The 144,179-nt window shown below is 34.1% G+C and overlaps 3 protein-coding genes across 4 annotated transcripts; 2 read left to right on the forward strand and 1 right to left on the reverse strand.

The window, feature by feature from the left end:
- Positions 1–34,908: 34,908 nt before the first annotated feature.
- On the forward strand, positions 34,909–42,946 carry LOC133181634 (NFX1-type zinc finger-containing protein 1-like). Its single transcript, XM_061316178.1, has 2 exons — positions 34,909–41,269; positions 41,969–42,946. Exons 1-2 carry the CDS (start codon positions 34,909–34,911, stop codon positions 42,808–42,810), a joined length of 7,203 nt encoding a protein of 2,400 aa, XP_061172162.1. The 3' UTR covers positions 42,811–42,946.
- Positions 42,947–48,855: 5,909 nt separating this feature from the next.
- On the reverse strand, positions 48,856–84,006 carry LOC133181640 (deleted in malignant brain tumors 1 protein-like). Its single transcript, XM_061316186.1, has 34 exons — positions 83,851–84,006; positions 82,666–82,823; positions 77,288–77,462; positions 76,283–76,621; positions 73,390–73,701; positions 72,245–72,547; positions 70,892–71,215; positions 70,390–70,698; positions 69,897–70,053; positions 68,585–68,742; positions 67,955–68,308; positions 67,069–67,380; positions 65,986–66,306; positions 65,519–65,703; positions 64,720–64,852; positions 64,454–64,591; positions 64,051–64,242; positions 62,646–62,972; positions 61,827–62,150; positions 60,973–61,284; positions 60,213–60,536; positions 59,877–59,981; positions 57,751–57,969; positions 57,201–57,521; positions 56,546–56,869; positions 55,640–55,966; positions 55,027–55,368; positions 54,582–54,761; positions 54,182–54,343; positions 52,480–52,809; positions 51,876–52,199; positions 51,225–51,560; positions 50,702–51,019; positions 48,856–50,564 (listed from the first exon to the last, which is right to left on the reverse strand). The coding sequence occupies exons 1-34, from the start codon at positions 83,978–83,980 to the stop codon at positions 49,759–49,761; spliced, it is 9,381 nt and encodes a 3,126-aa protein (XP_061172170.1). The 5' UTR covers positions 83,981–84,006; the 3' UTR covers positions 48,856–49,758.
- A 24,534-nt stretch (positions 84,007–108,540) lies between these two features.
- Positions 108,541–135,970, forward strand: LOC133181635 (titin-like). Of its 2 annotated transcripts, none has more exons than XM_061316179.1 (12): positions 108,541–109,058; positions 116,214–116,305; positions 117,857–118,058; positions 119,625–119,771; positions 120,311–120,436; positions 122,065–122,361; positions 128,796–129,173; positions 131,147–131,305; positions 132,081–132,203; positions 132,559–132,825; positions 134,897–135,025; positions 135,135–135,970. In XM_061316179.1, the coding sequence occupies exons 1-12, from the start codon at positions 109,007–109,009 to the stop codon at positions 135,236–135,238; spliced, it is 2,076 nt and encodes a 691-aa protein (XP_061172163.1). In that variant the 5' UTR covers positions 108,541–109,006; the 3' UTR covers positions 135,239–135,970. The 2 variants fall into 2 exon arrangements, with proteins under 2 accessions (XP_061172163.1, XP_061172165.1); XM_061316181.1 differs by having other exon boundaries at positions 116,217–116,305.
- Positions 135,971–144,179: the final 8,209 nt, after the last annotated feature.

The following is a 144,179-nucleotide window of genomic DNA, read 5'->3' on the forward strand; positions in this document are numbered from 1 at the left end:
TTGTGCATGATATTAGACGAATAATTTTTTTTAATGATGTCACATATCAGAAATATTCTCCTCTTTAGAAATAATTATCTTGCATAACTTAAATTAAACATAAATTTTGAGAGACTATCCCTCGAATAATTGTCGATATGAAATGAAAAAGATGAAGATAACTTCAAAGTACATTTGTCTAGGATCAGAGTGATTTTTAAGAAAGTAATTTTGTTGATGACCAATCTAATTTGAAGACATGATTGTGATATAAACTTTTGTATGTCTTAAATGTTAACTAGGATATTGATATGCTAAGTAAAACTAATTGTGTCTCATTTTGATGCGAGTCTCACTTGAAGCACATCTGGTTGTTTTACTTTTTCAATCTTAAGTTTCTTCTACACTCATTTCATTTCTTGAATCGAAAAAAAAATCTGAGGAAGCGAAAAAACTAGAGGGGCAAAATTAGCACTTGATATATTCAACAATCATCACTAAGAGTTATAAAAACATAAGTGTAGCTTTTTTTAAAATTAAGTAAAATCCCTCTCATGTACTGTGACAAAAATTCAATCATATTTAGAATTACATCGATTATAACCATGTGTTCACCATCTCGTTAGGTCGTTAAATATTTTTTTCTTCCATCCAAAGACACTTCTTGCGATAGTATACATGTAAAACTGATTTCCAGATAAATAATTAGCAGTTAATGTACATGTATACATAACCTCTATGTACTCAACTGAAACTGTCCATTACGTTTAAGAAATGAAATGAATTACTTTGGATGAGTCTTATTACGGTTTTCACTTTCATGTCACTCCTCAAACTTTTTCCCTTAAATTTCATCAGATGCTCCATCGAAAATGACTTGCATGTTTTGCCAACTTTTGTGCATAGTAAAATCATATTATCGTGCGTATTTAATATGTTTTGAATATCCTTCCGTTACTGACGTCAAGTTACATAAGCTAACCATTATTTCATATAGTCTAATCCGTCCTAACATGTATTACAAAATGATCCTCCGTGATCACGCAAGAAAATCATAATTTTTATCCGCAATTGTTACCTTGTACACATGATATAATGAAACTGGCATTTTGCAGCTTGTTCTTTGCATGTTTATATGTGAGATAAAAACAGAAAAGCAGGTTTAGTTTTGGCACCTGATCCCACCTCTGATGTTTTGGAGGTTCGTGTTTGCTCTGCTCCTATTTTGTATTGTTTAATGGACATTTGAGCTTGAATACTGTTCGTCATCTCCATATATTTCATTTAAGAAATATGAAACGACGAAATGAAATTGCTACACTGAATGAATTAAAGTAGAATACGTTGAAATTAGATATTACATTCAAAAAACCTTGTAATGATCCAAGCAAAATATTTGTAACCGTATAAGGATTTCAAGTAATGCAGAAAAGTAGTGCACAAAAAGGGATCGAAATATGATGGGATGAATGCCGAAAATAGGAGTGATTATACTCTTGCGTAAAAATTGATACAAAAACGATGATGCACGAAAAAGACAACTACACTATAATATCTAAATAGAATAAGATAAAGTAAGAATAATAATATAAAAAATAATTAAAAAGCACAAAAATAAAATTCAAAAGAAATCTAAGGTACCTGCCAGATTCACAAAAATGAGGATAGTTTTACAGCTCATGAACTAGGCTTATTGTAAACTGCAGTTTACAAGTTAATTACGTATTTGCCATCACCAAATAGTTATCACCTCAAAATATGTTTCACAAGTATAAACTGTATTTAACGCGTGAAAACAATTCTTTGCGAGTACAAAACATGGTTTATTTGATAAATAGAGTTTCATAATTGGTAAACTATGGTTTAATACTCAATTCGATAGTTCAACGAATGTTAAATATATTTTAAGACTTTAATCTTAAAAACGCCAAAGAATTTTAAGTAAATTTAAAATCATAAAGGTTTGCAAGGCAGTTACATCAAAACGTACGACGCTACACATCCATTCTTCACTATAGATTAAGAACTAGGCTTTTTGATATCATAGACAACTGCTTCTTCAATAAAAACGGAACTCAGAAAATTTCGTACGTGTGATTAGTCATCAACAAAATTACTTTGTTAAAATTCCTCTTAATTTAGACATAAGTACTCTGAAGTTGATATTAAAAGATGCTGGGGTTCCTCATTGACAACATCTATGTAGTCGTTGGAGACCAGATCTTCCAACAAATAGTTGGAATTCCAATTGAAACTATAAGGTCCTTTATTAGAGCATTATTAATGATTATTAATTGATTTTATATACCTGAAGCAGAATTTATGCATAAACTTCATCATGAGAATAAGAAAACGCATGGTGTGGCCTTTAACTCCACACTCAGATATATATCGACGAGGTTTTATCAATTAACGATACATGTAGTTACTTCCATTCATATGTCGACTCGATTTATCGCAATGAACTCGGAATAAAACACACCAGAGTGTGCCATGTTTGATTTGGATGCTTTATTGACTACAGATGATAAGGGCCAACTAACAACTAAATTGCATGACAAACGAGATGACTTCAGCTGTTCCTCTTTAACTTTCCTTATTTATGTAGTAATATTCCGCTATCACCTGCATATGGTGTTTATGTCTCCCAACTTATTCAGTACTCAAGAGCATGCTCTAAGTATGATCAATTTTAAACCGAGGCAGACTACTCACAGAGAAGTTGATGTTACAGGGATTTCAACATCCTCATTTAAAGTCAGCCTTTCGTAAATTCTATGGTCGTTATAATGACCTTGTTAGCAAATACAACTTATCAGTGTGTCGCATATTGGCTGACGTTTTTCAAACCAATTGTAAGGCCTATGTTTTTATACTAAATTTGTCTACGGAAAATAAAATTCTGTGTACCTGATCATTACAATGGGCTCACGGTGGGTGTGACCAGTCGACAGGGGATGCTCACTCCCCCTAGGCACCTGATCCTACCTCTGAAATTTCTGAGGCTCAAATGAAAGGGGAAACATCTAAAATTAGGCCTAAACAAAAACAAATTGGAACGGACTTGATAGTCAAGATGTTGGGGCAATTGAATTAAGAGAATTAAATATGTTGCATTCCACAATCTTGATCATCTTTCTTGCAGGCCTGGGGGAGGGGAGGGGGGAGGGGTATCCTACTGTTTAAAGAATATTCTTGTTCTGCAGATTCTGTATCATTTAAACGCCGTGCACACCCCCTCACTTTTTTTTATAGTAGGGTGGAAAGTTGGCCAGTGTCATGTTATTGCATTAAAGAATTTCTAAAAATTTAGAGAAAGATCCTACGAATTCCCTAGTTTTAGCAGTTAGTTTTTAGCTCCCCTGAGCTGAACGCTCAAGTGAGCTTTTCTGATCACCCGTTGTCCGGCGTCCGTATGTCTGTCTGTCTGTCTTTAAATTTTCACATTTTCAACTTCTCAAGAACCATTAGGCCAATTTTAACCAAAGTTGTTACAAAGTATTCCTTGGCAAAGAGAATTCTAAATTGTTAAAATGAAGGGCCCAGTCCCCTTCCAAGGGGATATAATCAAGAAAAGGCAAAAATAGGTCGGAGTCGTTAAAATCTTCTCAAGAACTACTGAACCACAAAAGCTGAAACTTATGTGAAAGCTTTTTGAGGCCGTGTACATTCTAAATTGGTCAAATCTTGGTCCCTGGGGTGAGATGGGGCCGCAATAGGGGACCGAAGTTTTACATTGAAATATATCGGAAAAGTCTGTTCAATATTTCTAAAAATTTGAAATTTTGCAAAACTTTAAGAGAGTTTTGATATCTACTTTCAAATCTATTATAATACCCCTGGGATCGAGGGGACATACTTATGCTTCGGTTTGCAAAAGCGGTATTTCTTGTATTGTTAGTTTCAGCTTTTTTTCCCATTTGATTGATTGATTGATTGAATGTTCAAATACTCACAAAATAGTGTGTGGAACCTTTGATAACATAAATTTTAGAATTTTCTCACATACGTTTTGTAAAAAGGATCGAACCATAGATAAAATATTGGGCCTTTTAGATGACAAACAAATTATCAAATCACTAATTTAAAGGTGGCCTGAAATACATTTTAAAATTCGTGAACAAACAGGCGCCGAGAGAGAGTGTGGAGACATCGAGTCTTAAGATTTTTGAGTGACTAATTTTTCAATTTCTTGTGAGTTAAAAATTCTTAAATTCTTGGTTGAGACTCAATGATTTAAGATTTCATACTAAATTTGACAATTCTTGAGTAGAAAACACTCATATTTCCATAAAAAATGATTTTCATATAAACCTTTAGCCAAATGATTTAAGCATTGATAAAAGAGAGGAAATCTTACTCTGAGAAAGAAAGAGGGGAAATTTGGCTCTATTGTGAGATTTCCCCTCGGGGGAAACCCTACTCTAGAGTACATATTCCGGGGGGAAAGCTTGCTATGGTGGAAATCCTAATTTAAGACACCGGAATTTATAGAATTATGTAGCTTAGTGTAGTCTACTTGTGTACCAAGTTATACTGAAATCGGACCAAAACTGTAGGAGGAGTAGCATTTTGAAAAACAAAATTACAGACAGACGGAAGGACGACGGACACTTTACTAGCGCAAAACTCTTCTGGTCTCTCACCAGCAGAGCTAATAAAAAATAAAATAGACATATTCCATACCTCTTCGAAGAAAATATATATCTTAATTTTGCTTAAGTTTATTAATCATTCCATGGTAAGCATTTGGAATTTAATTTAAGAATTTTTGGGAATTTCAAACGCATTTTTTGAAAAAAGAACAAAGTTACTTGGTTAGTATTTATTTTTGTCTCTTTATTTATATTACGTAATATTTTAAATGCTAAACCTTTAAACAGGCTTTTAGGTTAACAACGGTCTTTCAATCTTCAAAGCTTACCGGGTAATCACCATAATCTCCAATAAATCTATTTGATCGAAGTGGAACACTTTAATATACGACAGTAATATATTTGTATTTGACAAATATATGGGACGTAATTAATTACTTTATGTGACAGACCCGATTTGTAGATTTGATAAGAAGCAGAACTAAAGCTGAGTAATCGCTATTGTACTATTGTAACAGTATGATATATATATATATATATATATATATATATATATATATATATATATATATATATATATATATATATATATATATATATATATATATATATATATATATATATATATATATATATATATATATATATATATATATATATATATATATATATATATATATATATATATACATATATATATATATTGGAAAAGAGAAATGCAATAAACGTCGATCAGGAAGAGATCGATGTTAGGTATTAAACATTTGATCTATCTATAGCACATATAAGACATAATTTACTGAAAATCAAAAAAAAAATTGAATTTTGAACTTATAATACCTATATTCAGATATCTGATATCGTCATAGACATTTTGAAGGAGTCTTAGATATTGCTCTCCTATACGGTATATAAAATGTACATTTTAACTTGTGTCATGATGTAAGTTCAAGATTTTTTAGGCTTATATTGAAGAGGGATTGAATGTAAACAAACTGATATGAGTTCTCCATTTGTAGGCCTTTCAACTGCCGCTAGGGTTCGATGTTAAGAACAATAACTCATTACCGGAACTTGTTTAGAGCAGTTTCGGGGATCTAATTGTTTTTAAGCAAGTCAGTTTTTTGCGTTTTCCAAGTCTTTCTTTGCTGTCAGTAGAATCCAGTGGTTTTAAAATTTAGCACAAATGTGAAACTTATTTACCATGAAGTAACGGACACAGTTTAATTACATATAAGTAAAATTTTAAATTAAAATATAAAGTGAAATCTACACCCCTTCCAAATTTTAACCTGATTAAATTTTTATACTTGGTCGTTCTTCTTCGTGCTAAGAAACACAAGAACAATAATTGTTGCATTTCCTTGTAGAAATATATATATATTTATACAGGAAGCACAAAAATGCACACACAAAAAACATGACATAAAATTTTCTTCTATATAACAATCGACAAAGAGAGTTAAAAATCTTAAATATAGTCCGTTCCCCATTCATTTGATCCCGTTATTTCAGGAAGAGTGAGGACATTCTCCTTCTTTTGGTCAACACTTTTGTGTACAAAACAATGGTAAGGAACCCTTTTGTGTACGTAACAATACCAACTGAAGCAGCCTATATGTCATCCCTATAAACGATAACTCATAAATCGGCACTTTGGTGGTCAATTTCTACACTTGAATTACCTGTCCTTAAAACATAACATTGTACAAGTCAATTATTAATAATTAAACTTTTTAATGATTTAATTTAAGGGATGCATAATTAATAATCTTTTTTGATAATTTCTTGTACCTATAAATCTATCTATGAAATGTTTTTTTACCATATACGCAACTTGAAAAATTAGTTGAAAGGCCTACCATTTGTATTCTCTCCTCGCCGTCTACAAAATTGATCAACCCGATCCATCGAGTCGTGTATGAAATTGATCGACCCGATATATTTATAGTATGACGCAGCCGGAGAGCCAAATAAAAAAAAATATTTATTCGTTCGGAAGAATTAGATACTAGTATTTGTTCGGACGAATTAGAAATTCGTTCGGACAAATAAGATATTTGTTCGGACGAATTGAATATTCATTCGGACGAATTAGAAATTCGTTCGGACCAATTAGTTATTTGTTCGGACGAATAGGTGCACGAGTATTTCTTTAGCTACATGTTTAAGTTACATGTAAATAATTAAATTGTATAATAAATTTTGGAGTAACAGACCCTTTGGACTAGTGGGCTTTCAGAATAATCTATTTTCAGAATGGCAGATTTTAGACCTAATATAAGTATTATCAGAATCAACTTATCTGACTCTAACTGTTCATAATCACATGTCTTGTTACAACTTGTGTATGTTATAGGTCCAGACAGCCATGTATGTATTAAATTAAAAAAAAAAAATCAGATTTAACCCTCTCTGTAATACATATTACGGGACGAATCCTGCTAAATCTGCAGGTATAAATCCCATAAGATAAGATAAATTGTGTACATTCACATGAATCAGTTTATTCGTATTCGTATTAATTCTTTGAAAATCTTCTCCTCTGCTCCTAGGTATTAAGTATATGAACTAAGTACATAGTAATGATGAAGAGAAGTGTCTTCCAAATTTATGAATTTCACGGTCCTTGGGTCAGGGGATCTGGTGTTAGGACGGGGCTCTAATGATAATGTAGTAATATACATCAATTCTTTGAAAATCCTCTTCTCTGCTCTTGAGTATTAAGCCGATGAACTAAGTACATAGTTATGACGAGGAAGGGTGCACTTCCAAAATTTTGAAAGATGTGTCCCCTGGGCCAGGGGTTCCGTGGGGGGGGGGGGGTATTTATTATTTACTGAAAATGAATTAATGCTTTGAAAATCTTCTTTTCTGTCGCATTAAGTATTAAGTGGTATTAAGCAGACTAAATGCATAGTTATGATGAGCAAGGGTGTCTCTTCAGTTTTGTGAATTTCATGGTCCCTGGGTCAGAGGTTCTGGTGTTTAGGCGGGTCTCTACTGATTTTTTTTTTATCAAAAATGCATTAATACTTTGAAAATCTTTTCCTCTACTCCTAAGCAAACAGACTAAATACAATAATATCAATGTATAAATATAAGTAAATGTGCCTTTTCTCTGCTTCTGTGTATTTAGGAGGCAAACAGAATACAAATATGTAATAAGTGCAAAATTGTGTCACATCAAGAAATCCTGTTATCTAATTTAATTAACACGTTATCTGATGGAATGAGAATACAAAAAAGAATGTTATATGTATAGAAACAAAATAAAACTGAATGTTTGGTTTAAATAAACAAAGCATGTTCAAAGTCGGATTCTTGCCTGGATGGAAGAATGAAAGATTGACATAAAGATTATTAATGTTACATAGTAGCTAAAGGGCCAATTGTACTTATTTTGTGTATACTATGGTATTTTGTTGTACAATTGACGTTTTATTGTCAAGTAAATTCATGGAGACATGGGAGAGGAGATCAGAGTTCAGTTGGCAAGAGGTTGCAAAAAGTTGTTTTATACTTTGATAAAGTGAACAAGTGAACAGAGAGCCAGGGTGACTAAAGGACATGTTGTAGTTAATGACAAGTGACAAACAGCCATGTTGTATACTAAGCCAAGTGGGGAGTGCTGGTAACAAGAATTACCGAGTTTTTTGTATAGCCAAGAGGCAAGTGTTCTTACCAGGTGTTACCAAGTGGCAAGCAGCTAAGTTGTTTATGTAACCTAGAGGCATCACCTCGAATAGATATATCAGATTTCTCTTTCTGTACTTAATTGTAGCACTAGACAATTGGAAAAACATATCTGTATATATTGAAAACCTTACACACAAGGCAAGTGTTCATTGTGTTTGTATAATTTGCATTCATTATCATCCATGTAAGACTTGGGAAAAATTAGAACACAAATTAGAACAATGAAAACTGTAAATTGAATTCATACATTCAGCGTTCTATACAGTGTTTTTAACAGTGATCACTTACAAAATAGGAATCATTCAATCATATAATAAAAGCGCAGACAAAACGTCCTTGGATGGGAATTTTTTTAAAGGTCAACTATATGTGTTTGGGCTAATTTTTTCAAAAACAAGTAATTAAAACAGTTGCTTTCTACAATTAGTTTGATATTTATTTCCATATATGAAGGGGAGGTTGAAATGTCTGCAATATTCTTCACAAATTTTAATACCCCCGTTAGCCATATCACATTCTAGTACAATCATAAATAATAAAATTGTTAGCCAAGTATGCTTTTACCGATGTTTGTTCATTTCCATTTTCCTTTATCGATTTAGCAACACCCTTTGGGTGCATGCTTGTAAATTCATCAGTTGTCTTGAAAATCGATTCAAACTCAGAGAAACGAGGAAAGACTCTGGACCATGTATGTATTGTTATTTGTTATTCTTAGAGCTATGTATGTGTGTAATTTTTTTTTTGAAGGGGGGGGGGTATTTCAAACAAACATTCTCAATTTGAAAAAAAAAATTCATAAAAAAAAATTTTCATTACCAGGATAAAACCTTATTGGTCTAAATTGACTACTGCTTAATAAATTAGTAACACAATCTTGTGTATCAAATACATATAAAATAACATAACTTTATGGAATTTTACCACCATACACAATGAAATATATGGAGATAACGAACAGTATTCAAGCTTAAAAGTCCATAATCAATACAAAATAGAGCAGAGCAAACACGGACCTCCAAACATCAGAGGTGGGATCAGGTGCCATGGAGGAGTGAGCATCCCCTGCCGACCGGTCACACCCGCCTTGTGCTCCTTGTCATGATTGGGAAATAACGGAAAAATCCGTCGACAATTCAGTGTGTAAATAATGGCCGAACAATTAGTGTGAAAAACGTCAGTCAGCATTTGACTCAATGATAAATTGTATTTGCTGACAAGGTCATTGTATCGACCATAGAACTTACGAAATGATGACTTTAAACGGGACAGCTGATATTCTTGTTTCATCAACTTATTTGTCAATAATTTAACCTCGTTCTAGAAATTGTACATACGTAGAGCATGCTCTTGCGTATCGAATCAACTGAGAGATATATACCCCGTATGCAGGTGATGAAGGTATATTGCTGCATAAGTAAGGGAAGTTGACGATTGAAAAGTTAAAGTCATCACGTTTATCATAAAGCTTGGTTGTTAGATTACCATTAACGTCTATTTCAATTAAAATATCCAAATATGAAACAGATGTGTCAGACTCTGTGGTATTTTTTATCTCAAGTTCACAAGGATATATCGTATCGAAATAAGAATGGAAATAGCCATTGTTAATTGACAATACGTCGTCGATATATCTAAATGTCGAGTTGAAGGCCACAGCAAGTGTTTTCTTCTTTTCACGTACAAGATTTTGGACAAATTCTGCTTCATATGAATACAAAAAAAGGTCTGCTAATAACGGGGCGCAATTGGTACCCATGGGAATTCCAAAACATTGTTGGAAGATCTGGTCTCCAAAAACCACATAGATATTGTCAATCAGAAACTCAGGCATTTTTTTAATGTCAACTTCAGAGTACTTGTGTGAACAATCAGAATGTTTTTTAACAAAATAATGACAAGGTAAGTATATTTACGAGTTCCATTTTTATTGAAAAAGCAGCTGTCAATGATATCAAAAAGCCTGGACTTTAATTTATCGTGGGGAATGGTTGTGTACAAAGTTGAAAAGTCGTAAGTTTTTAAGCTGTTGATTTTGGTAAAATCTTGTGATTTCAAATTTTCCAAAAGTTCCTTGGAATTTTTAAGTATCCACATCTGATTTACACCACTTCTCGAATATATTGTTGCACAGTACTCTTGAAGTTTCTCCTTCACCACTTTTAATATCTTAGTGAGGAGTAAAGATAGAGGCTTGGTAGAACATTTACTGGAACCCGCTATGTATCTTTGTTTGTAAGGATTTTTATGAAGTTTCGGAATCCAATATAAATATGGTAATTCAAATTCATTTTGGTTGTTTGGAATATTAAAAATATTCAAAACTGACATATGATTTTGAAGAATTTCTACCTTAGAAAGGGAACTATGAGTATAAGTTGGATTATCACTATGGAATATAAGAACTTGATTTTGATAACATTTTCTCAAGAAAAAAGACAAACTTTTGGTTTTCATTTCAGTTCTCGGTAAGGAAATTATGAATGAATTATTAGACTTGGCACAAGGCCATTGAATGTAATATAATAGAAAAAAAGTGTAGATTAAATATAACGCGTGAGCCTCTAAGTCAATGATTACGGCCAGGAAGTAAATTTATTACAAACCACTTGACTGTGTCCTTTACATTTCATTGATAACAATTCGATCCAACATTGTGAACAATTAATATTGTTAACAATGTGCATCAATCAGCCGCAAAGAAAACTATCAAACATTGTTTAAGATAATAAAACCTTATATCTTGATTGTACATGTATACTAGTAGTCCATTTCATGCTGACAGTTTCCCTGTTAATCTTCTTGAATTGCAGAATTGATGTTTAATTTTAAGACACTTGAAAAACAATTTAAAAATCACAAGATAATAATTATAAATATATCTGATATTACATATTACAAAGAGATACAAAATCAGATATTCGAGAAAGGTGCCTAGGAGGATTAAGCATTCTTCTGTTGACCGCCCCCCCCCCATCCCCCGCGAACCCTCTGTAATGATCAGGTAAATGGAAGTAATTTGTAGTCAAAACTAGTTTAAAAACAATGGCCTATAATTGTTATGAAACGTGTCAGTCAACATATGACCAAACAATAAATTGTAATTGCAAACAAGGTCATTATTACAACCAAAGAAATTTGGAAATGTTGACTTTAAATAAGGTTGCTGAAAACCTTGTCAGTCTCCTGCCTCTGTTTAAGAATTGATTGTATTCGGAGCATGCTCTTGCGAATACCGAATAAGTTGAGAAACCCAACTTGCAGATGACACTGGCATATTATTACATAAATAAATAAAGTTGACGATTGCAAAGCTGAGTCATACCGTTTTTCATAAAGTTTAGGTGATAGCTGGCCATCAACTGGCAGTCAAATTAACATGCAGACCAGGATACAGAAGGGGAATCAATCATGTTGATAAATAAATACATGACATGCATGTCTTAAAATCATCTAATTTAGCTCTACATATTTCACTCTACTGGCCAGAGAGAAGAAGAAGTGTCTGTCATCCGTCTTTCTGTACGCTTGTTAAGACATTTTAAAAGGCTACTCCTCCTGCAGTTATAGTCAGATTTTGATAAAATTTAGCAAACATCGTCAAGAAGACTACAAAAGATATCAGATTTTGATTTCGACAAATGGTGTTTGAAATCATTTCATTTTTATAAACAGTACTCCTCCTACATTTTGAACGATTTCACTGAGATACATAAATCTATATTCTCTTTTTTTATTACTTCTATAAACAGTGTTACCATGGTCACTGAAAATAGAAATTCCCGTGATTTAAAAAAAAAAACTATTCTATTACATTATTGATCGGATTTCAAATAAAACTTAATACACAAGTAGACTATACTAAGATACATAATTCTATGTCTTGGTTTTTTTTATTTCGACAAATAGTGTTGCAATGATCATGAGTTATTAGAAATAGAATTTTTTGTGAAAACCTTTCAAAAGCTACTCGTTCGGGTTTGTTCAATATTATTTCAATAATATACTTAATACAAAAGTACTCTACATAAAAATGCATAATTATATTGAGAGATTTTCGATTTCGACGGTCGGTGTTGTCATGGTTACTTAAAATAGCTTTTTGTGAAATTCTTTCAAAACGATACTCCTCCCGCATTTCTGGTCTAATTTCAATAAAACTAGGTACACACACTAGTCTAACACAAGGTTTAAAGATCTATTCTCAGTTTTACCATAGCTGTTTTAAAAAGAATTAAAGAAATCTTTGAAAATACTACTCCTCTTACAGTTTTGATTTGATTTCAGTAAAAAATTGTACAAGTTTAGAAAACATCAAGATGAATAAAACGCTATGAAAGTTAAACTAAAAATAAGTTTAAGTGTAGATTTATTTTTTTTTAGTACAATTTAGTACAAACACGGTCTCATCAGTCTCATAAGAAACTACTGGTTTCGATGTAAGCTTATATATACAAAATTATTATCTTAGATCTTTTACAACATGTATCTAAAATCTTTGTCTAAATTGAATGCAATAGTGTCAAAAGTATAGATTATTTTTTCCTTTTTTTCTGTAGATATCTCCACCCGAGGGATAAAGTGAAAAGCTGCAGGGTAAGGAATTGATTTTGGGTTGGTGGGTCACTGTTCGTTATCTTCACCTTTTTCATATTTACATCAAAGTATGAATTCAATTATGCATAAGCAGCAGACAAAAATAAAAGCTTTCTCTGACCGAATGCACTTCTAATTTCCAATATTAATACCATTTGATTATGATCGTGTGTGTGTGTTTAATTTATTATTTTTTTTATTTTTATTATTTTTTTTTGTTTTAAATTTTCTCGATATGTATATGTTACCGAAGTTCACAATTTTTAACCTTTGCTTCCATGTGGATAACATCGGTATATAATTCCTCATAAACAGATTATTATCTAACCAGAAAACAGTTACAGACTTGAATTTACCACAAATATTTACATCAAAATATGAATTCGCACATGCACAAGCAGCAGACACAAACAGAAACTTTCTCTGACCCGAATGCACTTCTAATTTCCAGTATTGATACCATTTGACTATGATCATATGTTGTCTTCTTTTGTTTTTGTTTTTTTTTTCTCGATATGTATATGTTACCGAAGTTCACAATTTTTATCCCATGCTTCCACGTGGATAACATCGGTCTATAATCCCACATAAAACAGATTATTATATAACCAGAAAATAGTTACAGACTTGTATTAACCACAAATATTCAAAAGACTTTCACCATTCAACATACATGAAATTATGTTGTTTCAAAAAGGTTTATTTATAATATTGAGAATAGTCAATATAATAAGGCTATATATGCCAATCTTTGACGTAGATTTTGAAGTTTGCAAGAATAAGAAAGATCAATTACTAGATTAGGCTAGGGTTAGGATTAGTTAAAAGTAAAATATTTCTTTTAAGGACTAGGATGAATTATTAAGTAGTTAAGTAATTTTGCTCCTATGCAATTCATTTTTGATTGTTTTATCACAATTTTATATTGTCAATAATTGTTAGTTTTCTTGTTTAAAACGCAATTAGGCGTAATTAGAAAGATTTGCTTAAAATTTTTTTTTACTGTTGAAGATGTTTTCTGTGTAATATTTTGGATGTTATTTTCTTGTTTTGCAAATCAAAGAGTACGAGAGTTTATCAAGAAGTTCGCGATAGAATTAATACCATGTGTTCAATCTTACATCACTTATAAGGAACAAAAACAACAGAAATTTAATTTTAGCTTGATACATTGATTATTTGCAAATTATCATCAAATAAAAAAACATCATATGGTCACCCGGCGCTGTTGCCGTTGAATTTCATGACGTTCGATAGTCATTATTTCTCGATGTCCACTCCCTCTGCTTTAATGAAATTTTTTTGACGAAATACTCCGGGATCAAATAATGACTGAAATTGAAAGTTTAATTCATTTTCAGTAAATAATAAATAAGCTCCCCCCCACACACGGAACCCCTGGCCTAGAGGACACATCTTTCAAAATTTTGGAAGTGCACCCTTCCTCATCATAACTATGTACTTAGTTTATCGGCTTAATACTCAAGAGCAGAGAAGAAGATTTTCAAAGAATTGGTGTATTTTACTACATTATCATTAGAGCCCCGTCCTAACACCAGATCCCCTGACCTAGGGACCATGAAATTCATAAATTTGGAAGAGACACTCTTCTTCATCATAACTATGTACTTAGTTCATCTGCTTAATACCCAGGAGCAGAGGAGACGATTTTCAAGGATTTAATGCATTTTCACTATATAATCATTAGAGCCCGTCTTAACACCAGAACCATTGACCTTAGAGCCATGAGAAGAGGCACCCTTCTTCATCATAACTATGTACTTAGTTCATAGGCTTAATGCCCAGGAGCAGAGGAGAAGATTTTCAAAGAATTAATACGAATACGAATAAACTAATTCATGTGAATGTACACAATTTATCTCATCTTAAGGGATTTATACCTGCAGATTTAGCAGGATTCGTCCCGTAATATGTATTACAGAGAGGGTTAAATCTGATTTTTTTTAAATTTAATACATACATGGCTGTCTGGACCTATAACAAAGACAAGTTGTAAGAATGTGATTATGAACAGTTAGAGTCAGATAAGTTGATTCTGATAATACTTATATTAGGTCTAAAATCTGCCATTCTGAAAATAGATTATTCTGAAAGCCCACTAGTCCAAAGGGTCTGTTACTCCAAAATTTATTATACAATTTAATTATTTACATGTAACTTAAACATGTAGCTAAAGAAATGCTCGTGCACCTATTCGTCCGAACAAACAACTAATTTGTCCGAACGAATTTCTAATTCGTCCGAACAAATACTAGTATCTAATTCGACCGAACGAATAAATATTTTTTTTAACCCTTAATTTTTTAAGCAATCTCCATAGAATTTACGTAAGATCCCAGAAAACTAAAAAAATGAGGTAAAAATTGGAAAGTACAAGATAGGCTAAGACCCCTTTTTGGCCCCTGGTTTGGGGTGTCTTTTAGAATCATGCAACAGTTTATCAATAAAAACCTTTTGTCATCCCTGCCACAAAATTAGTATTGCTTCTAAGTTATGGGATACACAGAGGTCACAGGAAGGTCAGAAAATATGTCAATTTCCGAATTTTCTCGTTTATATGCAAATTTTCATCGATTTTACAGCACATTTTGGTTCAGAAAACATAGAGCACACGCTTGCCTATCTACCAAATTTATATAATTCATACACTAGATCAGATGCATCTTATTTATAAAAATCTCAGATAGGCAAGCTTGTGCTCTATGTTTCCCGAAGTGAAAAGTATCTCAAATTTGACGAAATTTGACCAGAATTGAGGAAATTCGGGAAAATGTCCTACTTCTGCACCTTCTTCTGACCTCCATGTACGCTTTAAATCAAAATTAATGCTGACTTTAAAACAAGCATTATTTTAAGTACTTAACTACAAACTATCACAATTTTAACCGTGTTCTGATTTTTACATCAAATAAGGGGCCAGATTCGGCCGTTACCATACCTTGTCCTTTTACGGCACAATTGTGTCACATCACATGAGTGAATTAGCGTGATAATTGTAGGAGAAATGCTTTTAGGATTTGTTTCTCTCACCGAAGAAATGCGTTTTATTTTGAGGTTGGGTCGCGTGATCATACCATTGCTCACAAAAACTGATGTTATTAAAAAATGAAATGGTCATATCATTGCTCAAAAAACATTGACAAGTTATTTAAAGATAAAACGTATGTTTTATACTTTATTCTGTAGACAGAAAAGATAAATTAATATACGTATTTCAAAATTCATTGATGTACCTAAGCTGTTTTGACTTTACGGCACCAGTCCACAAACTTTTTTGATAACACAAAATTTAAATTCATATTGATAATTATTAGGTCTAGTTAAAAGAAAATGACTGACCGATCTTAAGAAAGAGATATTTTAGACGAAATTATTTGCAATGGGTTTTGGATTATTTGTTTGTTTTGCTGGTCCAAGTAAGATCTGCACACGATATTACATCAAATTCATGTTTTAATAAACATTTGCTCGCAGCAATTTTGAATGAAAACATTTTCTCTCCTCAGATAATATGCAGGCGTGACTAGCTATAGAAGCAATGGATGGAGAAAACGATTTCACAAATTTTTTTCCGCACAGCATATTTAGAAATTTTACTTTCTTATAAAGTTGAGGATATCTTGGCATCTGGTCTTTGGACGGAAGACAAAATCAGAGCTATTTGTAGAAAAGTTGAACAGTATTTGGAAGAATGTAAACTTTTCTTGCAAATCGTGATAAGTTACTAAAGAGTAAAAGATGTGCTGAAAAACCAAGTTCTTAGTCTTGTACCTGTTCTGGTATCTTCAAACTTTGCACAAAACCTTCAATACAAATTTAGGTATGTGCCAACAGAAAACAGTCTCCATGTGGTGGAGAATATCATATGCATTTTAAGTCATATTTGTGAAAAATCTCCTACCACTGTGCAAAAGTTTCTCGAGTTATTCATAGAAATAGAGGATAGAATCAGTATATGGACTGCTGGAAGAGACGAGGAAGAATATGAACGTTTTTATGACCTGATGGATGATATTGAACATTTAAAGACCATGATCACTGATCATGACGTTAGACCCCATGAACAGCGATTATGTCGCACACAAGAGACCGAAAAACCACCAAATAATTTTCGAGAAATGTCCATTCTTCCAACTCTTGATGATATTCATAAGAAACCTTTCGTCAGGCGTAATCTTCGCAATATACCCTTTGAAAACTTAGATGATTATCTCGATGTACATTTCCGACTGCTCCGGGAAGATTGTATAGCGCAATTACGAAATGGAATAATTGAGTATCTGTGTACCAAGCAGACAAAAAAGAGAGAAGTTAGAAAATTACAAGATGCTAGACTTTATAGAAATGTAACGATTGAAGAAGAAAAAGAAATGACCCTAGATGGTCCAATGTATACAATTAGGTTAGATATGAATCAGGTGACAAGAATAAGATGGGAGAGGAGCAACAGATTAATGTACGGTTCCTTGCTTTGTATTTCACCAAACAACTTTCAAAGCTTATACTTTGGTACAGTTGCTGAAACCGATAATAAGGTCATAAAACGAAAAGGTATAATCAAAGTTTTGATTAAAAGTCAGAAAGGCATATCAGAATTAAGAAAGGGCTTAATTGTAACAGTGGTAGAAAGTGTTGCTTATTTTGAAGCCCATCGGCATGTTTTGCATTGTTTACAAACCATCAAAGCAGGAGAAATGCCTTTCGCGAAATATATAGTTCATTGTCAAACAGAAATAAAGAAACCCAAATATTTAAGTGGTGTAAAGGATGTTAAATACAATTTACAACCACTTGTTTTACAATCTTTAATATTTCAAGCAAAGAAAAGAAGCACACTTAGGAACTTTCAACAAAATCATGCTTTTCGAAATGAAGGAGAACAATTTGATATTTCAATTTTGAACAAAAATAAATGGCCGAGGGCGGAAGATCTACGTCTTGACAAATCCCAGTACGAAGCCTTTCAGTCAGCTCTTACGAAAGAGTTTGTACTTATACAGGGACCTCCTGGAACAGGAAAAACACACCTTGGTCTCAGAATCGCTGAAACATTGCTTCATAACTCAGAATATTGGAAAGGGAGGAAGGATTCCGACATCATTGCAGAGGAAGCTGAAGCCAAGAAACAAAACGAAAAAGTACATCCAATGTTAATTGTATGTTATACAAACCATGCCCTTGATCAATTTTTAGAGGGGATGATTGAGTTCATGGATCCTATGAATCGGCAGGAATGGAGAGAAAATATCGTTCGTGTAGGGGGCAGATGTAATAGTGAAAAACTGGAGGATTTCAAACTCAAAAATAGAAGAAGATTATTTAAATCTAGAAAATCCTTTTTTAATCAAGAAAAAATTAGGAAGCAGCTACAGGAGGTACATTTCCAAACATGCAAGCTTAAAAAGAATATTTTTTGCGCTCAAAAGAATATCTTAGATGAAACAATACTGAGTAGTTATGTTAAAGAAGTTGTTAGAATCGTTGAGCAAGGAAAACAAACAGAAAAGAAATTTGAAATAATGGAATGGTTAAATGTGAATGAGAGATACTTTACTGAGGCTGCATTTGAAAAGTATGAGAACTTATATGAAGAAACTATTAAAGTTGATTTAAAGGAAACAATAGATGCCGAAGAACTTATTGATGTGGAAACAGAGAGGGATTACGTGAAAAACGAAAGAATGATTGAAGAGGATGACTTTGAGATGGAAAACGATTTGGAGGAGATAGGAGTCAGTATTGAGTCAGTTTTAATGCAGTCAAAATCTAAACCTAATCTAACGGAAGATTTTGTGAAACATCTTGAAAATGAAGCGTCACTTGTTAATGACTTTCTCCATAAAAGTAAGACAATGACAGAAAATGAAATGCGGCTCAAAATTAATGACGTGTGGAGTATGCCAATTCAAGACAGATGGAGGATGTATAAATATTTTGCAGAGAAATTTTGTAACATTCAGACAAAAGAATTAACCGAATTGACAGGGAAATATGAAAAAATATACAAAGACTATTTATTTAAAAAAAATTACGTTGACAAGGAAATACTTTGCAATTCGCTAATTATTGCTATGACAACAACTGGTGCTGCCAAGTATCAAACGGTCCTGAATGAAATTGGACCAAAAATTATCATTGTGGAGGAGGCTGCCGAAGTTCTGGAGGCTCATATTATATCAACTCTGAATACGCACTGTGAACACTTAATAATGATTGGAGATCACAAGCAATTAGAACCAAAACCTTCAGTTTACAAACTTGCCGAATATTACAATTTAGCTCTATCCATGTTTGAAAGAATGATTGAAAATAAAATCGAGTTCAACTGTCTAATGCGACAACACAGGATGAGACCGGAAATATCTGAACTTGTGCAGGATATTTATTCTGGATTAGAGGATGATGATACCGTTTTCAATCGTGAGCATGTACTTGGCATCGAGAAGGATGTCTACTTTATTTCACATACCTATAACGAATATCAGAAAGATGAGTCAAAAAGTTACTCGAATGAATTTGAGGCACAGTATATAAAAAGACTTACAAGATATCTACTACAACAGGGACACAAAAGACAAGATATTACTATATTGACTCCATACTCCGGTCAAATGTTTTGCATAAGAAATTTAATGCCAAAATCTGAGTTTGAAGGGATACGAATTTCAATATTGGACAATTACCAAGGCGAGGAAAATGATATTATTTTACTGTCACTGGTACGAAGCAACAAAGAGGGGAGAATTGGTTTCCTTGAGAAAGAAAATAGAATTTGTGTCGCCTTATCCAGAGCTAGGATTGGATTATATGTGATTGGAAATTTCAGAATGGTTGAAAAATTTATTCCCAAAACAAATCTTCTACGGTCTGCTGTCGACAAAATGAAGAAATCGGATGCTCTTGGAGATGGGTTACCTCTTTTCTGCCAAAATCACCCAGATACTCGGAAGGTGTATGCTAAAACCCCAGGCGATTTTGATAAAGCTCCGGAGGGAGGATGTATTTTGCCTTGCAACTTTAAATTGAATTGCGGTCACACTTGTACACATCTTTGTCATCCTTGTGACAAAGAGCATTTAAACATTAAATGTAAAAACCGCTGTGAAAAAATATGTGAAAGAGGTCATATCTGTCAGAAGAGTTGTCATTTTCCAAAACCGTGCAAATGCAGAGTTATAGTAAAAAAAGACTTGCAATGTGGCCATACAACAGATTTACCGTGTCTTCAAGAGCCGGAGACATATAGATGTATTGAAACTGTCAATAAAATATTGAACTGCGGCCACAACGCCGACATGCCTTGTTGGACACCAATAAAAACGTTTGAATGCCAAAAGAAGGTTACAAGGACATTGCCTTGTAAGCATTCAATGGAACTTTCATGCTACATTAATTACGAATTGTATCAGTGCCAGGAAATCGTGCAAAGATTTCTCCAAAAATGCAAGCATGAGGTAGAAATGAAGTGTTATGAAAATGTAAACACATTTAAATGTCCAGCAAAAGTAGTGGAAAAAAGAAATGATTGTGAACATGAATTCACCCGCCCATGTCATTTTTCAAGCCCGCCGTTCCAAGCTCAAAATAAGTGTACAGAAATAGTTTGCAAGACTTTTCCGTCATGTGGGCATTCTGTTGAAGTAAATTGCCATGTTTCTCTACAGGAATTGAATTGCAAAATTATGGTTTTTACCAACTTTAAATGTCATCATAGCAATATACAAGTCCATTGTTATAAAAAAGACAAAACGGGTTGTAGTTCACCTTGTGGTTTACTTTGTCCCATGGGTCATGAGTGTCTGAGGAAATGTCATTTCAATGAAAAATGTCAATGTGAAAAAAATGTTGAAAAAAGGCATCCGTTATGTGGGCATTTGTTGCTACTGAAATGCTTTGAAGATGTTGCAGAAAAGAAGTGTTCGGTCAGTACTGTAAAATTTCTTAATTGTGGTCATACAATAGAGACGACATGTCATATTGAAATGTCTCAAATTAAATGTAAGGAAATGGTAAGAAAAAAACTGGATTGTAGCCATGAAAAGGAATTATTTTGTTATAAAGACATCGATAGCAGTGATGTTCAATGTAGCTTTCACGTTGAGAAGACATTATCTTGTGGTCACGTACAGATTATGCAATGCTGTGATAACCCATTAGAGATCAAATGCACTGAGAGAATAAAAAAAGAGTTACCTTGCACTCATGAACAGGAGACAGAGTGTTGGAGAAATATATCAACAGTTCAATGCAAAAGTATACTTATAAAAACATTACGATGCGGACATACCACGGTGACATTTTGTCACATAAGTCGTGAGAATATTACATGTAAAGTAAATGTTACGAAACCATTGTCAATCTGTAATCATTTGATGTCAATGAAATGTTGGGAGTCTCCACACAAAAAGAAATGCACAGAGTTAGTTGAAATAACACTTAAATGTAATCATATCAATGAAATTCCATGTCACTTACACCAAGCACATCAAACAAATCCAAAATTGGAACTTTCACCATGCACAGCCAATGTTACAAAAACAGAAGTGTGTGGGCATTACGTTACCAATCCCTGCACGCAGCCTGATAAAAATGTATGTAGAGAAAAATGCACGTATGAACTAGCATGTGGACATCTATGCACTGGTGACTGTACAAAATGTTACGGAGGACTTATTCATCAGACCTGTAATAAAAAGTGCAAAAATAGCCTCGTTTGCGGACACGACTGTAAAAGCAGTTGTGGAGATTGTAAACCTTGCAATGAAAAATGCATGGCTAGATGCTCACACAAAACTTGTAAGCATACATGTAATCAACCATGTAATCAATGTACAGAGCCATGTGAATGGATATGTCCTCATTTTGCTTGTAAACTCCTTTGTCATGAACCATGTTATAGACCAAGGTGCAACAAAGAATGTACCAAAATATTGTCATGTGGACATACATGTGCTGCTATTTGTGGAGAACCATGCATTCAAAATTGTTTGGAGTGTGATCCAAAAGCAGGAGCAAAGCAAAATAAAAAAAGGGGACTTGTTCAGCTTCAGTTATGTGGACATATTTTCACGGCAAATGAATTGGATGCTATTTTCGATTCGGAGAAAAAAGATATCTTTTCTGTTCTACGTTGTCCGTTATGTCAAAAAGCAGTTATATACCACCCACGATACAATGAAATACTAAAAAAAAAAGCACAACTTGTGAACATCATGAAGTCTAAATTAAGAATGGTGATGCAACTTGGAGGTACCACTTCTTATCCGTTTCTTTTTGGAGACAGAAAGGAATGTGTGAAATATCTAACAGAGTTTGGAACTTTTATCTCAGCATTTGAAAGAAAACTTGAGAAATCAGAGGCGGATAACCTTAAACGTTCTCAATACTGCATAGAGGTTTTACTTAATATATTAAACTTGGATTCATTGCTGAACTATCAAAATGCCATCGACATATATAGGGGTATGGCTTTCGTAAGTTATATCTGGAAGTTGTTAGCGATTAAACTAGCTAAACATGATATCGTTAAAAGCCAATGTGACAAAGAGATGTCTGATGAAAAGAGAAGCACTGTCAATGAAAACAGTGACAATCACGACCTTGTCACAGCTGAAAAAGTCGAGGAAACTATTACTTCATTAGTTCGACTCGTGAAATGTCCTGGAAAAATTTCGACTTCGCAACAGAAAAAAATTGAAAAATGTATAAACTGTATTAGACCTGTATTAACTCAACAAGTTGCATCAAGAATTGGAAAAGCAGAAGGATTTCCAAAACCAATGGGGATCATAGATTGTCATATAGATAAGTGGACACTGTGCAAAAATGGTAAGCTTAATATAAATATAATATATATAAATAAATATAAATAAAATAAATTCCTCTTCTCACCCATTCTAATTACGAAACGTTATTTTCTCCATTAAATTGTTTTCAAAGGGCAATGGCTGTATGAATTTTTTTTAAAATATATATATATTTCATGCTTAATGTATCTAAAGCAATTGTGTTGTTTCAAAAAACGTGAACTGTTCAGACGTCCATGACAAATTCTGACTTTATAGCAAATGCATTGTTTTTTCTTCTTCTTACAATTTTTGTTCATTTACAGGACAACCCTTTTGTCAATATGATGACTACCAGACATGCTTTACTTGCCAGGATGTTAAAGTTATGTTCAAATATCCATTTTGTTTACCGTCAACCTTCTCTAATAATTATGCAAATCAAGGAGCTCGGCCGAAACAGGATCGTTCGAATGCCAATGTGAACATAACATCATCAAGCTCATCAAATACAAATTTAGGCCATGTTAAACATCAAATGGATAGGAAAGGAAAATCTGAAATTGCAGAAAGATATGGTGCATCTGAATTAAACACACGGTTAGAGGCTAGAAATGGACCAAGAGGGAATCGTGGTAAGAGAAGGAACAGACGTGAAAAGTCTTCGAAACACCGTCATCAATACGAGAAACGAGCAGAACCAAATGTGGACTTTGAGTCCATGATAGAAGACATAGCACAGACTGAAGACAGTATTAGGGAAGTTCCTTACAAACGGAATCCACGACAGGGTAAAAAAAGAGGGAGTCATAATGTGCCTGTTTTCCAGCAGCACTCACATCAAGACAACAGTTATATTGAAGAAAATTCCAATGATTTTGAATTCCCAAATGAAAACTTTTCAAGACGAGGCCGAAATCGCGGAGGCTGGCGATGTGGTAGGGGTAGGGGACAGCGTGGTAGAGGAAGGAAAACACGACCAAACTGACATATGTAATGTCAAACGTATGTTAGAATATGTATACTTTTTTATGATGTAAAAAAAAATCTTCTCGGAACCAGCGAAATGAACAGTACTTAAGACTTGTGTTATTTTTTTTTATCGAAGCAATTTTTTTTGGTCTATGTTTTATATTATATAGGTAAACAAAGAATGTTTGTATATTATATTTAATAATAACAGGGACATAAAAGTAATAATTTTGAATGATTTTTTGTGAAATGATTCAAAATCGAATACGTCAGTATTTGAATTCAAACCATGATTTATGTATAAATGAAGTTTGAAGTATATGTGAATTCTAACCAAGGACACAATTTTCATTGTTATACCTTTTAAAAATTGGTTCTATGCTAAAATAAGTCTAACATTTCCGAAGTTAATATGAGCGGTCATAAAAAAATCGATGTTTGACCGCAGTGAGGTATTGGACCTGTTGATGAGAAATTGGATCGCTTACGTCACACTGTGGGCGGAATCTTTGCATTCGTTGGTGTTCGACAGTGACAAAAATGACCGAGTTTTACCGCAGTGTGGGTAAAGGAAATTTACATAATGGAAGCCAGCACAAGATACATGTATTTCAAAAAAAAAATTAAAAAAGAGGTATAACAAAACATTTATTGACTGTATTCTCGGACAAAATGCTTTCTGTCGACTCGAACCAGGCCTAACGGCCTCAGGCAAACAGTTTGGTTCTTGGGTCCGACAAAACGCATGTTGCCCTTGAACACAGTCAATAAATATATAATGTTTTTCCGTGGTTTTAGAAAACGATTTTTGCAAAGAAAAAACTTGTGACCAAAATAATCATAATACGAAAAAAAAACCAAAAACAAAACAAAACAAAAAACCAAAAACAAACAAACAAACAAAAAACTCGCTCAGATTTGTATATTTTGTTTATAAGCAATTAAAAAGATTACTGCACTTAACGCCGGTTTTGGGGTCTTTTTCGGTTGCTTCTGTTGTATTTATATCTTAACTGCTTCCAAATATAGAAATTTTACACTTGAATATTATGTATGCATGAGAGGTGGAGCTAACATTGCAAGAATGGGTCTAATATTTGACGAAATAAATAACAATGACATGTATTTATATTTTAAAAAACGTGATATTAAAAAAAAACGTGATCAGTCTTTACTATCTGTTCTGTATGGCACAAGTACAATATTTAAAAAGCTTTCAAAACGAAATTTACAATAGGAACTCGTCTAGGTGAGTAAAGAAGATTTTACATCAATGTCAGACAATTTATAGTGTTCGAACACAATGTCCTAGTTAATAAAACATGCTACCTTACAAGTCACGTTGAGGTAAGAAATCAAGTGCTGAATTATAATATTCAAAAAGTCACAACCTTTAGCTACAACACAGAGAGCGAATGTAAGAAGAAGCAGTTTTTTTCTCTTTTACTATGTCCATTAATCTTTTTTGACACAACATAAGTAATGCAAATATACAACCACTGTTAAACGAAGAACAATAGACAAACATGCGCTATGTATGAAGTCAGTAAAAAAAATGGGCGTCTTCATTATCGTACGGAGATTCAAGACATTGTCATGACCCTCGCCTTTAAAAACAGATTCATACTTCGTAAATACATACTTTTATTTAATGTAATTACGTAAAGTTGTAGATAAGATGTTGACCATTCCTGCAATTAAAAGAAAATGCTTTATTTTGAAACTTTATTTTATTGCAAATTTCGCATGTCCTTAAGCAGTTAAGTGCAGTTGTATTTATATGATGCTTTGCAAATAAATGCGTCTAAGAGTAGATCGATATACATGTATATCGAAGACCAATCTTTACAATGCAGTCTCATTATAGATATCATGTAATAATTATTGTCATATAATAAAAATCGTGAAATTCTGTATGGAGCGCCTCAACAGCCTTATGTGTATAACTCATTATATCTGTTTATGCTGGTACTTCAACTTTATATGCTGATAATTTAACATTGTATATGCTGATAATTTAACATTATATGCTGATCCTTTAACATCATATGTTGGTATTTCAACATTACACTAGGATGCCGTTTGTTCATAGTTTTTGTTTCTTAAAGGACTTATCGCATGTTTCTAATTTATTTGAAATTAAAAGCGTATTACGTTCCTTATGACCACACTTTATAAATTCTGCGTTTTTACTATGGATAAATTGCGGTTATTAACCAATTATTGACTCAAATGTAAACCCTTGAATTAAAAATCTAAGTTAATTAGATAGCGATCACGTGACCCTGTGACGTCAAAGGCGACAATGGCTGATCATCTCTTCATTAATCTTACTAAAATATACGCGATACAACCTGAATTTTCTGCGTTGTGGATGACCAGATCACTTATTTTATCGATATAAAATTGAATATTCAACCTTATATGTTAGAATTGTCAGCAAGAAAAAAATCTGTTAACATAAAAATAACAGCGACGATAGCAAGGGAGACGCAGCGAAGACGAAGAAACTCGCCATAACAATGCAATTTAATTTATCATCTTATCACATGTGTTAACTTATTTGATTCACAAATTAAAGATTATATAACTTTGTTATTCTTCGTTTTATATATAATATTAATTTATGCAAGTCTTCATATGTTTTTTAAACGATGGCGATCTTGAAAAATAATTTCCCGATCACGAAACATTGCCGTAATTAGAGCTACAGGTTCTAAATGTTTTTAATAAAAAACGAAAATATCTTAAAAGCCTTATACCTTAGAACTAATTAATGTATCTATAGTAATTAAGAAGCATATAAGGAATTATTTTTTTCAGAATTTTTCGTAAGTTAGTTGCATTTGTCATTGATAACTCCGTTAATAGTGTGCATATTCTCTTCTCTCTATCACCGAATTGTCGCCTATGACGTCAGAGCAGTATTTCGCCGAAATCCGGCTGAAATATGCATATTGCCGTATTTGAATTTCAACTCTCATTATCTCTTAAAATATGCTTTAAACAACGTTTATTGTATTCAGTATTTTAATAAATAAGGTTATAGCTAATATTTTTCATAAAATTACGATTTTTGAAAGATCATGCGATAAGTCCTTTAACATGTGTATTTTTATTATACTGCATATGGCCAAATTTTTACCTTAATAAAAATACATACCGATTGCACAGAATGACAGATAGATGGAATTGAAGGAGAAATCACATATTTTTGAGAAAACGGAAACTATTTGTATTTTGGAAGTTAGGTGGGTGGCTGGCTGGGTTAAGAGCTGTATGTTATCCGCGCTTCAGGTGCCTGTGTGAACTCCCAACCTGATCACAGGAACTCGTTTCTAATAATACGTTTATAGAGCTGATTGCAGAACAATATAGGTATTTCACTGTTCGTGGCCGGGGGTGGGGGTGCTGGCCCTCTTATACTATGTGCCCGTTAACGACTTTGGGTGAATTCAAAAAAAGAAAAAGATGACCACCAAATTGAATTTAAAAAAAATAAACTACCCATAACATATTTTTTACTTATATCATTATACTGTACATGGATTCTAGTTAAAATTTCTGAAGTTGCAATAGAATAGACAACTGGATAAAAAAGTTTCAGAATTTTAATTAGTAAAATTTATTTGAAAAAAGAAAATATCACTACATCCTAAAAGACTTTCTAAAATACATAATCAAAAGAAATTATGGTTTTTAATGCTTCAAAATGGTATCAGATATTTAAATGATTAGTTCTAAACCTTGATTGAGTTTCTTCTCTTGTATATGTGGAAAAAAATGTGGGTTTTTTTTGTTTTTGTTTTTTTTTTTTTGGTTGTTATTTTACATTATTTTTTTCAATGCTGGTTTGAAAAGTTTTAATATGAAAGAAATATGAAATAATAACATTCCCCCCAAAATCACTTTTTTGTCCATTTAATTCAAATCTTTAAATCTAAGCCAAAAAAGAATTTTGATATGCAAGTTTTCTTATAAAAAATACTAGATTTTGAAGTGAACCTATTTTACATTATTGTATTGCACTCCTGATCGACATCTGATACATGTACATTAAGTATTTTATTTAACATTGTTTTAAAAATTATAACACACATAACCCATTCTTAGTTTGTAAATCAGTTCGTCGTTTTGATATTTTTTTTATCATTTACGGCAAGTTTTTCATATTTTCAAGACTTCAAAACATGATTATTTACAATGTGTAATATATATACATTGTATTTAAAACTGTATGTCAAGTGAAGAAATTAAACTATTCCCTGAATTGACTGTAAAATGTCTGTAATTAGTTGATAGTCTTAATGTTTTGAACATCAAATAGTATCAAAAAAATTTTTCGATTAATTTTTTAGTAAAGAGAAACTTTTGAATAGTCTACTTGAAAAGGTCAAGGAAAGTCCATTTTTTGATTCCTCGACACCAGAATATAGGCTCGGATCTGTGATTATGGATATTGCAAATCATAGGCTTTTTACGGAGGAAAATCCAGCTAAGACAACCCGTTTTTCCTTAAACTCCAATATGCCAACAAAGGAATTGACGCGGCTAATATATTAAGTAATATTCTTAATCACAAAAGGGTCCAGTCTTGTATTCCACCATATTTCAAGTTGAAGACTACACCTTGTATTTCCTACAAATATACATCGACTATTGCTTCCAAACTTTTTAATTACAAGAAAAATTTTACTGGGCCTGGATATCGAATATCTGAAACGTAATCCTCCTTTGTGTTCATGTTCTTCTTCACCCTATAACTATAGTCCTGCTGGACACGTTATAATATAGTTAATAATGAGGACCTTAGATCACTAATTTTAAAAGGTCCTAAATATAGGGAACCCCGATCCTTTAATTTCATACATATTGTGGATTCTGTAGAGGATTACGCCAGGCGTTGGGTCAGATATGAAAAAGAAGACCTTGACACTTTGTCAGAATGGATTAAATGTATCAGATGTATGTTAAAATCTCGCATTAAGCGATTGAGGGACAGTATGAAAACCATCTATCCTTCTGTATTCTATAATTCAGAAGTGAAAAAAAGAATTAGGTAGATTACAAGATCAGTATGTACTGGTCCCTGCTGACAAAGCAGGTAACAACATTGCCTTTGTTTTTAAGTATAAAATTATATAAATTGTATTTTAGAGGAACTTGGATTTAATTCTACAAGTGGTAATCCAACTTAAACCCATAGCTCCCTTTCTAAGAAGGAATTTCTTCAAAATCGTATGTCAGTTTTGAATATTTTTAATATTCCCAACAACCAAAATGAATTTGAATTACCATATCTATATTGGATTCCGAAACTTCATAAAAATCCTAACAAACAAAGATACATAGCGGATTCCAGTAAATGTTCTACCAAGCCTCTTTCTTTACTCCTCACTTAGATATTAACAGTAGTGAAGGAGAAACTTCAAGGGTACTGTGCAACAAGATATTTGAGAAGTGGTGTAAATCAGATGTGGATACTAAAAAATTCCAAGGAACTTTTGGAACATTTGAAATCACAAAATTTTACCAAAATCAACAACATAAAAACTTACGACTTTTCAACTTTATATACAACTATTCCCCACGATAAATTAAGTCCAGACTTTCTGACATCGTTGACAGCTGCTTTTAATTTCAATAAAAATGGAACTCGTAAGTTTACTTACCTTGTCATTGGTCATTTGCAAAATTATTTTGTTAAAAAGCACTCTGATTGTACACACAAGTACTCTGAAGTTGACATTAAAAAGATGCTCGAGTTTCTGATTGACAATATCTATGTGGTTTTTGGAGACCAGGTCTTCCAACAATCTATTGGAATTCCCATGGGTACCAATTGCGCCCGGTTATTAGCAGACCTATTTTTGTATTCATATGAAGCAGAATTTGTTCAAAATCTTTTACGTGAAAAGAAGAAAACACTTGCTGTGGCCTTCAACTCGATATTTAGATATATTGACGACGCATTGACAATTAACAATGGTTATTTCCATTCTTATGTCGACACGATATATTCCGGTGAGCTTGAGATAAAAGATACCACAGAGTCTGGCACATCTGTTTCATATTTAGATATTTTATTAGAAAAAAAACGTTAATGGTAATCTAACAACCAAGCTTTATGATAAACGTGATGACTTTAACTTTTCAATTGTCAACTTCCCTTACTTATGCAACAATATACCCTTATCACCTGCATACGGGGTTTATATCTCTCAGTTGATTCGATACGCCAGAGCATGTTCTACATATGAATAATTTCTAAAACGAGGTAAATTATTGGCAAACAAGTTGATGAAACAGGAATATCAACAGTCTCGTTTAAAATCATTATATCATAAGTTCTATGGTTGATACAATGACCTTGTCAGCAAATATAATCTATCATTAAGGTCAGACGACACGTACGCTCCTCAAATATATGTTTTGTATATCTTGGTGTTATATCAATAATTATTCATAATTGTCATTCTCTTGTGATTTCTAAATTGTTTTAAATATGTTTTAGAAAATAAGTACACCGAAAATTGTTACATTGGCAATTAAAAACATTACCCATAGGGATTATATAAGAAATATCACCCTCTGGTATCTTGCCTAAATGCCTGGTAAGGTACCTTAATTTTTGGCGAGGAAACTTGTTTAAGTAGCAATACTTCAATGACAAATTCTTGGGGAAAATCATATATTTTCGAGGAACGTGTCGTCTGACCTTAAGTCAAATGCTGACTGACTTTTTCATACTATTTGTTAGGCCATTATTTACACACTGAATTGTCGACGGATTTTTCCGTTATTTCCCGATCATGACAAGGAGCACACGGCGGGTGTGACCGGTCTGCAGGGGATGCTCACTCCTCCATGGCACCTGATCCCATCTCTACGTTTTAGAGGTCCGTGTTTGCTCTGCTCTTATTTTGTAATGTTTAATGGACTTTTGAGCTCGTATACTGTTCGTTATCTCCACATATTTCATGAAGACATTGTTAATTATACAACAGTTTTGTTGCACTCCTGACTGCAGTAAAATTAAAAATTAATAACATAGAATACAAAAATTCATGAAGTGTTGAAACATCAAGTGGTAACGAAATTCTGCACTATTTATAGTTCAGTACTTCATAATCAAAACACATTAAAGTATTTAAACTTGACTAAATATATCTTGAATTATTCCCTATTTATGTCAAAAAACTAGCTAAAATATATATTTAGATAAAATATATTTTATAGTGTATTGTCCTCCAAGGGACAAACACTGTAAGCAACTGAGGTCTATCAAAAACATTCTACTCATAATTTTTTTCTTTATATTTATTCATATTTGATCAGCGATAATTTTAAACATATTTGTTGAACTCCTGACCAAGAGCATAGGAGTCTTTTAAGTAGAATTGTGAAGCAAAACTTACATCACAACTTGTTCTGTTTTTAAGTTTTAAATTGTATATCAGTTATTGTTCTACACTTTGAAAATTCTTTTTTGTCTTGGCGATTTCTAAAATCGACGTTTTTTGGCAACACTACATTTTTTGTTGCACTCCTGACATGGTATATAACATTTTTTCAACATCAGCCATGATCACAACTTGGTCAAACAAAAGTTGCTACACTCTACATTTAAAGCTCAATACTTTGAATAGTATCAGGAAAGTCTTTTTTTTCCCAACATAAACCATTATTATTTATTTCACAGATCTTCAAAAAATATTAAATTTTCAAAATGTCACAAAAAGGTGTTGCACTCCTGACATTTTTAGCATCATTTTTGGGCATAACTTTTTGTGAATTGAGATATCAATGAGATATTTGGCAGGTATTTAGACAATATCAAAAGACATATGCTTAGACATGGAAATTTATTCCCATAACCTGAAATTTTATTGCAAGTTGATAAATATGTGTTTGGTAATTTTTTTCTTAATTCACCCATTTACAGGGAATAAAACGAATCGGATTGAAATGAGAGCAAACTCAGCCCCCCCCCCTCCCGCGCCCCCGTACTCTTTTTGACGCCAAATACTAAAGTCTAAACTGCATGTACATTTAACGCAACAAAGATGTAGAATGATATCTGTTGGTTTTTATAGTTCGATTGCGTTAATACAACATTCCATTTCAAGTATGAATTGGTGATAAATATTCAGGAAGCAATTTTCTCCAAACTTCGAGGCAGCATTCTATGGGTGCAAGTATTACACCATCAACAGTGATTGGTACTCCAGTATATTATTCTACAGTGAAAAACTACATATTGATTTGTCCCTATGCAAAAAATTAAGAGAAAACAAATTTAAATTGTACATTAAAAAGCAATTACATAATAATTTTTTTTAACTCTTAGAAAGATATCCGTACCAATTATTTAGAGGGATTTGGTAAATTAAGTACATATTTATAGTAAAAAAGGTCATTCAATTTTGAAAAATACTTGAATATGAAAAACCGGGACAATCGGGTAATTCTCACAAAATTCGGAATAAGTAATCATTGCTTAAGGGTAGAAACGGGCCGATATTAAAAGAAACTTAATAAATGTGGTAAAAATGAAATTCTTCCCAGGTGTGAAAGAGTTTGTCGTTACTATACTGCAAGTCCAACTGAGGTTGAAATACATTTTTGCTAGAATTTACTGTATAATGATTCTAGAGGAGAGTTTTAAAATAAAATCTTTAAAATTTTTCCAAATTTAATACTCCTTAATAATGTTGATCTGTTTAAAAATGCAAATTTTAATATGAGAAAACAACATAGTACAATATAGGCATATTACAGTCATTATACATATACTATTTGTATACATTTTATGCATCCTAAAAGTTGACAGCTAACTGTCTGTTCATTATACAATTGTTTGTTTTGTTCTGTTTATTGTTATTTATAACTATGGTTTCGGACATTGTTCATCTTTATGCTCCACTGCGGGCCAAAATTGGTTGAATAAATATTCTATTTTATTATTAACTTCGTATTAATGAATTGAAGCATACATGTTTAATTACTTAAAAAGCATTAGATCTAAGAAAAAAAATTGCATCTCATAATCATAATTGTATTAATATGTGATAAAGTTGTCCCACAGTTGCTCAAATCACACCTGTTTCCTTTCAACTACCCCCCCCCCCTCCCCCAATGGGGGATGTTTGGAATAATACTATGGGTTGAAAAAATTATTACAGAAACAAGTGCCTGTGTACCTGATACATTTTTCTATAGCTGTCATGGTATTTTTATAATCTGAATCAATTTTTATTCTCTAGTGACAAACACAATCAATAATCGACAAAACACGTTTTCTGAAATCAAGCCGTAGCTGTGCGTGGAAAATAAAACGAAACTAGAAACCTTGGCCACACGGTGCATTTTTACTGCACTCACTGCAAATTGCACTTCAGTGAGTAGTTTCTGTTTGATATTGATGTTGGTTATATACATAAATACATGTACTAAGTGGACAAACTATAAGGTTGATCAGTATATTATGTGCAGTAGAGAAATCATTACAGACATAGGTATGTATAATAAATTAAATAAGGAAGGGTATTTGTTTTCAGGTGCATTGTTGATTGATGAGTAATAAGATATATTTCTATTGTGAAAAAAATAAGTCGATCGAATAATCTTTTTCTTTACATTTATCATTTGAAAGTTTTCAATTTAAATCAAACTTCCGTCTTCGGATTTATTTATAAATTATAAATCATCTGGTAGTTTGAGGGGTTGGTCGTGAAATATATGTGAGTGCACAGTGAATGCATTTTAAAGATAAATATGGCGTCAATGGAATTCGGTGTTCCCTTTGCCAACAATGCGTCAATCTTGAAGCACAGGCATTTGAATTGATTAATACTTATCACGTATAAACGAAAATCTACCAGACCTATTTAATTTGAAGAGTGGATTTTCACAAAGATCAGAATGAAGAAGGTATAAAATAAAAAGACATTTTATTAACGAAATCTCGGACAAATCAATAGTTTAGAGTCAACTGAATGGGTCTGCGGTAGATTGTTTTGTTTATCGTCTTGAATGTTCACTTTGTTTGAGAGAAAAGAAATTAACATATATTCAAATATGAACCTATCTTCATATAATTGTATCTATCTTTAAATAATTGAACCTATCTCCAAATGAATTTAAGATTAGGTATAATTGAATTAAAGATGGGTACAAATGAATTAAAGATAGGTCTAAATTTAAATGAATTGAAGACAGGTTAACAATTACACCAATCTCTATATAATTAAACCTAGGTTCAAATAAATAACACCATTAATGAATAATGTGAGCAACATTTAAGTGTTGTCTGTACAAGCAAAACCACAACAAAGATTCCTGGGATCAGAATTCCTGGAACTAATGGGACAATTTTAATATATTTTAAATATTAATTTCAATAATTTTAATATGTTCATTTAAAGTACGAAGCTACATCTTAAATATCGATAGAGATCTTAGCATTAGTTTCTGTTCGTTATCTCTTTATTTCATTTGAAAGACGAGTTTTCTGCATATCAAATATGTGCAAATAATTTCAATAATTCATTTTCTTACAGATTACTATATTAATTAATAAATGTTTTAAACAATTGAAGGTTTTCAAGTCAAGTGATTACATTTCTTTTATTTCATTCTTGTCGATACATGTAAAGTTTTAGATTGCAAAAAGTAGATCTGAACATTACTTAATTTTACTCCATTGAAATTCGAAATTCTGTCACAAATTTTATGCTCCTTATGTCTACTTTATATATATGTTTTTAATACCGGTAAATAGTATAGGGAGTTGTAACTCTTGAGATATATATCCAATGACTTTTTGTTCTTGATAGAAGAAATGAAATCTGGAAGCTGAATTACCTCCAGCAGTAAAGGAAAAAGAAGCCATATGAGGTAGGTATGAATATATTAGACATATCTGTTGGCGTTCTTCTGACAATCAAAATTAAAATCTTATATTTTGTTTTCTGAATTTTCATCGATTAGGCGAATGAAGTGAAAGCAGCATCCATGTAAAGGTAACTACTTTTTTATTCTTAATATACAGTGTACTTATTAATGAATGTTTTTAAATGAAAGAATATCTTTATGTCAATTTTTTATTTTAAAAAAAAATCCTTTTTGAACCATCTAAGGTAAAGTTATTTTTCAGTCATAAAAAAAATGCAAACAGTTCACATAATTTGTATTGTGGCTTTCTTTTTTAATTATTAGGTAAGTTGTCTTTATTTGTTTCACAGAAATTAACCAGAATAATGTCTTCGGAAAAGGACATCAAAACCTACTCGGTTTCAGAATTAAGACAATTTCAAAGTCTGTCCGTTCATCATATCTTAGAAAGTCCTATTTGGTCGTCCAGTCGCTTTCGTGAGACGAGTTCCGATTTCAACAGTACAGAGAAATCCGTATTATTCTGGAAGGTTTTTACAAAAATTATCACTTGTGATGACCCGCTATTGCAGCTGCAAGTGAACAAGGTTCTCTCAGAGATATCGACTGATAAATATTTCACTCAAACGCTTGGGCTTCTGAGTAGAATCGAAGTAACATCACCTGAAATCAATGAAGAATGGCTTGAAATATTAGATAATTTAGTAAAATTTCTACAACAGTTGTGCAGCAAAATTCCAACAACTGCTCTAGCTTCCTTGGGACTGTGTAATTATTTAAATTCCACAATTACACGATTTATATCACAGAACAGTGATGAAAGGCTGAACAGTAGTCTACTGGCCATAAAAAATGATATTGAAGATATTCAGAAGAGCATTTCTGAAAACTTGATCAAACCCCAATTAGAAAAACGGAGAGAAAAACAAGATAAGAGAAAACCACCTAATGATTTTCGCAAGATACCAATACTGCCCACCAGGGATGATATTTTTCATGAACCTTTTTTGAGAAAAAATTTGATAGAAGGGTTTTACGACAATTTGGATCATTACTTAGATATCCAGTTTAGACTTTTAAGGGAGGACTGCATTGCTCAGTTGAGAGGTGGAATATTCGAATACATTGAAGCAAAAACAATAGATGCCAATAGAGAAATAAGAAGATTGCAGGATGTCAAACTCTACAAAAATGTAACTATTGTTTCCAAAGAAGAGTCTACCAATGGTCTTCTCCATGAAATCAAATTAGACCAATATCAAGTTAGTCGGGTTAGATGGGAAAGAAGCAAAAGATTGCTTTATGGGTCACTTCTTTGCCTGTCACCCGACAATTTTGATACACTCTACTTTGCTGTCATTGAAAATGCCGACTACGATAAAATCAAAACAGACTGTACCATCAAAGTGAGCATGAGAAAGGGGAAAGGTCAGTTAGAGGTCCCATTAGGCTTATCGATGACTATGGTGGAAAGTTCAGCTTATTTCGAGTCTTACAAACATGTGTTGTCCTCCCTACAGAATATAAAGGAAGAAGATCTTCCATTCAGGAGATACATAGTGGAGGGTTGTAAAGACATAAAACCCCCGTCATATGTAGAGGAGGATGAAGAAATCGAGTATGACTTAGAACCAATTATTAATCAAAATTTTATTTTTAGGGTTTTTAATCACAGAGTTGATAAAAAGCAATACAGACTACTATCAGATGAATGGCCTTCAGCAGAAGAGCTTCATCTGGATGAATCACAGTTTCAAGCATTGAAATGTGCCTTAACAAGGGAATTTGTTATTATACAAGGTCCACCCGGGACAGGCAAAACACATTTAGGTCTAGTCATAGCAAAGGTATTGCTGCATAATAAAACATATTGGATGAATGAACAAAAAGTTTATGAGAGGCTGCCAGTTAGAGGCGCTTTTAGAAGATACCCTCCTCCTCGCCTTACAGAGGAGGCTTCTTCTGCTATGCTGATCGTTTGCTATACAAACCATGCCCTGGATCAATTCATGGAAGGCATTGTGAATTTCTTAGATCCAGATAGTAAACAAAGATGGGGATCAAAGCTTGTTCGTGTTGGCTCAAGATGCTCAAACCCAAAAATAGAGGAATATTCATTAAAGTACAAAAGACGTGAATTTCATTATTTGGAAGTCAATGATAAACAATACTTAGACGAACTTCAAAAAACCTACAGAAAAATATCAAAAATCAAATGGATAATGAAAAAATCTATTCAAAATATTTTTGGCGAAGACATTTTGAGCCCTTGGATTGAAGAGGTTGATACTCTTTTGAAAAATAGCAAGGACTTTGGAATGCTTGAATGGTTGAAAATTGACGAGAATTCATTACTGCAGGCTGCATATAAAGATTACGAAAAATATGCGTTGGCAAAAGCTATGGGAGAAACAATTGACGTCACGAATACAGCAAGTGAGGAAACTATGGAAAAAATTATTATAGATACTGAGGCTGAACTAATCAATGCGGAGAGGCATGTTGAGGATGATGAATTTGAAGTTGATTTGGAATTCGAAGAAATTGGAGTCAGTGTTGATTTAATAATAGAATCTATTCTAAAAAACGGTGTCTTCGATGATTTATTTAAAAAACTTTTAGATGATCATGGCAGAAAAGTAAAACTGAAGATTCTTAGTAATGATGTCATGGCGCCATCTGAAATTGAGAAGGCAATAAAAAGACCATGGAGAATATCAGATAATCAGAGATGGAGAATGTACAGATACTTTATTCTCAAATTGCGCGAGAGGGTTAAAGACCTTCTAAGACAGGAGGAGAAAAAGTATGCTGAATTACACGAAAAATATTTACGAGAAAAGCAGAAAATAGATCGTGAAATTTTGTTACATTCAGCAATAATTGCTATGACGACATCGGGGGCAGCTAGATATCAAGATGTTTTGAGAGAAGTTGGACCTCGAGTAATCATTGTAGAAGAAGCAGCAGAAGTTTTAGAGGCACACATAATAGCAACTCTTAATTCAAATTGCGAACATCTTATCTTAATCGGCGATCACAAACAATTGGAGCCCAAACCTGCAGTGTATAAACTAGCTGAAGAATATAACTTGGCGCTATCGATGTTCGAGAGAATGATAAATCTAGGATTACCCTATGTTTGCCTAGAACGACAGCATCGGATGCGCCCACTAATTTCACAATTGGTTCGTCCTGTTTATGCAAAACTTGTGGATAACGAAAATGTCTTTCAATATGAACATGTCATGGGCATTGAAAAAGATGTGTACTTTGTATCACATACCAAAGAGGAATCCACAAAGGAGGAGACTCGAAGCTACTGGAATGACCATGAAGCCCTTTATATTCAACGCCTCACTCGTTATCTTCTTAAACAGGGATATACAACAAACCAAATTACTATCCTTACACCATATTCTGGCCAAATGTTTCTTATACGGGATCACATGCCAAGAAGAGAATTTGAAGGAATCCACATTTCAATTCTGGATAACTATCAGGGGGAGGAAAATGACATTGTTCTTTTGTCTCTAGTCAGAAGTAACAATGAAGGCAAAATTGGATTTCTCAACAAAGAAAATCGTGTATGTGTTGCATTATCCAGAGCAAAAATCGGTCTTTATGTCATTGGAAACTTTGACATCATACGCAAGTTTTCTTACAGATGCAAGTTATGGGGAAAAGCTATCAAAATGATGGAACAGAATGGAGCGCTTGGGAAAGGACTTCCGCTTTTCTGTCGGATTCACAAATCATCTCGCATTTATGCTGTACTCCCTTCGGATTTTGATAAAGCTCCCGAAGGAGGATGTTCCCTCCAGTGTGATATAAGACGAAATTGTGGGCATGCCTGTGACCTATATTGTCATCCGAGAGACCCCGAGCACAAGGAAATTGAATGCAGAAAAATGTGCTCAAAAGTCTGTGTACGTGATCATAAGTGTAAGAAACGGTGTCATTTCCCCAAAGATTGTATGTGCGATGTTAAAATGATAAAATCTTTACCTTGTAAGCATGAACTAGCTCTACCGTGTCATGTAGATCCAGAAACAATCAAATGTCAAGTACAAGTAGACAAGGAACTACTTTGTGGACACAGTGCTAGAATACCATGCTACGAAGATCCTGCTTCATTTGTTTGTAAAGTTTTGGTAGAAAGAAAGTTGAATTGTGGTCATTTAAAAAAGCTACCTTGTCATACTGACCATGAATTATACAAGTGTAAGGAGATTGTTCGGAAAAATCTTCCTTGTGAGCATGAAGCAGAAATGTACTGCTGGGAGAATCCAGTAAGGTTCAAATGCAAACAAATTGTACACAGGACTTTAAGTTGCAATCATGAAATAGACCTGGAGTGTTATATTGATGTGGAATTCTACAAGTGCCTAGAAAAGGTCATCAAACAACTTCCATGTGGCCATGAATGTGAATTACAGTGTTTTGAGAGTAAGTACATGTATAGGATACAGTGTAAGAAAGATGTCACAGAAAAAAGAACTATTAGTCTAACATCGAAAACACCTCGTCTTTATCGTTACTTGTATCTCAGCAGGCTTACAGAAAATAGCTGCGATCATACGTACACCAGAAAATGTTATGAATCAGCAAAAGACTATCAAATAAATAATCCGTGCAAAGAAATAGTTAAGAAAACACTGAAATGTGGGCATGATATTGAAATCGCTTGTCACTTACGGGAGGATGATATCAAATGCAAAGCAAGAGTAATGACCGATTTTGAATGCCATCATGAAAATGTCGAAGTTTCATGCCATTTGAAACCTGAAGCTGAGTGCCAGGCCAAGTGTGGCAAAGTTTGCGAGTCGGATCATGTGTGTCAGAAAAAATGTCATTTTCCAAATCCCTGCACTTGCAAAATAAAAATGAAAAAGCAAAAGGAATGTGGTCACATGCTTGTTGTAGAATGTCGCGAAGACGTTTCAACGATAGCTTGTGATAAACCAGTGGAGAAAAGATTACCATGTGGTCATATCAAAACTCTTCCATGTAAAATAAATGTAAATAATGCTGATGTTCAGTGCAAAGAGAAGGTTGTTAAACTCCTTAAATGCAAACACTCTCTACTATTACCTTGCCATGTTGATCCTGACGATCCAACCATAAAATGTTTAACAAAAACGGAGAGGGACATACCGTTTTGTGGACACAAAATTTTCATTGAGTGTTATAAAAATCCCGATACAGAAAACTGCGAGAAAAAGGTGCATATTGTTCGACCGGAATGTGGACATGAAACAGAAATTTTATGCTACCTTAAAAAGCAGTTATTTTCTGGATTAAAACACTTTTCAGATTTACCATCATGCAAAACTCTCGTTGCCAAAGAGCTGCCTTGCGGTCATATATTGAATGTACCTTGCTCAGAGAAGAAAACAAGTCATGCACTGTGCAAGGAACCATGCAAATCTGTCCTTCTGTGTGGTCACATATGCAAAGGCTCCTGCTCGGAATGCAAACTTAACTTTCAACACAGGGAATGTCAAAAAATATGTAATAAAATGCTCATCTGTGGTCATCAGTGCAAAAGTAGTACTTGTGGAAGCTGTGGTCCTTGTTCCAATACATGTGGTTTTGGATGCTCCCACTTAAGCTGTACTCATCCCTGCAACAAAGCATGTGAGATATGCACCAAACCATGTGACTGGGCATGCCCACATTATAAATGCTCGAAACTCTGCTCTGACGTATGCGACCGTCCAAAATGCAATGAGAGATGCACTAAAAAATTGACATGTGGTCATCAGTGTATAGGATTTTGTGGAGACCCTTGTCCAAAGCTATGTAAGAAATGCAACCACAAGGAAATTCAGAGGTTATCGAAAGATGGATCCAATCTTTTTGTCGAACTTCAAGATTGTGGACATACTTTCAATTCCAAAACTATTGATGCTTACATGGAACATGCTGCAGATGTTTTTTATATAAAGCGATGCCCAAAGTGTTCAAAAGTAATCACGTGGCATCCACGTTACCAGACAGAGCTCAAAAAACAAAGTCTGACCCTTAACGAGATTAGAAACACGATAGATTCTGTGTCAAAGAAGTTAAACGTCTTTACATATCCCATACTTGCAGGCTTTTCTGAAAGTTGTTTGGAGTATATTACAAAGTTTGGAACATTTGTTGCTGCAAATGAACAATCTTTACAACAAATAAATAATATTTTACTGACATCTGCAAAACATTATTTGCAGTCCATGAAACAATTACTACAAAAGAAAAAATCAGGAAATCAGAGATATCACAGTATTTATACAAAACTACGAGTTATTAGAGCCTGGTGGAAGGTGTTTATTGTGATACAATACAACACATTGTCTCCACAGATGACATCAGAGCAGGGAGCAGGAGTCTCCGAGAAGGAAGATTTAGATTCAGATGATTCTGATGATGATGAAACAGGAAGAGATTACTTCAGCAGGCAGGATAGTGCAGATAAGAATCAGGAAGGACTATCCAAAAAGCAGTTTAAGTATGAAAAAATTCAAGAATTTAAGCGTAACCTAGAGCTTTTGCAAAATTCTTTTATTAAATCAGAAAATGACCTCGACTACTGGTCAAGGGACGTAGAAGAAAGAATGGACTATTTTGCACCTTTCCTGAGTAAAATAGGAAAAGCGTGGATACAAACAGCTGCTAAATCGCCTGAGCTGATTGCTGTAATTGAAATCCATGCTGAAACCTGGAAAATGTGTGCAAATGGTCAGTATTTGCTATTTCTTCTTTAATTGAATCAAAAGCCCTGTGAACTTTTTACTTGCTTCATTTTTCCCTTCTTTGTCCAGAAACTCTAGATGCGTCAGTATTTCTCTAAACATGTACATGTTAGCATTATTCTTTATGCCCATCCAAACTTTGCACATCACATCCTCAGTTAAGGAATTAAGTAAAAACAGAGATAGATCCCAGCCTCTTGAAAGGGGAGGCATTAAAAATAGTAAAATATTGTACGTAATTGGAGAATTTTCTTTCGACAGTGGGATCTAATTAACAGAAATATGAACCTTTCACTTCATTTTTATTAAAGTTTGACTAACAGGGTGCAGACTATCATATTAAGACCAAACGATCTAAAATGTTATAAATGATTTTATGAAATAGTTAAAATCATAAGTTAAAACTACTCCGTCATAAGAATAATATATAGGCTTCTTGTGTAATAAAGATTCGGCTCTCATTATTGTATGCACCGAGCAAATAATCGCTGTTTTCGGGAGTGTCCATTGGCATACATATAACAATTGCTAAAATAAAGCTAGTTAAGTTTAATAATAAGAATGATCTACCTAACAATTGCATCTGAGATTTTTGGGTTGGCGAATATGAATCAAAGAATATATAGTTAATTGTCTTGAGTTAAAGAGAGTTTAAAAAAAAATCATGATTTTTTCGCACTTTTAGGTCATCCCTTCAGCTTTTTGAACGAGATCAGTAATTGTGTCATTTGCCTCGGACTCGACAGACTGTCATTGCAGCCTTTTCAAATTCCGCAAGAAACAGATAAACCAGGACAAAACAAAAACTACAACGAGCAAGGCGCGCGTCCAAAAACCCGCGGGAAACAGGTTGAAGATGACGGAACAGCATTCCAGAAAAATAATTCTAAAGGAAGAAACAAACAAGTATGGAAAGATAATCCGTCTGGAAATGACAGAGAATTTCAACAAGATTATCCCACGCTTGTCAATAATGATAATTTCAAGAAAAACCAGAGGAGAGACAAACGAAAGGAAAACAGAAATTCAACATGGAATCAAACGAATGAATGTCCCATACCGATAGTTTTCGGAAACCAAGGACGAGGAAGGAACGCTACACGTCATTTGGATGAATTTAGGTTTGATCAAGGTCGTGGTAATAGTCAAGAAAATTATAACTGGAATAACGAATTCCCATCTTTGGAAAAAAGAGAAACCTTTGAATACAATCAGCCGGCTATGGATAATACATCGTGGGATCGTGGAAACGAGCCTGGACAATATGAACCAAGAGGAAGAGGAAGGCGAGGAGGAGTGGGTGAGTATGGACAACAGTATTACAGAGGACGAGGGAGGGGAGGATGGGGAAGAGGGAGAGAACATGATCAACAGGACTTTCGAGGAGGGTGGAGAAGAGGATGGGGGAGAGGAAGTGACAACGGACAACAGGAGACTCGTAGAAGTGACTACGGACAACAGGAGACTCGTGGAAGGGGAAGAGGGAGACAAGGACCTCGAAGAGGTGGTCGAAGAGGAAGACGATAATAATCTTTTATGACTTCGGACTCTAATTTGTAATAATTTCTGTTATTGAGTATTAATATTTATAATTTTATCACAGATTATGCTCGGTGTGTCAACTATCTACTTCTGTTTGATTACTTGAAAATATTGAAACCTATCTTTAATAATAATTTTGATAAATTTTTAAATATTATAATTATTTAAAGAAATAGTACAAGTATGTGCTCAAGTAAAACTCTTATGTTTTATTACTATGTATTGATAAATATTCATTAATTTAAATTCACGTGTGATAATTATAATTACAAACATCTTAGATATGCATATGGATGAATTGGTCATATGTAACATAACCACTTGTTCCTTTTTGTTTTAGGTCTGTTTTCTTATTTAATATAATGAAATTTAAATAAAATTTCGATATTCTCTATGAATAATCATATCTTTTAAGGCAATGTTTATCTGTACATGTATTGCTAAGTCAAATTCATTAAAATTCAGTTCAAATTTGAAGCTTTATATATTTTAGGATGGAAATTCACCATCGTCGGATATCCACAGGTGATCTCGTATTTTACTCGTGATGAGTAATAGACGAGATCACCCGTGGGTATCCGACGATGGAAGTTCAGATAAAATAACGGTTTTTGCAACATTCACTTCAAACTCAGTAACCGTGTCTCTTCTTTAATCACAATAATTCTTAATTTTCCCTTTTATCGTTGTTAAATTAAATAATGTACATATACCCTACATGTATATGTACATTTGTAAAGTTAAGGGCTCAGTCAAAACTTACCGGATAGCGCAAATGGACGTCATTTTCAATCCGTTTGTCTCCGTCCACATGCGTTTCTTGTCCGTTTCTTATTCGGTGAATACGGTCGATGTCCGGTGAAGTTCGCTTTATCCGGCGGAAAGTTTAGAGATGTTCAAACTTGAAATGGACACGAACGCACACATCCAGGTGTCCGCTTTATAAGTAAGGTATGTTGGTTTGAAGTACAGTAGATATCCATTTACGTGCGATTTGTACGGAACTTCCTGTGCATTTCTTTTCCTGTACTTCTCCGGTCTGCTTTTGTTGATGTCTGTAAGACCTAAGTCACAACCGGACAATTACTGGTAGTGAAACGGATAAACCTGACGTGCTCCGGACACTGATCGTACGTCCGTTACGGCGTTAGTCTAAGGTTCGTTTACAGTTTACACGGTACTCATTCGTTACGGAAACGTTAGTTGGCCGTTGCTTGTACAGTACATATATATCTGAAAATCGTTCAGGTTTTGTTTTATAGTTTCATATTGATCGCAAGCGCCTCAAAATGCGGTGGAAGAGATTTTCAGCAACGTATATTACCAACAAAATGCGTTCCGTCTTCATTTCTTCATCTGCCTGGCATCCGTTAGTGCTACCCGGTAAGGTGTGACTGAGCCCTTATGATTTAAATTAAAAAAAAAATAGATATTGTGTCTAGTTGTGTTTAAATAAAACGTTATGTACTGAATTTTTTTTTACTTCTTAAAGGTCTGGGCGGCCTCCGATTTCGGAGGATAGCTAGTTTCAATATGGCGGCCATTTATATGGATAATCGCATTTCATTGTGGAATAGCTTATCCTCCAATTTCAGAGGATATCACAGCTAATTTACCTTTAATGGAAAAGTGCAAGCACCAGAGTATGCTTGCAAATAAAAGTTCAAACATTAAACTATCGATTGTATGTGGCGTTTTGAGATTCTATGTCTAGCTATTTTGCAATTTATTTTCAAAGTTGGCATTTTTTGGGCTCCATTTTTAGCTCTACTGGTCAGAGACCAGAAGAGCTTCTGCGATAGTAAGATGTCTGTCGTCCGTCTAGCTGTCTGTCTGTAAACAATTTGTCAAAACGCTACTCCTCCTATAGTTTTGGTCTGATTTCAATATATTATCAATTCCAGTGAAATGTACCGTTTTGCATTACGTCACAACCTATGATGACAGCTGCGCTCAAGGTAAATAGTACACGCCTCCTAACCGCAAGCTTTCTGACTGGTAGTTTCTCCTTATCCCTGATTGGTTGCTCGTGCAACAGACTATTTCCGTGTCAATGTTGACAAAATGATTTGACCAATCACACAGATCTTATACCGGGAGCGTGAATTGTTTACGCTGGGCGCATCTGTTAAAATAGATCGTGACGTAATGCGAAACTGCACACTATACTGGAATTGATAATAACTTAGCACATAAGTAGACTACACTAAGACATATAATTCTGTTTATCGGATTTTGATTTCAATGAATGGTGTTGCGTGGTTACTAAAAATAGAGATTTCTGGGAAATACTTTCAAAACGCTACTCCTCCTACAGTTTTAGTCTGATATCAATATAACTTGGCACACAAGTAGACAATACTAAGATACATTATTCTGTGAATTGGTTTTTGATTTCAATGAACGGTGTTGCAATGGTTACTAAAAATAGAAATTTCTTTGAAAAACTTTCAAAACGCTACTCCTCCTGCAGTTTTGATCTGATTTCAATATAACTTGGCACACAAGTAGACTATAATAAGATACATAATTCTGTATACCAGATTTGGATTTCAATGAACGGTGTTGCCATGGTTACTAAAAATAGAGATTTCTTGGAAATACATTCAAAACGCTACTCCTCCTACAGCTTTCGTCTGATTTCAGAATAACTTGGCACACAAGTAGACTATACTTAGATACATAATTCTTTATACATGTACCAGTTTTGGATTTCAATGAACAGTGTTGCCATGGTTACTAAAAATAGAAATTTCTGTGAAATACTTTCAAAACGCTACTCCTCCTACACTTTCTGTCTGATTTCAGTATAACTTGGCATACAAGTAGACTAAACTGAGATACATAATTGTCGTTATTGTTTTTCTATTTTTTGAATGATGTCGCCATGGTTACTTAAATCCAAATTTCTGTAAAATTGTTTTAAAAGGCTACTCCTCCTACAGTTTTAGCCTGATTGCAATAAATCTTGCCACAAAAAGAGACTATAAACCAAGGATCATTACTCTATTTATTGCTGTTGCAAAGTTTCAAGTCCAAGTGCTACTTTTATCTTCCTTTATAAGTACAACCGGTGGAGCTACAGTCTCGTCAGAGACTTCTAATTACCGAATATTTCTTGATATTTAGTTTTATTTTTATGTTTTTTTCCCCTATGAAGACAAATGAAAAGGGACTTTGATATTATGTTCATATTTTCCTTTAATTTAAAAAAAGAGAGAAAAAGGAAACACAGAAGGAAACATTAAAATGCAAAAATTTTTCTGCCTTATAAAATAAGCAACTAAAACGAATTTAATAGAGGAATGAATGAATAGTTATGAATAAATAAAGAAAAAAAAAATAAATTTATTGAATAGCATATTAAATAAATAAAACAGATAATTTAAGTGATGTGCTTAAGGATAATTAAACGAATAAAATAATTTAGATAATTGTCACAGGATTAGTATTTACTATATGTTACTATGTATGATAATTTGCGCATGCGTCATTCATTCATGGTTTGTAAGTTCATCACCTCTGATGTCATATGGTGAGTATGGGATGTGCATGGATGTGTTTGACTGGTTTTTCCAGTCATTGCGCATGGCTGGCGCGAATTTTATTAACCTTTAATATTATTTTAAATCACTTGATGAAAACCCTCTGATATAGATGGACGTTACGAGGACTGCCATTGTCCGTAACTTAGCTTTATAATTAGGAGCTTAAATTCTGTCTACATGGTAAGATATTTTAATTAAACTATTTTATATTTTCAGTAAATTAAATTATGAATTAAATAGTTGATGTAAATTTATTTAAATATTTAATGTGTAAATGGACGGTACGTAAGTTTTCATATTTATTGTAGATCACCATGTCATTGATGATATAACGTAAATACTGCATCAAATACCATCATGTCGATGGAAAATAAATAAATTACATTGAACAGTTGTCCGGAGTTTTCTCTTATCCAAGAACTGTTAATTATAAAAGTTAACACCCTTGACATAATTAAACTTGGATTTTTCAAAAAAAAGTTTATCAATATTTCTATACCACTTATCACATTACTACGTTACTGGAAAATCAGCGTGCTTAAAATTAACCTCACAGGCAGGTACGGGTAATCGTTGTAAACTAGGCTGTGAACTGAATAATTGATTGACGGCATTTACAACAAATACTGTTATATTGATTTAATATCCTGATTTATCCATCATCATATGAAATAGTACTTTTTATTTGTTTTGGTTGAGAAATCTGCGTACGGTTCATAAATGCAAGAGTTGCTGTTCTTTTTTGGTTCAGAGTTAACTGTTGTTTTGAAAAGTCCGGTAGGTGGCGAGACCGCTATCCTCTGTTTTCAGAGGATAAAAAAGCTATCCTCCAAAAACGGAGGCCGCCTAGAACTGGTCAGACAGTGTGTGAAGATGATTATACTAGCAAGTAGTTTTACATGACTTACAATGTACATTTATATCTAATCAAGGAAACTTAATTTTATGTGAAACATTATTTTCTGTAAAAGACAAATTATAGCTTGTCATTTTCCCCGAAAGAATATATCACAAATCAACAGCTAAATCGATTTTTTGAGGCCCAAAGGTCCATCTCATTTTGTACACGGTTAGCTCAGTGTTAAAATAAAATTTATATTTAATTCATTTCTTAATTTGAGTATCACTCATCTTATTTTCTATGCAAACTTCGACAATTAAGCATGGTGGAGAATCCTGGTACAGTATAGCGTGATATCAATCAACATCCTACTTGTCCTGGTTATGGGAGTTTGCTGGTACATGTATGAAGCACTCTTTGACTTCAGTTAAAATTTGTAAATAGCTTTAAAATAACAAACACAAATGTTGTTGATGGTTATGTGCAAATACTGTGGTTAAGGTGAATAAGCATAATATGAATGCTTGGCATTTTGATTTAAGTTTACTGCTTCATGATCCCAGAACCTAATAATTAATAATGATGTGTCTCAAGTACATGTATAGACCCCAAAGTTTGTGTTAGAAAAAGCAGCTAGCAGGTCAATCTTTAGGCATCAATAATAATAAAAAAAAAAATAAATGTAAGATTCATAAAAAGTAAATAAATTCATTTCATATCATTTAATGTCAAGATGATTATAAACACAATCATTTCCCTATCATTTCCTTAGTAAAAAATATCACATTTTCATTCTGCAGACAACGGCAACAGTAGGAGAGTACTGAATTTTCACAGACAAATAACCTATGACATACAATAATGAAAAATATAAATAAATGTATGTTATACAAATAAAGACTTGCTCAAGTTTCTATGTTAAGGACAGATGACACAAACTTTTTTTAAGTCATGAAATTACTAATTTAAGTCATGTTTTTTATAAGTAAAATGATTAAGTTTAAATTGCATAGATTTTAATTTTTTCGTTCAATGTTTCACAATAATGTCCTATAAAGTGATAAAAAGTAGTAAAGATTTATAAGGGTAATTGCAGGAAGGTAGGATTTTGAACATCATAAAAAGTTTACAATTTTTTAATATTTTAACAATATGACACTTGCATCATTAACAACCAAAATAGGTTCTAAAATATATATACCAATCATACATCAATATTTTGTTTTGTATCATCTGTCCTGAATTTTTGATTTATATTTCTATATATGACTTTGTTCCCTGTGATATTTCTGATAAAATTAACTAAAAAAAAAATAAGGCAAATGACTTCAAGATACAAATAGAAAACTATTTAGCATAAAGACTTGAGCAAATCTCATACAAACATTCGAATTATTATAGATTTTGACAGATCCTTGCCTAGTTCTGATCTAAATACAAAAAAGGTCATTTGACGTTCCAAAAATGTTTTCCTTTATTTCTGTAAAATAAATTAAGCTTAATTTCTTAAAATTCTTGTGAAAATTCTTAAATCAAGGGAATTTAACTGTAAAAAATGAGTTTTTATGCCTCTGATTTCACAAACTAATATACTGCAAGTCATTTTAAAACTTTTCCTTCCATGAAGAAATAACGCATTGCCAAGGGCTATGTTTAATTCTTTGAAAACAATTACAGGTAAAGTTCATGTTGCATACCAACTGAGACTAGAATATTCAGTAATTGTATATGAACACATATTTGTAAACAAAGGATAAATTAACAGTCAACACATCACCACAGAAAGATCAGGAACTTTTCAATCTTATGTCAACACATTCATTACAAAAACAATTGACAAGGCATAGAAATATATGATTGATATATTGAAAAAGAAATCAATGCTGGATGTATACAGAAATCATTGGTATCAGAATTATCAGTGATCATGTGTGGTGATTTAATTTTTAATGTTCTATCAATTAAGACATTAAAATACTACCAACTAGGATGAATTTGGTTTTTATAAAAAGCTGAAAATTTTACACTTCTTGCTAAAAATTGCTCCACACACCAATAACATAAATTTGCAAAATATCCCTGGAGATGGAATTTGAAGTAAATGTCCTTATATCTAATACTCAATTTAATCTAGTAGCCATTAATTTAAAAATAAAAACATGAATTATTCAAAACCATCTATATTTATCTAGGTAAACAAGTCAACCACTCAATTTCTGTTCCAATACATTTGACAATTATGCTTTTTCCATAAAGTGAACTTCACATGACTGTGCATTTAGCAAGTTCGCTATTTTCTCATGGAATGGACCTTAATAAATATTATTTCAGTTTTTGAGGTTGCTCATTAAGTACATGTACAGTGTGTGATTGAGATACAATGCTGTCTATAAGTAGGCAAAAGAATGGTTAAACAATGCTTTCATAATTAGGCAAAAAAAGTTTCCCAGTGTTCTGTAAACTATTCACCATATGCATTATATTTTAATTCTGATATTAAATGATTTTAGAAGCATACTGTAATCTAACACTTAAAGCTTAAAATCAAGCTTTGGACACTGAATCATCTATAGGAAAACGAATTTCATCTTGGTCTGGTAAAGCTTCATTACTGTCAATCACAGTGCTTGCATTTTGTTGCCCATACAAAGGATTGGCAAAGGAGTTTTTAGTTTCATTTCTGCCATTGGTCAATGGCTTGGAATAGTATGCGCTGCCATTTTTGGTCAGCTGCAGATTGTCGCCAGCACTTCCATTGGCAGTGCCTGTTGGCTGCATTGTCATGTCATATAACTGATTACTGACAGCAATGCTGCCATCACTATTGTGTTCAATGATATCATCGTGAAAACGTTCATGTGGAATAGTGTCTCTTTTATGGAATTTGCGGACTTTGAACACAAACACAAGAATGATGACTGCCAAAATGACAAAGAAAATAACAACAGGGACAGCAATGATCACACCCAGCGATGTGGAACTCTCCTGTTGTTGTTTAGGAGGCACCAATGTAGCATTTATTCCTGACTCTCCTTTTGTTGGAGACGTTAATTCAATGGTTGTTGTTTTTTGAGTTGATGTTGTTGGTCTCTTTGTGGTAGGTTTAGGAGTTGGTTTTAGAGTTGTGGTTGTTTTTGTTGTTGGTTTTACGGTTGTTGTTGGTTTCAATGTCGTTGGTTTCAATGTTGTTGGTTTTAATGTTGTTGGTTTTATTGTTGTTGATTTCAATGTTGTTGGTTCTGTTGTTGTTGTTGTTGTTGTGGTCTTTGTTTTACTTGTTGTTATGGGTACAGTGGTCGTTGATATTGTTGTAGAAATAGTTGTGGTTGATGTCGTTGGTATTATAGGACCTACAATAACATTGCATAATTTATTTTTTGATGAAAAAAAAATAAGATTAGTTCTTGCAACTCGACAAAATCCATTGCAATGTTTGAGGAAATAAAATTATTAATACTTTTAAACTGAGATATCGTAAAAATCTTACCCTCACACTTGACACCCACATCCTCCGTGTGGTTACAGTTATGGGTACCAATACCTCTATTACTACAATCCCAGATATGGGTCTCATTGCCAAAACATTTCACATTATCAAACCAGATAGGACCACTTCCTCTTCCAAAATGGGCCTCTTTAATTGGTTTTCCCCCCGTGAGTCCCATCTGTCGACAGACAACTTTAGCAGCTGTCTCATCCCAGAAGTCATCACAAATTGTACCCCATTGGTTTGGGCCCTGAATGAACACCTCCAGTCGACCTGTGTAATTGCTATTTCCATTCACCAGACGAATCTTCTTTGGCTCTAAAATTTATAGTTTGTTTAGATAAATACATTTACATGTAACAACACAAGAAACATATTACTTAAATGAGTTCAGAATATGCTGTGTTTTCTATAAATAAACATGTAGTTGTGCTGAATTTTTGTTCCAATATAAATAGATCCTGGTAAATGGAGACAAATTCATAATTACACATGTACTATACCTATAACACATGTACTATACCTATAACATCATTATAACATGATGCATATGCTCCTGGTTCATTGAATAAACACAAATCATCTAAAAACGTGGAGTTAAATCCAGTGTTCAGACATGTCATTAGGGTCTTCTCATCCCCCTGACAGAAGTACCCAGTCACCCATCTCTTAGTGGGTACCAGTCGAGAGTTGTGGTTGTAACTGACAATACCATCCGAATAACCAAGTTGTCGACAAAGAACTTTAGCATCCGCAGTCTTCCAGGACCAAGCGCAGACAGTGCCAACAACACCATCATAACTCAGCTCCACACGACCTGTCGAATTGCTTTCTCCTCCCACAAGATTGTACTGAATACCTAAAATGTGGAAGAAGTCTTGTCAAGTGTTGCTTACTTATGGAATACATACAAAGATGTGATGTTTTTCTTTTGAGAAACAATTTAAATGTTTTCTCTCATTGTCAAGATGCATAGTGATATTTTTCTTGTTGTCTGCATTAAAAATAGCTGCACATAGTTCACTAAAACAAACTTTGCAATTTTTCCATCAGAAGAATGTTGCTAAAAAATTTGCCTGGAGTATGTCTTTTCTCTTTCTAATAAATCCTTCACTTTTGCCTTTTAAAATACTTTATGCACATGTTGCATAAAATTGGATTCCTTTGCACTGACCTTTAGACTGGTAACATAAGATTCCAGCATCATTAGAGTGAAATGCACAGTTTTTAAGGTCAGGTTTAAGGCTATGATCACAGTCCATTAAGTTGGTCTCATTTCCTTTACAATGTACTTGGTTCATCATTATTGGTTTACGGTTCTTCATGATGTGTAAATAAGCCACACCTCCTGCGTATCCTAGTTTTTTACATGTCACATTAGCATCTCTGTCGTCCCAGTGATTCATACAGACACGCCCCCAAACTCCATTTACTCTGATCTCCACAATACCATGTAGAGTACTGGATAAACTATCTGGGGCCAATCGGACATCAAAACCTACATGTACAATCAGAGATTCAATAGAACATTGAATCACATGAATTTTACATGCCCCAGCATGTTTAGAATTAATCAGGGATTTATAAACCTCTCTCTTAATTAAACCAAAGAATACCTATATATCAATCAAATTCTATTTCATATATAAAGTCAATATTTAATTATCTCTCCTTATAAAATATCTGAACATTTGAAACTGAATTAAAACTTTTATAATGCAATTATAATAAGTTTCTGTGTCTCCACCATTTGTGATCTTTAAGTACATGTATCTTACCAGTATCAACAATAGTTTTATTGCTGCACATTACAGAAGCATACATTCCACTCTCACATTTGGTCTTGTTGAAGTCATAGATACACTGAGTAAAATCTGTTTCCTGTCCACTACACTTGACATTGGTGTAGAGAACCTCCCCAGATATATTTCCATAGGCAGATCCATTGATTGCTCTTCCATCTGTGTAATCCAAACCGAGACTGCGACACACAACTTTGGCAGCAGCATTACTGAAGCCGGTGTCACAGATACCAAACCATGTCTTCTGCTCTTTATTGTAAACCTCTACACCCCCCATAGGTGAATCATGGCCCTCATTCAATTTCACTATAAAAATTCAAATTTTGATAAATATGTAGCTGAATAATGAAACTGGGAAAAAAATAATTAACATCTAAATAAAGATGTGGAAAAAATTAAAATTTACATACAACATATCTAATATACACATAATAAACACAAAATAATTAAGTGTTAATTACTGCACATTTTCTTAGACCAAAACACAATTTTGACTTTGAGCTGACCATTACAACTCCATGTTATGTTTGCATTATTTGAGATGTGTCTTTTCATGACATTATCCTATGATGTGCTTTTTGAAAATACAGCTTACTCCACTTATATTGAAATCGCTTATTTTGAAATTCCGCTTATTTTGAATTAGAAATAAATCCCCAGATTTTGCCTCTCATATTCTTTGCATTAAAATAACGGTTATATTGAAATCAGCTATATTGAAATTTCGCTTATATTGAAGCCACTGATCGGTCCCCACAGGTGATAATGAGTTGTTTTAATAACGGTTATATTGAAGTACTCCCTGGCGGCTGTCGTTACGGTTGGTGACAGTAATTATGCCTGATTGAGCAGTTGATATACAAAGGTGTGAATAATTTAGTTTTCAACATTTGTGTTTTAATACTGCATGTTCTTACGAAATAAAATTCTTCACTGTTCCATTTTTTGCGTCCGCGTATATAATACGGACATATTGAGGCTAAGCAGCTAAACGTAATATACTAATCCCCACAGATCTAGGTAAAAAACATAACTTTGAAATTAAATACGTACTGTTAATTAATTCATATGCCTAAATTCGAAATAACTAAGGGATTAACCCGAGTACACTTACAATGAAATACAAGCAGCATTCAGCAGTACTTACATGTAACTGTTCAAGTCTGTGAATTTTCTCCAAAACGTAAATAAATGCGATCGGGGAATAATAATGAGGGGTGAATTGAAAATTGTCTTTTCAATGAAACAGATTTAAAAAAAATATTTAAAACTTCAAGGACTCATATTCTTTGTAATCTGTTAACTGTTATAGATAAACGATGACAAAATTAATTTGTTCGGGTTTGTTCTTCTTTATTTTAGATCGGGATTGAACTTGTAAAAATGGCGGCTTCACGATTTCGCTTATATTGAATTACGGATATATTGAAACAATTTGCATGGTCCCCTGAATTTCAATATATCCGGAGTAGGCTGTAACAGAGTTTTAAGCATTTTCTGTGAAAGTGTGACTTCTCCCAGACAGATTGATAGATGGGCAGACACCAAAGTGATCCCTATATAATTGCAATGCACGCAACACAAAAAATTATTTAAAAATTAGCAAATTCACAATTCTGCTTTACACCATTTGCAGAATATTTTTTTTATAACAAGAGATAAGTAAATTGTCCTATACCATTTTTGAAGCAGAAGACTGAGGCATCATCTCTATGAGAATCACAGATTAGAGGTAAGAGCCAGCTAGCGTCCGAGTATCGATCCACAAATCCACGATGCGGGCACCATCTCAATCCCGGCTCATTTCCTACACACTGTATGTGACTCTGCCATATTGGTCCTAAAAAGAAAAAAAATGACATTCAGACCTGTATCAGATGAATAATAGGGATTATGAATTACAATTTTAAATGAAAGACATAATTTTTTTTTTCAATCAATACACAAATTTTTTTGTTGATCTTCAGAAAACTTATCTTTTATATCAGAGAATGATCCTGACAAATAGTCAAATATGCACAGACAATTGTAACTCTAGCTGCATAATCTAAGTGTTGATTCTTTAATGGAATAATTACCTGTTCCCTGGCCATAAGCAGCCCCTGGTACTGCCACTCCCTCACTAAATCCCTTCTCTCTACAAAGAACTGAAGCATCTTTATTATCCCAGGATGCATCACAGATTGTGCCTCTCTGCTTCTCTATAGACACCTCTACTCTGCCATAATGGACTCCTCCTGCTATGTAATACTTGATGGCTACAAATTAAAAATTTTACATCTACATAAAACAAACATTGAAGTCATCCAGAAAGTTAATGTAAACCATGAATGATACTCTTAGTGGTGATACAGTGTTACCCCTGAGCCGTGTTAGAATGATCTCAAACAATCCTAAGTTTTCTTCTAAATATCTTGTTTCATTTAAAATTGAGTAAAAATATCAAACATGGGTCAAGGTGAATGACCACTTTTCTCATTTTTCCATATTTTGAATGGTATCCTTAGATAATGGCACACTTACCAGAATCTCCAGTGTCATTAAAGCACAGAACTGACGCAATGTGTGAACCAGAACAATTTCCTAGGTTTAATCTGGTGTTGTTTGGACACTCCAGGAGGGAAGATTCATCGCCTGTACAATTAAATCCACTCAACCAGTAAGGCCCTCGTAGACTGCTGATGGTGGATAGCTCGTCATGATAATAAGCCATTCCATTTGTGTAGCTCAGACTTCGACACATGACGTGTGCATCAGCGTCATCCCAATCACGACTACATATCCGGCCGTCCACTCCGTAATGACTGACCACCACCTGACCTTTATTTCCATTGCCCCCTGTCCTTACTGAGAAGGAATACTCATCTGAAAATATTCACAGAAATTCAAACTCTCAGATTCTGCATCTGCTTTCAAAATCTCATATTTGATAAAGAAAAAAAAATCACAATAGTGAGGAAGAAAAATTTCAATCTTCCAACAAAATAGATATACAACATGGATAAAAAAAAAATAGATCTCCAAATCCACAGAGAGACTTCAAAAATGTTTAATGTTCTGAAGATTTCATTCCATCTTCACTGATTATTTTAAAAACAAGCCATAAATGACTGATTCGATGCAATGGTGAACTTACCATCCTTAATTTCATCTTTTGTTCCAAAGCAGACCACTGAAGCATAACTGGCCGTTTTACATTCCTCTTTCTGCAAACATTCATTTACATTGCGTTCTCTGCCATTACAGCGTAAAGTGTAATTCATCTGGATGTACTTCTGACTGACTGATCCATACGCTGAACAACAAATAGCTCGACCATCTTTATAACCCAGCTCTCTACACACCACTCTGGCTGCATTGTCATTAAAACCAGTGTCACACACCCTTAACCAGCTCTGGTTCTGGTACAGCATCACTGCACCAGTTCGACTGTTTCGATTCAGGATGCCATTGGAAAGTTTCACTGGAAAGATGACAATTATGACACGTTTAACACTACATGCTCTTATACTGCTAACAAAATAACACATTTACTTCCATCATACAATCAAATTAGAAGTAACAGACTATAGTACCTGTTACAAAAAGCTTACCATGATTCGTTTTTCTTTTAAATGAATATTTTTTGAGTGTAAAAACACAACACAACAGCAATTAATAACGGTTCAGGGCTAAATATAATGCAATGTTGCATGTGGGTGGTTATAAGGAATCTGTCTGAATGAAAACTGACATTTTTAAAATTCTCAATGACAAGGAGATTGAAAATTTTCTCTGCTTTTTACAAGAAACCAGATTTTTCAGTTGTTTGAGCATATATAAACATATGCAGTGATGATTATTTTTAAATCTAGACGACTTGTCCATGATTTTACCGGACAACCCTCGTACATGATTGTATATAATTATATACAGCTTTTCTAATCAATAAAACTAAGCAAGTTTCACTGCATACATTGTATAAACAAAATTAATTTCAACTGGTAAAAATTATTTTGTAACATCTTTATTTCTATCCCCATAAAATTCTAATGACACAAACCATTGGTGTAGCACTGAACCCCAGCATCGTCTTTGTGAGTTCTACAGTAAATGGAGTCTGTGATTTTCCAGCCTTCGTGAGGACAGCTATTAAGATTGTCCTCATCCCCTTTACAGTGGAACATGGTCCCCCAAACTTTGCCTGTCCCTTGGTCCTTGTAGGAGTCGTAGTAAGCATCTCCGGTGCTGAAGCCGAACATCCGACAGAAAACCTCTGCGTCTCTCTGATCCCAATAACGATCACAAATCGTGCCCCATTTACCCTGCATCAAAACCTCTACACGTCCGTAACGGAAATCACCACCTTCCATTCTGTAGCTAATGCCTGAAAGTTAATGAAATATTTCTAAACATAAACAAATGTACTTCATATTGAAGAGGTATGGAAAACGCAATACACAAAATTCCATTTTTGATTTAATACATTTCATGTGTACCCTTGGCATTAGATTGTCTTCACTATCTTTCATGTATACCCATGGAATCAGATTGTCTTCATTATTGAACTTAAAATCATATTTAGGAGATATACACACAAAATATGGATGTGCATAAACGTAAATGTAAGCCTACAGACAAAAGCTTCCTTATCTTTTTAAAAGCAAACATCGCAATGTAGACAGTATTTGACTGTATGAGTAGGTTCAACTACTTACCATTATCTTCCACACAGAGAACTCCAGCATAATGCTTTGATTTACACTCAGTAACATTTCCAAATCCTATATGTTTACACCTCTTCAGACTTGACTCATTTCCGGTGCAGTTAAAGTTGGACGACCAGTATGGCCCAGTGGAATCCACTTCACTCTTATAATGGGTGTAGGCAAACCCTTTGGGGTACCCCAGTTCTCGACAGGCCACCCCCGCATCCAAATCTGTCCATCCATCATTACAGATCCTGCCCTCTATACCGAGGTATGTCAGATTGACCTGACCAGTGTAGGGGGAGTCAGTGGGCAAGGAAATAGAGTATCCTGTCAATAAAGGCATACTTTCAACACTTATACATACCATCAATAGTCACATTTAATGTAAATAGGTACATTTAATGTATCTCTAAATAACTTTTCTACTATTTGTTCACAGTTTATTATCTTAAATTACTGAAACATAAAAAATAATACATATATTTCATAAAACCCTCAATGCATTCAATTACATGTAGTTGAGCTCTGTACAAGATTTACTGATGATTAAATTTACCTTTACTCAATGTGGATTCATTATAACATGCTACTGAGGCATAGTCTTGAGAGAAGCAGGTATTGGAGCCAATGGCAGCAGTACTTTCACAGTCCGTCAGGTGTCTCTCATCTCCATTACATCTGAATGAATGGATGATCGGATTCTTAAAGCTAAATCCATAGGGAGAACAGCAGAGGGGAGTTCCTCTTTCATATCCTAGGATTCTGCAGGCCACATCTGAAATTACATCTGACTTTTAAGTCACGTTTTAAGGCTATTTCATATGCATCTTTTATTCATTATTTTTAGTGTGAATACAGTTGATTGTGAAGGTCACATCCTGTAAGTTGTTTTAATTCCACAGCATTAAAAATTTACTGATAATTGTTACAAGGGTACCAGCTACGACGGTTTCACTTTCACACTTAAGTGCTTTGTAAAAACTTTATTGCAAGATTTAGTAACCTATTCACTATGGGGAAAATGATAAATTGTGAACAAAATGAAATTAAAACCACTGTGTTAATTTCCCAATCTTCAGCATAATGAACATGTTGCCTACTACTTTTAAGATGTATTTGCCTGGAATATTCATGACCAGAAAAAGTGTTTGTATTGCATCTATGTAGATCTATATCATTAAAATCTTCACATCACTGTTCCTGAGGTTGCCTGATGGGTAAACATACAGTCAAACCTGTATTAAGCAGTCACCTGCAGGAACCATTGAAAGTGACCTTTATAGAGAGGTGATCTTTGAAAAGAGGTTCATCTTTTTTCAAGAAAAATTCTTTTCCAATTTATGTATGTTCTCTGTTTTAAAATACTACATCATAGAATATTGAAGAAAGATGTGTTTTGGACATCTATGGTCTCAGATTTTTTTTTTATTTAAATAGTCTCAAGATTAAGTTCAAGATAAATTTGATGACTCCAACAAAAAATATATTGAGTCTAATAGGGCATTGCATTATCCTCCCTCCAAACAACAAGAAAACTTTCTTTGTTTTATAAGATTACATTATCACGTGCCATGAATAAAATATAGTGTATTTTTTTATCTAAACTGCCTCTAAAAAACAAGTTTAGTTAGTCCTGATAATTGTATGTTTAATTAAACATAAATAGTAGCGTAATAAACAGACAAGTCATAATATTCTCAGTTTATCAAAGCGGTGCACAATACAAATTGATATCAAATTCACAGGTGTTGTGAGCAATGAAGTGTGACTAATCCTAACGGTCGTCTGACCTAGTTGAAAATCACGAGATAATCAGGACACATCGAGTATAAAACAGTTAATTAGGTTTTCTACAAATAAATGTTTCCTATGTGTTAAAAACGGCCTGTCCTGCGTTTACACAATTACACCTTTCAGAGTTGGGCATGCCAAACAAGAACTAATAATTATGGAACACCTAATTAATGTATCCATTAATAGATAAATAAGGATGCCTTGTGTATCACTCAGAATTTTTTAAACCAGATTCCAATTTTCCTGATAACCTTTTCGGTCATTTGCATCCTTGTTTAGTTTTGTTAAAAAAATAAATAAATTATCCAATATTTAAAATAGTTTTAATAAGGCCAATTATTTTTCCATGATCTCGCTACACAAGACCAATTATTTACATTGGTGACAAAAATTGGGAGTCACCTGACTTTAGATCTGGTCACATGATCGGACAAAATGGCCGCTATATACGAGGTAAAACGGCGATTTTACATGAAATTTGATGACCGCTGACAGCATTACACAGGTGACTGCTTAATAGAGTTATATTATATAGGAAAATTCATTGGGAGGAAATAAAATGACCTCATAGGACAGGTGACCGCTAGATAAAGGTGACCACTATGACAAGTTTGACTGTATATCATTCTTTGGGGGATAATACAAAAATGAATTAAGTGATATTGACCAGTTTTTGACTCTCAACATTTAAAGGACCAAATCATGATACAAGAGGTCTCCTCCATACATACAGGATAAGTTACTTATCATAAGTTTTTCCAACATTGCAAATGTAATAGACACAGAGTGATATGTGACAACGGATTGCAAAAGGCACCTAAGTGACTCTGGTGGCTTAATGAAAAACCTTTGAGAGTAGCACAGTACTTCTGAATTTTCAAAACGAACCTGCTTCCTTTTCACCAAATCCTGAGGAGCAAATGGTTCCCCACTGTCCATTTACATACACCTCCACTATACCATTATTACGATAATTTCCTCTCATAAGGCGCACTGCAAAACAAAGTGGTACAAAAATACAAAATAATCCTAGATAAAGCAATCTATGGTGAACAAGTTCTTAAACTACCATAAATTATTATTTCCATGAAATTGATTTTAAGCATATTTTCAATATATAGGTATTTTCACATTATTAAATATGATTATACCATCTACTATCAGTAATTCCCTATGAATGAATCATTTTTTTAAGTATTGTAAATCCAACCCATTACTACTCACCAGACTTGAAGCACATAACCCCAGCATCATTATTATGGCTACAGCGACTAGTCTTCATGGGATCCCACGATGCCTCACAGTCCAGGAAGTTCATTTCCTTCCCGCGACACTCCACCCTTGTCATCCAGATGGGTTGTGCTGGGTCTCCATAAACAGCTGGACTGGCTTCAAACCCCCCTACATAGTCTGGTAACTGTCGACAGAATGCTCCGGCATCCACATCCTCCCAGTATATGTTACAGATGGTGCCCCACTGTCCATTCAGGTACACCTCTGCTCTTCCTGAGCCCTGGTATTCATTACCAATGCGGAATCTCACTCCCTCTGAAATACAGAAGAATGTATTTATTAAGTCAATGCCAATCTGAGCCAGTGTTATATGTACCCACTACAAACTGTAGATATATGAAGACACACCATAACATGTACATGTATAACATTGACAGTTTAACAGCACTTAAGTTTAACTTCCAAGTTTTGAAAAAAAAAAACACAGGAAAATATTTCAATTTATGTAGTCTGCTAGTTGCAGATATCTGATTTCCTATATACCATAATGACATAATGTAGGTATGAGAATGTGTAAATACATACATATGAAGTAACCCCCCCCCCCCCCCCCCAATCTCCCTCTGCCCAATTCACATAAAGTTTATCATTAGCTGTTGCATTGTATCTAATGCTTTCAATGTTTTCCACCTCCACAGTTATGCACAGCATCCATTAACTACTGCTAAAGACAGAACTCCATTTACTGTACCTTGTTTTTTAGAGCAGATAACCGCTGCCCTAGAGGATCTTCCCTGGCAGGTGTTAGTCTCATTAAAAGGCTTCATTTTACACTCCCTCAGAGCCCTCTCATTCCCAGTGCAATTGACACCACTGACAAGGGTAGGAAAGTTACGACGAGCAGAGCCTCGAGTGGCATTCCCAGAAACGAATCCTTTCTCACGACACACCACACGGGCAGCTGCATCATTCCAGGTGTCGTCACAGATAGACCCCCTTACATCATAGAGTTTAACCTCTACGTCACCATACAGTATTGTCATAGGAATCTCTACATCAATCTCTACAATAAAAGATCAGTAACTTGTCATGCAACATCTCCACACCAATCTCTACAATAAAAGATGATACATGTGTATATCATGCAACATATGACTTTATGAAGCTTAATTAGGGATAATTAAAAAGTAAATAACCAGGTTAAAAAGTTCTTTGGGAAACGAACTTGGTTGGTCACATGATGAAATCCTGTGAAGCCCAAAGGGCTTCTCAGTAGATTTGATCACATATCAACCAAGTTCATTTCCCAGTGAACTTTTTAACCATAGTACAAATATCTTACAGTTATCCTAACATAACCTAATTTAAAGTGTTTTTCTCTTGATCTTCACTTTTGAAACTTTTTGAACAAAGCATTTCTTGTGGCCAAAGGTGAGGTTTTTAAAATGTTGAATTTCTCTGCAAATGAAAGACAGATGAACACCTATATAAATATATTAATGTACATCACAGCAAACCTCAACTGAGCCTGTATCTAATGGAGTTAAAAAAGCTTCTTTTTTCAAATCTATAATTTAAACACACAATTCTATTGCAGTGACTTACTGTATTGGTCTATGGCTTTCTGGGTACAAGCCAGAGTCACATAATGACCAGACTGACATTTCCCGTGGCCCATGTTACAGTATCTAAACATTGTCTCATTTCCTTTACAGTTTACATCAGTTACTCCTATCACATTGTTAGATGAGGTAATCCAGGTCCCCAGTGCTGAGCCGAGCTGGGCACGCCCATCCTCATATCCCAGAGATCTACAGGCTACCCTGGCGTCTACATCATCAAAGTTTGTGTCACAGACGGCATACCAACCAGTTTCATTGTGAACTTGCAGCTTTCCATAGTTTGTTATGTCAGTGTCTACTAACCTTACTGAAACATATGTTCAAAAATTATTTCTTTAAGTCCATAAAACAATTTTTTGCATGCCTATTTTTTTTACAGGCATCAAATAATATCAATACAGATCAAAATTAAGAAACTTGCCTTGGACCTCTACATCGATCCATAATACAATGGGCATTTCTAACTGACTTTTAAAATCTGTTCTAACTAGGTCTTTGATAAATAATGAATATACAGTGTATATTTATATTTGTTAAAGATATAGATAGAGCAAAATGCAAGGGCTTTTATTTACTTAGGAATAGACCTTCTCCATAAACTTTAGATCCAGCATTTGAAGCAAGGCTGGTAGTGTCCATGCAAGTTTGGTACAGCAGGGCTTATACTTCAATTGGGAATGGTTTTGCTCTTAAAACTTTAATAGTGATGCCGAATCCAGGGATATAGCATGTGCTAAAAATTAGGACTTTACTCTCTATGTGTCATTATCTGGGACACAGAATATCCTTACTTATGACTTACCGTTAGAGTAGCACTTGATGACTAAATCGTACTGATGGTGGTGACAGGGTGACAGAGGGTCTGTATTGATAGAAATCCGACAGTCATATATACTCTTCTCCTCCCCTGTACAGTACATCTGATCAATCAAAACTGGGCCCTTACTTGGGGGAACTCCCGCAATGCTGCTATGAGTTCCGTAGGTGTAGTTCAGCTGTCGACAGATGACATCAGCTGCTTTATTGGTAATGGTCCGCTGACAAATTGAGCCCCATGTACCATTAACGAAAACCTCCACCACCCCTTCACTCTTGTTTCCAACAACTCTAATTTGGGGTCCTTGTTTTTCTGGAAAAAATCACTGTGTAATAAAGACAAAAATAATGGGGTACATGTATGTACTATGTCGTAAAATAAACATGAATTTTGAGGACCTTCAAAAATATTGTCTGAAGTAAAAGCTTTTGTAACTGGACACAACTGTCAGGATTGACCAGTTAAACCCAGACTGCTCTGTACTCCATATAAACAGGTGACATATGAAAGATTCTATTTGTTATGAATATTCAAATTCAGACTACATGTATTTTATCATTACTTCAAAGATAAGTACTTTATATAAAGCTACTTATTAAGCTTTAATCTGATATTCATTTACACTGTATCTGTATAATCTCTGCAATGAAGGTCAAAAGAAGCATCTGAAACTAAAGGTTTTGTGAGCATTGAGCTCACAAAATGATATCTCCCGCTCACATATGAGTATAATAGCTAATTTGATTTTTTGCTATGGGAAAGCCCAAATATCTGTCCAATCAAAACATAAAGTAGGAAGTGCACAATGGCACTATATGTCATAAAGATTCTGTGAAAAACTCATTAAATTTCCTTCAGAGGTATAGGAGGAGTTGCGGATAAGCGATGGGTACTTAAAAGTGTAACAGAAGGGTGGACGGATTTACAGGCGGACGGATAGACATCCCCATCACTTTACACCCCTGCTTTTCAAGTGGGGGGTATAAAAAACATAAATGTTTTGACAGTCATGTTGAGATAGTATAAAAAAACATAAATGTTGAGATAGTCATAACATAATCAACTGCATGATTTTCATCCAAAAATATATCTGAAGAAAGACTGCTCCTGAAGCATCACTGATGGCAAAAATCCTGAGATTCAACATATCCAACTGTCTTGTCAATGTGTAGGATTTATGTTAACTTCATAACTGACATATTCCAATGAGGAGATAGATACTTTGGAAAAGTATTTAATGACTAGAGTGAAACCCACCTTACTGTGCATATACTCTAAAAAATCTTCATACACATCTAAAAGCCATGGCCTAACCCATGGGAAACTTGTACCTCTAAAAATGAAGGGTGTTTTAATGAAAGGAAAGTTTAGATGTAAAAATTAATCCTACCACTCTCAGTAAAACAGAAAGCTGCAGCAAAGCTTTTGATGGAGCAGTTCTGTATTTGTCCCCATTTCTTGTCTAGATTGTCACACTCGTCTAGTCGATCCTCATCTCCTGTACACGTCAGGTTCCTCAGCCAGCGCAGCTCAGTTAGACTACTGGTCCAGTAGTTACGGTTGTGTTCTTGGTAAGCAAAGCCTGTGGTAATGTGTTAACTCTGTTACCAGCACATAATTATAACCACTGATAAATACATGTTTACTAGAATATAACAGGCATAAAACTGAATTTTTTATTTTAAAAAAAAAGTGAGCCATTAACATTCTTAAAAAACAAGAATGCACCCCAGAAAAGGTTTTCCTCTGTACTCTTGATGCCCGGAAAAAGAAAAAAATGAGCATGCACTTACCTCCCAAGTACCCAATCTGTTTGCAAATAACATTAGCATCTGCGGCATCAAATCCCTCAGAACAAACATATCCTGTCTGATTAAAGTAGGTCATCTTCACACGCCCATAATGGCCCTTCTCCAGCTCAACTTTGTAGCCTTCAAAAAAAGACTTCATTCAAGAGAAATCGTATCCATCTATTCTTTGGTATGATCTGTTTGATAATCAAAAATAAACCATAATGCACCTATAAATGCTGTCAAATTAATCTCTGTGTTATAATTACCTATTGGTGGTTCTCCACTGGAACAAACAACAGAAGCATACTGCTGGCTGGGGCACCTGTTTACTCCATCAGTAGAGCTACAGCTCTCCAGATGTTGATCTCCAGGTTGACAGGTTACATCAGTTTTCCAGATCTTTGAAAAAATGGTTATACATTGTATATATCAATACAGTAAAACTTGATTATAACGAAGTCACTGGGACCTGTGAAATTACTTCCCTTTATCCATAATTCGTTATATCTGTATAAAGAATTCATAAAATTTATATACCTGGGGATCAAAGAAAACCTCGCTACATCCATGAATTCTCAATATATATATATTTATACTATACAAAATATAGCCCTTTTATGAGGTTGATCAATAGATATATCAACTTCACAGAAAAGCATATCGACTGAGCATGAAGTGCGAAGTCGATATGCTTTTCTGTGAAGTCGATATACCTATGGATTGACCAAATCAAAGGGCTACATTTGTTACATTATTGTTTTGGAAAAGAGAGAGACAAATAGATTCATTAAGTAGGAATTTGTAAGTTTTAAAGACTTTTAACCATTATAAACACATTTTTGGATTTTCCTTAAGATATTTTTAGTAACTCAAGTGAACACGCAAAATATTATTTTGCACACGATAGCAAGCAAACCAATCAGATTTATCGAATTACATAGTTCACGGCATTTTTCTGCTAATATTCTAACACAACTGAATAAGGATACATTCAGTAAAACTATGATTAGAAAAATCAATTCACACAAGAATGAGACCACACACAATAATCTGTTGTAAGTATACCTTTCCGTCTATATCTCCGAAAGCCGAGCAGCAGACACTTTTGCCATACACATATCCCATGTCCATACAGGCTGTTTTAGCCTCCGTATCTGTGAAGCCATCAGCACATACCAGGCTGTAGGAACCAACATCATCCATCCATACTCTCACCGCTCCATAATCTTTATTCTCTGGGTACTTGTTCACTACAATATACATAAAAATTTCAAGACAGTGTTACAAGAGATCTAAAAGTCATCTGAGTTACACCGCTATAATAAGTTTGGAAAAATCAACAATTCTAATTAAAAACAAATTCATTTACAAAAATAACAAGTGTCCTGTGACTCAAAAGTGTGGTTTTTCAGGATGTTCACCTACATGTATTCTAAAGGTATTCAAATATTTCTTTATTGAATTCAACATTGAGTATGATCAGTGAAATTCCTTTTGATTTCTATGAATTTCTCCTGTATCCCAATACTAACCTTTCCTGTAACAGTAGACACTGGCATCGTTCTGGTGAATCTTGCAGTAATCCTGGACATTGTACCACCCCCGGCTAGGACAGTCCAGAAGGCGGTCCTCTTTTCCATCACAGAAAAACCCTGACAGGACCACAGAGCCCTTCCCAGCTCCATAGTAAGACCGCTTGTAAGGCCGACCATCAGGGAAGTTCAGCTGTCGACACAGGACTCGAGCGTCATTCTTTGTCCAGTCATAGTCACAGACTGTTCCTACCTGACCATCCTTGATTACTTCCACAGTTCCATAGTAATCCTTTGGACCTGCTAGTCTTACTTTAACTCCTAAAAACATAATTGACAAAATAAAAGAATCATATATTGTACAACTTATTCCTTAAATTTACAGAATCTTCATAAACATTTAAAGTCCAATTTGTTTTCTTTCACTTTTATGAATGCTTCAATTAATTCATGGGACAGAGTGAAATAGGGTTATGATATAAGTAACATATTTAGTGATGATACCAAAATAAATATTCTAAAATATACATTAAATGATGAACAATTTCTAGCATGTAAATTCATTTTTCCTCAGTCAATAATCTGACTCTTAGGAAAAAGTTCAGGATCATACCTATAGGGTCAAAATAATATATTATACAATTGAATATCATCTAAAGATGATAAACTCACACAAAAATAAGCCTTGTTTAAAAGATGAATCTTCATATCCTATAAATATTTGTAATATAACTTAATTTGAAAGTAAATTCAATGTAATGGGCATATAGCACAATGTCTGGTGATGGTACACTCATATGCCTTATAAGTTTAACCTAAATGGAAAAAAAATTCTATGACAAGAGTGCATAAGAAGAATTCAGAGCCAATCCACTTCTCCCCCTAATGGTTATGGAATTTTTTTTTTTTTTTTTTTAAAATTCATTGTATTTTTTGGAGAAACACATATTTTCTAAATTTACCAGCAATTTACTTACTATCAATTACAATACAGTTTAAGATAGAATTAATCTTATTCCAATAAAAATAAGGAATCTACAACCTATACCAAACTCTACTGATCACGTGATTCAAAACGTTTACCTGTGCTGTTATAGCAGAGGACCCCAGCATCCTTGATAGAGCGCACACACTGTAGGGAGACACGGGTTGTTTTGGGACAGTCCTGCAGTTTCTTCTCATTTCCAGTACAATTAAACTCCGAGAACCAGACAGGTTTTCTACGTGTGAACACTTCCTGTGGCCCCAGCACCACTCCCCCAAGATATCCAAACTGTCGACAGGTCACGTTAGCCTCTCTCTCATCCCAGCCATCAACACAAATTGTGCCATCTTGGTTGTACTGATTTATTATCACTGCACCATGGTAACCAGAGGTCAGTTTGACTGTAAAGCCTGGAGAAGAAAATTGTAAGAGAGAAATAAATATAAGGTAAATGATGTACGCAGGGTTAGAAACTCCCTAAAATTACAACTCGCAAATAATTGCGAGTACCAAGAAAGTGAACTCGCAATTTTATAAGACTACTCGCAATTTTCATATAAAGTTTAAAGTATAAATTTATATAAATTAAATACATGTAACTTAAGGAAAAAGTAACTACTGTACAATACACAAAATACAACTACAGTGTGACTTTTATTTAAGTTACTGATTTAAATCAAAAGTATTGTGTTCTGTCATATTATATAATTTTGCTACAGTTTCAATGCAAAAAAAATCAACTCGCAAGTTTTTGCGAGTAACCTAATTTTTAACTCGCAGTTTGGGAATTCTAACTCGCATTTTGCGAGTTGTATATAGTGAATTTCGAACCCTGGTACGTAGGATCTTTATTATACAACTGCTTAAAAACTTTCCAAACATTTTCATTCCATCTCACTATATGTCTGAATACTTTATATTTCTGGTTCCTACTAAACTTCTTTAACTAAATTTTGCTTGTATTTGATGATGCTATATACTCACTTTGTTCATTGGTGGTATTCTTGACACACAGGACACTGGCGTAGTTATAATGTGCTATACTACAGGTACCATTCCTCTCGGTGGTCATTCTACAGTCTTTGATACTAGTCTCATTTCCCTTACACTTAATATCTGCAATATATCTATTAGCTTTGCTAACAGCTAAAGATCCAAAGAAACTTGGAGCAATAATGATGGCCCTGTCGTATTTGACCTCCCTACAGATGACATCAGCTGATGACTGGTGAATACCATCAGCACACACAGTTCTCCATTGTTCACGAGCTCTTTCCTGTCGGATCTCTATACGACCAATCATGTAGTCCGAATTCTTAACCCCTCCCACTACACGTACTGCAAATCAAATTAAAAAAATACTGAAGTCTTTGTTTCATCTCTTCATATTCATTTGCTGTTTATATGTGTATATGCAACAATAAGTACATTATAACTCATCATTCACACAGCTAAGACACGTTTATCTTAAGACCATAAATAGTATGACCACGAGAAAGAAAACTGCTAAACTGGGCATTGTATACCGCATGGTATACCAAAATATTGGCATGACACATTTAGAATTAATATGGCTTCAATGAATTATTAGTAAATGTATCTTATTATGCCCACCATTTTGAAAACAGTACACTCCTACATCATTCTCATGGTTTAGACAGCTTGTACTGGTGACCATACCCCACCCACTGCTCTCACAGGCAAGGAGGGAACTCTCCACCCCTGTACACCAGACATTAGACAGCTTCACATCTCCAGTACCTGGACCTGCACTGAAAAGACAACAGGCTCTCTTCCATATCAAGTCAATCACTTTACATTTCTGTAATATACTAGTGAATTATTTAGTACTATCTTGGTAGGACAGTATTCAGTCAGTGTTCAAGAGAACACCATCATCTTTACTAATAAGCTCAAATATCACTATATGAACAGAAACTTTGGTTCATGGAAAATAATAAGACATAAAATGATTCCAAATTCACAACTGAATCAAAGAACATTAAATACTTACACAGTCTAATGAATTTTACGTACAGAATTCAAAAAATAATCCAAAAATAACCAGATTTGTCAAAATGGGACTATATGTAGTACTGTACCCCTAGCTGGACAGCTTAAAAATGGTAAATGACAAAGACTTGAAAGAACTTTGCTGTCTTACAAAAGAATTACATTTCATTCAACTTCCTAGGGCTTAATCTTGTTGACATGTTATAGATGAAGAAAGTTCATGAGCAACCCTTGTGTTGAGTATGAAAGTATATGTTTGACTTTTTTGTAATCCTAATGTTAACTAGAAATATATCCATAGGACCTAAATCCTCTGTCTAAGGTTCATTAGTAATGCTACATGAAAAGAAATGTACCTTGCCTCTCTGTTTAGATTAGGATAATTGAGAGATAGTGAGGTCAAGGTCATATGGGAGATTAAAGTCAGAAAATAATGACACAGCTGAATAGCTCTCACCAACTTGTAATATTTTATGAAGTTTGATGAAAATATCTTGAACAGATTCTTTAAAACTGAGGTCATAGGGAAGGTAAAGGTAAAAATATTGGCCACAGCTGATAAGTTCTCACTTATAGTAATATGTGTCAGTGCAAGTGTATTTTTAATACATGTAGTATCTGTAACCTTGCCCAAATGACCTTGTCATCAAATCTTTAATTATTTTCAGGTAATGAGCTACCTTTGTGACAAATATGAGCTTCTACAATCACTGTAATAAAGACTGAAGGGATTACTTTTTTCAACATTATGACCTTGACCCTGATTAACAATCATGTCAGAATCTTAAAGTGTCCCCCGATAAGCCTCCAATTATGAAGTTAGAGTCTGAGGTGGGGCAGATAGAGGAATGTGCATGGTGATTCCTATATATCCCCGATCTTTGATTTGGGGGATGTAATAATATTTCTTTACACATATTTTTCTCCGCTGACAAATCCAAGTTCCCTACAGACAACATTTGCCTCGGGTTGTCTCCAGGTTGTGTCACAAACCGTGCTCTCCACTCCATCGACATCTATCACAACACGACCAAAGTTCACCCCACCATCCAGTAACTTTACACGAGGAGCTAAACAGAAAGGAGACTTCATTCACTGTAAGGACACTGTTTCTTTCAACATTTAGTATTTTTTCTCTTTTTCCAGGATTCATGCATCTTTATATACAATTATATACAATTATATATGTATATTTTAAGCTTCTGTTATTTGACTACTAGTACTTGCATAAACTGTTCAAAGTTGAGCTAAGTCTGGCTATTGGCATGAAAGTTTTGAAAATAGATGTCAATTTATTTAAAACCACATAGTTAAATATGTTCACAATATCTTTACTATTTCTGCATTAGCATTCCTAATATTATGTTTATTACACTTCAAGATCTTAGGTCACTATAGTGACATACCTGAGTATTGGTAACATATGGCTCCTGCTGCAAGTGAGGAGTAGCAGATGAATGGATTTAATTCTAAACACTGGGACAGCTTGGTCTCTGAGCCATTACACTCGTAGCTGGTGGCTAAAATGGGGGCAATATTTTTCTTATTTTTGTTAATTCTGCCATAAAATGCCGCTTTCCCTCCCGCATACCCGAGCTGGCGACATAAAACATCAGAATTATTGTCAGTCCAGAAAGCTTCACATATTTCTCCTGTAGTACCATATCTTTTGATGTGAACAACTCCATAATCCCCATTTCTTAAACTATACTGGTCTGCAAAAATAAAATTCTAACAATAAATGTATGGGAATGTATTAACTAGCATTGATGAATGCCAAAAGACTAGTAATAAACTTAAAAGACATTACCACATTGTACTTAAAATTTCAATGGAATATTGTATCATATACAAAAACATGCATGTTTTGTATCTACAGTGTAGCAATGTAATTAAGATATTCAATACCTTCTTCAAGACTTCCATTAAAACAGCTAACTGATGCATAGCCATAATGTTGATTACTGCAGCTTTTAAGTGGGTCAAAACTGCAGTTCATTACACTTGTCTCATTTCCTTTACATATCAGGTCTGGCATGGCAGTTTGCCCATAGTACTTTCCAAATGCCCCTGGGGGTAACTTCGTGCCATTGGTGAACCCTCCAATTTCCTTACACACAACCTGGGCATTGACGTCATTGAACCCTGACCCACATAAAGCATACCAGGTGTTGTGTAACAGAATTTCTACAATCCCATTGGTTCTGCTGTTCAAACTACCAGTTAATCTGACTGAAATAAAAAAGAAAATTGAATATTTATTGAAGTTTTATTGCTTTTTTTTTCTTTCTTCATTTAAAATTACTGCTGTAAATTATCTATGATTCAGAAATTCAAGAAAAGAATGTAAAATTTTTTGATTGTACAGTACATATGGGTATTGTTGCATACATGGTAGCTTCACATTCAATGTACAGAGGTTTTGGCAGCTTGAGCGACCCAAGTGGGCCTGGGTTAAGAAAAAACTAATTAATTAAACAAAAAAACTTCTGTAGTTATCCAGTCCCCTCCCCCCTTCCCCACCCCCTCCCCCTTTCCTAGAATTCGAGTGTTTCATTAAAATCTAAATTTTGCAATGCTTAACCATGTTGTTAATGTTCAACATTTACATTCCACATGTATTTTGCTTATAAAGTGTGTGGAAAGCTTCGGCATTCATAACACCACAACACGGACAGGGGGGTAAAAGGTTAAAGTATGCATTTTATTTTGATGTCACCAACGTTGAACTCCGTGCAAGTGCAACGTCATAAGCGAAAATCAAAATCCACGTTCACATTGAGCAGAAGCTGCTGCAATGGCTCTTCCATTAATTGTAACTTATCCGAGGGATAATACAGGGATTTTGAAATATAAATCACATTTGCAGACAAGGCAAGTAGTTAAAATAATGTAAATATAAGCATTGAAATATTATTTTTTGAAAGAGGTAGTCTCATAACCGCAATGGTGGGTGAAAACAAATTTTCATAACACGCTAACACGCGTAACTTAATTCCTTTGCACATACTGTTGCAGTTATGAGACTACATCTTTCAAAAAATAATAATTCAATGCTTAAATAAGAAAAGTTTAAATATTGATTCAAGAACATATTGTCAAGGACATAAAATCAGCCTTTAATAAAGCATTTCCAAAATTACGGTGTTATGGTCATATTTTCTTTCACAGAATGTTCTACTACAAAGAAAGATACATGTATGTAAGTAAATGTACTTTTTATTGGTACAAACATCTACATGTATGAATGTTTAGACTTACTGTTTTTATAGCACATCACTGTAGCATACCCTCCACACCTTGTGGTCTCATACACATCCCAACCAGAATTATTACATCTAAAGATTGAATCTTCTGTTCCATCACACCTCATTTTGCTCAAGAATACATGTCTCTCGGCAAGAGAGGGGCTTCGTACTTCCCCATCCACATAGCCCTGGGATTTACACAGGACTCGAGCATCATACTTAGACCAGTATGTGTTACATATAGAGCCAGTTACTCCATCATACAAGATCTCCACCTGACCCTCACTCCCCCCTCCCTTGATGGAAACTCTTGGTGCTGAAAAAGAAAAGCTCAATTCAAGAAAATTGTTACATAGAAATTCAAAATGTATGTTAACATGAAAGTTGTACAAAATCAATGTGTTGTCTGTAAGCTACAATGTACATTTGGATTCCAAAAACAAAAAAAAATGCAAGGCTAAGATCATGGGAAGGGTAAAAGTAAATAATTAAAGCATAATTAAATACTTGTATAACAATTATGTGAATTGAAACCCTTACTAAGTGCCAGAATTGAATGAACAGAAAGTTGGGAAATGTGAGGTTAAGGTCACAAAATTTAGTACAATTTAAATGCTTTCTTCCAAAGATGTATTTGTTTTAAATCAAACATTCAACTTAAAAATAAATCAATCAATTACATATTTCTCTTGTTTCTCTAAAAATGTCTGTATATGAAGATTTGTCCATTTACAATACTTAGCAAATAAGCAAATATAAGAAGTCATGGTCACAAAGAGGGTCAATGTCACTTGAAAGAACAAGAGGAAATAATCTGATCCCTTTTAGCCACACTCTACCCCCATTTCTTGTTTATCTCCCCTTGAAAGGGGACATGGTCCTTCATTTGGAGAATTCTGAATCTCCAATAATTTATTTACCCAGGGGTGCTCTGTGACAAGTTTGGTTGAAATTGGCCCAGCTGTTCTTGAAGTATGAAATGTGTAAAGTTTATAGATGGATGAAGAAACAGACATGGGACAATCAACGATCAGAAAAGCTAACTTGAGCTTACATCTCAGGAAATTGTTCCTTGAAATTATCTTTCTAACTATTATAAAAATGACATGCAAATTCAATGAAATGTTAAATTTGCTTTTATATTTAAGAATTTCAAACCTGATTCATTGTAACAGAGTACTGAAGCAGCTGTGCATCCAAAGAATGGTTCCCACATTGCCTTGGGACCCGTAGAACATTCCTCTAGTCTTTTTTCTTTCCCAGTACATTTGAGATAGGAGATCCATGCTACTTTGCTGGGTGTGTTGTAAGTTCCATATGCTATCCCACCCTTAAAGCCAAGTTGTCTACAAGCAACATCTGCTGAAGAGTCTGTCCAGGTGTGATCACAAATATGTCCCCAAACTTCCTGGTAGCGAATCTCAATGCGACCCCATTTCTCCCCTCCATCCACTAATCGCAAGTCAACAGCTGAAAAACACACAAATATTTCATCTAAAAACACTCCTGTTTGGAAAGAATTCTGAAGTTAATAATTTTAATTTGTTTACAAAACATAGTTTGTTAAAAGTGATAATATACATGTATATGTATGCCTGGAATATTGTCAATAGTCACTTGTTACAGCTCATTGCACAGAAAAATATTTTTATTATCATGTAATGAATGTCTCTACTAGTATTTCATTTGTTATGGGAAACTTCACTGGTTTAATTAATACATAAAACTTAAATAATGACCTTACCTAATTAAGGTTTCATTTTCTTCTCATTTTATTATTATCAATATTATTATTTTCTTGGTGTTGTTGTTTAAAACCGTAATTGCATGTTGCTATCCCATATGCCACTTTGCTAAATGACCTTGACATTAACTATATGCTTAAAACAAATGCAACAAATTGATTCTTTTTTTTAATGACCTTGCATGTGATAGCGAGGTAGTTATTTTATTAAAGAGCAACAGAAAATGTCTATATACATGTTCTAGAACATTAAATTACAAGAATGCTTAGGTTTTCTTAGAGTAATTTATGTATTTTAATCATGAAAAGGCTAATAGTTAACTTATGAATAATTCATTTTTGGGAATTCATTAGGAAGTCATTAGACCAAAAATATTTGTATCATGAATTTACATATTAGAACATACTACAGAAAACCCTTCACTTCTTTCAAATTTTGAAGAAGTATGCATGTATACATGTATATGACTTTTTCGAATATAAAATCAAAATAATCATGATCCTGTTGATTCACTTAACACTAGTATATGTATTGATATTATATTTGAAACTGAAATCCTGCTATGACTGCAGTCAATGGGTCACACTTCTAGTTTGGACTACTTTAATTACTTGCTTTACATTTTGTTAATGACACTTTAAATTTTCTATTATTATACAGGTGTTACATGTTTCATCTCTCTGCAGTGCCCCCCCCCCCCCCTCCCCCTAACTACTCAAAACAAAAAATGTATTTAGATGTGGAAAGTTTCACATAATTTATATATTATGACATAGAAATATAACTTACCAAAAGATTTGACTGAAGCTTGATCAGTAGAGTGAAACAAAGAATTCAAACTGTAATAATCCTTAGTCAAAACAATTATACTGACAATGTTAACAATTAACTCAAATCACCAAGGTTTCATAAATTTACCTCGGAATATTTTTAACGTTTAAAGAGACATCTTAATTTACTTTACTTTTAAATTTATCTAAACTTCTATCTTTCAAAGGTGTTATATTTGACCTGATACATGTATATGTGAATATCAAAAACATGACTAGGTACTAGGTAATTCAAAACAATTCAGACTGAAAATTGATCTGTCTGGGTAACTTCTCAATAAACTCATTACTGTCTCAAATTTATTTTATGATGACCAAATCACATAAGATACATGTAATGACATCTTAACTCTGTTTAACTGTGTGATTTTATATTTTGCTTTTATATCCAACTTGTTAAAATAGAATATATTATCTTTGTAAGCCTAGCAAGTATTCACCATTTCAGATTGAAAAAAGCAAATATAAAATCACATGATGTCCTATTTAGCCTTCAACAACAATGATTCATCTTACTTCACCACTTCTTCATATAAAAGTTAATTTTTAAACACTGTAAATCTAAAAGAACTACAAGCAATGCATGCAGACTCCAAAAATTTATACAAAACAAATAAATATAACAACTATCAACCAGTCTGGTTTTTCCACATAACTTTGGTATCTCAAAACTCATATCTCCAATAGCAGGGATATGTTGAAGTGAGCTGGAAGTACCAAACACTTCTCCTTTAAGGTCAAGATCTAGTAAATGAGTTTAGACTTTCTTCTTGGTGCTAGATTCATTATGACATCATAATTGATTTAAACTTAATTTTTCCAGTACTTTACGGCTTCAATAGAATTATGTAGAAAATAAAGCACTTTCATGAAATTCAATTTGAAATCATGTCAAATGTAACTCCGAAACCCTTATTCCGTTTAATATCATTTTAAAGTAGAGATGAAGAAGATATGAAAAACTGTTTTCTGAGAGACTATAGGCAATATTGATACATTTCCTTTGTCTGAGATGGAAAAAACTCCCATATTTATACCAGACTTTCTTCATTTTTCATTGAAAATGGGCAGTATATAATATGTTTTTCTGATGAGTTTACCCCAAAATTATGTCCGGATACACCTTATTTTACCAAGCTATATTCGTAAAGGATCATTAAAAGAATGTGTATCTCAAATTTGAGAAATCTGTGGGCACCTTTTATTCATTAGATCTTGATCTTAAGCATTTTACCTCAATATCTTGATCACCGAAATATGGCTGAAGTATTGCCAACTCAACTTTAAACAATAGTAATCAATCAATCAATATCTCAAATCCTTGGATATATTGAAGTTTTTCCTCAGTCCCATCAAGTTTGAGATAATGAATTTTGACTGTATTATGCAACTTAACATGAAATGAGTGCATGCTTTCTAATCTCTCTCCACTAAGATCGACATGTGAGTGAATCATCACTCACTGGGAGTACTTACTTCGATTGACCTTGTCTTTTTCCTTGTTGTGACAAACAGCTGCAGCTAAGCTATCACTGTTACAATGACCTTGCCAGTAATCCACCTTGGAACAATTGGCCAGACTGCTTTCCTTCCCAGTGCAGTTAAATTTCCAATAGGCATCTGTAAAGGACGACTCGTCTACCATATACATTTCAGCCTTGGTCATGGCGAATCCGGAGACAAATCCCAGCTCCCTACACAAGACATCGGCATCCTTATCATCCCAGCCTTCATCGCACACCAGAGACCAGCCCTTGCTTCCACTGATTTCAACGGTCCCAACATTTTTCTGATCCAGTGCATAATTTAAACGTGCTGAAATTAGAATTGATCTATTCTTATTTATATTTTCTTGAGAACATGTTCTTTTTCAATGTAAACCATATATGATACCCCATAATTAGTAAATTGCACTTGTGGTAAAATTCATTGTCACTTGCAGGAATGTGTTACGTACACAAAATTGAATTCAACAGTGGAATGACACAAAGTGGCTTTTGGCATACGATGCCCACCTGAGTCATACATCACCTTTTTGTTTATTTTTTCCTTTCAAATCTTACTTATATATATATAAATGTATCAGAATTGTTGTTTGTTTTTACAGTTGAAATAAGAGGAGCCGCAATAAAAATGCATAACTGCAAATCACTGTTTTGTCAAGTGATAACACATCATTGCTCTCTTTAGCACAATACATGGCAGGTGTCTGTTTTTTCACGGAATTCAAAGTATCCCTAGGCACAAAAACTCCCTGTAACTGTGATTATTACTGTATGTCAACCTTAAATTTATACTGATTAACATTCAGTGAAACACATGTTCCGTTGTAACAATGTGGAAAAAGCAATACCTTATGGTTCAACTATGACATCATAACACATGTCATTGACAGTGATTTGGTAAATTTACCTGTGACTTTATAATATACAGTAGTGGGTTCCCCAGCTCTGTTGTAGTCTAACAGACTGGTTAATTTACCTGTGACATTGTAACAAGAGACACTCGCATCCTCCTGGTGATTACAGTTGTGGGTTCCCCAGCTATTGGAGTTGCAGTCTAACAGAGACTTTTCATCGCCATCACAGACAACCTCATCAAAATAAATGGGCTGCCCTGGTGCTCCCGGACCAAAATGAGACAGTGAGTGTGCTATCTAGAAAACAAAAAAACATATGTCAATCAGGCAGGATTTCCTTTTTCATTTCCAAGAAATCAAAAAATATTTTCTTAAACAAATAGAATGAGGGGCCAGGGAACTGGGCCTCCTACTTTCTGTGACATTTAAATACTTTTTAATTAATTTCTCTTGTCAATCTCACCCCCCCCCCCCCCCTTTACAATTTAAAAAAAAAACTTTATGTCTATTTCTTAAGAAGAAGTACAATTATAAATTATATCATTAGTTTAACTCTGAAAGAGATTAAAAAGAAGTATTTATTATAAATATGTTGACTGGATATTTTTACTAAAATTAACTCATAATAGCATTGCAATAAGAGTTTTTCAACATGAAATTTGAAAAACAGCTACACACATATGCAAACTATAAATCTCAAGGACAAGTGACCTTCAACTTTAAAATATGACCTTGAGTCAAGATCATATACATGTATCTATGACAATGAGTCAAAAGCACCAATATTCTCAAGTGTGGAATTCATTTCAAGGTTTTAGGGTTAAAGCCAAAACACAATTTTGTTACAAATGGTCAGACAGATAGCCATATCAAAACCATAATGTATCCCCTCATGGCAAAGTGTAGATAGAGCATTTAAAAGATACTGTCTTATGGACCTGCTTTAATGATAGAGCTCATTCCTTGCAAAATGAAAAGCAACAGGTAATTCTTATCAATGCATATTTTGTCTTTGAATGGAACATATTCTAACTATAGTGAGCCTGTCTATTCTAAGACTCAGCTTATTCTAACTAGACCCACTCAAGCTGGAGAAATACATCATAATTATTATCTCTTGTTTGCATTATAAAACATAAACATTACAGGGTTTGAAATTTAACAGTCGCCCACTTGCCATCTGCAACTTATTTTCCATGTGGGCGACTTACAATTACGTTTAAATTGCCCACATAGCCATTCAAAAATTCATGATAAATAAATTTTTGATTCCCAAATTTGTCCAATATTTTGTATTTTTCTTTTGAAAAATTTCTTAATCACTAATAATCAGTATAGTGTTTCATAATTACCAGTACGGGGCACTACTACATAAAGCACCTAAGTGATTGTGATGCACACAATGTGGCATCAACAGGCCAATGATCCCAAGAAACCACAAATTACCGTTGTTATTTGTGAATGAAAATGTGTCACATATTCTACATCTTAAAATTGAGTAAGTCAGAGTAACCATATCAATCTTCACGAATACAAGAGACTTCAAATTAAGTTAAGATGTGCATAATGTTACATATGTACAACCAATAGAAAAGTTCATCATGAACCTAGGAATAAGAAGTGAACAAAATTTTTTTTTTCTTTTAACAGAAGGTGTGATAATTTTGGGGCAAATAAATTTGGATGTGGTCCCCAGAATTACAAAGTCTAGAAGCCCACATGGCTAGCAAGGATTACAAGTTAGGCCAAAATAAATAATAGTCTTGTTTCCTGCTACCCGACCTACCCTATTTTTTTGCACCCGACCCTAAAGTTTTTTTTTAGCTTTGGAAGAAAAAAATTGGGAAATTCCAGAATTTCATCATTCTGTCACCATAATCGGTTTCCGTGTTAACACAAAACAAGCATTTCATGAAATTCTTGTTTTAAATATATACTTTTATTAAAAAAAAAAAAACCACTTGAGTTGTGCATAAAAAGACATGAAATTTAATTTTAAAAAGACAATATTGACCTGTGACATGTTTAATTAATTTGATCTTGTATTAGTTCATATCCCAAAAAGGTGGTCAGAAAAAATAAAATAAAAAATTAAAATAAAATAATTTTCCTACTTACCTACCCTATTTTTTTCAGGCTGGTAGCAGGAAACAAGACTATTATTTTTTTTGGCCTTAGTTTAAAACCCTGCATTATGGCCTTTGGATCAATAAACTCTATCACTGAATTTACATGTATTTGTAGTAAAATATTGACAAATGTAGAAAGGAAAGTAACACTGACACAAACCAATCTCAACAAGAGGCCCATGGGCCATGATGCTCACCTGAGTAACTATTGACCTTCTGTTCTTCATCAGCAGATTATTTCCCTATTAATATTCCTTTGTAAAATTAAGATAATATACTATGGCCCCACCCTACCCCAGCCCATCCCCAGGTGTCTTGATTGAACAAACTTGAATTTGAGGATGCTTCTATATAATTATGACTAATCATGGCTTTGCTGTTCACTGGAAGATTTTTCTTATGTATTTCCTTGTAAATTTGACCACCCATCATGGCCCGACCTACCCCCAGGGGTAATGATTTGAACAAAATTGAATCTACACTACCTGAAGATCTTCCAAACAAATATGACTAATCATGACCTTGCTGTTCTTGAGAAGAAGAATTTTAAAGACTTTTCCTATGTATTACTATGTAAAACTTTGATCACCAATATTGGCCCTACCTTACCCCAAAGGGTCATGATTTGATCAAATTGAATCTACATTTCACGCAGAAAGCTCTCACATAAGTTACGTTTTTTCTGGCCCAGTGGATCTTGAGAGGAATATTTTTAAGATTTTTTAAAGATTTTAAATTACCCCACCCAATTTTCATAATTTCTTAATTATCCCCCTTTGAAAGAGAGTGTGGCCCTTCATTTGAACAAACTTGAATCCAATTCACCCAAGGATACTCCATGCCACATTTGGTTGAAATTGGTTCTGGAGAAAGGAGATGAAAATGTGAAAAGTTTACGACAACAATGGACAAATTTCCATCAGAAAAGCTCACTTAAGCCTTCTGCTCAGGTGAGCTAAAAAAAAGCTTAATCAAACTAGGTTTCCTCTGATGGAACTTATCATACTGTACAGAAAACTGCAGAAAAACAGAATGTATCTCCTGGTACGATCAACCTTTGAATACGGATCCTTCATTTGGGACCTTTATTAGAAACAGGACAGCTGGAAAGAATCTATTGCAACTATTACAAACACAAACCAGTACAGATCTTCCTTTATTGTGGTCATTATAACGAAATGGAACTACTTTGAAGGCCACATAGTATGCACGAAAATTGTCGAGACATTCAAGGCTAATAGTACAATAGATAGAACGTTCTATCATTAAAATGATATTGTCCTACGGACACGGTTTAACGATGGAATTTGCTCTGTATATTAACAATGTAGCAAAATAAACACAGGTGATAAATCGAACTCAGTGCATTTACTACGAACAATCCAGAGTGTTCTGAATGTAAACATGGCTTGTAAATTTGAAGCGAGAAAAAACAATGAAAAACTGAGTTGAATATTCGTCTTTATACAGGTTGGGACCAATCGCCCAAATGGGATATAATAGCCCGTTTGGGATATAATATCCCAAATGGGATATAAATTTACAGTGCAAAAGATGAAAAATTTTATTTTGGCTATAAATATCATAAATCCGCATCAACATACTTATAAAGGAATAACTTTTGGTTTACAAGTTTTTCTGAATGCCCACTGTTTATGAGATTGATCCCTCGGAAGTTCCTAAACTTCTTGGGGATCAATCTAACAAACTGTAGGGTTGCAGAAAAACTTGTAAGCCAAAAGTTACTCCTTTTTAAAAATTCTGATGCAGATTTATGATATTTATAGCCAAAATAAAAATTTTCATTTATTGCACTGTAAATTTATATCCCATTTGGGATATTATATCCCCATCGGGCTATTATATCTCATTAAGGCGATTGGTCCCAACCTGTTATATGGATTCTTTTTTAGGATAAAAGGCATATACAAACTCAAAAAGGTTTGTTTTGATTAATTTGGTTGTTATTTTCAGTGCAATCCCTTTTGTATTATTACAAATCATTTCGGAGCGGATCCGATTCGATTTGCTACATTGCAAAGTTCTTATGCCTTATATGGGACGAATTCTAACTGTGATGATTCTAATAGATCTAGTCTATATCCAGGATATACAATTAATAGTAATCTTTCTAGAATAATGTTACACATTAGTGTATATATAATCAATAACTAGTTAGCTACAATACCAATGATCATTATGATGAAATTCCTACCAGGCCCTTATAACATTTGGACAAATATTGAATCAATGAACAGTCGTTGACAAACATGAAACAAACCTTCCCGCCATCTTAAAGAGAATAAATTACAAAACCAATATATCTTGCTCTGGAGTTCCGGATGGAGAAATCGCATTGATATGGCCGAAGAAATACCAAACCAAAAAAGAACTATATGCACATCTATCATCGAACCCCGAATAAGAAATTATATAAACGCTTGTCATGACCGTAAGATGGGGGGGGGGGGGGGCGTGCCACCCCCCCCCCATAATTTTGCCGATATAAGATAAGATTTATTGATACCAATTTGGGGCCCTTCATGGCATACAAGTAAAGAATAATATACAGAAGAAGAAATTCAAAATTGATAGCAACAACATGTCGATATTGAAAGAAAAGAAAAGAAACTAACTAAAGAAGATGATGATGATTATATAGCAGATGGGGATTACCAATAATAAATGCTTTATATATATATATATATATATATATATATATATATATATATATATATATATATATATATATATATATATATATATATATATATATATATATATATATATATATATATATATATGTGTGTGTGTGTGTGTGTGTGTGTAATTAGCATACGTACAAAGAATTTGTAACATATATTTGTACTAGAGTATTAATTAAAACGTCTGATGACCTTTTTTTTTTGGCTTGTCAGGAAATTTTTGGTAGTGTCCCTTCAACTGACAACTGAAAATGTATGGCTGTGCCCCCCCCCCCCCCCCCAACTGCCAACTGAATTCGCTTCCTACGGGCCTGCTTCTAATTGGTATATAATTTGAAGCTTATATCGGAATTTATAATTTAGGGTCCAAGTCAATGGAAAAATAGCCTACCGCTTTGAGAAGAGTGGAAGTGTTTCACAGTTTGTTCTAGTACTTTATTAAACTCTAAATACTTTTTTAATGATCATTAAATCCCTTTACATTTAAGAATTCAGGAAAACGAACATAAGAATCAATCCCTAAGGCCTTCTCGATCACTCTTTCTAAGATCGCAAAAACACTGCACCATGACGAAATGAAGTTATCAATGCCTTCATAAACTTTCAAATTATTTACATTTCTTAAAATGAATATCCTATGTAATAGGCCATCTATAAGATACTTACACCCCATCGGAACCCCAACTGCTTGCAGACGACAGTTGCTGCATCATTATCCCAGAAATCGTCACAAACAGTCCCCCATGTGACATTGTCTTTAGAGACCTCAACACGTCCTTTGGATTTCGAAGAATCTGGTCCATCTTGTAATCTAATAAACAGCTCTAAAATATAAAATATGTAAATGAGAGATTGGAAAACTGGAAAAAAAAATACAACTGTTGTTGCAATATTTGTGACCGTTTTGCCATCTTGATCAAAGTTTGAGAGGTAAGAAAACCATTCATTTTAGCAAGTGACCATTCTAAATTTAAAGGTACAAGTTATAATCAATTTTGAACGACTATTAAAAAAAAAATCAGGAAACCGGCGGACTCTAGGGAAAAAGGGAGATAATTATACTATAGGAAAACTTTTTCACACTTACATGTATTTGAAAAATACAATATTATAAAACTGACATTTCATCAGGTAGTAATCAAAGATCTACATGTCTTGGTTAATATATTTACATTGACATTTTTGTACAAGCATATTCATAGTAAATCCAATGAATTCCATGCAGAATTTATCAGATGGATGACACAGGAACTGTGAGCATCAATTTTATTTACCGTTTTCAGCTGAGATTGAATTGATACTGTATAATGGTTGATGAACTAGCTAAGCTTGAGTAAGATTCTGGTTAACTTCTTATTAGCCGTTTTCCTATTACAAACTTTTTCTTTTTGAAAAATGCATGTCATTTTGTTTTGTTTTTTTTAACAAATTTGTCAAAATATTATTTATTGCCAATGCACTAAACCTCTTGTAAGCAATAAAGATGTGCATAAATTCACAAAATTGAATACAATGGCTTTCTAATAACATGTATATAACAAGCTCTTGCTTGAAAGCTCTAAACTGTTTTAAGCTTGAGGAGTTGAGTTTTTATACATGAGTGAAATGCCAATGGTGCCAGTAACCAAAGCTTAAAAATCATTTGCATGGTCGTGATCATTTGTGCTTTTTGAATAAGTGCGATTTCTTAAATGCGTATCTCGTTAAAGGTGATTCGTCTGAAAAGCAGATTAGGTGATTTCAAGCACGACGTTTTAGCCCGATTCCTTAGACCACCCAATGAATGACGTCACAAGCCGTTACATCAGGTAAGCAGGGGACACGAAGCAGTGGCGGGTGATCATTTCTTACCTACTTTCTCTACACCATTAGCTCCAAGACATTCGTCATGTGCCTCAAAGTCGAGGTCAAGACACCGCATTGATTTTATCCAATCAAAACCCCATTTTTTCATGATACCCTCGCATCCCTGACGACTCATTGAACAGAGATACGGACAAAGTGGCACAACCGTTACATTGATACAGATAGGATAAAGAGATCCACACAGAAAGGGTAGCAAATATGGACTGCATTTAGTTTTCAGTAAGGGAGCAAATGAATGAAATTGTATTCCTGCTTCCACTTGGGTGTCAAAGTCTAGTTCGGTATTAGGAAAAGAGGTCAAGTTAGAGGGGAAAATACCAAGACATTGTGGCTGTTTGAGTGGCTCACATTCTTCATCAATATCTGAAAGAGAAAGTAGGGCAAAAAGAGGATTAAAGATAGATCTGAGAACGAGTTCTAATTACAGGTATAAAAGATGTGAAGGTGGACGAACACAGTAAGTCATCATTGTTATTAAAAAGCAAGATTTTTTTATAAATTAAATTTGATAAGGTGTCCCTAGAATGCAGATATGCTACTGTTATTAAAATCGGCATATTTACATAAGTTTGCAAGAAAGTGTTATAATTTACTGGTACGTATAGGAAACAGAAATATTAGAGAGGTTGAGATTTTAAACTTGTACGCGTACGTGTACGTGTGCACAAACTTTGACGTACACGTACACGTTTTTCGTAATTTGTATGTTGAGATTTTAATGACATATAACATAAACGTGTATACTGTAATCGGTGTCTGTGTTTCAACTATTTAGTAGTTTTTTGACATTCGTTTGACTTTAGTTAGTGAACAAAACATGGTTAAAATAGGTGTTCGTGAAACTTAACACCCTAAATAATTAACAACAATAACAGTTTCACACATAAATTTACTAGTTTTGATTGAAAAAGCTACAAGTTTACACGTACGTGTAGATGCCTTTGTACAAGTTGTTGGAACGTGTAGAAAATTCATCAACACCAAAACTGATGACGTAATACGCAATAAATTTAGGGAATTCCCCTACTAGATGTACCCGTACACGCACACGTATGAAATCTCAACCTCTCTATTTGCAGCTGAGAGCATGATTGCCTTGCCCTAAAACTATAAGGGTTGAACCTTAACCCTAACCCTGGTTGACGATAAGCTGCAAACACTCAAACCACAATTTCACGGAAAAAATTCTAGTCGAGAATACAATGAAACTTTAGGATTAAAACTTATTAAATGTATCCAGTGTAAATGGTTCGTGAGACGTGAAACGAAGCTTTGATGATAATAGTTATTTATACGAATATACTATGCACAGATTAAAAAAATTAAATCTTAACATTGTCATTGTAATATTAATAAGTACTCATATTATATAATTATATATTTTACGAAATGTATTTTTCGTTATCTTCACACATACATATGAGACAGCCATAACAACATATTAAAAGAAAACAACATCAACAAACAGGGCCATCTTTAAAAATTTGTTTGGTTGCTCTCACCAACCGACTGTCCAAAAATGACACGACTCAATACTTTTTTATCCTCCAGGAAACTATTTATGCATTCTGGAAAATAAATTTTGAAAAAAATCAGCATTGATGTTGAAATTTTCTGGAGAAAATATTGCCACCTACCTACAGACCCAATTTTTTCATCCTGAGTCAGGAGAGGGCAAACAAATATTATTTTAAAGTTGGCCCAGGCATGAGTTGTTTTATCTATATATTTTATCACTTTTGCAATGAAGCACTACTGCAGTGAAGATATATAATGAGTAAGTAAGGGAAGCTGGCGATAGAAAAGTTGAAGTCATCACGTCATCACGTTTATCATAAAGTTTAGTGTCAGTTTGCCATCAATGTCTTTCTTCTCTCGTAAAACTTCCAAATATGAAACAGACGTGCCAGATTCTGTGGTGTCTTTTATATCGCTTTCAGTGGGATACATCGAGTTGACATATGAATGGAAATAACTATTGTTAATTGATAAAACGTCGTTGTAAACGTATAAATTCACCAGTTCAATTTTAATTGAAGAAGCAATATTGCAAGTTCGTTTTTTTTTTTATTATTCATATGATTATAAACAATTATTTCTTATTGAGGGGTAACTTATTGCATTATTCTACACATTTTTTAAATGCATGCGTGAATACCTTCAATGGGAGAAGCTGGAAAGCCAATATTTATATAATATTTTGCATAGGTTGTGAAAACACCGTGTGTGACGTGCACAAGTTGAGCCTGGGCTTTAAGTAAAGGTTGTTAACAAAATAAAATACATTACGAATTGTATTTATGAAATCGATAGTTTAAAAAAAACATTTAAGAAGCATGATCATGTCTTCATTGTCATGTTGTTTTCCTTCATATCATGATCATGATTGTACGTAAATGGCGCATATTTAAGTTGATTAATATACTACAGACTTCCTAGAGTTCTTTCGATGTTTAATTAAAACATAAACGCTGGGAAGTTAGTCAAGATATGAGCTTGATTACCTATCTATCATTGAACTAGTCAAAAGTCTGACCACCAGTACAGACTTTAAAGTTAGGTGATTGATAACCACCATAGATCGCTTAAACCAATCGTAATCATCCGTAAATCTGACTAATATAATGAGATGTCTGCAAAATTACTCCACGGGGGCGTCTAATAGAGAATCAAGACAGCACTGGGAAATAATAAACTATAATGTGTATATTGATCTATGTTTGGGGGTTAAGGTCGTAGAATTATTAGTCTAGTCAACGAACATTGTAGAAATTTCCATACACATGTATATATATCGGCATATTGGAAGATTAGTATCCAGTTTATACTCATAAGAGTTTTTGATATTGTTTTTGTATATACATGTACATGTATATATATTATACTCTGGACACAATTTGTGCGTTATCTCTTTACATCATTCAATTAAAATAAAGCACGTTTATTCCAACTACATTCTCTTTTGTTTTTTCCGAGCTTGCCGGAAAGACCCGAGAAGATGTGATTGGATCTGAAGAAGTGATGGAAGGCCGATAAACTACTGGAAACTGAAATGGTGAGAGAGACGACCAAATAAAAAAGCAATTCCCTAACAGTTCATTATACGGTCGTCTAAAGATACACCATCAACTTCAGCAATAAAACAACACGTAGACATGTATACAGGTAGATTGTTTTTGGAAGACGAATTCATTGCAGAAATGATTAATTACTTAATTCACTTTGTACATATGTAAACCACTTGACTATGATTTTTGGAAACACTTAAGAAAACCTTTGAGAATATAAGAATGTGTTATTATACGTATGTAGTAAAACACACAAGTTGGAATATCAATAAGTGAAGAATTTCTTATTAAAAAAACAATTGTGCTTTCTCTTAATATACCAGAATTTAATATCACGTGATTTATAATGGATTTTGCTTTGACATTCACATTTTTTTCTCCAGCAGGCTTCTTCTTTTAATTTAGAAGCTTTTTTAAAAATCAAGTGACACATGCCTGAAAAATTGAGGATTGATATTATTCATCAGAAACAAAAGATTTCTGGTAAACTGTTTGCTGCGATATCTTATAAGGTTATAAATTTATAAAGAAATAATTCTTTTCACAAGGGAATTAATATTTTAAGCAGTTTTCATCTTTTAAAAGGGCAGAAATCCCTTATTTACAAGGTCAAGACGCAGGTACCATAAGCTTCTAAAATATACTGCTGTGTCCATTTGGCGAACTTATTCTTACCTCGGGAACAAATCAAACCTTTTCTGCAGATAACCTTAACCAAATCATTTTTGGTCCAGGTTAAAATGCCCTTGGGTCAATAGCAATTGAGTTAATACTACTAATCCTCGGTTACATCGTTAAGCGCTCATGCGTGTTTTGTGAGGGGGAGGGTGTGTGGAGTATCCCGACCCAACAATACAACTTTTGACTTAATGTATTTTTAACTATAATTTTATGATATTATGGATAGTGAAATGCATTGCTTTATACGGAACGTGGAGGTAATGTCAAACACACTCATCACGATTTTCTTCATAAGAGTATCAGATGATTATAAAACTAGGTCAATCACAATATATCAATCATCTCCTATCTATAACTATAGTCAAATTGATACAAAATACTCTTGATGAAATTAAAAGAGAATCCTTTTTCTAATTTTAATTTATTATGTTTTTGATATATCTCTATTGTTAATTCTCTTTTTCACAACTTTGAGAAGAAAGGGAATTGCATGTCTACTGTATTTTAAAACATTTTTTCAAATAAAGATTTCAGTCAGGATATACATGACTGTGTAGAAAACTAGAAACTTCTCTTTTTTTAATATATGCAGAATTCAGGACAATTATATGATTAAAAGAACACTCTACCTTAAAATTTAATTGAGATTTTCGTTGTTGTCATTGAAATCATAACTACTTTTTACCTTCCCCCCCCCCTCCTTATTTGTTAGAAATCGTGACTGGATTTGACTGTTATGTTTTTCTTTTAAATTCAACTTAAAAATGTAAAAATGAAAGGTGCATTTCCACAAACAAGATTAATACCGTTATTTTCTTTCTTTTCCTTACACGTATTTCCATTCTCTTTCTGATTAAAAATTTTGTAGTGTCAGTTCAAAATTTTTGGGAGCGGATCAAAGATTAACTACTAGTATATTTTCAATTCCGAGCAGATAGATCACACAAATAACAGATTACCACAGGCTTAAAAGTTTATTAAATGAAAATAAATAAAACTTTGCCATGAATCTGACATTAGTATATTACATGTATACGAATACTGAGTTTTCCTTGGGGGCAAACATAAATACTGATCCAGTTTCTAACAAGTTATCTGTAGTCATTACGCCCCACAGAAAATTGTATGCAAATGTTCAGAGTCCTTTGGTGCGCTAATGTTTTTAGGTGTATTGAGCAAACAGTGATTTACCTTAACATAAAACATTTCAGCTTTGGTTACAAATGTTTTTTGGTGTGTATATTGTTCCTTACCCCCCCCCCCCGACACACACACAAATATGTAAAATCAGATTATTAAGATACATGTACACACAAATACACTAGTATATACCAATTAATCCTATATTTTACTCAAGCTTCCCCAAATAATCGAACAATCAATGAAGTCATAGTTGACAACAAATCCGTTTTATGAAATTATAAAAAGTGCTAGTACACCCAAGCCCTCAAAAGAAGGTACTAGTACACCCACACCCCCGAAGTATCTAGTATATCTACACCCGTTGAAAAAGGTTCTAATACAGCCATAACCTCCAAAAAAAAAAGCTCTAGTACACCCCAACCTTCCGAAGAAGGTTTTAGTACACCCACACCATACGAAGGTTCTAGTACATCTATGAAATAAGGTTCTAGTATACCCATCGCCTTTGAAAAGGCTTCTAATAAACGGAAGCCCTCCGATGAAGGTTCTAGACATCCACGCCCTCCAAAGTAAGGTTTTAGAACAGCCACAACTTCCGATAAAGGTTTTACTACACCACACAATCCGAAGTATGGTACTTCCCAAGTAAGTTTCTAGTACATCAACACCTGCCGAAGAAGGTTCTAGTACACCCACATCAACCGAAAAAGATTCTAGTACACCAACACCTGCTGAAGAAGGTTCTAATATATACATACCCACAGAAGGTTCCAGTATACCCGCGCCCTCCAAATTAAGGTCCTAGTCCACCCACACCTCAGAAGTAAGGCTTTAGTATACCAACACCCATCGAAGAAGATTCTTGTACGTCCACACCCGCTAACGTAAGGTTCTATTGCAACCACGACCCCTTAGAAGGTTCTACTAGACCAACACAATCCGAAGTAGGGTTCTAATATACCCACACCTCTTAAGTAAAGATCTAGTACACCAAATACGGTTCTATAGTATACCGATACCCGCCGAAAAATGTTCTAGTACACCTACATTCGCCGAAGAAGTTCTAATACACCCACACCCACTGAAAAAGGTTATAGTACGTACCGCACACCTTTAGGAAGGTGTACGTACACTCACGGTAAACCCACATCCCCGAAGAAGGTTTTAGTACACCACACCCGCCGAAGAAGGTCCAATGTACTGTTGTTATATTTGCAAGCTTACTTGCGGTTTCATCTTCTGTATATTTCATCGTTAGAATTTATTTTGACAATAGTATCTGGGCTGTAGATGTCTAAATTTACTAACATGAGAATAATTTTATATTTAAGAGCAGGCCATTGCATTTGAGTTTCACATTAAACAAATTTGGAGTGGATTCACTATGTAAGTTAAGCGTGGTATTTAAGTTCACTTTCACTTAACTTCCATGAAATACTAAAAGAGTTTAAATTCAAATAATCATAATTCGGATTTGTAAGCTTTTCGAACAGATAAAATCTCATCTTGAAACTCGTGTTCCTGCAGAGAAAAGATTCCATGGATTATGTAAAGAACCTTCCTCAGCTGTCAAACAGTGAAGTATATCATTACAGCTAGCCACAAAGAAGCAGGGGAAAGTGTGGTATTGACCCACCAGTTCAAACCAGAATCCATGGGCCAAATGTATCTGTGTCTTGAATTTAAAAATCAAATTTATCGTAATATACCTCTTATTCATATTAAAATCAGACTTAGAGAGGCCGACTTTTTTAGTTGATGGTCTCCACCTAATTTCAAATTTGAAGGATAGGAAATGAGGTAAGACACCCGTTGGGGTGCTGTTTTCACATTCACAGTCATCTTTATTCAGACCCCCTCCTCTAGTTCCAAATACAATTGGACTCCCACAAAATCAGTATTTCCCTTTCCAGTTTGATCAAATATGAGCAGTGATTTTTTTATTTTCTCTAGAAACCCGTATGTACTCGCGAGCAACAGGCAAACTGTATAAATTATCCATGTCCAGATCAAGTCGGGTTCATAGTTGTCTTAATTACTCTTAAAAAAGGGGCATAGCAGTTGTATAAATGCGAATATTAACAATTTATCACATATAAATATCTATGAAAATATGTTTTATAAAGCAGACGATATCATCGACTTATATACTGTTATAGTAATAAAAATTTAAATACGCTGGAATAGGTGTATTTAATTTTTTTTTTATATAATACATATACTGCAATTAATTAGCGTACTTAAAAAGTTTTTCAAAATCGACATTTATTAGAGAAGAATGCCGCTTTGTGGTTTGTACAGACTATACTGTAAAATTACATAGAATCATATTATATAGGCCATGTACGGAATTATTATAAAAATTAGGCAATTTAAAATACCAATTGACTGTCAGTTCGATCTTTTCGATAAAGTTGTAGTAACAGTTTTACTGTATGGTTCTGAAGTATGGGGTTATGAAAAATCTTGATGTCGTTGAATGTTTACACTTGAAATTTTTAAATCATGTATTTAATTTGAAAAGTTCCACCCCAACATACATGGTCTATGCACGGTGTATATATCAGTATATTGTCGAATGATTTCATATTGGGCAAAGCTTTTTTCGGGCCCGCAAAATAAAATTGTAAATCTATTATGCACATATATGTTTAAACTGTATTGTGACATAAATTTAACAACTCCATGGTTAGATTGTATACAGAAAATCTTTAATATGAGCGGTTTATCAAATGTATGGTATGAACAGGGTGTCAATATAAATTAGAAATGGATAACCACGATTGTAAAACAAATATTACAAGATCAGTTTATTCAAAAATGGTCCAGTGTAAATAATTTCTCAAAAGGAAAATTTACAAAATCTTCAAGCAAAATTTTGGATTTGAAAATTGTGTTGATAAGTTATCTGCCAAATTCAAAAAATTCTTTTAAAATTTCGTACTGCAAATCATCTTCTGCCAGTGGAAACTGGAAGATGGAAAGGTATACCACTCTCCGAAAGAATCTGTACACTGCTACAACGCACTTTGAAAAAATTATGCATTTTGAAAAAGTTTTTCAAAGTGCGTTAAATTTGGGACAATATCAACGCACTTTGGAGTGTACATCAACATTTTTTTTTTTACCATGGAGACACTTAACGCACTTTGAAAAATATGTATAAAAATATATATTAAAAAATCTGGATTTTAGTATTAGACAGCATTATTATGTTATATTTCTTTCGAAAAAGCGATGAATTGATCTACCCTCATCGAGAACGAGGAGAAGACATGTAGAAGGTCCCTCAGCCCAAATCTTTATCTTTCCTACCCAAACATATGTATTTACATAACTTAAAGTAGCTTTACAAAATCAAATACAATACAAATTAAAAAAAAATGTATAAAATGCATAAATAATTTTTTCATACCTCTTAATACTAAACAAATAACTGTAAAAAAAAAAAAAAAAAAAAAAAAAAAAAAAAAAAAAGAAGAAGAAAGCCATCATTGTGCGGGAATAAACAATTTTTTTTATACTTCTAAATGCTTATCAAATAACTATAAAAAGAGCATCATATTGTGCAGGAAAATTATTTTCAATGAAACAATCTTAATCGCCCCCTCTGCAAAAGTTTAAGTCATTTCTCGACCCCTACATCTACCAAACTTATTACACACTGGACAAAATAAGAAAGGAAACGAAACTGTGCTATTAAACAACCATTCCTCCATCATTTTTAAAAGACCCATTTTCCTTTTATAACATTTATGAGAACACAACCCCTAAAAATCCTTAAAAAGCCTATATCTCAGATCCTGAAGTGACCAAAATGTTATCCAACTAGTTTCAACTACTTATTTATCATACTAAAATTTGCAAGAATATTGACCAAACCGTGCACATTTTTTTTTTCAAAGTGCGTTAATATTGTCGATATTAATGCACTTTGAAATGATTTTTTTTAGAGTGCGTTGGTCCCAAATTTAACGCATTTTGAAGAAAATTTTCTAAGTGCGTAATTTTTCAAAGTGCGTTGCCACAGTACACTCTGTAATAATTCTCAAATTGCTGACGAATTAATTCCATTATATCCTAGAATGTAAAGCTTTAGAATGTAACGTACGAAAAAATACATAAGCAATTATTATTCTTGCAGGCCAAATGTAGTTAAATTCATGGAACTAATGTCAACTAAAAACAAAAAACCCTAAAAAACTATGTTTATTTAAAAAAAAATTATGATGCTGTCTGTCCTTCTTGATATATTTCCTCCTCTCTTTTCTTTTTAATAATCATACTTATTTTCTGTCATCTTTTTGTATTGTATATGTGTATCTCTGACCAATTTGTATAAAATGTACTCAGTGGTTCAATAGTCCCGCTCTCTCATTTCATTATTTATTTTTGCCCAGTTTTGCTTTATTTTGGATTTAACACATTTCATGAATTGGTATTTTAGCATTAATGAAAACTGTTTAATTTCTAATGCTCCTTTTGTCCTAAACTATTTTGTTGTTAATATTAAGTTTACCAGTGATATGTATTTGTTTTGCTGTCGGATGCTTTCGGTTGCTACGAATTATATACTTTGTCTCTATACATGTAGTTAGTAGTTTCCAAATCTGTGACGACTGTCGAAGTGTAGAATTCAACTAGATCAGGAATTGTGCTGTGCGGTTACGTAATCGAAAATTTTATGAAAAAGTAGAAAATAAATTTTAAAACAACTTGAAAAGTTAACCGTTTAAAGGAAGGGAGATTTAATCTTTGCTCTTTGGTCTTGTGTATAAAATTCTAGCTTAATAGAATTTCAATTTTAGAAATAATGAACTTTGTATCTAAATTTGACGATCATGTGAAAACATGAGAGGTGTAAATACGAATACGATAATTTAGACTTTGTGATATAGAAAATAAGAGGGTTGTCCGGTAAAATCGTGGACAAAGCGTTTTTATAGAAAAGTAATGGACGCACTAAGCTGAAACTTTCAGCAATTGTTTATATTTGAAATTTAAGTACATCTTAATTTCTTTTTTTATAAAATATAGACAAAAATAAAGATTTTATAACGCATGAATGTATACAGGGTACGGTCCTACGGCGCACGATAAAAAAAAATCAGGGTTTCCTTGGAGAATACGCGAGTATTATTTTGAAATAAAAGTATTAAATAGATTATGTTGGGGTAAAAATTATCATATTTTTAATCCACTATATATTATGTCGTCAACTGGAAAATTTAAAGGCATTTGTTTAATTTTTGGCAGTTTCTCGAGCATTTGAAATGGGAAAATGGTAAACACAACACACGAAAAATGGCGATGTTTGATGACGTTACGGCGAACCGGAGAGCAATTCAGTTTGATTTAGATGTAATAAAAGACTTTGATGACTACAAAAGAGAAAAAAATATAAAATATATCCCTAGATCTTTAGTATACAAATGAAATGGGAGTTTTCTAAGTGGAAGCTTTTTGGTCGAGTCCCCGGATAGAACAGGACATACGTACAAACAGCTACTGTCAATAGCGAAAGACGCTGTCACTGTAGACTGTCGATATAAGATAGCCTGTTTAGTTATACTGTCCATAACTTATTGATAAATCTTCAGAAGGTCCCATGTGTGTGCGAGATCGGTTCCTCGACTGCTTATGGAGGAATGAAGGGAAACTTGAGTATGTGCATCAATGAAATTCCCGAATTTAAGTGGAGCTTATCCAACTTTTTGTTAGCAACGAGGAAACGTGACGCTGCTTTAGAAACTTTGACGTTAAATATCATTCGTCTGTCAGTCTGTCCGTCTGACTAGGTGTCTGTCTGTCAGTCTGACTGTCACAAAAACTTTAAATTGGTCATAAATTTTGAATGTGAAAAGAACGGGCTCTCACATTTTACATGTGCAATACCTGGGACAAGACCTTTCCAAATGTACTTTTGATTTTTAACCTTGAAGTTTGACCTTTTTTTCAAAAATGTTAACATTAGTTACTTTTGAAAGAGAAAAGATAATTCTTTCATATGTGATATTTGATAAGTTCCTTTCTAAAAGCAGAAATACAATGTGGTTTTTTTTTATCCATGACCTTGAAGCTTTATATACTTTTTAAAACTTTTAACATTGATACTTTTGAGCGAGAGAAGATAGCGTGTTCATAATTGGCATTGCATTACCTGTGACAAAACCTTTCCAAGTGAACTATGATAGCAGGTTTTTGACCCCTTGACCTTGAAGTTTGACCTACTTTTTCATCAATTTTACCATTGGTGATAACTTCGGAGTGAAAGATGATAGGACATTCGTATTTTACGTGCGTTACCTACAAGAACTTCTTTCCTAATGTACAATATTTTTTACCACTTACCTTGACACTGAAGTTTGAAATACTTCTCATCAATTTTAATGCATGTATTGGTGATTGCCTTTGAATGAGAAAAAATTGGGCATTCATGTTTGACACATGCATCACTGGTTAAGACTTGTTAAGACATATTCTATGTTTTTGACCTTTGGCCTTAACTTTAAAGTTTAACCTACAGTAGTTTTCAAAATTTTAACATTGATAATAACTTTTGAATGAGAAAAGATACGGCTTTCATATTAAAACACGTACATTACTTGTGACAACACCTTCAGGAAGAATTATCAATTTTGACTTCATGGCCTTGATCTTATACCTAGATGTTTAACTTCCTATTAAAAATTTTATCTATGACCTTAACTTTTGCTTCAGAAAAGACAGGTCTTTATATTTTTTCACATTTGTATTACATTTTGAATGATTGATTGATTTATTGTATGTTGTTTTACGTCCCATAAATTTTCACTCATACAGAGACGTCACCATATACCGGTGAAGGGCTTCAATTTTTGACCTTTACTCGGCACTTAGGGCCATTGAGCAGTGAGGGATCTTTATCGTGCCAACGCTTGTCGTGACACGGGGCCTCGGTTTTTAAGGTCTCATCCGAAGGACCCGCAACTTTCACTTCAAAGTGCCAAGCACATGGCGAAGGAACAGTTGCTACCCATTTTTTATCGACTTAGGTCAGTCGCGGCCGAGATTCGAACTCACGACCTCTCGATCACGGAGCGAGCGCTCTACCGACTGACGGTGCCTTTGGCAAGATCTTTCGGATTGTAACATGTATTTTGTATGATGGACAGACAAGACAGACACACAGAGACGATAGTTACAATATGCCATAAATAATTGCATCCCAACCACTAAGACTTTGAAAGCGGGAGACCACAATTCTTAGAATTTGTGTGTTACTGTGCTGCACTGATTTTGAAAACTAAAAGTACATAAGACGTATATTTGTATTATGTTATTGATATGGAATAATCCAGCTTCTTGGGAAAAGATTTAGAAATATTAACATAGAAACAGACAAAAAAATGAAGCTGACGGCAAACCCCACATTTTTTAAAAACTATAACCTCGGGTGAACTAATATACCCGTACATCCCATTAAACAATGTTTACATGTATCTTATGACAATGAAAAATTACAGTATAGAGAAAATGTAGTTTGATAGTGAAAAATGAATAACAATTCCAAACTGTATATCAACAGGTGCCTTCACCTTTTTCTCTCTTAAGCACATACTCCAATTAATTATAATTCAGGTATTAATTAATATCACTAAATGACGTGTCATACTTCTTTATCCAAAACAGACACACGCCTTGCAGGTCGCTGAATATTTAAAAGCGCTCAGATTCTTACTTAAAGCCTCCGACTCAAGAGGACATCTGTGTCAACTGTGCGACAAAACTCTAAATTTCTTAATTTAAAGAATTAAAAAGTAGATCTGAAACCACATGAAACAGGGGAATGAAATTAATGTTATGTAGATCTGTAATTTGGGCGTATTTTGGAAGAGGGAATCGAATGTTTGGATGGGCCATTACACTCCAAGAAATCCCTCCGGCATTTTGCAGGTTGTAATTTATGTGCATATAATTAACGGATTTTTTTCCTAGGAATTCTTGCTCTGTTGGGGCAAGGCATAACTAGTCTGTGGTCAATTATTTATTTATTTCGGTAAATGATAGTTAAATCTACAAAATGGGTACCAAAATGTTTATATTACTCATAAGCATTAAAGGATTCCATGGAATTGGCCAAACTGACATGGATTACGAAACATTGTGACGTAATGTCACGACACCTGTTATTATACATAATCTAATACTGTCCGCCATTCTTACAAATACACTGCATACTCTTAGTTTCTTCTTCTGAGAAACTTCTTTTCAATATAAACTAAATAAAATTTATAGATAAATTAAGTACTCTTGATACTTTGCTTCATTTCATATATATTTACTGTTAAAAGGGAAATTTTCGCCCCGTGTTATTTTCGCCCCTTTCGCCCTACTTACAGCTCTGCGAATTTAAAATAGGGCGAATAAAAAAAACACGGTATAATTTCTTAAACAGAATTGTGACTGGGCGAATTTAAAACGGGGCAAAATTGTTTGCAAGTGTAAAAGGGCGAAAGTAACACGGGGCGAAAATAACCCTGTATACAGTATATGTTCCACATGATCAGATCCAGCATTTCTTTCGGGGAGGGGGGTTGTCCACAGAGAATTTTTTTTTCAAGCAAAAAAAAAAAAGCCTACCCAAACCAGGGGGAAGGGGGAATTGAGCAAGTCGCTTCCCTTCATGCATTTTGTATACATAATCTAATCAACTTTACGAAGGTCCTTGCAAATTTACCCGAGCCTTTACATTGATTCAAAGCCTCCTCTCTCTTCTCTTACACTTCCCCTCTATTTAACAAAGTAGCCCAAACATGTGCTATCTTCATTTTAGTAACTTTTGGAGTACAGTCGTTTACTGATTTTATTTGAAAATGAGAATTGGTACATGACTATATACGCACATTTCTTACTTTAAATTTCAAATAAAAATATGTAAACGACTGTATTAACCTCCTCCCTTTCCGCGAAGTCTTCTGCACCAAAATCTAGGAAAGGGATTGGGCAATACTAGTTTTAGAGCATTGGAAATTACAATGACTCAATATTGAATGTTATTTTGTTAATTCGTTTACATATTAATCATCATAAATCAAACACTATAGGAAGTGGCCCTCTTTGCCGCTTTTAACAGACGCACATTGCAGATTTAGTTTCGTTGCACCAGTACTATTTACGTAACATATATCGATATTATATATGTATCGTAATAGGTAATTCAGTTTCAAGTTTTAGATAGAAAATAAGAAAAGGACTGGGTTGGCATAATGTTGTGAATTTTATTTTTCACCTTTTAATTTAAGATTTGTGCTGGGGGTTTTTATTTGCTTGTTGATCGGAGAGGTCTTTGGCTTGCACAAACGCAACAAACATGACAAAGGTCTAAATAACTATCAGGGCTGTTTGACAGTAAGTGTAGACACAACATTTTATATTCTGTACACATTGGTATTAAAGATCACAATCCAGTCAGTTTCAACATGTACTAACAAATTAAATTCGACATTGCCAGTTATTTTCATTCTACAGATATGAATTACACATCAAAACTTATTTTTCACAAGAACTTTTTGTAGATTAATGGCAAAATTTTACACTTCATTTTTTCTTAAATATTGCAATGCATTTTCACTTCACTTCATTAAGTGTAAGTACTAATTTTGTAACCATCCTCTCTTGATTACAAAACTGAAGTATGGCGACCGCAGGGGTTAACAAAGCGTGACTGTTGTCAGATTTATTGACCATGTGATAAGAGTGTAATACACAGAAAACAGTAAATAGTGTGCGATCATCATCACCAAAGACAAGGGTCACAACAACGACAACACAAATAAATGACCATCGTCTGTCTTTATGGGAAAATGTAAATAAATGTCGGGGGTAAAAAAAAACAACACGCTGCTTTAAGGTCTTCACCAATTGTTCGCGGACCTTGACTAAATAGTTGCTGCGCATTATCATTATTATTACTTTGTAGATAAAAAAATGATTTGTCCTTAAACTGCCCCGGATATGAAATAGAAACAGATGGTTAATGAGTACTTTTGTCCTTACACTTAATCCAGAGTAAGACACCTTGAGTTGTAAAGATATAATGTAAAAATGAGGCGTGACTGACTTATACAGAAATGTAGAAATGCACGATGTATAAATCTTAATATTCACTATAAACGCAGTATATACAAGATATTGTGTAATTTCCGGCTTTTTTCATTAGAGTTTTTGATTAAATAAGTATTTTCTTAGAAACTTATCCTTGAATGAGCATTGACGGGGTGTTGGGTCTTTATGACTTGCTTACCTGTTTCAGTGCTTTTGGTGGTCGATGTTTCAGTTAGTATAGAACAGACCTTAGGACACAATAAGGTGAAAAGTAATATCGATACAAGTCCATAATTATCACAGACAGAAGCCATGACAGGCAGTCGTTTTGTTGTTGACTTTCAGAAGTAAAAGCCAGGAATTCTAGTCATCACGGATTCGCACAATTCCCATAACATCCATTCCTTTGGTTAGAAAATCAAACGGTCACAGAAGGATTGATGGTCAGTATTGTGAAAAACAATCAGACGATTATATTTCCTTGTAGATTAATGGCCAGTTTGGTATATAGTTAGCATGCGTGTTAAGTTTTGAGTAACCAAAAGGCAAGTCGCGTGAAATAGCGTTATATACAGATTTACCTGGGGGCTACAGGAGCCGTCTTGTTACGCTTGGTTGCTGGTAGATATGGCCAATACAGTTATACAGATTTTTTCACCTGAGGATTCCTTTTTATCTTTAATCAGATGATATCACTTCTATTGGGTCTGCCACAGGTAATGACTGTTTTGCCAAGTCATCTGGTCGTGTTTTCTGTCCCCTGACCATTGTCCATGTCAACACAATTCATGCTTTACAATAACTTGTTCAATTATGTGTGTATAAATCTCATGAACCATCTGTGTTTAGAGATGATACAATATTTTTATATATATTATAAATATTTAGAAATAAACTTAACTCTATCCGTGGTTTCCAAATAATTTGTTTGGAATCTATGAATCAAAAGTTCGTTCAGATTTAATCTGTTGTGAACATAATACATTTTAAGGATCCAAATGAATAGGCATTTTTTAGTTAAAGTCAATACAAAGAAATTATCGTACATAAAAAAAGCGGATTTGCAATTTTTCATTTAATGTCCGAGGGGAAAAATTCTAACTAAATACATGTTGAGGGACTTTTGTGTTTTGTTTACTGTTTGTGAACCAAATCATCTTTAATCTTACAGACAGGACGGCGCTCGCATCTCCTACATTTCTCTTATTTGTTAATTCATCAGAAATGAGCTGATAAGTAGTTACTGTAGATTTTAAACTGTTCATTCATTTAACTAAACGTGCAATTTTTGATAGCTTTAATTTACAGCATATACGTATTTGTTTCACGAAAAAAGTGCCCGGTGAAAAACTTACTAAAAACAGTAAACCCAGTAATAATTAATTCTAGGATGGGGTCATTTAATTTAATTAATTTCATGCTTTTATAAACGTCATAACTGCATGTTGAAGAGTTTTATAGGGTTTTGATATTTATTTTAAAAAAATAGAAAATTAAAATTAAAAGAAATTAAAAATAAACATTGTAACAAAATACTAGATTCACTCTGTATTAGATTTATAATCGAGGAACCTTATAGCATCGACTGAATTTAACGAGGTCCGAGTTAATCTAACATTTCCGGTAGTAAACAAGCGGTAATATTACGCACTGTGTTGTTGTTTACGTATAATGGTGTTCAATAGATTACAATTTTAAAACTGCTTCTCCAACATTTTTAATTTGTATAGAAAATCTTCAATAAACTTTCTTTTTTTTTTTTTTGACTTAGCGTTTATGTGTGTCTTTTGACAAAAGCAATTTCTACACTCTTTTCTTTAACGTAGATTCAATTGAGGCGCTAAGCGCACGGCTTCCGTTTAGATTTCAACTGACCATCGAATAGACGGGGTCACGTGACCCCGTCTAAAACATTTTGGTTAGAGTTAATGTAATGTAATATAATAAGTGGTGTTAGATTTGTGATAACTTGGAAAACACATTAATTGCCATCGCCTACAAGTCACATTTACAACTACACAGTATCCACAGAACAGCATCAATGTATGTTGGGTCAAGGGACGAACTCGGTCACAATGGAATGAAACCGTTTCAGACATCAGAAATAGGTCACACGCAGCATCCAGAGCATGAATTGTAGTAGGTATCCCTCCATTCAGCATGTATCAATGTAGGATTACAATTGCTTGGACATTGACCTATTCCAAAAGCTTGCAGCATCTGAAACATTTGCAATAAAATGTCACTGTAATAATATCATCCAAAGTATTTTGGTCAGTGTATATGACTTACAGTCAATCGGAATGGATCTATGTCAGACATTTTAAGCTAACCACCCATCAATAAAATAAACGTCAGAAATAAATTTACACAAAATCGAAATATTTTTTTGTTATAGTAATTTGGAGTTTTTTGAAACATTGACAGCTCTATTACATCTGAGCATCCTTACGTCACAGGTTGGAATCCCACTTCAGATGAGACCGTATAAACTGAGATCCCGTGTCGCAGTAGGTGTTGGCACGAAAAAAGATTCCTCATTGCTCAAAGGCCGGAAGTGTCATATTCAGGTCTAAATTTGCAGCCTTCCATCGGCAAGTGGTGGCGTTTCAATATGAGTGAAAAATTCTCAAAGGGACGTTATACAAATGAATAAAACAAAATCATCTGAGCACGTTGTTAAGAAATATCCAATGTCTTAAAATTAATACTTTGACGAATCGCAAAATGGAAGAAAATTTTTCTTCGATTGGTATGAGTTGCAGTTGCTTAAATAGGCGCCTCTCTCACTAAAGAAGCGATATCTGTTAAGTTAAACAACTTTATGCTTGGCCAAGCCACATAATTTGGTGAAAAATGAGAAAATGTAACTTTTAATGAAAATTTACGGAAACAAAACATCATATATTTCTAGAACTTTTGAAAAAATTTCAAAAATTAGTAATATTCCAGCGCCTGCATATGGTGTTTATGTCTCCCAACTGATTCGATTCGCAAGAGCTAGCATGCTCTTAGTACGATCAATTTCAAAACCGAGGCAAGCTACTGAAAATTAGTTGATGTTACGAAGATATTCAACAACCCCATTTAAAGTCAGCTTTTCGCAAATTCTACGTTCGTTATAATGAACTTGTTTGTAAATACAGCTATCGTTGGGTCGTATTTTGTCTGACATGTTTGATACCATTTGTTACGATATTGCTTTTATACTCAATTTGATCACGGAGTATTCTGTATACCTAATCAATATAGGGCTTATGGCGGGTGTGACCGGTCGACAAGGGATGATTACTTCTCTTAGGCATCTGATCCCACCTCTGGTTTTTCCAGGGGTCCATGTTTTTGTCCTGTTCACGAATCTTTGTTTACTGGATTTATGATATTGGTCGCTGTTTGTCATTTTCACATTTTACATTACTTACTCTAAACTTGCATGGGTGATGCTGCTTAATAAACACATGCTACCATTCATGTGTTGATTTCCGAATAAGAGATCAGGTTGACTCTTTAGGGAACATATTTGCTTGCAATAAGATGTAAGACAAACATTAACATGTACGTCTATCAGTACAGGGAGAGGGGGATGTATGTTGTCATTTTTGCTCCCGACCTGGACATTTCCTGACCGTATATAGATCTTGTATTAACGATCTTTATTTGGAGGATACCACTACGTCTATTTTTATCTACCATGCTTGGGATGCTGTCATTCTTTGGGGTCAATCCATTTTGTCATTGTTATTTTACATCCCCATCGAATTCAATTAATACTAACCGATGGTTACATTGTCTTAATTTGGTCTCCGCTATCCTTGAAAATTTTCACAGCTGTTGTGTCTGTTAAACACAAATGCCTCTAAACATGGCCGTGTTGTGATGTGAACAATAGTTCCTAGACATACTACTAGTATTTACAATTTTCTTAGTATAGTATGATAACGCTTTAGCTTACCTGAGCCAACGCCTCAAATGCGAATTTTCCTGATCAAAGGGTATCCGTCGTGTACTATCCGTCATCTGTCGTGTGTCATCTATGTGAACTTTTATCACTTTTCAACCTCTTCTCCAAAACCAATTGGCCAATTTCAACCAAACTTGCCTTAAAGTATTCTTGGATGAAGGGAATTCAAGTTTCTTCAAATAACGAACTACACCCATGCACTTTCAAGGGAAGCAGTTAAAAAGAAGGGAAAATTGTTTGCATATATTTGTTTTTAAATATGCACCTCAAGAACCACTGTGCCATAAAAGATGAAACTTATCTGAAAGCTTTCAGAAGCAAAAAAAAGGTCATCAGACGTTATTTTAGGGGGCACAAGCATATAGTAGCTATGTTTTCTATAGTATTCTATATATCGGCAAAATTATTTGGGGGGGGGGGGCACAGCCCCCGTGCCCACCCACCCACCCCCTCGGTTCCTACGGCCATGGTACAGATTGAAATCGATTAATGTTGTCGATTTATCATAGATTTAATGGGAGACCAACATGTCTTCAATGTACCTCAGGCAAGCATTTTGACCCACGAGCCATTATTCCACGGTGGTCATTCGTCTTTATACCGACTCATATGCCTATTGTTTACATTTGTCACGACCAAATAAAAACTCTGTAAAGTTATAACAAGTGCCGCAGCAGATATACAGTCACTGTTGCAGAGTATCAAACAGTGATTTCAAGAGCAAGTTAGTTTTTGTTCCACTAAGTTTCATACTTAGGAAGAAATTTCAGGTTATAATGCACTTGGCTAAATTTATTTCATACATTAGAAAAACAATTTGTAGTTTACACTCCATTTTGGAGGTACGAGGGTCGTTCGATAAGTAATGCGAAATGTCAAAAATTAAGAAGGCACAAAAAGCAGTTTCCTCATATATATCAAATCCTTCAAAGTATTCACTGTTTACCTTTAAACATGTCTCAAGTCTTTTTTCCCCTAACCGGAACACCTCAGCATACTCTTTTTTTGAAGTAATCCAAAGGCACTGATGGATAGCACTCTCACGAAAAAGATCTAAAATAGTAGCATCTTCCTTTGATAGTTTTCTTGAGTTTCTGGAATAAGAAAATGTCAAAATGACTGAGGTCTAGCAAATACGGGGATGGCTAAGCTCTGTAAACGTTCCTGTCTTCAAAATTACCTTTGCATATATATGCTTATAAGCAGCAGTCAAACTCCAAGGTCACGGTCTTCAGATAAAAAATATTGATATTCTAGGGAAGGTCTTGTCACAAGGAATACACCTGTGAAATATGAAAAGCCTAACACCAGTTTCAAAGGATATGGCCAAGGTTAAAGTTTTCATAAGTAGGTCAAGTCAAGGTCAAAGGGTCAAATTGTTCATATCCAAGGAAAGGTCTTGTCACAAGGAATCTACATGTGAAATGTGAAGGTCCTAGCACAAATTGTTCAAAAGTTATGGCCAAGGTTTAGGTTTTTCAAAAGTAAGTCAAATTCCAAGGTAAAGGTCAAAGGGGAAAAAAAATGGTACCACAGGAAAGGTCTTATCACAAGAAATAAACCTTTAACACACAATAGCCCCAACACCAACCGTTCAAAAGTTATGACCAAGGTTAAAGTTTTTTTTCCAAAGAAGGTCAAACTCCAAGGTCAAGATCAAAAGGTAAAAAAAAATATTCGGTACCCAAGGGAAGGCCTCGTCAAAAGAAATACACTTGTGGAATATGAAAGCCCTCGCACTAACCTTTCTAAAGTTATGACCAAGGTAATGTTTTTTTAAGTGGGTCAAACTCCAAGGTCAAAAATATTTGTAATCAGGGAAAGGTTTTATCACAATGAATACACAGTGAAGTAGGAAAGCCCTAGCACCAACTGTTCAAAAGTTGTGGCCAAAGTTAATGTTTGGTAAAATTTTGCAAAAGTGGGTCAAACTCCAAGATCAAGAGGTCAAATATGTTGAAACTTAAAGAAAGGTCTTGTCACAAGGAATACACATGTGAAATATGAAAGACAAAGCTCCAACAAATCAAAAGTTATGGACAAGGTTAAAGTTTCTGTGGACAAACAGCTAAACAGACAGGCAGACGGACAGAGCAAAATCTATATGCCACAGAATCTTCGATTACGGGGGCATAAAAACATGCGCTTTTCGGTGATAAGTTCTTAAGGTGAAATTATCTACTGTGAAAAGATAAAATTAACTGCTTCTGCATTTAATATGATAAACCGTATGTTGCATTACTTGTTGAACGATCCTCGTATCATGTATAAATATTATCTCTTGAATAGGTCAGCCCCGTAGCAACATTTTGTAAGGGGATGGGGTGAGGTGGGGCCTAATAAATGACAAGCAATTAAAAAGACTAAATCGTATTTATGGGGGAGGGTCAGATATTTCTCTAACTTTTCGGCAAGAATTTTTCAGAGTTCAAACATACTGCAACAAACAGTGTAAAGGAGCAACAAAGCAGCAAACGACTATTATCCAAAAAAATGGGGCGGGGCGCATCCATCAAACAAAAAATAAATAAATTAAAAAAATCTAAGAATAATGCTCACTACAGTGACACTACAATATTGACACGACATATAACTTATTCTTTAGATTTCAAAATGGGCAGTTGACCCCCAAAAGTGTTTTTGTCCTCTCTTGCTGCCATTTTTTTTTTTTTTTTTTTTTTTTTTTTGACAAATGACAATCTGCAGAATAAAATTAATTTCAAAAAAGTTAAAACATCCAAAACATTCAGACCTGACCTCCATCTTTTCCTCAGCCCCCATCCCGGCTACAACTGTAGCTACACTGGATTTAACTAAGTCTTATCATAATACATTGTATAACAGAAAAGTTTCACTTGAATATATTTAAACCTTTTTTTCCGGTTTCACATTTTCTTTGTCAAAAGCTGCGTCTTCTCCTTTAAGTAGGACAGAAAGGAGTTAAGTACTACATATTTGTCTGAATATTTTTAAGTAATTTAAAATATTTTGAAATATTTTTTTCCATAAATATTTTAACTAGTATTAATTGTAACGGGGACCGTTACAGATGTTCCCCAAACCCTCCCCAACTTCCTTTTGGTGTCTTATTCCCTGAAAGCTTCATTAAATAAGGCAATCAAGTATATTGGGTTTTTTTTACGCATTACGCGCGTGCGCACGGGCATGTATGTACAAAATGACCATGTCAACTTGTCTACACTTTTAATGCATCTTTATATTCAAATTTCATTAAAAGATAAAAAAAAATCGGCTATATTAAGTATATCTGTCATTTTACGCATTGCACGCGCGCGCGCGTGCATGCATGTCCATGATGATCGTGTCATCTTGTCAACACTATTAATATATCTACATATTTCGGGTATCAAATCATTTCATCAAAAAGTATAAAAGTTACAGCTATATCAAGTATATTGGTCATTTTAGCATTGCATGCGCGCGCACGTGCATGCATATGCATGTTGACAATGTCGTCTTGTCTACATTTATAATATGTCTATATATTCTGAGTATCAAAGCATTACATCAAAAAATGTAAAAGTTCTGGCTATATCAAGTATATTGGTCATTTTACTCATTGCACGCACGTGCATGCAAATGCATGCATGTGCATGCTGATCATGTCATCTTGTGTATACTTCTAATATATATTTATATTCTGAGTTTCAAAGCAATTCATCAAAAAATATATAAGTTAAGTCTATATCATTTGTATAGGTTATTGTAATCATTGCGCATGCGCACACGTGCATGAATGTGCATTCTGACCATGTCATCTTGTCTACACTATTAATATATTCTGATATCCTGAGTAACAAAGCATTTCATCAAAAGATATGAAAGTTATGGCTATATCAAGTATATTTGTCATTTTACTCATTGCACACGCACGCACGTGCATGCACGTGCATGCATGTGTGCGCTGATCAAGTCTTCTTGTCTACACTTCTAATATATATTTATATTCTGAGTGTCAAAGCAATTCATCAAAAAATGTACAAGTAAAATCTATATCAATTGTATTGGTTATTTCAATCAATGCGCATGCGCGCATGTGCATGCATGTTCATTCTGACCATGTCATCTTGTCTACACTATTAATATATCCTTATATTCTGAGTATCAAAGTATTTCATCAAAAGATATGAAACTTATGGCTATATCAAGTATATTGGTCATTTTACTCATTGCACGCGCACGCACGTGCATGCACGTGCGCGCAAAATGACCTTCGTTCCGCAAATCTACATAACATTCCTATTAACCCTAAAAAGGTTTCAACTCAATCGGATGTATAGTTTCGGAGATCACTCACGGACAAAAAAGTACCCAGGAAGAAAAATAATAATAATAATAATAATAATAATAAGAAACAGAGTAAAAACAATATGTTCCCAAACTTCGTTTGGGGAACATAATAACAGTTGTTGAACGCTTTATTGCAATACAGGTATATTGTGGAAAAAGAATAATTCCTGATGGAGTCAACATTTATACGGTATTTTATCCTATAACGAGATAAAAACTGTATAGGACTTAGGAAGGCGTAGCATTTCCTAAGAATTGATTAAGTTAATAGTATTTTCAGTAAGGATTCATTCATGTAATTTTTCCACAACCTTTGCATATGTATATAACTAATTTAAACTATTCCCTTACCAATGAACGATAACTCTTAGTAGAAAAATTGAAAGACAAAAATATCTTTTTTTTAAGCAATTGGTAAAAATTTCAATTTCAACTCTAAGAAAATAACATTTTTAAATGAACCCAGATTGAATTTCAATGTGCCTCATTGCATTTCCATAACATTTATCTAAACATTAGATATCATGATATACACTTTGTACATGTATATAGCCCCCCCCCCCCCCTCCACACACACACCTCCCAGTCAAAATGTTTCTTTTACTTTATATACTTCATTATTTGCTATGACAAAAATATAGAATGGATAGCCACATTTGCGGAGAAAATTAATACAGATGTTTTTGAGAGTTCTAATAATGCACATTGCAGAACCCGAGGGATTTAGGGAGAGGGGAATTATTAGAGAGCGTCATACTTCGGGTGAATAATTCATAACTTATTATCAGTATTTTCATACTCTAGACTAGATTCTTCTACCCAGAGGGGGGGGGGGGGTGAGGGGTATAAATAAAATAATACCATTGTGGCTGTGGGGTTATATTATATCATAATTAGCATAAAAACAAATGAGCGGTGATTTGAATTCATAAACAGGCCACGTTGTTCTTTGATTATATAATTATTGCTTATGGATATTACGTTAGAATTGTGTAAATAAGTAGATCATACATGTATAATATACTCATAGAGATAAACAAAATTACTGATATAATTCTATATCTAAGACAACACCCGCTTGTGATAAGATACCAATGAAAATAGAAGCCACAGTAACTATTGTCATGAAGCAAACAAACCTAAATTTAACTCTTTTTAAAATTTCTTTTTTTTTTAATCTTATTTGTTTAGTTATCAGTATATGCAAGTACAAATAAATAACATCAGGAAAAAAACCTGATACAAATATACAAAAATATACCTATAAAAAAATTACAGTAGTTTTATAAACACTTATCTTTATCTCTCTCTCTCTCTCTCCAAGTAAACATAGGCTATACCTTAAATTTACAAAAACTAACCAAACATTTATTATAGCATCTCTTCAACTTGCGCTCTTTTCGTTTGATAAAGCTAAGATTGCTCTTTCTACGAGCATTTATCAAAATATAGACACGATCCCCTCCGTTGTTAATCAATGGAGCGGAATTTAGGAATCCAGTGCATGTACACTGAAATGTTTTTTTTGGAGTGTAATTGATAAACTTTTGACTAATGCTTAGGAAAACAGCTCTTAAGACTGACAGCGTCGTTAGAGAGTGCTGGTCTGTATCGTTCTTGGGATTGGCGATATTTTGGCAAATTAGTTGGAAGGGCTTCCTTTTATCACGGTCTCAAAGCATCAGCCGCCGGTATTAGGTAATAGTCGTGTTCCTCCTCGAAACATGTAAATATCTTGCTGTGTTTGGATTATCCCCGCTCGAACATCCGGGACGTTTTGTTCACTTCATCTTTTTCTATTTCTCATTCTTTTGACGGAAGCGCTCTGCTTGTGTTTTGAACATTTAACCGCTCGAAGATCTAAACTTTTAGGAAAGCGAAATTTTCAACAATGTTTTGTTTTCACGTAGCTATTAATTTTGCTGGACTTTTGCTTGCTGTTGGTGAGTACAGTTGTGTACGTTTTATGGGTTAGATTTATAGATTTTACTTAGCGTAAATCTGTAGGTTATTAATTAATTTATTTATAATTAATTCGTTATCATAAAATTTGTTAATGACGTATTGTAGTAACAGGAAATACCAAACCGATTTTCTGTTTTATATAAAAGTAAAACAAAATACAAAGTTTTAAGTAGATTTTATACCATGCTTACCGGACGTTAAATGTGTTTTTGATGTGCTTTCCCCATACGACTGGGGGTTAATGAAGAAAGGTTTCTATTGGGTGCTCAAGACAAGCCAGATTAGAGCTATTTTATATCTTTTTAATTGGGTTCCAGCGTACTTCCTGAATTTTTAAAATTTACCAATTATCAATGAGAGTCGATGCTCACAATTACAGTTAGGCTTAGGTTTGGACGTATATTGGCCCATATCTGTTAATGGATAATCAACAAGAGATGGAGATAATCATGACCCTGATATTAAGACAATAATCCCATTATAACACCTGATTACCTCTCCTGTGATATAACAGGCTTCTCTTACACTGCACATCTACACGTGCTTCTGATCAAGAATTCGCACTTTTATATTTCGGTGTATCGACGGACGTAAACTGTGGTTCCTCTTTTATGATTCCCACAAACTCTATTGACCTCAAACAGAAAAAAGCATAACACTGACGAATTCATCACACTTTGCTTTAAAGTCTCTCTATGGGGTCTTGTAATATCGGAATTTCAGAAGACGGTGGGCTTCTCTTCAAGAGCAGATTGTATCAAAAGCTGGAATTCCTGGTAGATTAAATAACTGACTATAAGAAAATGTTGAATTTGTGACTATATATAATAAAGCAATTTTAGACGCGATTTTTGGATTTCAAATTGTACCTGAAATGCGTGTTTAATTTAAAAATAATAAAAATATTATTTTAAAAATAAAAAGGTAAATTACATTAGTGAGAGGAGAGGAACTCGCACAAAATACTCAAAAAGTTGACACGTATAAAATGAAGCCCGTCCTTGTGAGACAAACCATTCCGGGAATTACAGTTTACAAATTGCTAAATTTACCGAATTCCTCACTGATAAGATGCCATATGAAAAACTGAAGAAAAACAATAAATGTACAATTTTTATCTGATATAGAAAAACCAAGAACATCCAATTTTCTCTTTATTTTGACTGTCTTTTTTAATTTCCTAACCGACATAATTCAACACCCACGTCATAAAACGAACTACAGTCTGTAACTATTATTTTTCATTTAAAACAGAAGCCCAATTTGAAAGTTAGTATATCTCTTTTTTTAAAATCTGCAAGATGTAACAAATAATGTGGTCTCCAAGGTTACAAGAATTATGAGCATTTAAAGCGCCTTTTATGACCCATTTTATCAAATAAGAAAAATCAACAGCGAACAACATACATCTTTCTTTTTCCCGCACTAAAGGGCGTTTTCAGAATGGGTTCTCTGTTAGTCATCGCTCTATTATTCCCAGATTTGTATGTTAATAAAATTCTTTTTCTTAGATAGGGTGTATAATTAGCTATGCAACAGAAGGGGAACGATAAAGTATTAACCCTCTTGTATTAATCGGCACTAGATTAATACAGAGTTAATTACTAACAGAAAAAAATCAATGGGCTTTAACGCATGTGGCATTTACGATCATAATATCGTCTGAAGTAAAAACGGTGCACTGCAGCAAATGCAGTTTACTAATTCGATACAATGAATATATTTTTATGTCGATGTCAAAAACGATTTGTATTTTGTATGTTATGCATTGGACACGGACTGGAATTGAGAAAACGTCCTTATCGATGATTTTTAGAATAATACTTAGATGCAGGGAAAATAATTTGATCAAGGTCTTTATATGTCTGCTTATCATGTACGGTATTTTCTATCTATATTACAAATCATGTCTATAAATTGATGCCATTAACCGTCGTTGGGAGAAGCTCGACATTTTCTTGATATCATAAATAATCATTGTATTACATTTAAATGTATATATAGTTAAGCAGAAATTTGATTGAAAAAACATGTAGTGTAAGTGTTAAGGGATATGAACACAGCTTCGAAGTTATTTTGATAGAATTCCATGTCTTACATGCTGCATAAGTACAATACACGCTGCGGGAGCGTTTCATACAGATATAAAAGCGCATTTAGAAACTTCTTTTATCATAAAGTTCTCACAAATAAAATGTGATTTACAGTATTAAAAAGAAACCACTGGCATACTGTCAGTAAAATAATAAAAAAAAAATCTAACGAATTTTGATATACATCCTTGTATTTTCACAAACTAAAATTAATCTTTACTATTTAAGAAATGCGAATGTCTTACTATAATCGAGAAAGGGCAGAATATAAATGAAAGAAAGCAAATCTAACACACCAGTGTTGCCTGTTTGTGTTTATGGTTGTGTGCAGTGTTAGCAAATCGAACACACCAGTAAAACGTATTTTAAACAACAATAATAGCAGAGCTCGTGTACGAGTACGTCAGTTTTCAAACTCAGGTGTTCGAAGTAAGGTTTTAAAGAATATCGACGTGATTGAATATTAAGAATTTCCACGTAAGTTCAGATCATTAAACTGAAGTTATTTTTACAATTTAGAAATTTGAAATTGTAAAGAAAAGGGCAACACAGTTTCCATGCCTCTTATTTTAAAAGCTTTCAGATAATACCGAATGTTATAGTATGGCAGAAGACTTTTGATGCAATTTTTTTAAATGTACATTACGTAATCAGCACAGTACGTCTCAAAAGCGAAGTCTTGAAATCTTTTTTACCTTTTTAGATTAACATATCATAGACAACACAGTACTCACATATCAGAAACGTATATTTTTATTCTTGGAAAGTATCATAGTCACAGCGGAAACAGCCTTCAATTAACAATTCTCTGTACAATTATCTGTACAATTATCTGTACAATTCTCTGTACAATTATCTGTACAATTCTCTGTACAATTCTCTGTACAATTTTCCGTAAAATTCTCTGTACAAATCTCTGTACAATTATCTGTACAATTATCTGTGCAATTATCTGTACATTTCTCTGGGAATTTTACTATTTTGAATTTTGCTTTCAATCCTATGTCCACTGCAAATTAGTTTATCTTTTACTTCTACGTAATTTTTATTCAGTTGCTTAAAGAATTAACATTTTATGGTACTTGTTAACTAAAGAAATGATTTATTAATGAAAATAGATACATTTTCTTTTACAATTTGCAATTTGAAGATGGCGTTATTTTAAAACATCTTGATCAAACATTTTTTTCTTTTGCATACACTAGTAATGTTCCTTTTTATATTTTAATTGTTTAAAGATGTACATTATGGCGGATAATTAAAAAAAGACACGACTTTTACCCTCCAATTCTCACCAAATTTAAATTGTAGAACTCTTTCTTCCATTGTTTATTTAAGAAAAAAAACGTAACTTACCCCGTTACACGTGTATTTGTGGTTAGGGGAATTAAACCAAACAGGCTAGAAAGAGACAGCAGAAATTACTGTATGACATGTAACTTTCTTTAAATCCAATGTACAATGTTTAAGATAGTCTTTTTGTCCCCCCTTTTTTAAAGAATATTACGCTTTGACATGGGATAATGAACACTTACATTAGAATTCAATATATTAATGTCGACCCATCCCTTATACCAGAAGCTGAGAGATGTGAGTCTGGTATGTAGTCATTTGATCTGTTTGCATTAACTTTACAGACATAGCAAGCCCTGTGTGTTGAATTAAGATTTTACGGTTTGTTTTGGCTTTGTCTGCGGCACACGATCTTGACATATGGTTTGACTATTTAACCACCGTTTAGGTGTGAAAAGATAATCTAAACCCCATCATATGTAATAGAGATTTATGTTTTCTCTCCACACATGGTTTTGGGTGTTATGTTTTTGTCAGTATTTGTGTTAGATGGGATTTTAATATAGTAACTAGGATACACCTTTTGCGTTAAAGAGAGGAGTATGTAGGTCTTAATATAAAATTAAAAAGAAAATAAAAGATTACGAAGTTAAAGTCATTGCAAAGTCGTAACAGAACGTAATTGCCAAAATGTATTTCTATGACAACATTCTAAGAAACAAGGTATCCTTATCACTTCATATCGTTGAACAAAAAATAATCGTTTCTTGGATGGCGTTAAGAAGGTGAAAAAGTTCACAAAATCAATCAAGTTCGCTTGCCTCTTTCATCTAAGAACACACTCTACAAGAAAAGTTTGCAGCAGGTGCTTTGTGTCGGTTTCAAAGAAAGTTTAAACCTTGAAGGATTGCCATGTTATTAGCAGTGTTGATGATAAATGTTTGTTCGTAGCGATGCAGTGGGACAGATAAATTCAACATCTCTTACCAAATTCCTCTTCAAAAATCTATTTTAAGCAATTGATCTCATTTATAAAAAGTTCAAATCTGAAAATGAATATTAGCTTGCAAGGGAGCTAAACTTGATTAAAAATGCGTAGTCTGGTATATATACTAAGCATCTACATAATATATGATCTTGTATGATATTATATTTTGTGAATGATTTTTTAGGTTTCAAAAGAATGTGTGACTTTAATACTTAAATGCTTTTCCATAAGAATGTGTTTGACGAAAGAAATACCTCATAATCAAACTTAAAAGACTTTTGAACAGCACGACCTCTGCTATGTACAGTATCCTTCAAACGCGCCACTAAATCTTGTTAAATGACTTGAGAGTAATTCTCAATTTTCTTTTTTGTTTTATCTGATTTAGTAAAAAATCTCAGATCACTCGATCTTAGCATGCATTGGAAATATTTTTAAAATTTGGAGTACACCTAAAACATAAATCTTGACTCAGACCACTTGTCTAAGTTTATCTAAGTTTTCCGCGAACACTCAGTTTCATTATATATGTGAAGTTATAATGAAATGAAAATAATTCATGTACTTTGTTCAGTCTATTATCTAATTGGTCTGAATGATGGGTAGAAGTGAGTTAAACTTTCTCCGAGCCACGAGGCTCATAAGCCGGTGCCGGTTTCTTTGGTACTAAGCGGATGAGAGTCATTGACTCCCCTTGGACGGACACCAGTCTATCACAGGATAACCTGCAGTCGTTAGCCGATATACATTTAGCTACATGGAATGAGACAGTGCAGATAAAGTCCTTTGTCGAAGGAAACAACACACAACATCAAGTGCCCACAGCGGGGCTTGAACCACTGACTTTTGGATTACTGGCCAAACACCTACATGTATGACCGCTGGGCCATGTGCTCCTCTGGAAGCAGGTCCGTTGTCTGTTGTCGTTAACTTTTTACATGTACTCCTCCTGAACCACGTGACTAATTCCACCCCTACTTGACACAAGACTTCTCAGGCACGTAGTACTTTTTTTCGAAAGTCGGGGGAGGGATGAAAATTTGCCTTAAAAATCTTTGACAAGTAACACACAAAAAAAGAGGAAAATTGTCCAAACTCAAAAATCCTACTTCGTGGGGTTGGGTATAGCCTATAGGTTCCAACTTTTTACACAACCAAATTTTACCACATTACCTTGATTTGACTATACCACAACAAAAAGATTGTGTGGGAGTGGGTGGGGTTGAGGGCAAGCAGTTTTTGAATGAACAGTAAAAGGTTAGGTTATGTTTGGAAAAAGGGGACAGTCCCTCCCCACTAATATTACGTCCCTGCTTCTTTGGGTATCTGTGGAAAAGATGGACCGAAATCCTTTCCAAAGAGAGATAATTTATAAAAACCCTCTTCTGATATGTACAAGATTTATTATACATTGTAAAATGATAAAATTCATATATTACTATATTATAGGGAATAAATAAGCAAGCATCGCCATGCAGTAAAGATTTGAGATTTGTTAAAGACCACTTGGGCCAGGATAGGGCCATCTTGGAGGGCTAAGGGATATTCGTAGGAATAAAAACCCCTTGTACCGAGAAGAGTAAGGCTGTAAATGGTCATGTTTTGATGAATGCACTATATACATGTACATGTATCAATTTCCCAGAGAGATGGAGTTGGGGAGAGTCAGACTCAGATGAAAAATCACGGTGTATGCACGTGCCCCAATTTTAAAAGCTAAATATAAACAGGGGAAAGAAATCTGCTCATGAAGGAGAACATTTTCGAGAACTTTGTTTTGTAATTTTGACAAGAAACTTCTTACAAGGAACAAGGACAGAAGTACGCCTTTAACGTGCTAATGGGTGAACTATTTGTAAATCTGAGAACTTAGTAATTATATGGGCTAGAATATTCTATTTTCATAGAGACAAACAACCACACTTATAATGACAATGGTTGTTATAGCTTAATTGGTTTAGACATAAATTACTATTGATTTACTGTGCATTCCAGAGACATTGGATTCGTTCCCTGTAAGTGTTTGTACCCTGTTTAAATCTATGGTGATATCTGTGGTGTGTAAACTGCTTACCCCCGGGTAATCAATCAAAGAGGTTCAGCCACATTATCTAAAATTTCGAAGGGGGGGGGGGGTAAATAAGCCTGACACATTTATCCACAGATGTGCAGAAAAAATTCAAATATGCTCATTGCACACTCGCAAATTGTTGTTCTTTATACTAGTATGTTTAAGTACTACAAAACCAATTCACCTAAATGGTTCCAAAACCGTAAATGTTGGTCATTCTGAGATAAACTGGCTTCGGGTTTCTTCAAATGAAGGACCATGATTCTTCCAAACAAAAAAAAAATAATTTCATTTGTTTCATTTTGACGAATTATTTTGCACGTAATATATTAATACACAACTCATAAAGTAATGTTCGCCATTATAACAACTGAAAATCTTATCAACTAACCCTAAGTGCGAATGAGAGTAATGTTCACTCCTAGGAAATGTTATGACTCTGTAAATTTTCATTTCATTTGCAGTCTTCTTCTTTTAGGAAAATAATTAACAATAAAATAGTATTTTATAATTGAGTCTATCTCTATGTTTTTTTTCGTAGTGCTGCAGTGCATTACCGTAAATTAAAAAAATGGCTTTATATCATTAACCAAAGTTAAAAATATTGATAAGTAGGTCAAAATTCTAGGTCAAGGTGATGAAGTCAATAATGACATATTTTTGTCTAAAGTTGTAATGATTTATTTAGCAGCACAACAGAAACTCATCAACATAACGGGAACCGCAGGGGGACAGGTCACATTGCCGTGTTTGGTGAAAAATCTCGGACTTTACGATGAAGTAAGTTAACCATATGCCAGTAATAACCCTTAACATGTAAACGATTTTTCTTAGCTAACCTATCGACCAAATTTTAAACCACGCATATTCTGTATATTAAAAATTCAACGATAGTTAAGCATGCAATTCCAAGGCAAAATTCGTCAGAAATGAGAATGCTAAAAAAATCGCTCTAATCTAATGTTTGGCAAGTATGTATGCTTAAATCAAAATATACTGGTTTTGATTAGACGTCATTTTAAGTTTAAAGTTACAAACCAATTCTTGCGGTTTCCTCATCCTTTATTGTAAGCTCTTTTCGCCTTTGCCGTTTTTAGCTCACCTGAGCCGAAGGCTCAAGTGAGCTTTTCTGATCAAAATTGTCGAAGGCTTAAGTGAACTTTTCTGATCAAAATTGTCGTCGTTGTTCCCTGGCGGTAGGGCGCGGCCACAATAGAATATCAAACATATAGTAAAAGGCTTCTAAATCCATGATAAGTCAAAGAAATATTAAAACATCTTGAGTGAGTGTAGATTCAAGTGTGAATAAATCATGCCCCCTTGTATTTTTTTTTCAATACTAAACTGATTTCTGCTTTTTATCTAGCCAAATGGCAGGCCCGTAGAAAGGAAATTTAGCTGGGGGGGGGGGGGCATAGCCATACATTTTCAGTTGACAGTTGAGGGGACACTACCAAAAAGAGCTAGGTTCACTAATGCATAAAATGGCCCTGTAGATATACCAATTTATTGACTAATACCCCGTGCACCATTTTCAACATTAATATAGAGAAGAGACTTAGTGCTTTCAGTTTATATAACAGAATTTCCTATGAAGAGTCTACGGCAAGGAAAAACAGGTTGTGTGAAATTGCAATGTTATTAAATTTTGCAGAAAACATGTGTTTTTGAGAACCTTCAGCAAAGAATTAAAATATGAGCACACCCCTCGATCCCAAAATTAAATATGTTTTTATAATCTTCATTTACAGTTCTTTTATAATATATTTACACATTTTGTATCGGAGGTTGTGCTGTATACGAAATGTTGAAAAATTGCATCATATTTTGGCCATTTTTTGAAGAAATATTCAGGATATGTGAATAATGAAGTAATTCACGACGTCACAATGCATTGACTAGAAAGAAAATTACGTCATTTTCAGTAGATATTCATTCACCAAGTGCTCAGGTATTATTTATTGCCTTTTTGACTAAAAATATACAGTTTTGAATTTTCAGGAATTCAAAGGACCATAAAGGCTCTAAGTGGCTCTTGTTCTTTCCTGACAAGCAAAAAAAAGTTATCTACTACCAAAAATTCCTTGACAAGCAAAAAAATGTCATCAGACGTTTTTATTGAGGGGGCAAGGATATAGTATCTATGGTTACTATAGTAATCTATATATCGGCAAAATTATTGGGGGGCACGCCCCCCTGTGCCCCCCCCCCCGGTTCCTACGGCCATGGTGGGTTCAGGAGAGCGATGAGACCCATGAGTCTCTTGTTTGGAAGAAGGAGTCCAGATTTTCTCCTATACTGCACTGTATATACATGTTACATTAATTTAAGGTTATATGGCAAGGCCCCTATCAGGAGACGATATCTTTTGGAGATAGAATTATATCCAGCGACCAAAGCAGGTATCAATTAAAGCAGGAATACAGCGACGATAAGAGTCTGACCATATCAAATCTGAAATCCTCCGATCAAGCAGAGTATCGGTGCATGAAAGGGGCCACCCTAGTCCAAATCGTGTATCTATGGGTGAAAGGTATACATCTACAAACCTTCATTTTCTACTTTGATTATATACATTAACATTTGAAATAACGAAGAACAGTAATTATAATAACGAGGTTACATTTGCATTGATAGGCATAAAGTAAAAAAAGAAAAACTTTTCATGACAAACGAAAATTGATGCCAAAGTGCCAGAGTAAATCCGAGTAAATCATAACTTAAGTGTATATATACATGTATATAATGAAGGGAGGTAATAATCATATATATTTACATTTGCAAATGTTTTCTTTTATATAACACTATTAAAAGCAACACGTATCTATATCCGTATAAACACAGGTTCCTCGCGTCATAAACGTTCGACGTAATTTCTCAGTGACGTCATAAAGGGTCGACGCGCAATCAATGGATCAAATACGTGCCGTTGAGTTTGAAAAATAAAACATATCACGCGTTGAAGATTATAATCAGGAAAATATAAAATATGAATAAGTCATAAATGTAAATATAAGTAATAATGTATCATTTTTAAACATCTATCTGGATATAGATACGGGTTGGTACGAGATCAAACCATAAAGCCCTTCGGGCTTTATGGAATTTGATCTCGTGACCAACCCGTATTTATATCCCGATAGATGTTTAAAAATAATACATTATTTCTTAAATATTTGTTTTTTAAAAAATCTAGTTTGATTAAATGTTTACAGTAAAACTCGGTTATAGCGAAGTCCTTGGGACCTGTGAATTTACTTCGCTATATCCGTAATTCGTTGTATCCGTATAACGAATTTGCATAAGTATATATAACGAATTCGCAAATATACACGTTTCCTTCAAGTATTACTACCGAATATGTTAGGGAAGCAATTATTACAAAAGATACCTTGGATAACTAAGGTTTTATTATGAATTGAATTTTATATAGAAATCCTAAACGAAAATAATGTCAGTTCAATTTATCAAATTTTGAGGTCTTTGAAAATCCGTTATAATAGATGTAAATTTCATTATTTTTAACATCTACGGGATTCAAAATCAGTTCGCCGTTTCCGTTAATTCGTTATATCAGAGTTTGTTATAACCGTAAAATTTTACAAAGAATTGTTAAGAATTTTGCCGGGGACCCCGAAAAACTTTGCTATATCCGTGTTCGTACTAAACGAGTTTTACTGTACTTCGATGTATTGTAAGTGATATTCTGATGTATTATACTTTCATGTAAATTAGTTGAATCTGATTCGTTGAGAAACATTTGTTAAAAAACACTATTACCCGCTGAATAATGAAGCCACGCCCTCCGGCATAGCAACAGTCAACATTGCTTGACAACAGGCGATATTCCAAACAATATTGACTGCGCGGAATTTATGAGCGCAAGGTTCACTGTAATATGTATTTGTATAAAACATTCAGTATAATATAATAAATATTGTACTCGTATGTAGTTGTGTGTAACATTGAAAATTTTCACCCCTCGAAAACCATTCTCAACCTCGGCTGCGCCTCGGTTGACAATGGTTTTCTTGGGGTGAAAATTTTCAATGTTACACTCAACTACATGCAATATTTATATAATATAAACACCTTGCAGCGCCACCTCGAATCTTGGACCAGAACAAGACAATAGAAGCGTTTCTTGGGGACAAGGTCATGCTTCGTTGCCAAGTAACCGGCACTCCTCCTCCAACAGTGAAATGGTACAAAGAGATATTGGACAGCGGAACACGGATCCTTGAAGGTGGAAATTAATTGCATTGAAATACAGTATAGAAATATCAAATGTATTATTCTTTGTGAAATGAAGCCAAATTCGTAATCTTTTTTGTCTAGGAAAAGGGTAACAATCTTTCCTTAAGGATAAATAACACGAACATTTTTATCAGAAATCAGCAAAATTTCTCATAGATTAATATTCAAATAGGTAACCTGAATGATGTTTTCCAGGTAAAGTGAGAAAATTTTGTAAGATTTTGTCACAATGTCAAAAGTATGTGCAAAATTTTATATACAATATATTGAAAAGATACAAAGTCCTATATCTAAACATCAAAGAAAACTTACGATTTCTTTATATTTTAGGGATTGATTATTTATGCCATTTCCATTCAAAATCAGACAAAAAAATATTCATCAATCCATGCATCAAAAATGTGTTTGTGTTATGTATCCTTAAACCTAGTTAAAAATCACATGTTGCATTATTTTCTGTTCCTTATCAAATAAGAGACACGCTGGTCATTAATTGGTTTTAGGGCAAATTCTGATCTTATGTTGTAGATCTCGGAACAAAAGGAGCTCATTTCTCATTAAATGTGAAGCGTGATTCGGAAGGGACATACACGTGCCAGGCTGAAAATGGAATCTCACCTAAAGCACAAAGATATTTCCGCATTAATGTACAATGTATGGTTACTTTCTTTAAAAATTATTCATTTTCATTTAAATTGGTTTTAGAAATTTTTAGTAATAAATCATATATAGCATTATGCTCTCTCTATATATACATGCATGATTTTAACCACTTCGCAGCTAGCTGTCCTGGATAAAGTAGGGGATCTTACTGTGTAAAATGTTGAACATTTTCCACTGTTTTTCTAAAGCAGTTGAACAATTATCTAATGGATCAATGAGTGAAAACAAAAATTGAATTTCTGAAACCTCGCATACTTGGGTCTAGGGGCGTGACTAAATCCATCAAATTTGATAGGGGGGAAACCCTTCTTTACACTTGGAAATCAAGCAATGAGACAGTATGATAATAATGACAACGTGGACTTAGCAATAAAATTTCTGGTTGTAGTTCTCAGAGGCTAAGCATGTTTTGAAAATGTCTTGTATCTTTGCATTAATACAAACATGATCAGGTACATTAAATAGTAGAAAGAAATACTATGAACACTGGGTTTAGGTACCAGTTCTAAGGTGATTCGAAATAGTCATATATTAAAAGTGCAAAATTATGTTTGTGATTTTTTCCCCCTATCTTCCACAACATTTAAAAGTTTATTGATAATAACTGTTGATAAGGATGTACCAAGATCGTGAAATTTATAAACACGAGCCAGATTTCAGACCCTGGGAATGGGTTTTACAACTGTATTGGTCATGTATTGCAAATACGTTGTATCTTTGAACATTTTTTCACTCTAAAACATAAACCAGACGTGGGGTCAAATTTTCGTGGTTAAGATAAAATGTAAGGTTGTGAGGATTTGAATTCCTGGTCGAAGAAGTTGTAGTGTTGTCTTGGTATGAAATTTTAACATTTCGTGGTGGACATGAACTCGTGGGTCTCTTCAAACCTCGAAGACAACGCAATTTGACCCCCCCCCCCCCCCCACGAAAATTAGAGATTTCCCAGTACGTGACTCGTGAGCTCAGGCCTCTAGACTAGTTTAGTTGATCATTATTGAAAGTTCATTATTTCTTCGAAATTCTTCGTTTTGCCATCTACCTATCCTAGATTGCTTGTTTGCATTATTACTCATTATCATTGAGCAAAGCGCCCTCTACCAGATTTGTCACTTGTCAGGGTGAGAGGTTTATACCTTGAGGAAATGATAACGTGTGGAAAAAAATATCGAAAAAAATGTGTCCCCTGAATCTGGGTAAACAGATATATGTAGTGTACACGAACTCCCCTGTAAATGAAATAAGGTTCTTTGAGCCATAAGTCTGCCACAGCAATGATTCCAAATCACTTTGATAAAGGTAGCTGGAAATAAAAGAATGTAATTCTTATACGAAATACGACAACAGAAAAAAAATACATCGTTGAAAATCTTTTGTTAGGTTCTGATTTTAATGTGTAGCAAGGAGTTTGTGTTCATTTGAAAATATATGGATACTCAATAAGGAGCTGGAGATGGCCTTAAAAAGCCAATGAACAAAGAATTTTTGTCAAAAACCAAATTAATATATCCACTAAACTTTATAGAATATGCTGACAGTGCATGTATGTCTATATCAGAATGCAATGTCAAAATTTTGTTTACTTTGAAGAGTGTGTGTGGTTTTTTTTCTTTTCCCAGTAATGCCTGTAATCACAGCCCCCAGACATGTAGAAGGAGAGCGTGGACAACAAGCACAACTACAATGCACTGTTGAAGGATATCCGGTGGGAAAGGTAACATGGTGGCACAAAGGGAAACAACTGACGAAAGACTATCGTACCAGCTTCAAAGTTTTTAACTCTTCATCCCATATTGCCAGATATTTTCTAATTATCAGCGCTTTGGAGTCGTATGACTTTGGAGTGTATACTTGTAGAGCCAGTAATAATGCCGGGACAGCCACTGGCCAGATACAACTGATTGAGAAAAAAACAGGTAAAACACTACTGGAACATTTTGGCACTTAAACAAATGTGTTTATAAAGATATGTACTCTGCTGATATTAAAAAGATGCATGAGTTCCTGATTGACAATATCTGTTGGAATTCCCATGGATACCTATTGCGCACCGTTGTTAACAGACCTATTTTTGTATTCATATAAAGCAGAATTTATTCAAAATCTTATACATGAGAAAATGAAATCGCTTGCTGTGGCCTTTAACTCGACATTTAGATATATCGACGACATATTATCAATTAACAATAGTTATTTCCATTCATATGTCGACACGATATATCCCAGTGAGGCTGAAATAAAAGATACCACAGAGACTTACACATCTGTTTCATATTTGGATATTTTACTAGAAAAAGACGTTAATGGTGTTCTAACAACCAAACTTTATGATAAACGTGATGACTTTAACTTTTCAATCGTCAACTTCCCTTACTTATGCAATATACCCTTATCACCTGCATATGGGGTGTACATCTCTCAGTTGATTCGATACGCAAGAGCATGCTCTACGTTTGGACAATTTCTAAAACGAGGTAAGTTATTAACAAACAAGTTGATGAAACAAGAATATCAGCAGTCTCGTTTAAAGTCATCATTTCGTAAGTTCTATGGTCGATACAATGACCTATTCAGCAAATACAATCTATCATTAAGTCAAATGCTGACTGACTTTTTTCATACTAATTGTTAGGTCATTATTTACACACTGAATTGTCTACAGATTTTTCCGTTATTTCCCTATCATGACGAGGAGTACATGGGGGTGTGACAGGTCGGCAGGGGATGCTCACTCCTCCATGGCACCTGATCCCACCTCTGATGATTTTGGAGGTCCGTGTTTGCTCTGCTCCCGATTTGTATTGTTTTAATGGACTTTGAGCTTAAATACTTCTCTTTATCTCCATATTTCATTCTAAAATATGATATATATATATATATATATAGAAAGCACTACAAAAACCAACAACACTGTATATCCTAAGTGTCGGATCTACTAAATCGATACAAGGTCAAGGATGAAAATTTATATAAAGCACTAAAAATGACCAACGACACGAACAATAGAAATTGTCAAATTTTCGGGACGCCCTATCCCTTCCTCAGGACAAAGAAAAAAGTTAAGAAGTCATAAAAACAAAGGAAATAGAAAAACAAAAACGGCTAGCACTACTACTAAACTACCAAACACCAATTATGTACTATGTTACATGTTGAATTTGAATTTTATAATCAGTTGTAAAGAAATAAATCCGGACCGCTATGAAATACGTCCGGTCTCTCGGGTGTACTCTGGTGAAGTGCGATTTACATAATTGAACGAATTAATTATCGCTAATTAATTACGGCCAAGCAGTAAATCGTACACTGTCTTATTCTCTCAAAATAGCTTAACTTTACATAATAAAAAGAAACCAAAGAAAGATAATTTAGATGTATTATAAATGTATATATACTTTTCCTTGCTTTTTCTCTGAGCATCAGTCCAATTGGTCCAATTGGACCGATGCTCAGAGAAAAAGCAAGGAAAAGTTCTGGATGCACAGACTGAAGTCATTCCGCCCTAATGGTATCAACAAACTAAATGACTTCACCAGGATGAACGTGAACTAGACCTTATTCCTGATTGTAACAAACAAGTTTATTCTGTCTATATAGTGTTAACTTTACCGTTAATTCGCTTTATCAATTCTGGAACAACCCACGCATAGATTTTTTGCTTACATTTTTGTTTATTATTTCTTTTATCCGATAAACAGTCCTAAAACATTTCCAAATTACATTTATAATACATCTCAATTATCTTTCTTTGGTTTCTTTTTATTATGTAAAGTTAAGCTATTTTGAGAGAATAAGACAGTGTACGATTTACTGCTTGGCCGTAATTAATTAGCGATAATTAATTCGTTCAATTATGTAAATCGCACTTCACCAGAGTACACCCGATTCAATTCAATTCAGTTTATTCTCACATTGTATAAAACAACATAGAGAAAATAGAACAACGATATCAAACAAAATACATGATGCAAGAGTGTACAGTTTACATTAACCTGGAAGGGTAACTCTCTTATTAATTATATTGATAAATTTACAAAGGTTATTGATGACAGATACCTTTTTACATGAAAATAAATTTAAAAACTTAATTTTCTACAATCATTAAAAGCAGGACATGACATAATATAATGGTATTCGTCTCCAGGATCATTATTACATAAAGTACAAAATCTTTGATTTGAGGGTATATTGCTCCATCGGCCTGTCTCGATTGGTAATTTATGATTACTAGTTCTAAATCTTGCTATTGTAGTTATAATATTCATTGACACATTCATGTTTAAATAGTTTCTAGTTGTAAAAATACTATTAGTGAACAAATTGTAAATTTTGCCTTTACCAGATGTATTACAATCTGAATTCCAGTTTTGTTTAAATTGATCAATCAGCGTTTGCTTAATTACAATCAACAACCATTTTTCATTGTGAACATTCTGCGTCATCCAAACATAATTCAATCCACATTCTTGTAAAATACTTCGTATACATTCAATCCATTTAAAACTACAATTAACAGTGTTGTGCATTGATGAGCTGTATAAAAAATTATATAAAATATGACACAATTTTGTCTCTTTACATTTCAACAGTTTTACCCAGAATTTTATCATTCTCATTTTAATATTTATACTCAATGGATATCTGCCAAGCTCACCATAAACCATATAATTTGGAGTAGATGTCTTAAGCTGAAGTATAAGTTTACAAAATTTGAGTTGAAGTTTCTCAATAATGTTCACATTTTCAAATCCTCATATCTCACAACCATAAAGAAGAATAGGGATAACCATTTTATCAAACATATCAATTTGACAATCGATGGACAAATTCAATTCTCGTGATTTTTTAATTATGGCGTATATAACTCTGGTTGCTCTTTGTACAGTATATTTTCTTGTGCTATAAAAAGAACCAGTTCTTGAGAAAAACACTCCTAGATATTTAAATTCTTTTACAATTTCAATAACATTATTATTATAGGTAAATGCTACGTTGGATGGTTGTCTGCCCTTACCAAAAATTATGATTTTTGTTTTATCAATATTTACGTGTAATTTCCATTTTTCACAATATTTTTGAAAACAATTGAGTTGATATTGAAGATCATCCTTAGTTTCAGACATCAGTACAGTATCATCTGCATAGAGCATAATCATAATTCTTAAATATACATCTAACATTTGCTCAATTTCTTCAGACAGGCTGTTCAATCCAATCACATTTTCTTGTATTAAAAATTCTTCTAAATCATTAAGATACAATGCAAAGAGAAGAGGAGACAAATTTTCTCCCTGTCGGACTCCATTTCGGCAGGAAAAATATTCAGAAAAATCATTATTATAAAATATTCTAGATTTACAATCATTATACATATTAATAATAACTTTAAGACATTTCCCCGTAAGGTGGTATTTAACAAGCTTTTTCCACAACCCTATTCGCCATACTTTATCAAATGCAGCCTTGAAATCAATAAAGGCACAATATAATTTCTTTTTCTTTAGTAAAGTGAGTTCTATCAAAGAATGAAGTACGAACATATTATCAACAGTAGAATAATTTGCCCTAAAGCCGCTCTGGTTTTCCTTAATGAGGTCTACATTATCTGCATATGAGGTCAGTCTTCTACACAAAATAGATGTAAAAACTTTTCCAAGACAACTTAACAATGTTATAGGACGATAATTTTGCGGGTCGGTATAACTACCTTTTTTCTTATAGATTGGTTTTATATTTCCAACTAGCCACGCCTCGGGAACAATACCGGTATCAAATACTAGGTTAAACAATTTTACATAAAGTGACACCATGACATTAATAGATGACTTAATGTACTTATTTATAACAGTATCAGGCCCTGGCGATTTATTGTTCTTAATTGTCTTCACTACATTAAGAATTTCATCTGAGGTAATTGGGTCATTAATAAAAGAACTGTCTTCAAACGACTCAAGAATACGTTTATCAAGTTCGCTATCTGAACCCCCTGAGTCCTGTTCATTTTCATTAACATTCTTAAAATAGTTATAAAACTCTACAATATATATGTTGTGTTGCTCTTTAGGTCCTTTACCATTTACTATATTCCAGTATTCTTTTGGGTTTGAACTTCTTAACTTTTTAATATTACGTTGTAACTTAATTCTATAATCTTTACAAAAAATCAACATCGTCTTTTCTTATATTATCAGGGTCTAAAATTTTGTTGTGTATAATTTGCTCGATATTTAGTAGATCTGGTGTACTTATATTATTACAGAAATCATTCGATTTAGTGGAGTCCCACGACTTAATTCTTTCGTGTAAATTTCTTTGTGACATACCTTCTAATTCATTGTCACTACGTATAATACTTAGATGACATGCCAGGGGCATATGGATATCTGAGTACAAACAATTAAAATCTAATACTTCAAAGTGTCTAACAAATTGAAAAAAATCAGCATTGCATATGAAATAGTCAACAATACTTGACCTGGTGGTTGTAAAATTCCCCTTTTCTTCATCATTTGGTACTCTACCGTTCATTATATATAAGCTATTTGCCTTACAAAAATTCAGTAGCTGATATCCATAAGCATTCGTCTTACTATCACTACTTTTTCTGTTAATATTTACATTATATTTACCCAACTTGTTAACATCACTTAAATTATCACAATCTTCATTTAAGGATAATTCAAATTCAGACAATTCATTTTCTTCAAAATAATCTTTTTTTTTCAGACACCCTAGCATTAAAATCGCCTGTCAAGCAAACAAAATCAAAATGATTTATTAAGTTTAAATACTCTAGTTCTATTTCATCAAATGCCTCTGGTGAGCTATATAATGAACCTTGTGGGGGATATATACAATACCAAATAAAACATCACTATTACAATTAAACAGTTCACCCTTCACCTTTAACCAGTAAACAAATTTACAATCAGTTTCTATTGGTGTAATGAATTCCGATAAGGTTTTACGAAACCCGACAATTAATCCTCCCGATCGAACTCGTGCACATACGTTTCTATTTTTAGCGAACAATACGAAGTCTTTCAGCTCAACACTGTCAAGGTCATCTGTTTTGGTTTCAGTGAAGCACACAAGATCGTAATGGTTCACTAGTTCTATAAACTCAGGGTAATTTAGGCGTCTGTTAATACCGCAAACGTTAACAGAAAGTATTTTCAGCACGGTATCAAGATATTTTGTGTTGACATTTTCATTGAGTTGGTTGTTAAAGTTTTTAAGAGAGTCAGAGTCTGATGATTCACTTAGATATTCGGACGCGTTTCTTTGACACCCTCCATGGTTTTCCTATTTCCTACGTCCAGACTTTCTTCTCGATCCTCCTCGGCCTCCACCCCTGGGTCTCGGTGTGAACTCTGGAGCCGCTGCTGATAGACGCGAGTCTGTACGTCGTCGAGGCGGCAAATTTAAATCTGTGTTACCATGCTCTTCTTCCTCGTCTGATTCATCAAGTGTGAAAAGTTCCCCATCAATGTAAAGTTTATCATAAATGAGTTGTGCTCTCCTCTCTTGTTGCTTAGCTGATTTGAAATAAGGATAAAGTTTTTTTCTCTTTTCGTTGATTTCACGAGGAAATTGTTCACTAATTCCAAATTGTTTATTTTCTTCTCCTGCTAATTTATAGGCTGCCCTCCTTACCATTTCCTTTTCCTTAAACAGAACAAATTTTGCAACAATTGGTCTGGCTTTCTCAGGTATCTTCCTTCCCATCCGATGCACTCTATGAAATTCTACCTTTTGAATTATCTCTAGTTTTTCTTGCATAAATGCGTTTATCTTCTCTTCACAGTTTTCATCTTGAGATTCAGGAATTCCGTAGAAAATCAAGTTGTCTCTCATTGTTCGAGCTTGTAATTCAACATGGCGATTGTTAAGTTCCTTCACTTCAAGACTCAGATTTTCCAATTTTGCAGTTAAATTAGCATTTGATCTTTCAAGGATTTGAATGGATTGTAGCAACGAGAGACCGGACGTATTTCATAGCGGTCCGGATTTATTTCTTTACAACTGATTATAAAATTCAAATTCAACATGTAACATTGTAAATAAATAGTGTTTGGTAGTTTAGTAGTAGTGCTAGCCGTTTTTGTTTTTCTATTTCCTTTGTTTTTATGACTTCTTAACTTTTTTCTTTGTCCTGAGGAAGGGATAGGGCGTCCCGAAAATTTGACAATTTCTATTGTTCGTGTCGTTGGTCATTTTTAGTGCTTATATATATATATATATATATATATATATATATATATATATATATATATATATATATATATATATATATATATATATATATATATATATATATTACTAAATATCATGAATACCATGCTTTTAGATATCAGAGAGTCCAAGTGCGAGAAGATCTACAGTCCACAGTGTCACGGAGTCTTACAGACAAATTTTACTTTACTTCCAAACAGCCAAGGACACACAAAACAAGATAAAGCAGCTTTTGAGTTTAACAAATTGTATACCTTAATTAAGGTTCAATGCAGTAAATTCTTGTTGCCGTTTCTCTGTGGAACCTTTTTTCCGCCCTGTATCAATGATACCGTCTACCCCTTGTGTCCAGATCTTTGCGAAAAGTGGCGAGATGGATGTAGTGGCACCGTGAGCAACTTTGGCTTTTCTTGGCCATTTTCCTGTATAGAATTGTATCATCGACTGAATGGGAGTCAGGTGTGTCTGGGAACAAATGGTGTAGAGAAAATAGGTAAGATAGAACAGGAAAGCAAAAGATAACTGTACGGTTTCCTTCTTCTGTACTTTCTTGAATGTCCAGGATGGATGCTAATGAATTGTTTTGTGGATAAATTATTGCGTGGACCTTGAGGTCAAAAAATCTATTAGCAAGGTTAAATCGGATGCAATGGGGGAAAAGTCAGATTGCGCATGCACCAGAATGCTAGTCAAGTTCGCTCTTGGGACAATGCACCAAACCAAACCAATACTCACCCTCCGTTAAGATAACTCGCAGGGTTCGACACTAACGTTAGTCCGTTAGTCTCAGACTAATACATTTTCATTCGGACTAATAAAATCTGTGGCTAATTTGTCCGAACGGACCAATAAAAATTTCTGGAAAACAGATTGAATAAATTAACGATGTTCGATTCTCCACAACTTTTACTGGAAAACCCCGCATGTATTTTTAGCTTTCTAGCTTCTTGGCGGGTAGTTAAGTAATTCCGAGCCAACTTGGCGCTTTCTTTTAGGACTGATTGATATGAAACTAAATATTTTAGCGATCATGATTTAGTATAACACATGAAGGATGATATGTATAACGTTAAAGAAAACAGAACGAGATCGGGAATACGATCGCACTTCCTGATCGCGATATTTTAACAAATGCTTTGTTCATTTCAAAAAAAAGAAAAAATACATTGTTATGTTTATTTTAAATAAATCGTGATTAAACATTGACGTTTCTTTTCTTTTTTCTTTTTTTTTTTGACGGACTCGTAAAATCGCGTGCGGACTAGTAAAAGTATTGAGGCACTAGTCCGGCCGGACTAAAGCCTAAAAATGTAAGTGTCGAACCCTGGACTCGTCATATTCGTCGCCCTCATGGTGCAGTGGGTAGAGCATTTGCTCTAGAGTTGCGGAGTAAGGAGTTGGTCCTTACGTCGCGGGTTCGAATCCCACTGCGGGAAGTGGAGACTGGTCCTTCGGATAAGACCGTATAAAGCGAAGTCCCGTGTCGAAGTAGGTGCTGGCTCGAAAAAGATCCCTCACTTCTAAATGGCCCCGAGTGTCGAGTATAAGTCTAAAATTTGCAGCCCTCCAACGGCACAGACAACTCGCCCTAGCTGTTTTATGTGATATACAAGTCATTTAACTTGTAGGTATGTATAATACAAGCTCCAAATCTCCTCTTCTGCAGATGCATCTTAATTAGTAATTTGAAATATTTCTATTATAGTTATACATATGGTATCAAAATGGTAGAAATATCTATAATATCTAACAATTAAGATGTAGAATGTCTGTGGTACAAGTAACTTATAGAGGATGAAAAATGAAGTGGAGAGAGAGGACAGTTGTTTTAGGTTCTAGTTGTGCTGATTCTAAAAGATTTCCTATCTATTATGATACGTGTACGTGAGAGCCTTTTTTGACTCCGAGGTTAATTTTTAAGGCTGCATTACCGAAAGCTAAACCAACCGTGATCTGCTTTATCAGATATGTCGTATGAACAGTCCTGCAACTTTCTGTTGCTCTGACGATAACAAATTGTGAGCCAGAAGTCATTTGGACCCTTTAAGACCATTTGAAGTCTATGAAATTGTTTTATATCTAAGTTGATACACCATCAGAAATCATAATAAACCACTCGTGAAAATAAGCTTCAGAATTCCGAATGATTTTTTGATATGGTATTGATACAGATAGTCTGTGATATGTGATTTAAAATTGATGTAAATAATGTAAATACATTGGTGTAAATACTAAAACATATTTCTATTTTTGGAAACATTTTTAAAAATTCAGGAACATGACTGAATCTGCTAACTGAAACCCTTTTTAAGTTGTTAAGTTAAAATTCAATCTTGATGGTTCTTAGTGTAAGGGATGAGATGCATATTATATGCTTGCGAGATTTTTTGGCTCTGATGTGTTATTGATCAATGGACATATCCTGTTACGTTTATAACGAAATTCTTATATTTTCATTATTTTCAGCTCCCTTTATTAAAATTACAAAAGTTAGTGATAAAGAACAGTTGTTAGAAGGAGAGAAATTGACATTGCACTGCACGGTTATAGCTAACACTAATTACAGTATTACATGGTACAAAATCCGTAAACCGTCATTTATATCGAGACCAGAAAAATTTAAAGGTAAGTGTTACGATGTTACCATGCCACATTGTTTAATTACTTTCACTTTCAGTCCTAAACTACCAAAAATAATCACTTCAGTGTTTTTCTTGAAACATGTATCCGCAATACAAACGTTCATTCAAAAGTGTTTTTTATCGACTGTAGCAGCGGCAGATCTATTTGTGGTTGTAGCTCTGAAATATTTCATTCAAAATCATGATAAGTAAAGTCATAATAACAAAGAACATTTAGGTGATAAACTGCACATGGGGGAATGAGGCTATATCTGTTATTGTATTCTATAGAATGTTTTTTGATAGCATGCATAAATGTTATGAATAAAAAAAATGTTTTATAATATGTATTAATCATGAATATTTCTGCGTTTCTATTTTTTGTCTTTTCAAATCACATATACTGATTAATATATGATTTTACAAAGAGTTTTTACCATAAGTGCTTCCTAGAATGGGTGTGTGTAATGTATACAAGCAACTCAATACGAGTTTCCGAATTATTACAGTGCTTAAAAAAGATCTTGTACTAAAATTTGTTTTGAATTTGCTATGAATGCTAATGACACGACGAGTATTTTTTTTTTTTTTTTTTTTTTTTTTTTCCGAACTCTTCTTATTTATCATTTAATTGTTTAATATGATGTCCATCATCTGCAGAAATCAAATACATCATGATCAAGAAAAGTTTGCAGGCGATGTTATTTAATGCTTTGCATCAACATATTATCTTGTTATAATTTTTTTGTCTAAAGTCAACAAATTCTTATCGTTTTCAGTGGGAAGCGGGAAACATTATGTAATAGAGAACGTAGATCATGATGACGCTGGAATGTACATATGTGAGGCAGCCAATGGAAAGGGAGTGATGGATTCCAAAAATATAACAGTTGACGTTGAGTGTAAGAACTAGATTGTTTCGTAAGACAGAAGAGGGAGCAATTTTTTTTACAATGAATTAAACATTTTTTCATTTCATTCAATGAAAAGGTCTTTTCAGGTATTTAAAAATGATCACAGGCTGCAGAGGATTCTATTATGAGAAAAAGGATTGAATATCTGAAACTGAAAATACTTTTAAAATTGTATTTTTTAAAATTCATATCGGATGCCCTTTAATACCAGTAGGTACAATTATTGCAGGTTCAAAAACAGAAAAATAGGTCATAATAATAGGTCAACACTTGCCACTGGAGATTACACTAAAATCATGACATAAACACACATTGGTATGATCTTGATATTTGTACATTTCAGTTGCTCCAAAGGTCGTTGTCCAGGCAGAAGTGGCACTAATGACCGGTCTGGATATGGACCTGAAATGTGAAGTTTTAGGGAATCCACCACCAATTGTTACTTGGAGCAAGCAAGATAATATGTTCAAAACTGGACGAGAAACCCATAGTAAATACTCGAACACTTTTACCTTGAAAATAAGGAATATGAGTAAAAGTGACTTAGGAGACTATAACTGTTCTGCTGTGAATATTCTAGGCAGTGACTATGGATTAACAACGATCAAAGGTAATCATTTTTAGATATCGTTACTCTATAACATGTAGAACGAACTGAAATCCAATATGTTAAATCTTTTCAGCAAAGGGAGAAGTTGATCACAGTTTTTAGGCTCTTGTTCAGTTACCTTGCTTTTACGTTTTATGCACCCGAAGATCGGGGACATCATATTTTTTGTAATTTTCCCGTTTTTCCTCTGTATCTGCAACTTTTAAACTGTAGTAGGTACAAAGTTTACATATTCAACCATTGTCCTTTTAACTGTTAATTTATTCAAATCTTTCATATTCTTAAGAGTTATCTCTCTTTGTCGGCGTAATGTCATTTTTCTCACTATATCCTTTGTAACTCACTTCTTACTTTTTTTGTAATTTTAAAGCATGAGACGATTTGAGACAATTTCGTACCCATATAATAAATGTATACTCAATATTTAAAGTAGATCGAATGTTCTTTAGAATTTATTGAGAGTTGCTTTCACTCGAGTGAAGCCATCTTCAGACAAGTTACTTCAAATAAACAATTTTATGAATACGTACTTTTCTATTCTCTATTGAGAAGTTGATGGCTCGTTTTAATACTCCCCCTCAACTTCACTACGAGAGGCCTAATAAAAGCAGTTCAGAAATTGACTACATGAAGAACCAAAACCGGGTCCCACTTCGATCGATGTTTTAGGATTGATGCATTATCATAGACATATTTTGGATGCACAGATGTTGTTTTGCAATGGAAATGCGATTAAAAATACCGATTCTGCTGACTTAAAACACATTTATCACGGTAGAACACTTACTTGCGATATGTGTCGCCGGATTCGTTTATTCATTCAAAACTGCGTTTGAACCCGGTTGACCTCTAACAAAGTCTAAGACTATTCCTCCGGATAACTATTTAACACTGGAACATTTAATCCAATTTATCCGGAAAGAAAGTTTTAGACTTTGTTAGAGGTCAACCGGGTCCAAACGCAGTTTTGAATGAATAAACGAATCCGGCGACACAGATATCGCAAGTAAGTGTTCTACCGTGATAAATGTTTTTTAAGTCAGCAGAATCGGTATTTTTAATCGCATTTCCATTGCAAAACAACATCTGTGCATCCAAAATATGTCTATGATAATGCATCAATCCTAAAACATCGATCGAAGTGGAACCCGGTTTTGGTTCTTCATTTAGTCAATTTCTGAACTGCTTTTATTAGGCCTCTTGTAGAGAAGTTGAGGGGGAGTATTAAAACGAGCCATCAACTTCTCAATAGAGAATACGTACTTTTCCACAAAGTTACTTTAAATAAACAATGTAATAAATACGTACTTTTCCTCAAAGTTACTTTAAATAAACAATATGATGAATACGTACTTTTCCGCAAAGTTAATTTCAGTTAAATCAACAATGTAATGAATATACGTATTTTTCCGCAAAGTTACTTTAAATGAACAATGTAATGAATACGTACTTTTCCGCTAAATAAACAGTGTAATGAAGCGTACTTTGTATACGTACTTTTCCGCTATTTAAAGTTACTTTTTTAAAATAAAAATAAACAATGTAATGAATACGTACTTTTCCGCAAAAAAAGACACATCTTCGGCTTAAATTAGGCAAAACAAAGTGTAAACCCAGTATATCTATCAGAAAATGTTTAGTAGCGGTTTTTAGCCGCTTAGATAAAAGAATGATGAAATTTGTGGACATAAAACAAAAAATTCCTTTCGTTCAAATTGTCTTCAAATGGTTGGAAACAATATTTATTCCTTCTTAAATTCTATTTTTCTACATCAAACACAAAATTTCAAATAAACTTAATTGTAAATTTCAGAAATATCTAGTTAAATTGACAAATAAACGAAGAAAGTTTTAACAATACTTAACAATTAAAGGTCTAAAGACAATTCTATACTCAAGCAAATGCTAAAAAATTAAAATGTTGAAAAGATGGACGTAAGTTTATAGCCACATTTCCACTTGTGATGAAAAAAATCCAATTGATTTCACAAGTTGTACTCTTTGTGCGCAAAGTCAGTAAATTTGCTGGAAAGAAAAGTTGTCGTTATGTATAAATGTCATTGAACTGTAGATTATGGTATGCCAGAGACAACTCGAAATCCGGAGCCTGTTGTCATAGTTTCCACGACAACATTGAAGCAAACAACAAGATCATTAGAAGCACCCAACAAAGAAAGTAGTACATCTACATTTGCTGGAGGTATGTATTTTCTTTGTTATGTGGATCAAGAAACTTCTATTTTAAATCATGACTTCACGTTACCAGGCAAAATTAATCTTGCATTGAAATTATTTTTTTTCTATTTCAGAAAAGTCAGGAGAAAGCCAAGCTGTTTCAAATAGTTGCAATATTACATATTTATTGTTTTCATTATTGCTGACGCTATTAAGTATGTCAATATTACATAATTAGTACTATTCATTTTGCATATAAATTCCAGAAGTGCCATGTATTTAATATCCCAAAAATTAGCAAAAATAAATATCAAGCCATTGTCATCTCACATTATAAACAATAATTCGATATAAATACCATACCACAACCATTCCTACGTTAACAGTGAGAAATGTGGTGCTATTTTTTTTCGCCATTTGCTCGATGGAAAGCCAAAAAAATGCGAAAAAAGATATAACAAGATACATTTGTATATGATGGATTTTACTTCAGATTCCCATATATCCATGCGTGTGTGAAAGTGAGTGTGAGTGTGTGTGTTTGTTTATAAAGACCTTTCGCAGTAATTTGTATAATACATTTACATCATGCACCTACATGTATGTGCTTTGATGGATGAAATACTGTAATACATGTTATCCTAACACTATCATCAATTGATTTTAATTCAGCCCTATTTTATCATTTTGTGACATATAGAATTTTATAGAGAATTTTACAAAAGGTTATGAAATTATCAATGATGAAGTCTGGTTGATATCACTTTGAAAATAGATTATGTTGAATGCGATTAGGAAAGCAAATATAATTTTAGATTTATGATTCACGAAAACCTTTATTTATAGAATATATATGAAAAAAATGATATGTGTATATATGTGGTTTCATTGGCATGTGTAGATCATTCGCAGTATATTATATTGTCTTGTATTTTTAAAACTCTGAAACAAATAAATGTATATAATTCTGTGATGTTTTTTGTGAACTGTTCTAAATTTCTGTTATTGCAGTTTCGAGCTATTTTCTGTGATATATACATGTATATTTATATATACTAGATGAAATCCCGCGCGCAAGCACGGAGAATTGAATTTATACCACTACCGACAGAAAAGTTCCAATAATATATATGACAGCCTACAGGCTTATAGCAGCAAGAAATATTTTGTTCAAAATCCCGCATTTAGTTTTGGAGCAGAAGTAAATGTACGTCTCCACCCCCCGACCTTCTTTGTAAAAACTTGAAAAATAACAATTTCAGTAATTGACGTTTATTGTACTTCAGGTGCTCTTATTTCATCTCCGTTCAAGGATAAAAGCAGCGAATATGCACATTTTAATGATAAATTGAATTTTTCTTTTCTTTTGTTTTTTATTTGTAAACATTACCTTTTAACGCCCTATGAATAGACCGAGTATTTGATACAAAAGACTGTATTCAGAAAAAAAAAAACTGAAGTGTATTGATCAAAGCACAAAATTTTAACAGCTTTAATTGTATTTGAACAATACCTTATTCATTAATTTTCACTTTTCATGTAAGCAAGTTAGTACAAATTGTACTTTGGGTTCGTTGCCACGATTCTCTCAGTGAGGAATATACAAATTTTACCGATAAAATTACGAAAACCTACTGATAGTCTTTCGATATATAAATATATTCACAACTTATAATGTTATCAATGATATACAATTATTTCAATGACCATTCACACGGAAGCTTTTTTATGTTCATGCAGCTATAATCGCCTCGTTTTTCTTTTTAACATCGGACTCGATGCTATATGATGTTCTAGGAGTTTCTGTCAATATTAAGATCGCTGAATGACGAAAATAATTTGCACATTTCCCTTTTTAACTGGTTATCTCAACTTATTTCTTTTATATCATTTAAATCAAGTTTTGATTGAATAATTCAGATATGACGTTTTATGAAATAAATAAACGATTGCTTGTTGTCAGTTTCATTAAAAATTGGCCAGTAACTTAGATCCGCCAACCGGAACCGCCACCGTAATCACATGGTTGTTTATATAGAAAATCAAAGTAGACTTTTAATTTAATGTACGATACTTACTATGCGAGTGAAATCTAAGTATAATTAACGGACATCATCTTGTATCTAGTGTATATGTATTCATAGAGGAGTTAGTAACAACTCTGGTGCACCCGTTTCGGAGTTTATTTGCAAAATTTATATATATATATATATTATACCTCTGTGAATTTTTTCTACATAAAAGTATGACAAATAAATCTTCTATATTTTCTAAACAGTCCCTACCGTGGTATAGTTTTTGTTCTATTTGCCCATGGTGAAAGAGTCATCAAACTATTCATCGGAAGCATTCCATTTCCCTCGTTTTTCATCTCAAAACTATATGGGCTGTTGTATTGTGACGTATCTGGTTTGTGACGTAACAAAAGTAAAGTCGGCTTCGGTATGCCCTGTTCACACGGAGAGTTTAATTCGCAGTAAATTGATGCGAAGTAAAATGATGCTAATCAAACTAATGCGAATTAAATTGCGTTCACACGACAGCTAATGCGCAGTAAACTAATGCGAAATATAATTTTATTTCCACAACATGGCTATTCAGTGAGGCTATTATGACGTCATTTACAAATCACGTCATATTGTGCAGAGCAGATATACATTTAAGAAATAAACAACAATGTTAAAAAGTTCTTTGGGAAATGAACTTGGTTGGTCACGTGATCAAATCCTGTGAAGCCCGAAGGGCTTCTCAGAAGATTTGATCACGTACCAACCAAGTTCATTTCCCAGTGAATTTTTAACATTGTTGTTTATTACTTTTATTTACATTTGAGACGAATATTCTGAATAGAACTGCATTTATTACACGAACGGCCCGCCGTATTCCTATGTTGTGACGCGCAATGACCTAGAAGCTGTTTGGTCTTGAGAGTTCGCCTCGCTCCAACATTTGAATACTTACATTGATGTTCAGCAGTCCAGTTCAGGAAATATCTGTCAGAATGAAAAAACAATGATCGCTACTGAGAATAATCTTACTATTATTGTATGAGTTCTTTATATATGAAGTCAAAAGCGGTGCTATCGTCTTCAGTGTACATACCTTCAAAGGCATTTCGGGTTAAAAAGGTAAGTGTGATTTTAGGCTAATTAGAAACATTCTTCACACCGAAGAAAGATCTAAAGATCATTTGTTGAACGAAAAAAATATATGTTTCAATAATTTTATCTTTTTCATCGCTTTAACGGCTCGGAAGTTCCGAAACCAGTGTCACTGTGACAGAAATATGTAGACAAGATATTGTCTCGCTGTGTGATTCGGTCACGCCATGACCTCTGACCCCCTAATAAGTTCATACAGAATTGAACATATTTTCTCTTCAATAGGTTCATCTAAGAAAAATATTTGCAAATGTAAATAATTGACATTGTGCACCTTTTAGTGATTAAAATAATTTTCCCTTGTTTTCCACTCAAAAAAAGCACAAGTACCCAATGGATATTTGACCATCGACATGTGGCCTGTGACTTAATTCTGCCCTTACGCATGCGTCAAAATTTAATTCGCATTATCTTCGCTTAGCGTTCACACGGAGCTAATGCGAAGTAATTTAATGCGCAGTAAACTAATTCGAATTAAACTAATTCGCATTAAATTCTCCGTGTGAACGCGCATCAATATAAAATACATGGTTACTGTCTTGAAATATAAGCGATATTTGGGCGAGGGTAAGAAAACGTGATAGAGGGCGAGGCTTGCCGAGCCCTCTATCACGTTTTCGACCCGAGCCCAAATATCGCTTATATTTCAAGACAGTCTCCATGTATTTTGTTTATCCTGCAACACATTTTTACATGACCTCCAAAACGGGCTGTTTTCAACCGATTTAGGTACATCTCTGCAGTTGAAACTAAGACGCCATGGCGTAAACATTGCAATATTCATGACGTCACAATGCATTTAGAACGTTGGAATACATGCACGAGGCTTTATTAGGGCATTGACCGAATAAAGCTTTGGTTTATTAGGCTACCTTTATTAGGTCAATACAAGAGGTAGTTGCAGGATAAAATTTAATTCGCAGTAACTTACGTTTAATTCGAATTAAACTCTCCGTGTGAACAGGGCATTAAACACCTATTTACTGGCTATGAGGACAATAGCAAGTTTATCGTACCCCTCGACAGCAACTATTTCCCTGCTGTGCCTCGGGAAACAGTCGCTGTCTTGGGGGACGATAAACTTGCTGTTGTCCTCATAGCCAGTAAATAGGTCTATAATAAATTCAGGACAACCGGAATTGTTAGAATGACTTGCGCGTTCCTCCGATTGTTTATCTCTATATGATATATGATGTGTCTGACCTAATCTGCTATTCTGACACATGTTTGACACACTTAGATAGCAAATAATCTCAATTCATTCGAACAGATCGTGCATTCATTTATCTGACGTGTAAAAAAACCAAAAATATGCGAAGTAAACAGTGGTCCAATGATTTTCATTTATATCAATAAACCATACAGGTTGTATTACATATTTCTCAAAATCTGTTAGATTAATAGCCTAAGGGAAATTGCAGTGGAAGATCTTGCAGACCCGTAGCAACCCTTTTTCAGAGGAACGGGGGAGGGACAAAAACAATTAAGCCAAAAATGTAAACTGCCCAATATAATATAATATACAGTGTAATATAATATAATTTCATATAATATTGTGGTACCACAGCCCGACTCATCCGTGTACGACCTATCCAGAATAACATTGATCTCCTGACCTCCGTCTTACCAGACGTCTTCGACATAGCCTGTCATACAATTAGACATAATCTGGAGGGATTAGTCAAGTAATTCATCGACCATTACGACATTGGCGTCGCCGGTAGCTGTGGAATCTGCGAAATTACGCTTTTCTTGGTTACCAAATTGCAACAACGTAATTTCTTGTGAAATCACCGAGCATCTCACGAACCACGTGTTTGCTAGTGTTGATGTTTCACAAGGTGGTTCGTAACGAATAAATATAAGTGTATGCTTTTTATAACCATAGTTTTTTAGTATTAATTATTGTCAAAACATTAATAAATGTATTAATTTTCATATTCGACCATTAACTGCATCAACATTTCATTAGGAAAAAAAGTCACGTGACTTAAATTCCGTCGGTTTTGATATACGGCGCGCATTTCGTGTCATATAATTTTAATTGTTTCTCTAATTTGGCTTATTCCTTGAGTAATTTTTTTTTTGGTTGTTCTCTGGTTAATTGTTTCAAAAAAAAAAGAAAAGAAAAGTATCAGCTGTACTATCATTGAGATTGTAATTTCTGACAATATATCCCCATACATTGTGTAGGTATTGGGGGCCACTGGCTCTGCTTTTGCTCTAAGTTATCATTCTATTTCCTATCTTGTAAATATTTTGAAAAATAAAATATTTATCACTGATAATGGCTACAAGTAAACCAATCAATCTGTGCAACGCCTCGGAGATGGACTTGAAGTCATTGGAGGGCATTGGACAAGCTAAAGCCAAAAGAATTCTTCAACTGAGAGAAACAAAAGAAGAGTTTGACTTTAATGATGTTGCTGATGTGACCCAGATTGCACTCTCTCAATGGACAACATGGAGTGAGGCAGGTGTTGTTACCATCCAGAAGCTCCAGCCAGAGACTTCGGCAAATCAGCCTGAACACACAGCAGAGGATACAAGTGCTAAACAACTGCATCTCACTTTACTGGAGATGAACAAAAGCATTCAAATGCTACGTGATGAAGTCAACTCCTTAAGGTCACAAGTTGTCCTGAAGTCTGATGTCGATTCTATAGGCCAATTGTACAACACGCCACCTGTACTGACAAATGAAGTTGACGCAGAGAAAAGTATTGACAAGTCGCTGACTCTTACAGCTGACACAGTTCAAATCCCAGACAAGCCGTCAGAAAAAGGGAAGGAACAGAAGCTGATTATAGACAAATTGACATCTGTCATTCCTCCTTCAGGATACATCTCGGATCCTTTTAAAGGGGCCAAACACAAAACAAGCACACCCCTGAATGGAAAGTTAGAGAGTGCTGATTTCCAAGATCTAACACCGATTCAGCTGAGCTCTAAGTTTGAAAAGGATCTCAACTTCCATTCCAAGAAGAAAGGAGGTGGTGAAAAGAAGATTGATGACAAATACATATTAACATCTGCTTTAGGTCCTCATACTTTCCAAGATAAGCCCAACATAATGGGGTCTTCGACTCCTAAGGAACCAAGCAGAGGTAGAAAAACAAAAACAAATAAGAGAAATAGATCCCCGTCATCCAGTTCCTCATCAGATGATACAATGTCAAAATGGACTCGTACATCAAGGAGCAGATCCAGAAGCAAGAGCCCACAAGTTCAGAAAATGCCTGTTTTCAAAGGCACTGAAAGCCCAAATTGGGAATCCTTTATTTACCAATTTGAAAGGGTTGCTGCTCATCGTGGATGGTCATCCAATAAGAAGGCTTTCCGTCTTTTAGATTGTTTAGGAGATGTGGCTCTGGAATATGCAAGGAAAGTAAACAAAAATGGTGACTACAAAGAGCTGAAGCGGCAGTTAAAACAGAGATTCAGCAGAAAGGAAGTACCTATTCTGGCTCGTCGCCAGCTCCCCTTTACTAAACAACTGGAAAATGAAAATGTGGAAGAATTTGCTCAGCGTGTCTACTTTTTAGCTTTAGATGGTTATGAGAGCTGTGAAGGGAACATGATTGAGGAAATAGCAACAGAAACCTTCCTACGTGGCTGTCGGGATAAAGAAGCTGCTATGAAAGCTATGGATAGAGAACCAACAACACTTCAGAAAGCAGTAAAGTATGTGAAAACAGCCATCGCTAACCATCGTGCTTTATATGGGACCAGAGGAAGCACCAGAATAACCACCTATTCTCAACGCCAAATTTCACTCTCGAGCAGGGAGGGCTCCCCAGCAGGTGAACCTTCTGTTTGTAGGGCTGAAACCAAGCTCTCTAAAGAGAAGGACAGCAACCATTCCTTGGATAAGCAAATCTTACACCTTACAAATTTAGTTGAGAAATTAACCACAACAGTTCAGCAATCCTTTGGTAGAAATCAGAGTAGTTCACCACTATCGAAAGGGCATTTCCTAGAGAGATCTCGAAGTCCAAGTCGATCACCAGCCAGAGGCCAGCGCTTCTCTTCTCCAAACAAAAGAGACCACAATACATCAAATGAAGTGAAAAGCCCAATGAATGGTGATTTAAACAGAAAAGGGTCAAGCCAGTAGGCCAACACTTGACCCATGATGAAAGTGGCCTAGAAGATAATGTCGTAACTATAAGGAGGACTTTAGGAAAAAGCATAAAACTAAATGTCACCATAGGAGAGAAGCCTATACATGCAATTGTTGACACAGCTGCCATGATAACTCCTGTCAATGAGAAAATAATGCCGGACGGTCAAATAGCTACAGCCGAGCTCATAAAGCTAAAGGGGCTAGGTACCGAAATAGTGCATGGTAGATTGCCCAGGAATGTGCCTCTCAAAATTAGTGACCTTCATGTAACTTGGGACTGCTGTGCTGTATCAATGGATGATGACATGATCATAGGACTAGACTTTCTGGAGGCCAACCACGGGATCATCAACATTAAAAGGGGAGTGCTGTTTCTCGAGGACAGGAAATTTCCTATAAAGTTGATATCCGATCCACCTGAAGGGCACCCAGGCTCTCGCGTCCGGATACGGAGAACAGTATGTGTACCACCTAACACTATAGCCCAAGTGCCGGTTCAACTAGATAAACCATTATCTGGTGACTATGTTGTTTCCCCCCTTACACCTAAAATCTAATGTTCTTGGGTCTCATACCCTTGGAAGTGGTTCTACAACAACTATGAGCTTCATAAATGACTCAAATACATCAGTCAAGATCAAAAAGGGGACTGTGGTTGGAGAAGCTGAGGCTTATGCTGAAATATGTCCAAATGACAGTAGTGCTCTTCTCATTAGAAAGAACCAGACATATGAACCTGATGATAAGTTCCCAGAACATCTTATGGATCTGTATGAAAGATCAACTCCTGGACTTAGCGACAGTGAGAAGCATCGTGTCAGACAGCTGCTGATAGATTATCAGGACATATTCTCGAAGCATGATTTAGATTTGGGCTGTCTAACCTCGGTTACCCACAGAATAGACACGAAAGATAATCCACCAGTCAAACATAAAATGAGGAGAACGCCACTTGGTTTCCAGGACCAAGAAAAAGCACAACTGGACAAAATGCTAGACGCTGGTGTCATACAACCTTCCAACTCGAACTGGGCTTCGGCACCAGTGTTAGTGAGAAAAAAGGATGGGTCTATGAGGTGGTGTGTAGACTACCGGGCACTTAATGAAAAGACGGTAAAGGATTGCTATCCACTACCAATTATTGAGGACTGCTTAGACACTCTTCAAGGAACGGAATATTTTGCTACCCTTGATATGGCCTCTGGTTATTACCAAATAATGATAGATGAGGGGGATAGGCACAAGACTGCTTTCATTACTCGTTATGGTCTGTTCGAACACACCCGTATGGGGATGGGGCTATGCAATGCTCCAGCCACCTTCCAGAGGGCAATGCAACTAGTACTTCAGGGTTTAACATGGACTCAGGTCTTGGTCTACCTTGATGATGTGGTAGTATTAGGTCACAACTTTGAGGACAGTCTTCAAAATCTCAGGAAAGCCTTTGACAGATTTAGGCAATATAATTTGAAACTAAAGCCTAGAAAGTGTGTCTTGTTTAAAAAGGAGGTAGAATTTCTGGGGAAAGTAGTTAGTAGTAGGGGCATATCAATCTCACCATCAAAGACAGAAGCTGTTAGGAACTGGCCTACACCTAGTAATCCCACCGAGCTACTCTCTTTTTTGGGATTTCTAAATTACCATAGGGATCACATCCAGCACTACGCTGCTATCTGTGCAGTTCTGTATGACTTGGCAAATGTGAAGGAAAAATGGACTTGGACCACTGTGCACTAGGAGGCATTTGAGAAGGCTAAGATGGCTCTATGTTCCGCACCTTGCTTGTCATACCCTGAACCTGAGGGACTCCTTATCTTGGACACGGATGCCTCTGATAGGACCATTGGTGCTGTACTATGACAGGTACAGGAAGGCAAGGAAAAAGTAATTTG

The sequence above is a fragment of the Saccostrea echinata genome, unplaced genomic scaffold, assembly GCF_033153115.1.
Source record: "Saccostrea echinata isolate AGI-Se365-2 ecotype Australia unplaced genomic scaffold, CSIRO_AGI_Sech_v1 ptg000009l, whole genome shotgun sequence".
NCBI lineage: Eukaryota > Metazoa > Mollusca > Bivalvia > Ostreida > Ostreidae > Saccostrea > Saccostrea echinata.

Bases quoted from the DNA above. Each gene is read 5' to 3' on its own strand.
- LOC133181634 (XM_061316178.1), top strand. From the start codon at position 34,909: ATGTCTTCGGAAAAGGACATCAAAACCTACTCGGTTTCAGAATTAAGA. The intron at 41,270-41,968 runs GTCAGTATTTGC...TCGCACTTTTAG, and splicing joins CTGGAAAATGTGTGCAAATG to GTCATCCCTTCAGCTTTTTG.
- LOC133181635 (XM_061316179.1), top strand. From the start codon at position 109,007: ATGTTTTGTTTTCACGTAGCTATTAATTTTGCTGGACTTTTGCTTGCT. The intron at 109,059-116,213 runs GTGAGTACAGTT...TGATTTATTTAG, and splicing joins TGGACTTTTGCTTGCTGTTG to CAGCACAACAGAAACTCATC. The intron at 129,174-131,146 runs GTAAGATAGAAC...CATTATTTTCAG, and splicing joins AAATGGTGTAGAGAAAATAG to CTCCCTTTATTAAAATTACA.
- LOC133181640 (XM_061316186.1), bottom strand. From the start codon at position 83,980: ATGAGTCGTCAGGGATGCGAGGGTATCATGAAAAAATGGGGTTTTGAT. The intron at 62,151-62,645 runs GTAAGTCATAAG...CATATGTTTCAG, and splicing joins CATCAAGTGCTACTCTAACG to TAAGGTTAGTAGACACTGAC. The intron at 51,561-51,875 runs GTCAGTGCAAAG...TCCACATTTTAG, and splicing joins CTTATGTTACCAGTCTAAAG to GTATTCAGTACAATCTTGTG.